The sequence below is a fragment of the Chanodichthys erythropterus genome, chromosome 7, assembly GCF_024489055.1.
Source record: "Chanodichthys erythropterus isolate Z2021 chromosome 7, ASM2448905v1, whole genome shotgun sequence".
In the NCBI taxonomy this organism is placed as follows: Eukaryota; Metazoa; Chordata; class Actinopteri; order Cypriniformes; family Xenocyprididae; genus Chanodichthys; species Chanodichthys erythropterus.
In genome coordinates this window covers 21,706,300-21,850,478 of record NC_090227.1, presented here as the reverse complement: position 1 = coordinate 21,850,478, position 144,179 = coordinate 21,706,300, and the positions used below count along the sequence as shown (strand labels likewise).

The following is a 144,179-nucleotide window of genomic DNA, read 5'->3' as shown; positions in this document are numbered from 1 at the left end:
AAAATAGCACTATTGTATCTGGGTAAGATTTAACGCAACAACCAATGAAAAAAAAAGCATATCCTGGAATTGTTCACCATCATCCTCGTTCACCCACAGAGGAAAACACTGGAGCTCTGAGCATCACTTTGAGCACAGAATAAGTCATGATCTCCTATTTTAATGTTACAACAAATTCACAGCTTGTTTGACACAAACAATGACAACTTGACTGCTGTTAGAGAATGTTTCCCAGATAATCAGCATTAGTTTTTCATGAGTGTCTGAACAGTCAACAGTTTTACAGCCTGTTCACTGAAAACACCTGCTCAGTAGTCTAGACCTAGTTATATTTTCGTTATCACACGATGACTGACATTTTGTCACATTAAACATCTCTCTCTCCAAATAGGCTTAATAATTTTATTAGCACTAAATAAATTATAGTGTATTACATCGTCAATGTTATTGGTCACTTTAAAAATCATGTCATGTTGTTGGATATTAGTCATTCTTGCCTGTCTTCAAAACTTGAGAGCCCTGGTTTATGTTTATATATCTGGCCACTGTATTTGGCCATCTGCTAACGTCTTCTATCCACTCGACTACACAGATCTGATAGCCGGATACCATTTGATAAAGTCAACTTTTTAAAATAACTTTATCTGTCTGTGTTGCTTAATCCGCTCGCGAAGCTGTAGATATATATATCACTTTCGGAGTTGCTAACACGTTAGAATATGGGGAACAACATCACTTCCGTTGCCCAAAAGCACGCGCATACGTTGCTACGTCATCATTGTGTACAAACAGTAAAAGGGTCTATTACATTTAAAGATAAACTTTAGTGTTCCACAGAAAAACACAACACAGGTTTGGAACAACATGAGGATTAGTACAATAATTATGTAAATTTTTGGGTGAACAATTCCAGTAAGATCAAAAAGATTTTAAAAAATGCTTATTTAATCCATTCACCTTAGATTTCTTTTTATTTCTTTTTTTCCAGAATTAATGCTGAAAAGCAAAAGGCGTAAAACACCTCTGCAGGATGCAAGGATGCAAGGGCTTCAAGAACAGTTCATCAGCAAATATAAAGGCAAGTATTTATGACTAACCAGATACACGAATGGTTAGGTTTTGATGTCATTAATGCAGAATAACCTGCTTTACAAATAAAGTCTTGTAGTTTAAAGGGTTAGTTCACCCCAAAATGAAGTTGCTGTCATTTATTACTCACCCTCATGTTGTTCCACACCTGTAAGACCTTCATTCATCTTCAGAACACAAATTAAGATATTTTTGATGAAATCTGATGGCTCAGGGAGGCCTCTATAGCTACTAAAGACATATTTAAAACAGTTATGTGACTACAGTGGTTCAACCTTAATGTTATGAAGTGTTGAGAATACTTTTTGTGCACAGAAAAACAAAATAACCACTTTATTCAATAATATCTAGTGATGACTGATTTTGGGTGCACAAAAAGTATTGAACCATTGTAGTCACATGATCTGTTTTAAATATGTCTTTAGTAGCTTTCTGGACACTGAAAAAGGAAATGATCTTGCTCTCAATGCAGGCCTCACTGAGCCAATGAATTTCATCAAAAATATCTTAATTAGTGTTCTGAAGATGAATGAAGGTCTTACGGGTGTGGAACGACATGAGGGAGAGGAATTAATGACAGAATTTTTATTTTTGGGTGATGTTGTGGCAAAAATCAACTCCGACTCTACTGCATAAGAGACAAACACGTCCAATTGTCTTTAAAGCTTTTATTTCTTGCAAGAAAGGTCAGACAGGTCATACAGAAACACAAGTAGCTGCAGAGTGTAAGACCAAGAACGAAAGCTTCCCCTCACTTTTATATCTCTAACCTCCAAGGCCGAAGCCTCTGTCCTTTTACCATATCTTGCTCTTTCTATTTCCAACATCTATGTTAACACTGTTAAACATTACCACTTGAGCCAACATCATATCATGTTCCATAAGCATCATATTTCACAAGAATACAGGTAAAAAGCATATGAAAATTTAAAATTTCTACAACAGTGAACTAACACTTTTAGGTGGTTATTGGTTTGTATGTAAACAAGGACAATGGATAATTTTAATAAGGGGATTTTTTTTTCCCCGAGTTATCAGTATATCGTTGTGCATGATCATGTACATGATCAATGTTTTTTTTTTTTTTTATTGGGTTTTGGTTAAATTCCTGAAGTAAGGGCTGTTATTTTCACTTTTTTTTCTAAGACACAAAATACATCAGTAATACCCTCTTGTGATAAAAAAAAAAAAAAAAAAAAAGCTTTTACTTTAAAATGTCTAAATGGGAGACAGAGGTTGTCTGGGACATTAAAAATCGTCACCTGAACAGATAAATTCATCTACTCACTAGTCACTTTCACAGCCTCGTAGATTTAGGGATGTACACTGTACACAACCATTCAAACATACATTATAAGAATGCAAAACATTATACTTATTACAAAGGGAGATCGATTTTTAAAGTTTTACAGTTCCTGGAGGCACATTTATCAACAACAACAAAAAAAAAACTCTTTATCTAAACTATAGAAGCCAAAAACCATCCATAAACATCCATACACCACAAAGACAAACTATCCAGAAGCGATGCATCTATAAACACAGAATTTTCTTTTAAAAATAATATAACAAAAACATGTACTAGATGATTTCTTGAAGCTTAATCATGAGGACGATGAAGTTTTGCAACTGTGGTGTATTTAATAGGCAAACTTAAGCTTAGTTTCTGCAGCAATACAAAAGCCAGTTAAAACATCCTATAGGGTTTTAGTTGAGGGAACCAGGGGGATGTGAACTACCGGATATATAAAGCCAAGATAATATTGTTTATGTATGAAAGAGTATAAAAATTCTAACTGTATAATTTTAAGATGTTTAAAGTATAATATAATGTATAAAAAGCACAGCATACTTAGAAATTTGCCTGGCTATTGACTATTTTCATTCAGTAATTTCCCTTTTACATATAATGTACATCATATGGCAGAGAACTTTAAGTAATGATCAAAATGATAGTTGACTTTTAAGAAACTGCTGAAACTAATGCATTTCTCCTCTTCAGGGCGTGGAGTTTTCACCACTAGAGCTTTTTTCAGAGGTGATTTTGTTCTTGAATACAGAGGTGAACTTCCGAGTTCAGAAGAGAGTCTTGACTGAACTGAACACTACACTGAGGCCGAGAACACGTTCCTGTTTGATTTTCAGTGGCGTGGCAGAAAATGGTGGTGAGTACAGACCAGTGGCGTAGCCAGAATTTTATTTTTTGGGGGGGCCCATCTAAAAATGAGGGGGCCGCTATATTATATAATATTATATATATATGTGTGTATGTGTGTGTGTGTGTGACACTAATAATGGCTACAATGACAATAATAATTCTTAATTTCAAAAAGAAATGCAAAATCAATCGGTAGTTATTAATAGAATAACGAGACACAAACCTTTACATTCAATCGCGTTTGGTCCCATTTATTTTTTATTACAGTGCATACTACATATACAAACTTTTACTCTCAAAGTGCGCACATTTGTAGAAATACACGTTTACCTTGGATTTCATTAGATAGAATTTATAGAACATGTACGCAGAGTTTCATAATTGCAGAGGTCATAAAATGTAGTTTGTTAGGGGGGTACGGGGGCATGGTCCCCCGAGAAAATTTAGATTTCCCTGGTGTACATATGTGCAGTTTTAAGACATTAAGACCAACAAATTGGATAACAATAGCTTTAAAACCATGTCAACAAATACATGCATGCACAGATTTGAGGCAGCTTTAATTGCATGTTTGGCAATTTCATTTTCATACAACGGTCATTGCTCGTAGTTTCTATTGCGCTTTATTTAAGCTGTAATAAAGTAATTATACAGCGCGCGCCGGCGCATTTGCGCATGCAATTCTTGAGTGTGCGCCACGAGCACAGTATAACGGCTGATTGGACAGTCAGGTTACTCTGAGTTTTACCGACATAGCCTGACATAGCCTTCACTGTTGTTCAACTGAAGCTCCCTTGTCGTCATCTGCACTTTTTCCGTGCTCGTTTGACTTGCGCCTGGCGCTGAGGCGAAAGTCGGAAAGCGCGTCTGAAAGTGTCCCGTTTGTTGTGTCATAAAGAGACAGTTCTATATAAACGCAGCGTTTTACTGCAATGTTTTAAAAAACGATTTTTATTTTCGGTATTTTATATGATCTGTTGGTGGTTTGTGGAGTAGTGACACCCGGGAGGGAATTTTTTTTTATCCCCACCAGGGATAAAAATAATTCAGCAGAGGCAGGGATACATAGACCAGAAGAGGGGAAATATATATATCTGAGCGAGAGCAAATAACGCCACGAAAACTGCCTCAAATTAACTATAATGACGAGAAGAAAGCTGTGTGCGCTGCAGTCAGAGGTTCTTGATAATCTAACGACTTTTTATTGGTTAAAATGAATGGAGAGTTAGGAAACCCGAGAACCAACCGGATTTCACTGCATTGAGATGTGCGTCCTGGAAACGGGAAGCCTCGGTTGTCGCTTCACATTGCCACTCACCGCATAATAACGAACTCTCACGCGCAAAGATAATAACAGCAGAGGCTACGCGCAACACATGAAAAAATCAAACCAATAAGTCTAAAAACAGCTATTGCATTTTATCGCGCAGCATATGCATCAGTGTAACAAATCAACATAAAGAATAAAAAATCACTCAGAAATCTGGGGGGGCCTACATGTTAATGAGGGGGCCTAGGCTCCCTCAGGCCCCCCCGTGGCTACGCAGACCTGTTGGATTGATGTAGTAGAGATGCTAAAACATCTGGAACTGTAAGATACTTAGGGTGTGTTCATGTTTGTAGTTCGGCTTGCTTGGTTCGTTTGGTCTGGGTCCACTTAGCATTTCTATCGTCGAACCTAAAGGCATAATGATATGTTCACAACCTGATTGGTTGGCTTTTATGACGTATTGCCTGTATTTCAAGACAGAACTTGCTGCACATGCTGTGTGCGTAGCCTACATACGGTGGTATTTTGACCAGCTGAGAACTTTATAAAGTGTGTAAAAGTCAAAACAGCGGCAGGAATCCCTCCGGTTCTGACACCTGTACTGAACTGTGATGGGCAACATCACGACTATGAAGAGAAAAAACAGGTATGCATGAGCATTCTGTCCTTTTTAGGGTCTCATCTTCCTGTTTTTGTTTCGTTTACATCTCTTTGGTCCGTGTTGCGTTCATATTTCAGTCAAACTGCTCCAGAGTTTGTTTGGAAATGGACCAAGACCCATCTTTTCAGTAGTCTCTGTCCACTTGTTTAGTGTGCACCAGGGTTCAGATAGCAGCGTTCACACATTCTAATGAATGCTGCTTTTCCACTACATGGTACGGCTCGGCACGGCCCCTTAATTTTTATGGACTTTTATGCATGGACTTTCCATTGACTTCCATTATACAGCTGACAGACAGCAACTGTTTAAGTTAAAAATCGTAATTTGTGTTCTACTGGAAAAACAGTCACCTACATTATTGGATGCGCTGGGGGTAAGCAGATAAAAATTTCTATTTTTGGGTGAACTATCAATTTAAATAGTACCACTTCGGTTGAGGTTCCAAAGGTGCCATAATGATACTGAAATGTGACGTGTAAGCACTGAAGATCACTGATTGGTCAGAGAGTATATAGCAGCATCCACAGAGATGGGCAGAGACACTAGATTGGATTTACAACACCAGCTAGATTTAATTCTAGCGGGTTTGCTGCCTTTTGTTTTTAATCGACTTGCTTTAAATGACCATCACATGCAACTTGAAAAAAGAAACGCCTCTATCGTGGTCAGTAGACGAGGTGGCAGCACAACTGTAATGATCAGACTATAATCCCAATCACTTTGAAGCGGTACTAACTGCAGCGGAAGAACAAACCGAGCCGAGTTGAGTCGTACCGCACATTGAGAAAGTGCCATAGAAGAGCAATGGCACCAGGGTTCATTTTAATCTAAACAAACATGCCAAGTGTGAACACACCCTTAATACTTAAAATTAACCATGAACTGACTTGAAGGGTGCTGAGTGCAGTTTCTTTGAGTCATCAATATTCGTTTTTAACCGTATTCCCAAAAGAGAACAAAATGGTGAATGTTAGTTGCATTTGTCTGCTGAGAGGACGTTGCCATATACTATCCGATAGATCCGTGGTTCTCAGACCCTCCTCTCTGCAGATTCTGTTTGCCTCCTTAACCTGACACACTCAGTTGAGTTCATAGAGCTTTGTCCTGATGATCAGCTGATGGTCTGAATCAGTTGGATTAAAAAACAAGACATACAACTTATGGAGAGCGGTGGGTTCCCAGGGCTTGAGTTCAGAACCACTTAAAAATAACTCTACATGTCTAGCACATATAAGATTACAAGTATTGAGTAATAATTTTATGTCTTTATAGCATGGATGCATCTAAAGAAGACGGTTCCTTGGGAAGACTTGTAAATGACGAACACAGAAATCCTACTTGCAAAATGAGAACCCTCGAAGTGAGCAGTAAACATAACCTGTGTCACTTTGCTGTGCGAGACATTCTACCAGGGGAAGAAATCACTTACAATTACGGAGACTCAGATTGGTCATGGCGAGTCAAGGTACCATCAAGAAAATGATGGAAAGATTGATCAGTAATTCATGATAATCTTTTACTATCTGATTAATTACCATGTGATTGTGGTCTCATATTTCTCAAGCCTTTGAATCAAGCATCAACCGAATCCTCTGATAAAAAGCCATCCATCAGTTTGGGCCCACAGAGATCGGTAAGTCCACTTTAAAACATCTGTATCATTATTCTATATTATTGACTCTTTCAGCACAGAGTTGTGAGGAGCGTGTTAACAGAAGGAAAGGAGTGATAGATAAAGTTACTGTAGGACAGCTAGAGTAATTACTAGTTTTTCTGTTCTATACAAACATTTCAGATTTTTATATTCACTGGTTCCTTTTCTTGCATCCAGCCTCATTGTGCTGCTCCTGTTTCTTCACCTGGATTGGACGAGGTGAACAGCAGTGGTCCACATAAGCAGTCAGGCAAAGCAAGAACATCAAAAAAACCGGTAACCATCTCATAATGCAGCAACTATTAGATGATTTCTGCGAAAAACTGTTTATATTTGAAATCGACACCCAAACAACCACACCCCTCCCTTTAAAAAATCCCTGTTTAAACGCATAGCAACCATGTCGAAAGTTCTTAACCTTGATGAGAATGAAGCAGACCAGCTGGCTGATTTCCTTGGTCACGATATTAGAATCCACAGACAGTATTACCGGTTACCAGAGGGGACACTGCAGCTGGCTAAAATGAGTAAAGTCCTAATGGCCATGGAGAAAGGAACACTGTCTGACTTCAAAGGAAAGAAACTTGACGACATTGAAATTGACCCAAATGGTATGAGTATACTTGGACGGTCTGTGTGTCTGTGCTGTATATATTTGCAAAAACTGTACATTATCATATGTTACAGATGCTAAGTATAATCAATAAACTGTTGATTTTTTTAATCAACTGTTTAGAGCAACTTGAGGCTCAAGGTGATTCCATGTCAAGTGATGAAGAGGCTTACAGTGATGTATCTCAGACAACAGCACCAGCAGAGACTGATCCACCTGTTCAATCTGATTCACAAGAGGATCAAGGTAAGAAAAATCTCTAAACTACACACACACAATAATAATCAAATAACCATAAATTAGCTCCAAGCAGCAATATCCATCCAAGGGCTTTTCAAAATTCAGAAAAATCTACACATTAGGACATATGTATGATTTGGTCATACTCACTGATTTAGTTATGAGAATTACATTTTTAATTATTCCGTAGGTTTTTCAAACGCTCCAAAAAAGAAATGGGAGGACAATGAGGTAAAAGCAGTAGAGAGACACATGATGAAGTTCATCAAGACATGCAAAGTTCCTGGTAAGCAAGACTGTGAAAGATGCATTCACGCAGAGCTAGAAGCTTTAAAGCAGCGAACATGGACTGGTGTGAAGAATTATGTGCGGAACAGGATCACGACACTTAAAAGAAAGGGTGGTTTGTGAGGAGGCACAAACACAAAAACACTTCAGTGCCTTTTATAACTTCTTTACTGTAAAAAAAATATATATAATATATAAAAATACTGTAAAAATATAATATGATGTGGAAAGTGTTAAAAGTATTATTTGACTTATTTGTGTGAAGAGAGTGGCTCAACTAGCGACCAGCTCATTGAAGGTGCTGTACATTAACGTTGTTAGCAAAAGACTGTACTGCGATGTTACATAAACTAATCACAAATAATCTGTACCATTTATCCCAAGTAAAATAATCCCATATTAGCTCTTATAAATATATTTTACATGCCATCTTAACACTTTGCACATCATTCTCTTTTTGTAAGAAGTGGAGGAAAAATAAAAGAAATTAGGATAAAGGTGTAGAAATTGTTTTGAGGATGGAATGAATCAGAATATCAATGTAGCAAGACGGAGTATAAGAACGCTAATGAAGAAAGAATAGTTCATTTTCAATGTTCTGTTTTCATTTTTCAGTTACAATGAAGTTCAATGGAATGTCACTAAACTTTCTATATGTCATAAATATAAAGGATGAGGTAAAGGGGATAAGGGGGAGGAGCGAATGTAAAGGGGATGAAAAGAGGGAGGTGCGAATGTAAAGGTTGTGAAAAGAGGGAGGAGCGAATGTAAAGATTGTGAAAAGAGGGAGGGGCGAATGTAAAGGTTATGAAAAGAGCGAGTGAATGAAAAGGGAAGGAGGAGGGTGAAGGTAAAGGAGGAAGTAGAGAGATTTTAAAGATGGGTGAATGGAGGAAGTACGGAAGCCTCCAAGTTGGTGCCAGTTTTGCATTTTCATTGTTGTCCTTTGTAAATTGTTTTTTTTCTTATCATTTTGAATTTCTGTTATTCCCCACAATGTTTTGTTATTGTTTATATTAAAGACTCATTTAATCAGTTTTTCAATAGAGTCCCCAAAGAGTCATTTTATCGTAATGTGTGTCTCACTAGAGTCCCCAAAGAGTCATTTTATTGGAGTGTGTGTATGACTAGAGTCCTCAAAGTGTAATTTTATCAGATTTTGTGTATCACTAGAGTCCTCAAAGAGTCATTTTATTGGAGTTTGTGTGTCACTATTTTTATTCATATAGTTTTTTGACTATTATTACATTTTGCAGAAAACATGCTTAATGTCTTAAAGCCCCAGTGAGCAGCCAGAGATGACACTGGTGAGGAAAACACCTTAAAGGTCCCGTTTTTCGTGTTTTTTTTTAAGCTTTGATTGTGTTTATAGTGTGCAATATAACATGTGTTCATGTTTCGCGTGTAAAAAAACACAGTATTTTTCACATAATTTACTCATCTGTATGCCGCTGTTTCCACTGTCATAAAAACGGGCTGATGACTTCCTTGTTCTATGAAGTCCCTCCTTCAGAAATACATAACGAGTTCTGATTGTGCCAGCGGTTCCTGTGTTGTGATTCGACAGCAGCTTAGCGCTCCTTGCCCGGAAAGGTCACGCCTCTTACCATAACGTGTGCTGCACATAGTTTTACATGTGGATTATTGTGGTGTTGTGCCGAATGAACGCAAAAGACAATAATTCCCGAGAGACTGAACTCTTTAATCTCCACAAGCAGCGACAGAAAATTTACAACGTTAGCACTCACTCAGAAGAGTACCTCATACGGAAAACAGCCATATACATAAACATAGTCCCCTCTTGTGGCCATTATGTGCACTGCAGTTCAACATTAACTATTGCAGTAAGGATACCACAATTAAACATAAATTGTAACCATTGAGTACAGCGTCCCTGGGAAGGCCAAACAAAGGTGATTGGACTGCGGGATGAAAATAACAGCATTTCGACGACATGGCGACAAACACACTCTACAAATGCAACTCTTGCTCTTCTCCGTGGGAGCGCAACAAGACCACGCCCCCTTTTTTGTGTATTCCTGTGGGCGGAGGTTAGTCAAAAAACTGTTTTAGTGACGTCATTAAAGAAGGAAGTAGCGGGATGTAGTCCAAACTGGCCGTTCGATGTAGGCGACTTCTGTTAAATAAAATATCTCGTTTGGCATTGAACTTTGAGCTTTAAAATTTTACAGATTTTATTTATACTTTAACAACAACATTACACACTAACTAAAGTTTGAAACATGGGATCACGAAGAACGGGACCTTTAAGATGTTTTTGGGGTAATGATTATTTGCAGTCAATGCTAAATTAACTCAAATTGGACATATAAAATACTGTCCCCAATGTGAAGGTAAAGTGTCAGGTCTTTAAGGAAGTGTTTTATTGAAAAAATCAAGTGATGTCTGTAATAAGGGCTTCTCCAGAAGCGCAGTGATGTCTTTCTTTAGTCTCTAGACCCTTCAGAAAGGGTAGTCCCTAAAGGTAGGGTATCCAGTCATACATCCTCACATTGTAGTTAAGTAGGTGTGTGTGTGTGTGTGTGTGTGTGTGTGTGTGTGTGTGTGTGTGCATAAAGAATCAGAGTCACGGTTCTCTGTTGGTGTGTTGTTTGAAGAAGTGTGTGCAGGGTGCCAAATCCCACTTTAGCACACTTGCAAATAGCAGGTGAATTGAGAAATAATATGCACAGGCATTAAAATGTAGCCCCTATGAAAATTATCATAGTTTAATCCTTGCATATTAACAATAAAAGCAGGTTGCACTTGCAGCATATTTTTCTCTTTCAGTGAAACGGCACCATGTCACAGAAACCTAAAGACAACTTGTGATTTAGTTCCTAATGTTTTGTTTTGGCTAATGTGAGGATTTTTTCATAAATGTGGGAAACTGTGAGGAAAAACAAACAAACAAACAAACAAAAAAAACAATGTGAGGGGAAAAAAACGTTAAAATGTTGAAGGGTCAGATTCCTTATACAATTTGAATTTGATTTAAAGTAAAATAATATTAATAACAAACAAACAAACAAACAAACAGTATTTCCTATTTATATGGGCCTAGCCTATGTGTGTGTGTGTGTGTGTGTGTGTGTGTGCGCGTGTGGTTAAATGACTGACACAGGAAAGTAGCCTACTTAAATTTGTCCACATAAATTATAATTTCAGGAGCATTTACCATTTCCTAATATATAGCGACATTATCGGTCCAATAAAAACAATCCAGTGAACGAACGAAGTTTTCTAACGTATAGATTGTCGTCACCGCTCGACTGTCACGCGCCGGTTCGCGTCACTTAAAAATTCAAACAGAAATAAAATAACGGCTATAACGTATCTGCTTATGAGTTGCTCAGTCGCAATGAGTGAAAATAGCTTAAGTGATCCTGAAATAGGCCTTAAATATCTCGTAAATGGAAGACAATTAGAGTGTGTTGAAGGGAACGAAAATGAGGAGAAAAACGAAGCTGAAGGCGAAACCTACCGCTGGATCTTGCACCCAAGGAGTCACTTAAGGTAAGTTAATTACGTTAGCCAAACACAGGCTCACTAATGTTAGCCTCCCTCGTGTAACTAGTAACGTTCACCAGGCTATATTTCATATTAATCAAGCTCATTCACTTTTTTAATTGTTCAGCATATGCTAATTAGACGTTGTAACCTTACTTGATGAAAGAAAAAAAAAGATGACATCTTAAATTAATCTCATAATCATCCTAATCTCTAGCCCTGCGTCTCAATCAGCTCCCTAGTTCCCTAGATCGTGAATCAGTACGTTATATCATGAAAGTGAATGCGGCTGATTCACTGATCAGTGCCCTGACTAAGTTACTGAACTAGGGAGCTGATTGAGACACACGGTAGGATAGTAAGAGGGAACATGAATGACACGCTGAAAGAAAAAAAGCATATATATTTATACAGTGGCATGAAAACGTATGTGAACCCCTTGCAGAATCTGAAAATGAGAATTATTTTAATACAATAAGGGGCCGTTCACACAGAACGCGTTTTTCTATTCCAATGCGCTATAGCAGTATAGAATAGTATAGTATAAAATAGTATAGTATACTTTCCCATTGTTTTTCTATGTAAACACGCGCTTGACGGACGTGCATGACCGTTACGTGCGCGTCTCGCGTCTTTTGCAGCGCCTCTCACATGAGCGCCGCATTTTTAAGACGCCGTGTCAAGTTAAAAGAATTTCAACTTTTACACGCAGCGCCGCTCATCAATGTCAGTCCCAAAACAGTGGACCAATCAGAAGAACTCGGAGGCGAGGCAAACGTTGCGAGCTTCTGTTTACAGTAGCAAGTTGGCATGACAACTGTTTTATATGACGGCAACATGGCGGAGGGGGGGGGGGGGGCGCTCATTATTATCTTATTTTCTTTTTTTCCATGTCAAAACTTGTATCTGTCAATTCTGCTTGTTTGCCTATTTCTATTATTTCCGTTATTGTCTTTATTGCCTATATTATAGATTATAAAAATATATATATTTTTTCAAGTTTCAATTTAAAAAAGAAAGTACAATTTTGGTGATGGTGATTACATAGGTAAGTTATGAATTTAAACAAATTAGCATATCGTGACGTCACTGACTGGGTCTTTCAACCTGTGCCTTCGGGGGCAGCCGTGTTTCCACTATCGGAGAGGGAGTAAAATCTTTGCGTGGCAGGGGCAGCTGTCACTGAGACCTGTCACTCGACCTGTCACCGCTATATGCGCCTGTCACTCGACCTGTCACAGATAAACGCGTCTGTCACTCGACCTGCCACCGATAAACGCGCCTGTCTCTCGACCTGCCACGGATATACGCGCCTGTCACTCGATCTGCCACTGATAAACGCACCTGTCACTCGATCTGCCACTGATAAACGCACCTGTCACTCGACCTGCCACTGATAAACGCACCTGTCACTCGACCTGCTACTGATAAACGCGCCTGTCACTCGATCTGCCACTGATAAACGCACCTGTCACTCGACCTGCCACTGATAAACGCGCCTGTCACTCGATCTTCCACTGATAAACGCGCTTGTCACTCGATCTGCCACTGATAAACGCACCTGTCACTCGATCTGCCACTGATAAACGCGCCTGTCACTCGATCTGCCACTGATAAACGCGCCTGTCACTCGATCTGCCACTGATAAACGCACCTGTCACTCGACCTGCCACTGATAAACGCACCTGTCACTCGACCTGCTACTGATAAACGCGCCTGTCACTCGATCTGCCACTGATAAACGCGCCTGTCACTCGACCTGCCACTGATAAACGCACCTGTCACTCGATCTGCCACTGATAAACGCGCTTGTCACTCGATCTGCCACTGATAAACGCACCTGTCACTCGATCTGCCACTGATAAACGCGCCTGTCACTCGATCTGCCACTGATAAACGCGCCTGTCACTCGATCTGCCACTGATAAACGCGCCTGTCACTCGATCTGCCACTGATAAACGCGCCTGTCACTCGATCTGCCACTGATAAACGCGCCTGTCACTCGATCTGCCACTGATAAACGCGCCTGTCACTCGACCTGCTACTGATAAACGCGCCTGTCACTCGATCTGCCACTGATAAACGCGCCTGTCACTCGATCTGCCACTGATAAACGCACCTGTCACTCGACCTGCTACTGATAAACGCGCCTGTCACTCGATCTGCCACTGATAAACGCACCTGTCACTCGACCTGCCACTGATAAACGCACCTGTCACTCGATCTTCCACTGATAAACGCGCTTGTCACTCGATCTGCCACTGATAAACGCACCTGTCACTCGATCTGCCACTGATAAACGCGCCTGTCACTCGATCTGCCACTGATAAACGCGCCTGTCACTCGATCTGCCACTGATAAACGCGCCTGTCACTCGATCTGCCACTGATAAACGCGCCTGTCACTCGACCTGCTACTGATAAACGCGCCTGTCACTCGACCTGCTACTGATAAACGCGCCTGTCACTCGATCTGCCACTGATAAACGCACCTGTCACTCGATCTGCCACTGATAAACGCACCTGTCACTCGATCTGCCACTGATAAACGCACCTGTCACTCGACCTGCCACTGATAAACGCGCCTGTCACTCGATCTGCCACTGATAAACGCGCCTGTCACTCGATCTGCCACTGATAAACGCGCCTGTCACTCGATCTGCCACTGATAAACGCGCCTGTCACTCGATCTGCCACTGATAAACGCGCCTGTCACTCGATCTGCCACTGATAAACGCGCCTGTCACTCGATCTGCCACTGATAAACGCGCCTGTCACTCGACCTGCTACTGATAAACGCGCCTGTCACTCGACCTGCTACTGATAAACGCGCCTGTCACTCGATCTGCCACTGATAAACGCACCTGTCACTCGATCTGCCACTGATAAACGCACCTGTCACTCGATCTGCCACTGATAAACGCACCTGTCACTCGATCTGCCACTGATAAACGCGCCTGTCACTCGATCTGCCACTGATAAACGCGCCTGTCACTTGACCTGTCACAGATAAACGCGTCTGTCACTCGACCTGTCACAGATAAACGCGTCTGTCACTCGACCTGCCAGGGATATACACGCCTGTCACTCGAACCGTCACAGTATGCATCTGCCTTGCGCCTCTCACTCGCCTACCACCGTATACCTGTCACGTGACCCGTTACTGTTATATTTTCTTAAGTAACTACTTCGTAATAAAAGATGACTAGGAAAACAAATTCTTATTTTCTTATTTCCTGTTTTGTTATTAAAGTCTAACAATGTTTAGGCAACATTTGACAATACATTTCAATGTAAATTATGACACTGGTACCTATTTTGCGTTAATGAGGCCAGGCTCATTAATCTGAAATACACACTGATGTAGCTTTGCAACCAAGTTATACAACAGTAACCTAAAATAATAATATAATAGCAATACAATTAATTACACAAAAATGCAATACATGTATATAAAAAGAATGTTTATTAGTGTTTCAGTATTTCACCAACAATTTGTTGTGATAAAACTTCCAAAAATTGCCCTATTGCAATTTGCATGCATTTCTAAGATTAGAAATAAGTGTTATTTACATACATTTTATAAATATATTGCTATATGTATAAATATTTACAGTACTGGTCAAAAGTTTAGACACACTGCTATTTGTAATGTTTTTGAAATAAGTATTTTATGCCCATTAAGGCTGTATTTATTTAATAAAAAAAAACAAAACAGTAATATTGTCAAATATTATGACAACTTAAAATAAGGGTTGGAGTAATAATGGGTATATATATATATATATATATATATATATATATATATATATATATATATATATATATATATATATATATATATATACTTTAAAGTGTAATTTATTCCAGTGATCAAAACTGAATTTTCAGCATCATTTCTCCAGTCTTCAGTGTCACATGACCCTTCAGAAATCAATATGCTGATTTATTAGCAAAGTTGGAAAATGTTGTGCTGCTTAATATTTGTTTTATAACCTGTGATACACAGATTTTTCAGGATTCTTTTAATGAATAAAAAGTTAAAAAATAACAGCATTTATTTAAAACAGAACTCTTTTGTAGCAATATACACTACCATTCATAAATTGGGGTCAGTAATTTTTCCTTTATTTTTCTGAAAGAGAGTAATACTTTTATTCAGCAAAGATGTGTTAAATTGAGGAAAAGTGACAGTTAACGCTTACATTGTTAGAAAAGATTTATATTTTGAATAAATGCTGTTCTTTTTAACTTTTAATTGATCATTGAATCCTGAAAAAGTATCACACAAAACAAATAATAATATTAAGCAGCACAACTGTTTCCAATACTGATAATAGCAGCAAATCATCATATTAGAATGATTTCTGAAGGATTATGTGACACTGAAGACTGGAGTAATGGTTGGTGAAAATTCAGCTTTGATCATGGAAAAAAATTACATTTTAAAGTATTAAATTAGAAAACCATTATTTTTAATTGTAATGTTTCACAATATTACTGTGCTTTCTGTATTTTTGATCAAATTGGCTTGGCTTTGAGCAGGCTTGATGATAATAAGAGACTAGTAGTAATGTGTCCAAAATTTTGACCGGTACTGTATCTAAATCAATAGTAACAATGTTTACATGCAGTCTTCAATGGCAGTGATATTATTGATCTTAAACCACTAGGAGAAATGTAAAAGAATATGGGGACAGGGCTACTAGACAGGGCTACGAGAACTTTGGGCCGAAAGTACAGTTGTTCAGCAACCCTCTTCACCCTCTTAATACAGGATTACATTCCTACTGATGAAGTGCCATCAAAACCATGGTGGATTTGAACATTTGACCCTTTAAAAGAGAAATAAGACACGGGTATAAGCTTTTCAGACATGTTTTAAGGATGAATGAAAAAACAACAGTAAAAGAAACTTACTCCAAAGCAATGTTTGACTGTAAAGCCATTTCTGCCTGGAACCTGTGAAAGCCCTCAGTCTTTTGCAGCATTAACAGTGTTAGCTTTAAAGAAAGAAGAAGATAGAATTATGAAAGATATATGTACAGTGCATTTAATGATATTGTCCCATGTACTGTATCAAAGTGTCTGTATATATACCTCAGGGGTCAAAACTTCAAGAACGTAAGTTGTGTTGTCCAGGGAAACCCTAGGCAGCTGTGTTACTGTGTATATTCTTTCAATTATCCTCTCTGTCTGTAGCAAAACATTTGTTAAATTTGTACATAATAACATTCGTAATTACATTCATAATTCTCTAATTTTTCTGTAGAAAATCTACATTGACAGTATATATTCCAATGAAATATGAGATGTTAAAATAACGTCTGATATATACTTTCTTACGCATCTGTACAGTCTTGTGTTCTTAAGGTAGAACATAAATAAACTTATATTAAATATAAATTGTTAAACAAGGCAAACAGTATGAAATACCTGTTCTTCATCAAAAAAACTAAACTTTTTGCTCAGTTTCATCCTCAGCTTTGGAGAAAATGTGGGATGTTGAAATAAAAACATCCTGCTGGATCGGATTGTGCCATTTCTCAAGCCTTCGTGCAATCTCTGGAATGTAACCAAAATTAGACAAATGTAAGAAATGTAAACTTTTCTAGCTATAACAGATTATACTGCTATACAATATGTGAACACATGAAAAACACTGTAAAAGTGAAAAGTCAGCGAGAGACTACCTCTTTGTAAATAACAATGCAAAAAATGATACAGCTAGGATATTAGTAGTAAAATTGTTTGCTTAGTAATTTGTAATATTTACCAAGACTTCTTGATCCTGTATTACAAGGTCAACCAACCAACCCTTCTTCAATAGTGCCAATGTTCTGTAAAATTAAAGTAGTATTAAAACTGTTCTTTTTAATGAAAAAGATATCATTTAAGGTATAACATACATCTCAAAGGTATGCACATGGTTAGTGTCGCATCCACAGCTGAATGATGTTTCCTCTGTGATTGTTTCGAGGCTGATACCAGCGCAGTCAGAATGCAGCCATTTTTTGCAAAGGTCACATTGAATCCAGTCCATTGACTGGATTTGTGGGTGCATTACTCTGCATACAGATAAATGATAACAATGAGCGTAACTGCTTAATCAAATTGTAGATCATAAGGAAATTAAATAGTCGTCACATACTTTGATCGATATTTTTGATAAATGCAAACTCCTACATCCTGGGCCATACAGCTGGTCTGTGTTGCACTCTGGACTATTTTGACTTGGGTGGAAAGTCCTAGGATAAACTTTCATGTTAAGCTTTGCATACTCTGTAAACTGTAAACCCTTTGAATTTCAAGGGTTACCTCTGGTTGCAGATGTTTCACCATGCATGAGGCATGGTAAAGACGAAGGTATCCCATCTGTTCAGTGTGCAGAATTTCCTGGCACATTTTAATACTTTTAGCTTCCATCTCTGCCATCTACTCCAAAAATTATTTAACAGAATCAGTTATATTCATCAAACATGTATTATATTAGAGACTATATTAACAAAATCAACATAATACAGTTAACTCACTGTGCATACAAAAACACCACAGTTCCTTCCATCGTCTCTCTGCCATTGTTGTGGACTAGACACAGTCCAATCATCCAAAGATGCAACATTTCTAAAAGCATCTCTGAAAAAGAAAAAAAGTACTTTAGTATATAATGTAAATAATGTAATAATTTAATTGTATTACAGTTTTATTATAATAACTTATTATGCAATGATTTATTTAAAAATCATAATGTATTGGGCACAATTTGTAATTATATGAAACAGTGTGTAAAAATAAGAAAGCCTTACTTCAGAATTTCCATGTCACGGATGTGTATTGTCAGATATTGACTGGTGTTATCATAAACTCTGATGTGCTTTGTCATGTCAAAAACCTGTAAAGTAAAAATAACTTAGCTTTTATACATGAAAAAGTAGTGTCTACTGCATTATAATATATAGTGGCCCAGTTTCAAGCAGCCTAAAGCACAAAATTAAAAAAAAAAATGGTAACAGTTTATTAGTATATCATTTGATGTTACCCAAAGAATGAAGTGGCACCCCCTCTCTGGGTTATCTCCAGATCCAACAATTCTTGGCAAAAGTATTTTCTGGATCTCTGAATTATTCTGAAATGAAGCAAACAGGACACTTCAGAGACAGTTATGAGACTTAACACTAGAACTACCAAGGCAGTCATTTTGACCGTTTTAAAGATTTGCAATGTAATAACTTTGTTGAAATAAAACCCATATAACTACAGTTCCATGACTTTTCTTAAATTAATGTAAATTTTATTTTAACATTGTTATTTTATTAAAATTACAAAACACAAAAGAGTTCTGAGTATTTCTACCTTGAATGGCCATAGCGGTCAATTTGACCGCACATATTACAGGCGTTGTATCTCCTCAGCGCTTTTTCCCGCCGTTAAAGATGTGCGTAGCTGTTGCCTAGCAACCTTTCTCTGGCAGTTTTGTATGCTTTTGCTAAGCTAAAACTTAGCTTTACCGTCAAAATGGCAACAAAAAAGAAAATGACTGTCACTGAGGTTTTATCCTTGCTTGAGAACATTGATGATGCAGAGTCTGATGGAGGAGCAGAGAGCGATGTCTCTTGGTCTCTTGACAGTTCGTCTGAAACTGATTCTGAGAGTGATTCAGAGATAATTCCGGTTTGTAAAAAAAGATTTTCTAGATTTCATTAGAGGCTGCATAAAATTGTTTCCGATTCGTGTGGAACAAACAAACAAATCATTTCCAAAATTCACAATATGTTTTTATCTAACGAAATATTCTGCTTCATTTTATATTTGTAGACATTTTGACTTTCAAAAACAACATTTTAACTGCGGTGAAAAACTTTGATCTCCAGCTTGCCGGATGCAAACTGCGGAAAGCAAATTGCGGCATGCACTTTTGTGGGAGGTCGAGTAGCTCTTACACAATAATATCACGAACATATTATAATATGTATGCTTAAATTACCCCACATTTTTCATAAAACATGACCATAGAAGCTTTGAAGTAAATATAACATGACAAAAATGACATTCACTGCTGTCTGGTATGAACAGTCAAAATGACCGCTATTGGCAGTTCTAGTAGTTATAGAATTCCGGTAGTGCTAGTGTTAATGCTTATGCTGAAAAAAAAAAAAGTGTTTAAAAATGTATTTCGTAAATACCTCAAGAACTTTCAAATGCACATCTGATACAGTTGCTTCTCTCTGCCAATCTCTGTGCCACAGAATGAATGTGTCTGTGTTCAAGGCCATGACCTGAAAGGCAAAATCACAGGTTTTAGTCTTTATATAACCTATAAATGGCACAGGTAAGTCATAGGTTTAGGGTGAATAACTTACATGCTTAGTCTCTTCTGCAATTTGAGCGATGCGGCAATTGACAGCCTTAAAAAAAGATTTTTTTAAAATAAATAAACATAAGTGGAGTGATATCACATAGTAACATAAAATCTAAGGATAAAACAACTTTTATAATGCTTTATAGCATTTCGTACTTACATTATCAGTTAGCCAAAGCATTGCTATACTGCTTGTGTCACTCAACAAATGTGGGGGGAGAACAGATTTTAGGTCCCGCAGATACAAAATGGCATAGGAAGAAATCCTGGAAATTACTTCATTGTCATTCCTCTTGACAGAATACAGTTTGGAGATTGTTTCCTAATGTTGAAAAAGTAAAATGATATACTATTAACAGACATGTTGATGGTACTGTTTTATTTGTTATTGTTGTTCATGGTTGTCATTTGTGTTAAATTTCCAATGCTGTTACCTTGTGCCTCTGATCAATGGGGAACATTGCCACTGAAAACTTCTTTCCCTCCTTAGGCACACTGTCCACTTTGGCTGGGACATGTGGATCTCTGTCCTGGTATTCTGTTGGTCGTGTGATTGTTTCTGCAATTATTTATGAATACATTACTCCACAGTAAACAGCTATCATAAAACAATTATGTGTAACAGCACACATTACTTCAAGTTTCACAATTACCTTTTTGGCCACACACCAGTTTGCCCTGTAGTCCTAGATGTATGTTTTCATCTGTACGTTTCTGCATTTCCTTCAGAAATGCAGAGTTTTTCCTGGCATTATGAAGATGGAAATACAGGCGTAGAGTTTTTCCTGGCATTATGAAGATGGAAATACAGGCGTAGTGAAAACATGTATTGTGTATCTTTCATCTGGCACAATGAATACCGGCTTGAGGACAGCTCCCTATTCACTTGCTCAGCTTCTGCAGTGTTGATTAGAGAAGCCAGTTCAGGGATTGCTTTCAGACTTCGCAGTTTCTCATCTGGTCGTTTTTGGTTTTTATGGTGGAACCGATCATAAAAGGAGAAACGGTGTGATGTTCCAGTTTCTGGATGTGGTTGCGAAAACTGTTCCATTGTCGAGTGTTCTAGGTTAAGTCTTGTTTTCTTCTTTATGTTGTCAACCCAGTCAAGATTTACCCTCAACTTCCCAGCGGATGCCAATGATATGTTGGCCTCTGTTGGCTCACATACCCTCCCATCATGTGGCTGGGAAAATTGTTGATGTGTACGATTGTTGACATGTCTGGCAACACGTCCAGCAATGTCACTTATGTACACAGTTGGAGGGTGTTTGAAACTCAGTAGGGCATCTCCATGGTCCCGAGCTGGCTCCTGCCACCACAAAGGTGATGCATAGTACACCACTCCATGGGTGCATCCCATGTGTAACACTCCACCTGTATTACAACAAATTTGACATGTAAGCTTAATTTATGCAATAGAGTAGGTGAGTTTAACCAAAAAGATACTGTACACTGACAAAACAAAAAAAGTCAAATATATTTATCCCTACAATGAATTTTATACATGCCATAGACTAACAAAACCCATCTTACCTCCAGCTTTTTTGAGCTTCACAAACATTTTGGAATAAACATGCTTATAAAGGAGAAGCTCCTCAAGCCTGTTTATCATATCAGCAATTGATCCACTGGCAGACACCCTGAGGACATTGCAGGCTTTTTTCAGTTCATCCTTTTTTGGCTGTTCAAAAAATAATTTACATTAAAAATGTTTAAGGAATGCAATATTTAATATACTGTAAGAAAATCATGTACATTGTACTTTACCGATTTTGAATCGAGAACTTGTAAAATGTGGTCCTCATCGATTTCCTTTGCAGCACGACTGCTGCTGGCCCTGTCACTGTAGGATAGCCCTTTAAAAACTTCAGTTTTCGGTAGAGTATCACTGTTTTGTGTATGTTGCCCCATTCATGGAGCAAATGCAGAGTAAGACAATGCACTTCGAAATGGATTGCCAGATGCATCTAAAGTATGAAATTTGTAAGGTTAAAATTCTCTCATGTATGTTAATTAAGTACTAAAAAAATACCTAGCTTCAACCTTATTTTGAAACAATACAAAATTGTAACTTAATTAAAATTTACATTCTTAATATGAAAGTATACATTCATATTAAGAGTAATAAGATTATTAATGTTGCAAAATATCAAAAAAAATTTACAGAGCACTTGTCAACGTATCCAGTATATTATGCTTACCGTCACAGAGTCCGGTGGCTACAATTTCCTTCTCCAGGTTCTCCCACCTTGCTGCCACATTAACCTCTGTTTCCTTGGGAGTGATATTATGTTTCTCCGGACGTTTCAAGAGATGGACTGGGAGTTTTGAAAAAAGTGTAGTGACAATATGCATGTGAATGTGGGATCAATTTTGCTAGAAGTTTTGAAATATATTTTAAAGTCACACTCACCTGGCAATTCAAAGGCAACTTTCCAATTTGTGTCAGCGATGACAACAGATGGATGGTGCCCACAACGGTAACAGAAATAGTTGTAGGAATACTTTCTGAGAGCGGAGAAGTGATAAAAAGCTTTCCTGATGGAGTTATATGGCACTTTGGTCCCAGAATGGGACTCAATTGTGCGTAACATCCGTCCTATAGCAACGTGATTCTGCAGAGAATAAAACAATTTTTTTTAAACATATGTTGTAATTTTTTTTGCATGTGCTTAATTGAGTAGAAACGTACCCCACAGTTGTAACAATCCGATTGTCTCTACTCACCAGTTGTCAGAAAAGAACACAAGGCTATAGAAAGAAAGACCCTGTTGTTGTAATTATGAAATCCAGAATTGTACTCTTGAAAACGAACTATGTTTCTGCAAACTGGGCACTCCTTTCCATAGACGGAAATACCTAAATTAAAACACATCAACACATATTTATTGGCATTTCCCTTTTTATATATGCATAATTCATGTGTATGCATATATGCACAATTCAAGTGGCTTAAGTGTGAAAGCTGTACAGAATGTCCTACCTTTGTTCTGAGAAAATATTCCATAAACTGTTGCTTGTGTCGTTAAGACAAAAGCATTGTTCAGTTCAGGAGGACACGGTCCTGGACAGTACGGACAATTTTTCTCTGTAGGCTCAAAGTACTCTGGAACAGGCTTTTCTGTCTTTGTTAAATCCGGTGGTAGATCCTCTGGAATTCTCTTGAAATTCCACAAGTAGTTGGTCATAGTGATCAGACTACTATGGGTGAATTCAGGCTGATATGGCATTCCCATATTTCCGCTGACCATTTCCTCAGTGTCTTCAATGTCCTCATTTGAGGTGTCTACTGCATTTTTGGCCAAGTGAGGATGCTCTTGGAACAGCCACCACATAGACAAGTATCTATGTATGCAGCTGATTCTGTTTTTTGAGCCTATGCACTGGCAGTGCCATTTACCTGTTTTAGTATCAAATGTTGACAGTGTCCTCCCAAACTTACTCCAGCTGTCCTTCTCACCAGTGGACACTGAGAAGAACATGTATCTATCAGAGAGACTGTGTTCCCCCCAGAAAATTGGAAACACACAGTCAACTTCTTCAGAGTTAGCATGCTGGTAGACTGTCATATATTCTTCCTGCCTACATCTTGAAATGAGTCCTTTTTCCACCATTTCATCAATAATTTTTCAGTGCTGCTGGTGGAATATAAGCATGAACAAAATTGTCAGCATACTCACCAGAACGTGTTGTTGTCACCATCATACCTGATGTGGCAAAGAAAGAAAATAATACATTTGACAGATGCAGTTTAACTTATAACTTGTCAAAGATACAAAGAGTATGATTTTAATCATTTACATCGACCTACCATGATTTTTCAAGTGGGATTTGAAATCTCCTAATCTATTTATTATCTTGGCACACTTGGGACAATGCCAATGGCTCCTTACACCAAATTTCCGATCTGGACAGTGGCATGGTATGGTGAACTTGTCTACGAAGACAATAGAACGTTTTGTCAGTTCTATTTATGTTCTACTTAGTTGTACTTATGACATGTATACATGTCATAAGTAACCATGTATACATTTAATAGATTTTTAATATTGGCAACAATGGCAAGATTTAATTCTCAAAACATTACTTACTTGTTCCACCGTCTTTAAAGTGTACAGCAAATCTCTTGGCCAATGCCACCAGCAGCAAAGTCTTCATAGACAGAATCTTTAAGTCTGCTGACAGCAAAGGCTCAAAGGGAGCAATCTGAAGTGCTCTCAGCACCAGAGTGAGGTCCCAAGAGGGTATGGAGAGGGGACGAGAAGGATTTAACCGTCTCGCCCCCCTAAGGAACCTGATGACCAGGTCGTGCTGACCAACAGATTTGCCATCTAAGTGGTCGTGGTAAGCGGATATAGCAGCAGTATGGACTTTGAGGGTGGAGGGGGGACAGCCTACGCTCCAACCCTACTGCAAGAAGGAAAGCACGACTCTGATCGAGCATCTTCGGGGGTCTTCCCGGCGAGAAGAGCACCACTCGACGAACAGGTTCCACTTTGAGGCGTAAGCACGTCTCGTAGACAGTGCACGTGCCGAAGTGATGGTGTTAAGTACCTCAGGGGGTAAGTCACCTAGAACCTCCGCATCCCGTCCAAGGGACCAGACATGGAGTTTCCAGAGGTCTGGACGCGGGTGCCAAAGAGTGCCCCGTGGATGGGCCAGGGAGGGGCTGTCGCGAGGAGTGAGAGTTCTGGGAACCAGGTCCGGTTGGGCCAGTAAGGCGCAACTAACAAGACCTGCTCCTCGTCCTCCCTGACTTAGCACAGTGTCTGTGCAAGTAGGCTCACTGGGGGAAACGCATATTTGCGCAGGCCCCGGGGCCAGCTGTGAGCCAGTGCATCTGTCCCGAGCGTCCCCTCGGTCAGAGAGTAAAACAACTGGCAGGGGGAGGTTTCTGGTGAGGCAAACAGGTCGACCTGAGCCTCTCCGAATTCTCTCCAGATCAGCTGAACCACCTGGGGGGTGGAGTCGCCACTCTCCTGGCAGCGCAGCTCGTGATAGCTCGTCGGCCACACGGTTGAGCACACCGGGAACATGAATGGCGCAAAGCGACCTCAGATGCTTCCGACTCCACAGGAGGAGATGGCGGGCGAGTTGCGACATGCGACGGGAGCGTAGACCACCTTGACGGTTGATGTACGCAACGGTCGCAGTGTTGTCCATACGGACCAGTACATGCTTGCCCTGAAGCAGGCCTTTGAGGCGGCTTAGAGCAAGGCGTACTGCCAGCAACTCAAGGCAATTGATGTGCCAATGCAGATGGGGTCCCGTCCAAACCCCTGAGACTGCATGCCCGTATTACGTGGCACCCCAGCCGGTGGCAGAAGCATCTGTGAACACCACAGCATGCCGGGACACCTGTTCTAGGGGCACTCCTGCCCGAAGAAACAAGGGGTCCGACCACGGACTGAAGGTTCGGCGGCACTCCTGAGTGATTGGCACCCGGAACGTGCTGCACTGCCACGCCCATCTCTGGACTCGGCCGTGAAGCCAGTGCTGAAGCGGTCTCATATGAAGCAGACCGAGCGGTGTTACAGCCGCAGCAGCCGCCATATGCCCCAGGAGCCTCTGAAAGAACTTCAGTGGGACCGCTGTCCTGCCATTGAATGTATTCAGGCAGTTCAACACCGACCGAGCACGTTCCTCTGTGAGGCGTGCTATCTGCTCGACCGAATCCAACTCCATACCGAGAAAAGAGATCCTCTGCACCGGGGCGAGTTTGCTCTTTTCCCAGTTGACCTGAAGCCCCAACTGGCTGAGGTGTCTGAGCACCAAATCCCTGTGTTTGCACAACTGATCCCGGGACTGTGCTAGAATGAGCCAGTCGTCGAGATAGTTGAGAATGCAAACACCCTGTTCTCTCATGGGAACAAGGGCTCCCTCCACGACTTTCGTGAAGACGCGGGGAGACAGGGCCAGCCCGAAGGGTAGGACTCTGTACTGATATGCTCGACCTTCGAACGCGAATCTCAGGAATGGCCTGTGTCGCGGAAGAATTGAAACATGGAAGTACGCGTCCTTCAGGTCAATCGCTGCAAACCAATCTCGGGGACGGATGCACTCGAAAATGCATTTCTGCGTGAGCATTTTGAATGGTAGCTTGTGGAGGCTCAGATTCAAAACTCGCAGGTCCAAGATCGGTCGTAACCCGCCGCTTTTCTTGGGTACAATGAAGTAGGGGCTGTAGAACCCCGACCTCAAATCGGCTGGAGGGACCGGCTCTATCGCGTCCTTCGCCAGTAGGACTGCGATCTCCGCACGCAGGACAGGGGCATCGGCATCTTTCACTGTAGTGAAGAGGACGTCCCTGAACTTGGGGGGAAGCCGGGCGAACTGAATCGCAAAGCCGACCCTGATGGTCCGAAGGAGCCAGCGAGACGGACTGGGGAGCGCTAACCCGGCTCGCAGAGACCGTACAAGCAGGACCAAAGGGACCACCGGTGTACCCGCAGCAGGGCAGCGAGGTGGAACACAAGGACGCGGCTCGGGGGGCTCTCTTTGTGAGGCGGCCCGAAGCGGCGTCACAGTGTGCTAGGCAACACTTACCTGGCTCCACGGATGGACAGAGGGAGCAGTCGAGGCTTTGGCTGCCCGCTGCTCGCTGCTGTCCGCTGGCGACAGAAGAGGGGGATGAGAGTGGTGAGGTTTTTCTCCTCCCACTGCTCTCCAAACCCTCTTCAGACCTGGAAATGGAGGAACTGCTCTTTAAAATTTGGGTACCGCTGCCTCTTGGGTCAGTGGCGGAACAGAAACAAACCCAATAAAGGATTTACCACCTGGCCCTCCTCCAGGGGTGGAAGAGCAGCCCCACCCATCTCTGGGTCGCCCGTCTCAGGGGTGATTCTCACCAACCAGTTAAACAGCTGCAGAGACGGGAGGCGTCATCTCCCCGCAATGGATACAGCAGAGCCTGCTGGGCCGGAGTTTCTTGCAGGGGACGACACCCTTGGCGACGAGCAGACTGAGGGGCGGCCCAAGAGGAACTCAATGGTTTGTCATGGGAAGCTCCCCGATCCGCTACTAACTGAGGAGAACCGCTGGGCTCAGTCCTCGACAGTGTCACCGAAAGGCCACCTCGTAAGATGGGAGCATTGAGAAAGCATTAGCTTGACAACCTCTCACACCTCACAAGGTAAGCCAGGGGGCACTTCTGGACCACGGAGGTGGACATCGTCTGGCTGAGGGCCTGTGCCGTGACTTTGATCACGGTTAGTCAACAAGCACAGCTCAACCCCAGCACAGAACTACCCTCATGCAAAAAGAGTGCCTTGGCCTCACATGCAGGGTGGGTGTGGTCTGTGTACAGCCACCCCATCCAAGAGGGTAGTGAGAGAGGAAAAACTTATGCAGATTCTGGCACCTTTGGCATTCCATATTTATGGCACCAAAATACCCCCATACTGCCAAGTTTTCCATGCACATCTGGAAGACCCAGGAAAGCATGGCTGTAAACTCTGAATCTGAGTCAGCATAAGCACACACCATTACAGTGGGCAGCGTCACCCTCATTTCCAGAGCATAACAGCACTCTCTCCGATGCTGCAATCGACGTCTGTCCCTCAGCTGGAGCTCTGAATGAAATGCTAGGTTCCCCTATGAAAAGGACCAGCAATCCAATCCAGAAATTGCACAGCTTGCAATGCGCTAGAGAGGGAGGGGCCCTAGGGGGTTGGTTCCCCGAAGGAACCCCTCAACCTCATGTCACCCAAGCCATATCAGCAAAGTAGACCTCTTCTGGTGCACCAGAGAGGGCGCTACAATGGAGATTACGCAAGGGAACCGCGCATCTAGAGCGCCAAGCGAGCGCTGGGTTGCCGTGACAACCCGCGCTGCAGCCCGGCAGCTCGACGGCACACGACACGCAGAGGAGCGAGAGGTTTGCTCTCGTTGATCTCCACGGTCTCCCAGAGTGTCGGGCAGACCCGCGGCTGTGCTTTTACACACAAGCGGCAGCTGGCCAACAACAGAGGGGACTCAAGCTTCCCGGAGAAAAAAGAGTCACGACCGGCGTGTCGACGTGATCATGTTCTCATATGAAAACATGAACACCCACGAACATCATTTCAGCACGCGCCCAGACATGCGAAACGGTGATCGTGGCCGTCATTGAGGACAGGAACGATCGCATCCAGAAACACAAGTAGGATGTCGTCTTTAAAAAGACGCGAATCTAGAAAGAGAAGTTCAACCAAAAAGCTTGACTCGTCTTCTAGCAGACACTCGCTTGCAGAGAACAGGAACAAACACCGTTCGGCTCCGAAGCGAAAAGCTGAAGATGCAACGCACCTGCTGCTCATTATATACCCGCGCTGCGAGGCGAGCAGCTGATGCATATGATTGCATGCCAATGTGCATTGGCTCGTTTTAGTTACACTCGAAGTAGATTGGCCTCTCTATCGAGATTCCTATTCGTCGGTCTGTCCGACGTACGTCGAACATGACCGACTGAATGGGAACTAGCTTTCAGGGTACTCGAGGTTACAAAAGGTGACATAGGTAAACTTGGGGGGAAGGGTGACGGCACCTGACGGCTGGTGAACCTTGAAGATCTTTCTGAGAAGCGAATGGGGGGATGGGATGGGGTAGTTTTTAACACATAGGCTAGATAAATGTAGCTGGGCCTATATTTAAGTATAAGTACATTATTTACAGAAGGGGCAATCATCGGCGAATCAACTGGACAGAGTGTGTTTTACTGCAATTTCGAAACTCCCATTCTCACACCCCACACCAAACAACCACACCCCATGATTATTATAGCTTACACTGGCAAAGGCTAATTTTGATTATTATTTTTAATAATCATCAGAACAACTTTTTATGTTTAATCATAGGCCAACTGTTTCTTATGTTATGTAATGGACTTATTTTTGGTCTTTTATTTCAGTTCAAGTGGTTTTTATTTTCATTTCTGTCCTGCGTGGTCGCGGAGCAGCCGGGTATGGCCGTGGCAGGTCGCGGCGCAACCGGGTATAGCCGTGGCAGGTCGCGGGGCAGCCGGGTATAGCCGTGGCAGGTCGAGTGACAGGCGAGTTTATCCGTGGCAGGTCGAGTGACAGGCGCGTATATCCATGGCAGGTCGCGAGGCAGGCGTGGATAGCCGTGGCAGGTCGAATGACAGGCGCGTTTATCTGTGACAGGTCGAGTGGCAGGTCTCAGTGGCAGCTGCCCCTGCCACGCAAAGATTTTACCCCTACTGCACTATCGGGCCTAAAGCAGGCATGCTAGTGCATGCCAGGGCCAGTCGCGTTTCCACTGTCACTTCCGGGGTTTAAAGACTTTTAAAATCATTTTAGCTCAAAACTCACTTTCAGACAGCAGCAAGTGTTTTAAATAACTTATGTTTGTGATCCGATGTGGATTCTGATCACCAAGACTATGCGCGCTATTACCATAGTAAACATGGTAAATACGACGGCTTGAAGAAATCAGAGAAATATACGTAGGCTATCACAATCATGTAATTATTTTATCTGTCAGCACGTCTTGTCTCTCAACGGGTTGAGACTAAGCGAACGCACCGGCCATAGTGTGACATCCGTTAACCAATAGTGTAAACATAGATGACGGTTTTTATTTAAAAGAAAGAACGTAGCCTTCGTTTGTATGTAGGCCTAGGCTATTTATACATTTACAATACTAACTAAAATATAATTAATATTATTTTATTGCTTTTGTATTAGTTGTTTGAAGAGTAAAAAAAATAAATTGGTCGGTCTTAACGCAAATGTACAACCGGCAAGTCGGTCGGACTTAAAGCAAAAAAAAAATAAAAATTTGAGTCGGTCCTAAATTGACAGGGTCGGTCGGGTTACAGCAAACAAAAATATTTTTAAGGATGGCCTCAGCTGCACAAGCAGGGCACCTGTCAGAGAAGATGAGGTGATGTTCTTTTGAGCACTATTCACACCCATCGGTTATTCAGGAAAAACATTCTCCGAATGCGCCTTGTGAAACATGGATTCGGTCTTATGAACTTTTAGCATTGTGTCAATTGATTTAGATTATTATGTGTGAGGTAGAGAGAGTGCAGAAAGACGGTGCTTACTTTGAAGACAGAGAACTCGCGCACACGAGGGAGGAGCTCTGCTCGTTGTGTCCGTCAGTGCAGCAGTCATCTCCCTCCTTCATTTTACAGTCGAATGGTGGCTAGAACGGCTCCAGGTTCAAAGGTCAATACAGAATGGATTAATCTGCGTTTTTTTTTTTTTACGCATTATTTTTTCTCAGATTAATTAATCGAAATTAACACGTTATTTTGACAGCCATATTTGACATATATATATATATATATATATATATATATATATATATATATATATATAAAACGTTATATATTTTAACATCTTATTCGGGGATTTTAGCTGGTTACTATAATGATTGAAATCACGAAATGGCCTTTATTACTAAATAATTAGCAAAATGTTACGTTTTCTAATACATTTATTTCACGCACGAATTCATCACTCGCGGCTCCATCTGGTGGACATCCTTCAGCATGTTCGCCAGGGTTCAAAGCGTTAAATGCGTGTAAAATCGGCGCTGAAATGGTGTTTTACTCAACAGATTCCCGGTAACTTCTTTTAAATTTTTACAGAAATATAGTCTGACGCTGTGCATGTTTCGGAATAAAACATGGCATTCAGTTTCCATTCACACAGTAAATGCTTCTCTGCAAGTGCTGTGTGTTTGATTCGCTTATAATTTGCATGGGAACGCAACGTGTGGCAAACATCTTATAAAATTATTAATGAGAATTGTTTATAAATCTGTTGACAACAAACATAAAGGCCTCCCTGTTGTTTTCCGCCAAAATAAAAGCTTGTGGTTCAACGTTTGAATGAAAAAAATTGACATCCATAAATGTTAGTATTGTAATTTTACCGTTCTGTAAAATAACATACAAAAAAATAAAATAATAATGATAACAATTTATTATTGTTGTTAAAGGTGCCCTAGAATTTTTTTTTTTAAAGATGTAATATAAGTCTAAGGTGTCCCCTGAATGTGTCTGTGAAGTTTCAGCTCAAAATACCCCATAGATTTTTTTTAATTCATTTTTTTTAACTGCCTATTTTGGGGCATAATTAGAAATGAGCTGATTCAGGGTATGTGGCCCTTTAATTCTCGTGCTCCACGCCCCAAGAGCTTGCGCTTGCCTTAACCCTTTGAGCGGTACAGTCCCACGTATGGGATTTTTATTTCAGTGCCCCTGGGCATATGGTCCCACATATGGGATTTCGAACGTTCAGTGACATCACATAACTGCCAGATTCAAACTGTGCTTTCGCGCCCTGGCTGCGAGACGGACGCGCACAGCTTTAGTCATATATCACAACTATGCAGTGTTTTCAGCCTCATAACGTTTCTTTTAAGGTTTCAGACATTTAAATACGCATAAGCACCATTAAAACAATATATTTAGAGTTTATAAAATACACACTGATGTCAGACATCAGTGGAAGGAACAATAACAATCCATTCAAATACAATTTGCTGACATTTATTCATATCAGACACACATAATGGGCCTAAGTAACTATAAAGTTGACTCTATTATTCTTCCAGTTCACCAGCCACTTACTTGCTTATATTTTGGGAGAAATGGATGAATTCACCTGCTGTAAATCCTACTGACAGTACTCTGTGAACTGCGGGGCAAACTAAAATGGCGGCGCCCATCTCGCATTATAGATCAAGATAAAGATCGTTTATAAAGGCTTTTAAACGACAAAACACACGCACTTACACATATTTGAGGATCGGAATATCAGATAGTTGATGACATGGTAAGCAAGTATGTGAATATTTTAAATAAACAAGGAAAAACAAAATAATAGCGATCCATCTGTCATACAGTGTTATTGTACCTGCGCTCAGCGCTCGTGGCAAGCAAGACGCGTCGCTATGGAAACATTAAAGGCAAACGTTCTAAAATAACGGTCGCCTTAAAAACTCACTCTGGGGGACAGTTAGAATATTTTAAACTCACGCTCGAAAGGGTTAAACAACATAAAAAATGTTCAAACAGCTAATATAACCCTCAAAATGGATCTTTACAAAGTGTTCGTCATGCAGCATGTCTAATCATGTGAGTACAGTGTTTATTTTGATGTTTACATTGATTCTGATTGAGTTTGAGGCTATGCTCCGTGGCTAACGGCTAAGGCTAATGTTGGAGAGATTTATAAAGAATGAAGTTGTTTATGCATTATACAGACTGCAAGTGTTTAAAAATGAAAATAGCGACGGCTCTTGTCTCCGTGAATACAGTAAGAAATTATGGTAACTTTAACCACATTTAATAGTACATTAGCAACATGCTAACAAAACATTTAGAAAGACAATTTACAAATATCACTAAAAATATGATGTTATCATGAATCATGTCAGTTATTATTGCTCCATCTGCCATTTTTTGCTATTGTCCTTGCTTGCTTACCCAGTCTGATGATTCAGCTCTGCACATCCAGACGTTAATACTGGCTGCCCTTGCGTAATGCCTCGATCATGGGCTGGCATATGCAAATATTGGGGGCGTACATATTAATGATCCCGACTTTTACGTAACAGTCAGTGTTATGCTGAGATTCGCCTGTTCTTCGGAGGTCTTTTAAACAAATGAGATTTATATAAGGAGGAGGAAACATTGAAGTTTGAGACTCACTGTATGTAATTTCCATGTACTGAACTCTTGTTATTTAACTATGCCGAGGTAAATTCAGCTTTTGAATCTAGGGCACCTTTTAGGGTTGTGCCGATATCATCGTCCATCGTGATGCCACGCCCCGCCCCGCCCCTTTTATTCCCCTCACGTGCAACCTATTGGAAAGCCCGGATGAGTTGGGAAATAAAATAACCCTTTCGCACGTAAGTTTAAAATGTTCTGGCTGACCCCCAAGCGTGAGTTTTTCAAGGCGACCGTTATTTAAAACGTATCACTTTATTGTTTCCATGGTGACGCGTCATTGCTTGTCACGTCACACACCGCAGCGCTGTATGACTGATGTTCTGCTTTTATTTCAGTTTTCCTTTTTTATTCAAAATATTCACTTTAACTATTCAATTTGTTAACTATAACATGAAATATCATATATTCCGATTGTCAAATATGTGAAAGTGGATGTGTTTTGCTGTTTAAACAACATTATAATGATTGCGTTAGTTGAGCTATACACGTTATGGGCGTCGCCATGTTAGTTTGTGCCGCAGGTTCTGTTGGATTCACAACATCTTATATGTATTTAAACATCCGAAACCTAAAATAAACATTATGTGGTTGAAAACACTGCATATTTGTGATATATGAAAAGTGCTGCACCAGAGATGGATGCGCACATTTGAATTTGGCAATTGATCACGTGATGCACTGCACTGAACGTTCTAATCACACCGGTGTGATCCAGAGCCATGGCTCTGGTGTGATCATACGTAAAATAATGAATAATAATTATATAAGAACGAAAAATTAAAATACACCCCCCCACCCCCTACGATATCATCGTCCATCACGATGTTTTACTGTAAACATCGTCAACTGCCAATTTAGGGGACATCACCCAAACCTAGCACCTTTAATAATAATAATAACAAACTCTTAACACTTTTATTAGGCTTTAACATAGGCATACTGTTCAAAAGTTTGGTATCTGTAAGATTTTTCGATATTTTTAAAAGAAGTCTCTTATGCTCACCAAAGCTGCATTTATTTGATCCAAAATACAGTAAAAACAGCAATATTGTGAAATATTATTACAATTTAAAATAGCTTTTTTCGATGAGAGTATATTGTAAAATGTAATTTATTCCTGTGATCAAAGATTTTCAACATCATTACCCCAGTCTTCAGTGTCACATGATCCTTCAGAAATCATTTTAATATGTTGATTTGCTGTTCAAGAAACAATGCTGATTATTATCAATGTTGAAAACAGTGAAGTCACCTTTATTTATATAGCGCTTTTTACAATGCAGATTGTGTCAAAGCAGCTTTACAGTGATAACTGGTATATAATTTTGGCTGCACAGCAGCTCTAGAAGAAAATGGTGTCAGCATCAATAAGTAAATTCAGTACCGATTCATTCCAATGTAAGAAACAATAGTTATTAATTTAGTTACTTTGTCTACATCAGCACTGGAGTAAAGAGTGATGTCATCATCCAGCTCAGTTCAGTTCGTATACAATGGTGTCAATGCAGGCAGATCAAAACACTGTTTTTTCATGATTCTTTGATGAATTGAAAGTTCAAATGAACAGCATTTATCTGAAACAGAAAGCTTTTGTAACATACACTACTGTTCAAACGTTTGGGGTCAGTAAGTTTTTTATTTTATTTTTATAAATACTTTTATTCAGCAAGGATGCATTAAATTGATCAAAGTAGATTTTTATTTTATTTATTTTTTTACAAAGAATCTTACCAATCCCAGTCTTTTGAGTGGTAATGTATATTGTATTATATACTTTGATTATTATAAATCTTTTTTTTATTATTATTTTACAGTACAATAGTGTACATTTTTGGAATATTAGTATGTTTTGCAATGATTAGATATTTCTTTTTTTCCTCCAGTTTTCCAATCACATGCCTGCTTAATAAAATTAAATAAAATACATATTTCACATTCAGATTTTTGGAACCACTTTTTTATTTTACAGTGCCGTAATTACACGTTACTACATGTACTTACTATAGTAGTAACAGTAAATGATGCATAATTACAAGTAATTAACCCTAAACAAAACCCTGTCCCTAACTGTAACTCTATAGTAAGTACATGTAGTTAGTTAATAGTACTCAATACTTAATTAAGCAATTACAATGTAACAACGGCACTGTAAAAAAGTGTAACCACATTTTTTTGCAATTGAAAATACATTTATAACATATAAATGCAAATAAATGTTTTTACAGTGCTACTAATGATACTTTGATTATGTACCATGTTATTTGCAAATAATTCAGCAGAGGCAGGGATACATAGACCAGAAGAGGGGAAATCAGCATTTCTTTTCAGAAAATGATCCATTTTATAGTAACATAATGTTACGGCATTTGATCGAGCAGATGTTCAATTTGACATTGCTACGTGATTGGTGTTGCGATATTTAAAAATAAATTATCTTACTCAGACGAAAGTGACTTGAAAGCACCTGCCATCGTAAACATCCCACCTTGTAAATACGAACTTCCCAGGAGGACTTGAACACACCAAAAGTCTACTATGGCATTATCAGTATTTAAATAAATAAATATGTTGTCATGAGCATGTAATGTCTTCATATGTATCATTAATGCCATCACAGGTCATCTAAAAGGAAATGCTAACATTTGCTTTTTTTCTGTCTTTCAGGCATTACTATCTTGTGTTTATGGTGGTCTTAACTATCGTGAACCTTATAACAATTCCTCTAGACATGGCATTTTCTGAAGATATGCATGATAGTGCCCACAAATACTGGGTGGCCTTCAATGTATTCTCAGATGTCATGTTTTGTATTGATGTTGGCTTGAATTTTCGAATGGGTACTTTCAATGAAGACGGTCAGGTAAGAACGTGCCTTTATTGTCTTGTAGTGTAATATTAATTATTTATGGCTTCACCTTTCTAAAATACTGTTAAAATGGATACAATACCATCCTGTTTCTGTCTAGGCCATCCTTGATCCAAAACGACTAAGAAAGGATTATTTCAGGTCTTGGTTTATTCCTGATGTGGTGGCTGCATTTCCGGTCGACATTATCATTATTATTGTGGTAATTTTATTTTTAATTTAATATCACTCACACTGATCAAATTGTAGAGAAATATCTTACAGTACAATCAATTTACCACAGGAGCATTTTTATGAAGCTGACACTATTTCACTGGTGGCTTCGAAGATGGTGCGGATGCTTATGTTTGTGAGGGTTCTCAGTCTGATCCGTTTACTCCGTGTTTCAAAGCTTCTGAGATTCTGCTTTGAATTGGAAAATGTAAGTTTCAGCACTCACTCATCGTCATGTTAATGCAAGAAAATATCAATGGCAATATGTTCTTGCTGTACAGCCAGAGGAGAACTTTCCTTGCCACTGTCGCCCTTTGGTTTGCTCACCTGGAGAAAACTAATAAATAAATCAAGACCTAAATTAACTGCTAAATGATGACATGAAATTGAAGATATTATTACGGCAATGTTTTCTATAAAAATGCTTTGAAACAATGTAAAATGCTACTGCAAATGCTTAAAAATAATTTTCTCTACTTTTTGAGAAAATGATTTATGATTTGATGATTTAAAGCAGGGGTACTCAAGTTCGGAGGCCAAGAGGGCTGCATTTTAACCACTTGACATGCAACGGGCCACAAATTATACCTTGGATCGTAAGACTTTTATTTAGGCCTACTTAAAACATTGCACTTTTTTTATAGTCTTTTCTCCATTGCACCTTTTTAACACTTTTTATAGCACATATTTATACTCAGGGTCACTCAAAGGTTTTATTATTTGTATTATTATTGGTCAGAATCCTTTTTTTTTTATCTCATGAATTCTATAATTATAACCAATGTTGTAAACATGATGAAGAAGATATTCTCCTTTAGCTCAATCATGTGACAGATCTGTAATGGGAGAACTCTCTGCTTGCTTTCTGTTTATAGCACATTGACATTAAGAATATAAGTTTTGTTTTTAATGCTGCTAAGAGGACTATTGGCAACTTACACACTGCAAAGTTTGAGGAATGTCAACTGCATTACATGATGGATCGTTTTTTTATTTGAGTGCACAGTCTCGAGCCTTTGATAGTGTTCACGAACACAAGTGCTCGACACATGCGCACTAGAGAGGTTTATGCTTGTCTAGCCTTTTTACTCAAATAGTTACAATAAAATGTCTTTGTACTCATTTAAAATAGAGTTGCTGGTATCTTTTAATCCCCTCACACTCACGTTCTTCAACTATTCAATGTGCGTGTGCAAAGTGCCTTCAGTCTATATTGTTCTTTGCGGTTAGAAAAACTGTGCTGCACACGTACACTATGTGCGTTCTCTGATGATGACGTCGTTTCGTACCTTCTCGTTATGTGTGCATCAGAACTGTTTATTTGCGCTAACAACTCAAGTTGAACTCAAGTTGATGAATTATTACAATGTCAACTTTATGACGTTTATATAAAATGTTTCATATGGTTGTAAGTATCTGAAGGATCAGCCTGCAATAGTACAGACATTTCAAAATAAGAATCCCAGTGTATTTCAGGCTTGTTTATAATTAAAAGTCACACGCTACGTTTTTTTTTTTTCTTTTGGGCATTATTGGTATTTTGGTTACACAAAAAAATTGTATTTAATTCATAATAAATTACTGTAGTCACCCCCACCGGAAGAAAAGACTAAGAACACTATTTGACACACATATTATTCATTATATAAATTTTACTAGTAAAATCTGTGTCCCATTCACTGAGAGAGACACTATATGACAGCAAGTAGAACATAGGAGAAGGAGAACCATTTAAATGCTGAAATTTTGCATAACTTACAATGCATAATAATGCAAAATATTAGTATGTAATTAAATGTAATAGTATGCTATGTAATTAAAATTAAATGAATAAAAATAATGTTAAAAATCACACATTATTTGTTTGTCACATGTAGTAGACCATTTTTGTGCCGTGGGTAATAGGAGGATTTTTCACCAGGCTACAACCGGAAGTATATTTCAAATCTGTGGGAAGCACTGCCTACCCTAGTGTACATGTAAAATAAAATGAAGTAATATTCACAGTAATTTTGAACGCAAATGTAAAAAAAACATTTATTTGTAGCATGATGCGGGCCACAAATTTAATGCTGATGGGCCGGATGTGGCCTGCGGGTCACCTGTTGAGTACCCCTGATTTAAAGAATTCAGAAAAGAAAAAAAAAACAGTGATTTGAAGAACCTCTAAGGAACCCCCACAAAAAAGGCTAAAATAGTATTTAATAAGAAGAGGGTCAGTGCTTTTTGGAGATTTAAAAAAAAAAAAAAAAAAAAAATTTAAATTTAAGATGAAAGGATTTTTACCTCTAATTGACAAACTCATAATTCAGTAGATATTTTTGTGGTATTTTCTAATATTTTTCCTTACCTGTCATAACACGACAAACCAACAGAGAAACATTACTGTTGTATTTTGGTTGTATTTTGTACACCATTATTGTTCTGTGGAGACTTTGTTATTTTATCTGTCATTTTAGGTCTCCGATATACAGCTCGAAGTAGTCAAGAAGTTATTCAGGGTTTTCTTTGTTTTCCTGATGATGGTCCTCATTTGGCACTGGAACACTTGTGTTCAGTACTTCCTATCTGTAATGGAAGAGTTTCCCCAAGACTGCTGGGTTGTACAAGAGAAAATTGTGGTACGTCTCATTTTTTATTGGTTATTCAGGCATTTATTGACATGGTGTGTTCAACATGTCTTCCTTTTTATCTGTTACATTTTGCAGAATAAATCGATCGGGGAAAAATACACCCATGCTTCCTTCAGAGCTTTCTCTCAAATGGCCTGGAGATCAACTGAATCAATTCACACACCAAGACGTATGCCACGCAGCATTCTTTCAACATTAATCCATTTTAAGAAAAGATAATCTATCTAATAATCAGTCTTTGGTGCAGAAAATGTTTTTCCTAAAAACACTTTAATCAGTGGCGTTTGCCAGCATCACTTTTACTTTTTCAAAACCTGTGAATCTATTATCAATCTATTAAGTGCTGTTACTTTTGAGTGATCATACATCTGATTTCCATCTGCCAAATGAAAGAAGAAAAGCATGGCACCCAAGCATTGTGTTATCAGGTTTTGCCTTTTCTTCAAATACCATTGAAGAAAATGAAAAAAATAAAAATAAATAAATAATAAATGTAATTTACCTTGAGTGATTCCCTTTTGTTTTTTAGGTGTGGATGAACAGTGGCTAGCTCTTGTTAGTATGGTGATTGGATTTATAATGTGTCTTGCATTTGGTTATTGCTTGATCAGTGCAATTGGATGCATGTCTGTGACTGGCACTGCATACAAGATAAAGGTGAATTTTAAAGTAAAGTTATAAGTTTTAAGTTAAAGCTGTTGGTTTAAATTTGTTAATTTTGTTTATTCAACAAATAAATACAAGGCGGCTCTGATAATATTATGCCATGATATATGAATATTTCAGATGAACCAGCTACTATCCTCCCCAATGTTCCAAAAGCTTCCCAGAATGTTGCGCCAACGTACCACTGCCCAGTACAAATGGCAGTGGGATAAGGAGAACATCCTTGGCTTGTCAAAACGGCTCAGAAAGGTTTCTAATTAACTTAAAAAATATAAACCTAGAAAGCAAAAATCAGATAACATACACAAGTTTACTCAAATTATTATTTTTTTAATAGAAATATTTAATAGTGCTGTGTTTTCTGTTTCAAAGGATGTTATGGAGGAAATATTTTTCAACCTGCTGAACAAAGGCTCCATGTTTATGAAGCTTAACAGTGAATTCACGGAGGCCATCTTGATGAAGTTAGAGAATGAGCTCTTCAATGCAGGTGACATCATCATTCATCAGAATGCTGCAGCTGACCACATGTTCTTCATTGACTATGGACGGGTGCTGGTGAAGAATGAATCTTTCTTCATGGAGCTGTGTGATGGAGATCACTTTGGAGGTGATGTATGAGAAACTTACAGTTGTGTGATTCAGCTCTTGTGTAGAGTAACTGCATAAAGCGTGGCCCCACATTAGCGGCCAGAAATGTTCAAGTGGGTTGGGCCTTCATAAAACAGGGTGGGCAAAGTGTAGAGTACGAAAACTTCATGCCAAATTGTCAATAAAAAATATAGCGCGGCAGTTTCAAGTTCAAAATTACATTAAAACTGATTTAAAATCAAGTTGAATCTCACAACTCATATAACTAAAAGAAAGCTGAAATTGCTTTAATTTTTTTGAGTTAAAGTAAAAAAACAACAACACGTTGCCATGATTTAAAGGTGCCGTAGACCGTTCTTTCACAAAATGTAATATAAGTCTAAGGTGTCCCCTGAATGTGTCTGACGTTTCAGCTCAAAATACCCCATAGATTTATTTTTTTTTATTTTTTTAACTGCCTATTTTGGGGCATCATTAACTATGCACCGATTTAGCGTGCGGCCCCTTTAAATCCTCGCACTCCCTGCCCCCCAGGCTCTCGACTATAATACAGTGTATAAACAAAGTTCACACAGCTAATATAACCCTCAAATGGATCTTTACAAAATTTTCGTCATGCATACTGCATGCATGCATCGGATGTTTACATTTGATTCTGAATGAGTTTGAGGCTGTGCTCCGTGGCTAACGGCTAATGCTACACTGTTGAACAGATTTAAGTAGTGTTTATGCATTATACAGACTGCAAGTGTGTGACGGTGCGGAAGTCCACGAGCCTTCCAGCATCCGTGCCCATATTTGGAAAAAAAAAATTAAGTGAAAACTTATAAAAAGGACATCAATTTGTAAACAGGGTGTGAAGTATTCGAGAGAGGAAACAGAATGCACTTACCACTTACCTGGTGAAGCAGCTCCAGCTCTTCCGTGACACGCATCGCAGCATCTGCCATGGCTAAACTGGAGTGAGACCGAGAGGTTTATTGCTAATACTGGCTACGGAGCAAGATCGTGCCGTTTCCCTGCAGAAGAGTGCAGAATAATTCGTACCAGCTCTTCTGAGACGACGCGACTCGCATCTGCCGTGGCGAACGAGTCGAATAAACAAAGCAAAGCCTTACTCCCAACAGTAGCTGCAGACCTGTGCCGTTGTCCTGCAGAAGGCAGGAAAATCCATACCAGCGAGTCCAGGTATTCCATCTCCATGCACGTCCTCTGAAAACTCTCCAAACTCTCTCGAAGGCCTCACCACAAAGAACAACCCGCACACACACACTCACCACAACAATACGCACACACACATAATATACAAAGTCACGCATTCACATCTTTACTTTCGTTATCGCCTGTTGGCATATTGTTTTTTTTCTGAACTTGGGAACTGTCGTTTATTTAATCCATTATTTGCTTCGCTTAGTTTTTTTTATTTTTTGTGTGACTCATTTTGGAGTTATAATGTGGAGAAAAACTGGACACCTGAAACTGTGAAACTGCCGTTACTACTACCCAGGACGTGAATATATGGAATTGTTTTTTTTTCTTGCTGTTATTATTTTGGTTGAATGTGATATCTGTGGTATAATTGCATTGCAATCTGTTTATTGTTTGACTAAAAATATATATATATATTCACTTGAACTGCATACTTGTTTGTAAAGTTTTTTTTTTATTTTCATGTAACTGGTATTTTATACCTGGCGCCCGAACTTTATTTGGTTAAAACCCAAAAAATTTAAAAGATTAATTTTGGATGGGCCGCCACCGTTACAGAGTGGCGCCCGAACAGGGACTTGAACATTACATTTTTGTGAAGTGTTGAATTACAGAACCTTATGGTAAATTCTTTGGTGTTAAAAATGTTAAACAATTTTGTTGTGTTTTTGGAGTAGTATCTCATGAGGAAGTTGTAAAAGGTTTTTTTGTATATGTGAATCTGCAACACAATTGAAGAGTTGAAGTGTGAACTAAACACTTGATGTGTTTTTTGTGGACTGGAAAAAAAAAAAATTGTGAAATTCTACTTTGTACCTTCTGTTTTTGCTGAAATTGTGAAATTGGGGGAAATTGTTGAAACTGTACTCCTGTACATTGTTTTTTTTCTGACCCCCTTGTGCCCACAAACTGACACACACACATTCCAAATCACTCATCTCATTTATTGATTATTTACACAACATTTTACATGTGTCATTGACACACCCAACACAAACATGGCCACTTCTACGCCTCCTTCAACCCCCTCTCCAACCACTTTTGTGGACATCGATCCACCTCCAGACATATCAACCCCTGTCTGGCCTCCTGAGCAACAATTGCTACAACAGCAACCAAGAGTTTACCCACTACCACATGTCCCCACCTTCTATTCAACACCCACTCAGTCCAGCAGTGCCCTGCCTGGAACCTATGTGCGTTTTGTCTCCCCAACACCAGATGTCAGACCACCAGTCCAAGTTCCCACCTGGCAAGTAGGATCAGATCCCATGCAAATATGCACCTCTCCTGACACTTCCCCATCATCTTCAGGAGCTCAGCATGATCTGCCTGGCTATCTTCCAACTCCTGGAAAAGACATACAACATCTTACCACACAAGTACAAGGTAATTGGGACAACCTGTTTGACTTCATGAAACAGCAGGAGAAAGCTGTGAGTGAACTCACCCAACAGCAAAAAACTGCCACTTCCCATAGTGATAGACAACTTGGAGACCTGACTGCCAAAATGGAGGCCAACCAACAGAAAATTCTCACCACATTAACTGCAACTAAAGCTGATACATCTGATTCAGATCAACTTGTCAAAGCCATTAAAGTGATGATCTCACAGGAGTTACAAAAAGTGGAGTCTACCTTGATTGCTGAAGTCCGGTTTATGGTGGATCAACTTCAGGTTGAAATTCAGAGAGACCTCCGAGATACCTATAAGAATCTTCAAACAGATCATGAGCAGCTTTCCACTGAATGTAACCAGTGCATCACCCAGGTTGACAAGCTGGCTACCCAATTAAGTGAACTTCAAACAAACATGTTGAAAGACAAACAACAAGAAAAGGAAATGTCTGATCACCTAAGTAAAGGGGTACAACCACCACCTATCGCCACACTTACCACACCATCACCACTAGAAAATGTCCCAGAGTGTCCTCCTATACCTGCTGGGAAAAGTGACCATTTAAAGTTGACCTTTCCCACATTTGGAAGACCGTCTGATGACTGTGATCCTTTGCTGTACCTTACACGGTGTCAGGACTTTTTGGCATTGCACCCACTTGCAGAAACTGACATCCTAGCAACCTTCCGAAGCGTACTCCATGGCACTGCACGTGACTGGTGGGAGGTCGCCCGATCGTCAGTAACAACATGGAACGACTTCGAGACTGCTTTCCGCTCAGCATTCCTCTCGGAAGACTACGAAGACGAGCTGGCTGAAAGAGTCCGCACAAGGTATCAAGGTGAGAGGGAAACCATCAGAGATTTTGCATTTACATATCGTGCTCTCTGCAGAAGATGGAAACCTTCCTTAACTGAAACTGACATGGTGAATATGATTCTCAAAAAAATAAAACCTTACCTCGCCAGCCAGCTACGTAGTCGGGTGAGCACCGTGGAAGAACTGGTAAAACTGGGACATCAGATAGAGAAAGACCACGAGCAGCAACTGCAGTATGAAAGATGCATGACCAGAAAATCACCACAAGAAGCCATTCAAAAACCCCTCCCCAATAAAACAACTGGTCAGCCTCAAGTACAATGCTGGAGATGCAAGGGACTTCACTCACCTGGTTGTTGTCCACTTTATTCTAACGTTAACCCATCAAATCAACCTGCAAAACAGCAACATCCTTTCACTGGTCAACGGCCATTTCATTCCCGTAAGTCTGGAAGTCAAGCAACGAATAATTCAGTGACTGCTACAACAAATAAAATGTTGTCCACTGCCAAGAAGTCACCCTCAAAGCCAAAACCTGTTACTAGTCCAATCATCCCACAACAATTGGTTGTTCCAGTCCGCATCGGTGGTTGGTCTGGAAAGGCCATAGTGGACACAGGGGCCAGCTACACCATGATCCATGAAAGTCTGTGGCAAAAGTTTTCTCCGCAAGAGAGCCTCCAACCTTGGTCTCTTGGTCCATTGTATTTAGCTAATGGTGAAGCAGAGATTCCCTTGGGATGGTTTCAATTACCAATTCATATACACAACAAAACTTTCACTTTACCTGTTGCTGTCCTTTCCCCGAAGGCTCTTGCCTATGCTGTAGTTCTGGGATTGGATTTCATCATCTTCAGTGGTCTGCAAATCAATGTAATTGATCAGAAATATTCATTTAAGTCCACACTACAAGAAAATCATCCCTTTCAACCAGGAAATGCCAGTGTTCCTGATATAAATCCTCAACGCCAAAAGACAGGACATGTAAAGATGTTTAACCAAAGCCTCACCCTGTTAAGTACTATCCCTCCACCACAACCTGTATGCCGATCCTCACCACTTGACAGTACAGATGTACAAGTTTTAATTGACAGTGCTGTGAGTGAAGCTCACATACCTTTTATTGACAAAAATACCTTGAGAGGAATTCTGGAGTCCAACCCTCAAACGTGTTCTCGTCAACCAGGTCGTACGGATGTCCTCCAACACACAATTTATACCCAGCACCCAGTGCCCATTAAACAGAGACCTTACCGCATGTCCCCTGGTAAGCAAGCCGTGGTACAAGAGCAACTTGTGGAGATGTTGAATGCAGGAATTGTGGAACCCTCACACTCTGGCTGGGCCTCTCCTGTGGTCCTTGTTCCAAAGAAAGATGGTAGCCTTAGATTCTGTGTTGACTACCGTAAGCTCAATGCTATCACAGAGAATGATGCTTACCCACTTCCCAACATCACTGAAATCCTTGAATCTCTCTCTGGAGCAGCCATTTTTTCAACAATTGATCTCAACAGCGGCTATTGGCAGGTGGCTATGGACCCCCAGAGTAAGCCAAAGACAGCATTCATCACTCCATCCGGTCTCTTCCACTTTAATGTCATGCCCTTTGGGTTGAAAAATGCACCTGCTACATTCCAACGATTAATGGAGACTGTACTGGGAGAGCTACGTGGAAACATTTGTTTCGTCTACATTGACGATATTATCATATATTCACCCTCTGTAGCTCAGCATTTCAACGACCTCCAAACTGTTCTCCATAGACTGCAGGAAGCAGGTTTGACCATAAACCTTAAAAAGAGCAAGTTCTGCCTTAAAGAAATTACATTCCTAGGACATGTTGTTAGTGTCAATGGTATCACTGCAGATTCATCCAAAGTGGAAGCTATCAGATCTTACCCTGTGCCACGAAACATCAAAGAGGTCCAGCGCTTGCTTGGATTAGCGGGATGGTATCACCGTTTTGTCCCAGACTTCTCCAAAATCGCAGAACCCATCAATGCACTGAAAAAGAAAGGACATTCTTTTCATTGGTCACCTCAATGCCAAGAAGCTTTTGAAAAATTGAAGGCTCATCTCACATCACCTCCTATTCTGGGCCATCCAAATCTCCAACTTCCTTTCATGGTTTATACCGATGCCAGCGATACCGGACTCGGTGCTGTATTAACACAACGGAAAAACCAAGGACTGGAAGAAGTCATTGCATACGCAAGCCGCACACTTAACAAAGCTGAATCGAACTATTCTGCTACTGAGAAAGAGTGCCTAGCAGTTGTATGGGCACTTGAAAAATGGCAGCATTACCTGGAGCACAAGATGTTCACTGTTGTCACAGACCATACTGCGCTACAGTGGGTCATGGGTTCCCCAAAAACCACCAGCCGTCTCATTAGATGGGCCCTACGATTGCAAAGGTTTGATTTCATCATTGAATACCGAAAAGGCAAACTGAATGTAGCACCTGACGCTTTGTCCAGGATTTCCAGCTTACCTTGTTGCAACTTGTACTCTAGTCAGGAAGAGGCTGTTGAATTTCCAGTCTCTGCTGTGTCGATTTGGGAGGAACAACACAAAGATTCTGAAATCATAAAGGTGTTTAAAGCATTGGCAGAGAACAACAACAACCAAAACTTGAAGGACAAATATGAGGTTAGAGAGGACCAACTGTATCATAAGACCCACCTGTCAGATGGCCAAGTCCACTACAGAGTGTACCTGCCTCGCAGTCTCATACCAGCTGTTCTTAAACACTACCATTCCCATCCGTTAAGCGGCCATGCAGGTATATATAAAACCTACAAACGTCTGCACAATGTTGCTTTCTGGCCAGGGATGTGGACGGACATCAAACATTATGTTAAGTGCTGTACCAAATGTCAAACACTGAAAAGTGAAAACCAAAAACCGGCTGGCAAACTACAACCCGTTTCTGTGTCACAACCCAACAAGATGGTGGGTGTCGACATCATGGGGCCCTTGCCAAGCAGCACACAACGTCACGAGTACCTTCTGGTTTTTGTGGACTATTTCTCTCGCTGGGTTGAGTTCTTCCCCATGCGCAATGCTAATGCTCCAACCATAGCAAAAATTCTCAGGACTGAAATACTCACCCGGTGGGGCGTTCCAGACTTCATCTTGTCTGACCGTGGCACCCAATTTGTTTCCTCCATATTCAAAGAGCTGTGTGCAAAATGGAACATCACTCAAAAACTAACGACAGCATATCATCCACAAACAAATATGACTGAGAGAGTTAACCGAACACTGAAATGCATGATTGCCTCATATGTGGATGACAACCACAAGAAGTGGGATCAGTACTTACCTGAACTCCGTTTTGCCATGAACTCAGCAGTACAGGAGAGCATTGGGATGTCCCCGGCAGAACTTCAACTGGGAAGGAAACTGCACGGCCCCATGGATAAATTACTCCAGGGTAAATGTCTATCACCATCCACTCCATCCTATGATGTTGTCCACCATCTTGCACAGCTGAGGTTGAAAGCAGATGAGTGCTGTAAAAAAGCCAAAAAAAGACAGCTCAGAAGTTACAATAAAACCCGGAGAGAAGCCTCATTTGAGGAAAAAAGTCGTGTCTGGTTAAGAAATTTTCCCCAGTCCAGCGCTCAACACAACTTTACTGCAAAACTAGCCCCAAAGTGGAAAGGCCCTTACCGGGTATTAAAACGGTTAGGCCCACTGAATTACCAGATAGCACTGGAGGAAACCGGAGAGGACGTCCGTACAGCTCACATATGTAACCTTAAACCATGCTACCCAACCTCAGAAGAGATTGAGTCCCAGGAAAGGGAAAAACTTAAGCAGTTATTCCAGCAAAGCTCAGATGATGAAGAATTCTTGGGTTTTTAAAAGAAAAAAGAAAAAGAAAAAAACCCACCTGTTTGGTTTGTTTGTTTCATCAACCATGGTTGTTTTTTCCTGGGGGGGGGAGAGTGTGACGGTGCGGAAGTCCACGAGCCTTCCAGCATCCGTGCCCATATTTGGAAAAAAAAAATTAAGTGAAAACTTATAAAAAGGACATCAATTTGTAAACAGGGTGTGAAGTATTCGAGAGAGGAAACAGAATGCACTTACCACTTACCTGGTGAAGCAGCTCCAGCTCTTCCGTGACACGCATCGCAGCATCTGCCATGGCTAAACTGGAGTGAGACCGAGAGGTTTATTGCTAATACTGGCTACGGAGCAAGATCGTGCCGTTTCCCTGCAGAAGAGTGCAGAATAATTCGTACCAGCTCTTCTGAGACGACGCGACTCGCATCTGCCGTGGCGAACGAGTCGAATAAACAAAGCAAAGCCTTACTCCTAACAGTAGCTGCAGACCTGTGCCGTTGTCCTGCAGAAGGCAGGAAAATCCATACCAGCGAGTCCAGGTATTCCATCTCCATGCACGTCCTCTGAAAACTCTCCAAACTCTCTCGAAGGCCTCACCACAAAGAACAACCCGCACACACACACTCACCACAACAATACGCACACACACATAATATACAAAGTCACGCATTCACATCTTTACTTTCGTTATCGCCTGTTGGCATATTGTTTTTTTTCTGAACTTGGGAACTGTCGTTTATTTAATCCATTATTTGCTTCGCTTAGTTTTTTTTATTTTTTGTGTGACTCATTTTGGAGTTATAATGTGGAGAAAAACTGGACACCTGAAACTGTGAAACTGCCGTTACTACTACCCAGGACGTGAATATATGGAATTGTTTTTTTTTCTTGCTGTTATTATTTTGGTTGAATGTGATATCTGTGGTATAATTGCATTGCAATCTCTTTATTGTTTGACTAAAAATATATATATATTCACTTGAACTGCATACTTGTTTGTAAAGTTTTTTTTTTATTTTCATGTAACTGGTATTTTATACCTGGCGCCCGAACTTTATTTGGTTAAAACCCAAAAAATTTAAAAGATTAATTTTGGATGGGCCGCCACCGTTACAAGTGTTTAATAATGAAAATAATGACGGCTCTTGTCTCCGTGAATACAGTAAGAAACAATGATAACTTTAACCACATTTAACAGTACATTAGCAACACGCTAATGAAACATTTAAAAAGACAATTTACAAAATCACTAAAAATATCATGATATCATGGATCATGTCAGTTATTATTGCTCCATCTGCCATTTTTCGCTATTGTCCTTGCTTGCTTACCTAGTCTGATGATTCAGCTGTGCACAGATCCAGACGTTAATACTGCCTGCTCTTGTCTAATGCCTTGAACATGGGCTGGCATATGCAAATATTGGGGCGTACATATTAATGATCCCGACTGTTACGTAACAGTCTGTGTTATGTTGAGATTCGCCTGTTCTTCGGAGGTCTTTTAAACAAATGAGATTTACATAAGGAGGAAATAATAGTGTTTGAGACTCACTGTATGTCGTTTCCATGTCCTGAACTTTTGTTATTCAACTATGCCAAGGTAAATTAAATTTTCCATTCTACGGCACCTTTAAGACCTGAAGGCTTTTTTAGAGTTTTTTTTCTGACATACACAAAAGTAAAGACTCATAACTCCAAAACTGTAGCAAGGTAGGTATCATTTGATAGAACACTTTTTAAATTTTTAGAAAATATAAATTACATTTCATTTGGACATTTTCATGCTGAGAAACTGCTGATAAAAGACAAAAAATACATTATATATATACAATAATTTTTCTTTTTTTCATGTGACATGGAATAACTCAGGAAGGCAATAAGATCGGAGAAAAAATTTTTTTTTGTGATGCTGTCCAATATATGAGCTGCATCTGGTTCAAATTTTGTGGTGATAGCATACAGCATGCAACTGGCGGCCCACGGGCCAAATTCGGCCCGCCAGAGATTTTCATCCGGCCCCCAGAATAATATTGAATTCAGGAATAGCCTTGTAAGAGGAAAAAGTTTAGGGCTGGTCCGAATACCATTTTTTGAACTTGAAGCTTCGGTAGTAATGAACATCGACTTTTCGAAGCTTCGGAGAGAGGGGCTGAACATATTTTTCTCTCTAATAAAGGCAGGAATCTGTGTCTGTATGTCCGTTTGCATTTTTATTATTTCGAGAAACGTTCATCCAATCGACTGCAGTGTCGCATTTGGTGCAATATAGATGGACACGCGAGACGCGACACATTCAGAATTAATAAACTTTTAGTAAACTACAGTCAGAACAGCGCGAGCGGGAAGCGGCGCACCTCACGCGGGCAGGGATTATGCTCCGAGAACGGACACTGCACTAGTGATATAAAACGCACACACACAGGTCTGTTAAATTAAGCAATACTTTTAAGGTAGTCTAATATTTTTCTGACTAACAAATTGTCACAGTAAGGGTAGATTTAAATAAAGAAAAACGAAATTTGAATAAAGAAAAAACGAAATTTAAATAAAGAAAAACGAAATTTAAATAAAGAAAAAACAAAATTTAAATAAAGAAAAACGAAATTAAGTTAAATTAAAAACGAGATTTAGATTGATAATAATGGGTAAAAATGCTAATACATTTTGTTTCTATTACTCTATTTTCCACAATGTCAAAGCAACAAAACACAAGCTCAGACATGCACTTCGGTCCATACAAACTCCGCTGTTCTGCGCTCTAGCCAGAGAACACTCCCATTGCTGGAACACGAGTCAGTTCTATTTCTAGCATGCACGTGTTTTCCGCGTGCCTCGAGCGCGCCTGAGACGCGCGTCTCAGTGTGCAAACTCCAACCTGCTAAATATGGGAGCCGAAATAAAAACTGACACGCCACGCAGCTGAGACGCTCACGCAGCCAGTGTGTCGCCGGCCTTATTCAAGGGGGAATGAGAATCGTTTTGCGGGGGATCCCACGTGTGAAGAAAAAAAAAAAAAAAAACGAATATTCCAATGTCAAATTTTCAAATCGAATACCAACCCACCGACCTGCATGTGACACTGATGGACAGCTTGACAGCCTCACAAATATGAAGCCTAAAATATCGCTATCGCCCCCTGGTGGCTTGCTGCAGTACAGGTAATATGTAAAAAATAACATACATTTGGAATTAGAATTAGTATATCAAATAATAACATATTAGGATACATTCGAATTTTTTTTTATATTACGAGTATCTGGCCCTTACAGTGTCTGCAGAGAAAAATTCTGGCCCTTGGACAAATATAGTTGATGACCCCTGGCATACAGTATAGTTGAATATAGTGCTATTCATTTTTTCGCCGCTAGATGGCGCCCACGGGCAGTAAACTCCAGTTTAGAGGCCCTTCTCAGCACACGTTAAGAGTTTTTCAAAATGATTAGATATCTGTTTTATGTTGTTCCACGTTGGAAAACGAACACGGATGGTTCAGGGAACATTGGATACACACTGCATACCGGAAAAATGAGAGACATGTTTTTAGCTAAGTATGTTACATCATTCCATGAGTAATATCTTGTGATCAATGCAATATATTATGTTGATTTTGGGTTCATTTTAATCGTGAGAATCTGCTTTAAATAATGATGTGCCATATGATCTGCATTTTTCAATATATTTTTATTTGTATTTTATTTATATAGCACCAATTTAATACAACGTTAGTTGTCCAAAGTGCTTCACAATGCCAAGAAAAATATTTATTTGTCATTCTGAGGTCACCCAGCCCCCCCACATGCTCCAAATTCACAGAAAATAGTCTCAATTGTTTGTGCTGGTTTGTGCCGGTAAAAGTTTCGTTTGTGCTGCTTTCGATTTTAAAATATCAAAATAACTTGTATAGGTCATTCTCAGGTCACTCAGCCGCCCACATGCTCCAAATTTGGCCAAAATAGTCTTGTTTGTTTGTGCTTCATTTGTGCAGGTAAAAGTTTCATTTGTGCTGCTTAGGTTTTTAAAATATAAGACACTGAATAATAGGCAATGACCTCATCAGCCTGAATGAAGAATCAGAAATAGCCTATAGGCTATTTTAAGTCTTAAAGTTTAAAGAAATGTTAGCTTTTAGCTTATTAACTTTACACTTGTTTGTAAAAAACACACACACACACACACACACACACACACACACACACACAAAAACATCAAGAAAAACTGTTTCATATTTCAAAGAAATATGGAATCATCACAGAAAATAGGCCTACTAGCTACTCCCGGTACACAAATCAACATTGTTAAAAAGGTTTATATAATATTCAGTGTTTCCTGAAGGATAATTGATCATGATTACATAATTAATTGATGATAATTCCTTATTTGTTTTTTCATTTTGGTTTTGTAAAGAAATAATGAAATAATAACAATATTGGATTGGGGTCCGGGTCCTTGTACCTGGTAGGCTGATTTGATTTTTTTACTTAAAAAGAAATAAAGAGAAATAAGAAAGCATTTGATTTTTGTTTTTTTCGTTTTGTGTAAGAAACTGAAAAATTAAAAATCAAGCTAGATTTTTCGTAATTTTATTCATGGGTAAGAAAATGTGATTATTCTTTAATATTTGTTTTGCATGAGTGGCGCCCTGAAACACCGTTCAGCTCGTAATGTCTTGCATGTCCCATCACGCAGTTCATTTGATGTAGGCTACTGCTCTGCATTTTAGTTAGTTTTTCTAATTGGTTGTTTCATATATTTCTTGCCAATGTACATCTGGTGCAGAGCACAACAACACACTTCTCTTGTCTGTGGAGGCGCCGGCGCGATCCCTTCCATTGTTTTCTGATATTATGGGTTTTTCCAATAAAACACAAATTATGTTATTATTTATAAAAAATGCTTCTAATAACGAGTAAAACATGTTGCATAATTAAGTTTTTCTTAGGCCTTTTAAGAATAAAATAAATAGAAATAAAAAAAAATTCCTCAATGTTGTTTGACCACATAAATCTAAAATGAGTATTTTAGGGGCTGCCCAAACATTCAAAACAAATTTTAAAGCATAAACTAATTTACCCATAAGTGTTACCCATAAACCAAAAATACAAAAAAACTCTTAAAGCTCATTTTTCAGTTTCTTATATACAAAAAAAAAGAAAGAAAAAAAAAAGTTATTTGTCTTTGTTTATTATCAGGTAAAATCGAATTAAATTAATGACTTTATTTGTTTTTTCGATTTGGTTTAGTAGACAATGAAATAAGTTGTTTTTCTCGATGTAGGCTAATTAATTGAAGGAATTACATGGACTGATGCTGCACAACTTTCTGTTTCTGACACTGAAAATGAGGAACGCAAACAGAGACTCAATTTGAAATCACATTGCTCCTACTATTTCTGTTAAATGTATAGGCTTTGGTATAGCTATAATATATTACTTTTGACCCGAAGAGCACAAGTGTGACTCCCAAACTAGGTGGGTTAATATTTTAAAAAGCGAAGCAGCACAAACGAAACTTTTGGCACCAGCACAAGCGAAGCACAAACAAATTAGACTATATTGGGCGAATTGAATGGGTTTTTTCTAGTGGTGGGCCGTTATCGGCGTTAACGTGCTGCATTAACGTGATAAAAAAAAATATCGCCGTTAATCTATTCTCAAAGTTGGGTTGGGAGCTGGGTCTATACTACGCAAGCTATGATGACTTTAACCTTGATATTTTAGCGAGGATGTATACCTAGCCGAATTGACCCTTCGCAAAGACCCGCCCCCCTTAGTTACTGTTGCTTTGTCCGACAAGCCGTGGCGCTGTCACGACACACGCAGTGATAAATGCATCGCGAACCAAAAGGACACTGACAACACGTCGACAGACAAGACAGAGCAGGTTATTTATGATATTTAACAAAGTCCCGGCTTTAAAACTGTAGTTTTTTTAAGAATTTCAAACAATAAAAACCGTTTTGTGGCTCTTTAATGTGTTGTGACCATGGTCGTGACAGATTGCTTTAGCGCCTCAGCTCAAGGGCCTCGTAAACCGATCATCTCTTACTACGAGTCCATTTATAGCATCAAATAAACATGAATGAACATGAGAATCAATGTTGTTTAAAACGCGGAAAGATGTCAATATACACAATTTTTCAAGTTTAACTCCACCGAGGTTAATCTTCTAACTCCTATCTGCTTTGTCGGACAAAATGGCAGATTACTTTTAGTCATTTGCTGCGTCCCAATTCGCCTACTTATACTACGCCCTAAAAGTATGTACTCTTTCTGTGAACAAAAAGTACTTACTTTTGAGTGTGTAGCAAAAGAGTAGACAAGCTTTGGGACATACTATCACGTCATACAATTGCGTCTTTGCTCTCTGCCGCATCCAGTCACCGTAAACTGGCCTGTCAATCATCTCACATCCTCCACATTTCATTTAGCTCATTTCCTACCGTATCGGAGAGAAATGCAGCATGTTGATCTGCAGTCACGAGTCTTTCATGTGGAGAACTCTCCACATATTAATGCATAATGATGCATTTAAAAGTTAATGGCCAATCAGATCTTTATAAAAATTCACATTGGTATTTGCAGATGAAAAATTACACATATAACATTAAAATAAATATTTTTTATCAGTTTGAACTGATTATTAGTCACTCAAACACTCTCAGCGTCGCTTGTGCATATTTGCCATGTTTTGTAGTTTTTAACACTTTTTACTCGTGTTTGTAGTTCTGAACTGAATCCTCGTACAACGCGCAATGGGTTGTGGGCAATATTAGCCTCTATAGTGTGCACGAATCCACACTTTGAAAATCTACCAGAAATAGTAGACCATCCGGGGACTTTTGGCAAATTCGCAAATTTTGAGAATTGTTTCCCGATGTCTGACTTGTCTGGCTTTGCTTTTGTCAAGTAAACACCTGCTTTAATTTTCTTCTCAACTTCATGTGTTGACTCCATTTCTACACGTCAAATCCCACCATTCCCCGAGGGTCTCCCGCAAAATTTTCTGATCGCCCACTCCCGTCCGCAGCAAAGGTAAAACCGCCCGCTCCCGCAAGATTTGTGTTGGGTCCCGTGGGAGCCCAAACCCAATGCAGCCCTCTACACGGAACAGCTACTACTTTTGTGTACCATCTGATACGTGCAAGAGAAAATCGCTGTGTGGCATAAATGATAAATCTATTAGGCAGTATCTTAGCGAAAGTGCATTTCTTCCCGTTTTCTTCCATGCAAAAAGCTGCATCGTTTATGACGTAAGCGTGCTCCGCCTCAGAACCTTAAGGGCAATGTGAGTGCAGGCCAGCGGGGGAGTGGGGGGGTCGACAATCGCGCTCGGTTCAAGGCAACCGTGCCTAGTGTGAGTACACCCTAATTCAACTCCACAAATGCACAAATCACTATTATGAGTTTTACAACTTTGTGTCGTAAAGATAACATTGTGGATGGGACTAACTGAATATTTGACGTTTCATTTTGACAAGCGTATGATATGCACCCAAAAGAGAGAGGGAAAACTAGGAAATCGCCTGCAGTTGACCATATAAACTTGCGTTTAATCATTCTTTTAACTAAATAAATAATTATATTGTGATTGAGAGGAATAGAAATTTAAAAAAGAAACCCAAAAAAACCCAGCATTTTTCTGAAATAGCATTATGTATCTTATCATATCAGATTACAGAGCTTGCCAGATCAAGAAAGTATTTTCCAGTTTTGTGTGCAGTATTGATCAGATGGTCAGCCAGACAATCTTTGCTGTGAAATTCCAATGTGTTTCAAACAACCAGCCTCATACTCACCATTTTATTAAGTTTTGTGTTTCTGCAGAGATCAGCTTCCTATTTGGTGGAAGGCAGTTGGCCACGGTTTCTGCTGTGACTTCCTGCAGCCTTTTCTCCCTGTCCTTGCAAGATTTTCAGGAGATTGAGAAAGAGTTCCCACTTGTTGTGAACAAACTGAGGGCAGCAGCTCAACATCTTAAAAATGAAAGTAAGTCTCACATTATAAGTTGCTTTGATATTCAAGATAAAATCTTGATTTCAGTAATGTTGCATGTTTACAAGTGAAACAATTTTCATAGAGAAAGTGAGTAGGATGTGACTTGAAAAAATTATCTAATAAAAAGTCTAATAACATGCACTGATGAATCATTCACAAGATCACAGATACAGATTAATGAAGCAAATCTGGAACATTTTGATGTCATAATGATTTTGTTTATTGAAGGTGATGAACAGTGTCTCCAAGTCAATCAACTTCAAGCAGTGTGTGAGAAGACAGACTAGCGTGTAGTGTTTTAGCTTTTCATTTAATATCTTGAATAAGGGTGCTTTCACACCTGCCTCATTTAGTTCAGTTGAATCGTACCGGAGTTCGTTTGCCCCTTTGGTGCGGTTCGTTTGGGCAGGTGGGAAAGCAGCAATCGCACTCGGGTGCGCACCAAAAGCGGACCAAAGAAGCGTACGGAGACCTGCTTGAAGAGGTGGTCTCGGTACGCTTTCAAACGAACTCTGAAGCGGTTCGCTTGAGATGTGAAAGCAATCGACCCAGTTAACGGACCAACAAACCAAATTATATCATTTTCATAATGGAAAATATGATATAAAAATCAGTAATGTCTGATTCTGTGAGTGAGCACATTATTTACAATATCTGAAACCCAATGAGTGCCTCTGGTGTGTAATTACACTTCTCCGTGCGAGAATGCTGTCCCGACGAAGTCTCAATTCCAGCTCTGCTTCATTATAAAATTCAAATGGTCTCTCTCGACAGACACACGGACAACAGGTCGCCTACTCGACAGCGCTGGGACATCCAGAGATGGAGAGAGAGAGAAATATACTTGACAAAACATACATACACTTTATTTAATTGATACAAGTTACATATAATCTGTATTGTTACCCAAAAATAAATAAATAAAAACCCACTGTCAATAAAAATCTTGGAGCTAAGATCTTTTTGCACTATTTACATTTTTTGGTAATTAGTATGAGGTTGAGATTTGCTACAGTAGAACTGTATGACTATGTAACCGTGTCTGGGTGAGGCTGGATATACGTATGGTAGTTGTATAACTCATTAATAATAATTAATGTATTAATTCGTAATATGATGATATCAAGCATTATGACACCAGTGAGGTTTTGTTAAAGGGTTAGTTCACCCAAAAATGAAAATAATGTCATTTATTACTCACCTTCATGTCGTTCTACACCCGCAAGACCTTTGTTCATCTTCAAAACACAAATTAAAGGGGTGGTTCAGTGTTTTTTTTAAGGCTTGATTGTGTTCTTGGGGCACAGTTTAACATGTCTTAATGCTTTTTTTTTTTTTTAAAATGCTGTATTTTTCATATATTTTATCTTTATTCTACACCTCTGTTTCCATTGTCATATGAACTTTGACTTCCTGCTTCTATTAAGCCACTCCCTCTGAAATACGCAATGTGCTCAGATTGGTTAGCGGGTTGGTAGCTGCCCCATTTTATTGTGATTCGCTGCAGCATCCGGAAACGCTACGCCACTTACCATTCGTTGTTACACACTTAGGTGGAAATGTAAATAATGGCGTTTATATTACTGTATCAAATTGAGCCGAATCCCAGATGAAGAGGGTCAAACAGAACCTCTGCAATCTCGGCTTTTAAAGGACGTTTCTGAATGGTATTTAATTTTGTATTTGTGTCAAAGTGTTTAGATATGCTGTCACTGCTGTTTGTTAGCTTTCAATATACAGTTTTATCCTGATGAAGAAGTATGTACTTGAATTTAGCTAACTGGCTAGCGAAGCAGAAACGAGTTGCTCTTTGTTTACGTCCTTGATGCAACCAAAAAAACAGCAACAGAACTATTCGTTTAAAAGACATGTACAAACAATAAAACATACTTACAGTTTGAAGCCCATAAACAGCAGCTTCTGCTTTTAAATCTTTCAGTAAAAGCCTTTACGCAAATCCAGCATTTAACTCGTGTAGATTCTGGAAGCTGTCTTCCACGGCGCATCCAGTGTAGACACTATCACAGATTATAATGGGTTCTATATCTTTTGACGCGTCCGGTGTACTTCCATTATGCGTGCGACATGGCCTCGCCCACTTTGTTGCGTGTTCCCGGGTGTATGATGTTGTGTTTTGCAGGGTTTATGATGTCACCAACCCGGGAAGAAGCTCGTAGTCCAAACCGGTCGTTTTTGTAGGCATTAAACTGCCATAACTTTATATCTCCGTTTGCATTGAACTTTCAGCGCTGTAACTTTGCAGATACTGTTTATGCTCAAGCAGCAACATTACACACTAACTAAAGTTAAAAAAGTGAAATTGCATTGAACCACCCCTTTAAGATATTGAAGGTGAAATCCGATGGCTCAGTGAAGCCTCTATTGAGAGCAAAGCCAATGAAAGGTCCATAAAGGTACTAAAAACATATTTGAAACAGTTCATGTGAATTCAGTGGTTCTATTTTAATATTATAAAGCAATAAGAATACTTTTTGTGTGCAACAATAATAAAAATAACAAATTTAACAATATCTATCTGAGCCGATTTCAAAACACTGCTTCATGAAGCTTCTGAGCTTTATGAATCTTTTGTTTTGAATTAGTGATTCATTTCTCCTATCAAACGGCTAAACTGCTGAAATAACGTGACTTTTTCACTCCGATTCACTGATTCAATTCGTAAAGCTCTGAAGCAGTGTTTTGAAATCGGCCCATATAGATATTGTTGAAAAGTCGTTATTTTGTTTTTTTGGCGCACAAAAGGTATTCTTGTCGCTTTATACTATTAAGGTAGAACCACTGAACTCACATTAACTGTTTTAAATATGTTTTTAGTACCTTTATGGACCTTGAGAGTTTCAATGGCTTTGTTCTCAATAGAGGCCTCTCTGAACCATCGGATTTCATCAACAATATCTTAATTTGTGTTCTGAAGATGAACGAAGGTCTTACGGCTGTAGAACGACATGAGGGTGAGCAATAAATAACATTATTTTCATTTTTGGGTGAACTAACACTTTAATTTTATACATTTTTGTTTTTATCTGGTGTAGTGGCAAGCCTAATTACTATATGGCCATGAGCCGTTCACAGTGAAGTGACTGTTGCGTGCCATTTATGGATGGTTTTATCTGAAAGAGATACTACCAATTTATTAGACCAATATAAGAAGGAAAAATTAAATGATTCAAATACTGGTCAGAAATTGAACCAGAATATTGATAAGAAATTCAGAAAAATAAACACTTTAAGCCAGCTGCATACATTTTGGACACAATTTGGTCATCAGAGAAAAAAAAACAAAAACAACTCTCAATGGCTCTGAATGCACCCTTCTGTTGTCAGCTGATCAAGGTGTTTGCACCACATCATTCTAATTGGTTGTGTTGTTGAAATCAGCTTTGGTTTTGATTGGAATGTTTCCTTCACGATCACCGCTCATATAGATAACACTTTAGAACCTAATTCTATTCCCAGTATATTTTTATACCCTAAAATTTATAATCGTATAAATATATTGATTGCAAAGGCTGGAAATCAGCCCCAAGAATCTATAAAATAGTTTAATGTTTTAAATACCTTATCCAGCACTCTGTGGCTGTGATTAGTGCATCATCACCAGTGTTGAGAAAAGTAACAAGAATCACGTTTTTTATTTACATGTTTCAGTTCAGAAGGTGCTGTATAGATACATAATTATTATTATTAATCAAGTAAACTGAAAGAATAGATGTTGTAAGAAAAAAAAAGAAAAAAAGTACTTCAGGTTTTCTTTGTTGGAGGCAGCAGTTGGATAAAGATTGTAATCACATTGCCAAACTAAAAACAGAAGCTCTTTGTGAGGAAACCAATGTCTTAAGCAAAAATTCAAAACAAAGCAGGGCTAATTTGTGGGTCTGTGCTGCAATTTCTGATTTCATCAGACAAGCATGTAGATTATCATTATTAATGCATTTCAACATCATACAACATCATAATAATAAATAAAATATATTTATTTTCTCAAACAGAGTTTCAGTGTTTGGCACAAAAGACAGTGTTTGGCAATGATACAGTGTTACAGGCACTACAGTAAAATAAAGCACTTTGGAAATGATTCTGTAAACGAAACCAAAATGTCCACAGAAAATTAAAAAACATTCACTCAGAATTCTTTTGTTTTACTTTTGTGAAATGGAGGGACTGTAAAGAGATAAGATGAACAGACTCTACTGGCACTTTGCAACCCCTTTTTGAGAAATAAAATATGAACTTTAACCATAATTTACAGTATAGATGTGGATATTTAATCTAAACAACATTCCAAAACAAATCCCGTGATTAAATGGCAGTAAAGTTACATGAACCAGAGTCCAGAAATACAAAAAAAACAACTAACACCTGGTCAATGTCTAAACAAATATGCAATATAAATCAACTACTAATCTAAATATGAATACGATGACATCTAAATACTTATTTTATTTGTCTGACATATCTACAGGACTAGAGATAACATAGTAACATTTAAAAGTGTGAAGTTCAACAAACTTGTTAAAAAGTGGCATTGAAGGGAATGCGATTCACCATCGGTCCACTAGAGAGGGACAACCAGCACAAATTATTTTTACCAAACCAAGTTGAAACCAGGTTCACCAAAAAAATGACAAGCCTGTCATAATTTACTCACCCTCATCATTTTAACTTCAAATGTTTTTATTATTTTTCATAAAAAAAAGTCAGGTTTCAAATAACATGGGAGGTGAGATAATAATGACAACTGTCATTTACAACTCTTTTAAAAATATATTTTAAATATGTTTATATTTCAGTGATTTTAAGATGTGAGGTTTTCATTTAGAAATCACAAACCTCATTTTCTATCAACTGTGTCACAGTGTTGGAATCAGAGAAATGCACTGATGTCCACTGCATGCAATAGTCCAGATTTAGTTTTAACAGTGAAAGGCACAGCGATAGAAATCAAGCCCTTGATACACATCTAGTCTGATGCATTAAGGGTTCTGAATGAAAGATTTGTTGTAAAGTGCTCTGTCTCTTGTAAAGGGTCTCTGATCTTCTACAGCCAGTGAATTAAACCAAAATGAATACGAATAATGAAAACGATTATTGAGCCTTCACTGCATCTTGAAGCAGAGGCCACACAGGGAGGATTATTACTGTAAAGTGGCAGGAACGTGGCATTAGCAGGCACACTTGCTCTGGTCTGTGTCCCGCGGCTCTGCCAGGTCACTGGTGCTGTGACCGTTGGTTCGAACCGTTCCGTCAGGTATCCAGGATTTGTCCACACATCTCTCCATGCGCTTCATGATCAAATCCAGCAGAACCTCCACGGCGTGGCTCACGTTCTCACCGTTCGCAGCGCTTGTCTCAAAGTATGGGACGCTGCAAGAAGACAAATCAAATGGATTTCAATTCCAACCGAGTTTGGCACTAGCATGTTGCTAAGCTACAGATATAATGATTTAATGTTTTTGAAAGAAGTCTCTTATGCTTGTCAAGGCTGCATTTATTTGTACAGTGAAAACAGTAATATTATGAAATGTTTTTATAATTTAAAATAACTGCTTTCTATTTGAAAATATTTTCTAATGAATTTATCTTTAAGGGTTAGTCCACCCCAAAATTAAATTTCTGTCATTAAAGGCCCACTGAAGCGTCTTGGAACATGCAGCATTTTTCAATGTGTTGACGTGATTTCAACTGAAACAGGAAGACAGGGGGATATATCGAACAGCCCCGCCCCTTTTTAAAAATAGCCAATAGTGTTCCGTTTATATCACAGCTCAGCCAGAGCCATTCAACTCATTAAAACCGGTTTCCTTTTAATATCTAACGTTAACCGTTTCTCCTCCTAATCTCCTCTATATCACTTTAAAATACAGCATTCTGTGCAGAATTTAAATGGTCCAATAACTTTCGTGGTCTGAGCCGACTCGCGGATATGATTTGCTCTGTGCTTTTGTGTCCCTGGGCCAGAGCAGACTGTGCTCCCGCAGCGGCGGTTCCCTATTCTCTATATAGTGCACTATGTGCCATTCACCATGTAGAAACTAGTAAATGTGTGAATAAATGACCAATTTCACCTGCAACTTAAGTGTCTGATGATAATGTAGAAGGGGGCGGGACTTCAGATTCTAAAGAGCATTTGATTGGACAGAAGATTTGATGAGAAGCTGAAGTGTGATGTGATGTCATGAAAATCCATGATCCATTTTAACGGAAGTGAGAGACTGTAAGTTTTGAACACAAATTAAGATGTTTTTGATGAAATCCAAGGGTATCTGATCTACACATAGGCAGCAATGACATTGCACCTTTTGAGGTCCAGAAAGGTACTAAAGACATTGTTAAAGCCGTCGACGTGTCTACACACGCATGCGTTGTGCTGCTCACGTGACCAGAGCTGGCCAACACAGCTGCGTTTCGGATGTAAACACTGATGAATTTGTTGAATAAACTAGTTATTTTTGTTTTGTTTTTGCGCACAAAAGTATTCTTGTCACTTCATAATATTAAGGTTGAACCACTGTAGACACGTCGATGGTTTTAACAATGTCTTTAGTACCTTTCTGGACCTCAAAATGTGCAACGTCGTTGCTGTCTATGTGTGGATCAGATACCCTCGGATTTCATCAAAAATATCTTAATTTGTGTTCTGAAGACAAACGAAGGTCTTATGGGTTTGGGACGACATGAGGTTGAGTACTTTGCCTTTTTTAAGTTTCCTAATATTGTTTTGGGAGTCTCCTACAACAGGTTTACATCCATGCTAGGTCAAAAAATGTACATTTAATTTCACCTCAATTCTCAATGATTTGTAAATGATTTGTTAAAAGCAGTTTGAAGAATCAGTCTCTCTAAACCCCTCCTTTCCGTGAGCATACACTTCTTTGTGATTGGTCTACTGCGCGCACCGAGCACCCATCGCCATAACTGAATGACAGCTATCAATTCTCCAGACATTGTATACAATGTATGGACAGAAAAGACAGCATCTATTTTAACATATCAATTCGAGCTTGAGTCTGACGATGAAACGTCTGAAGTAGTCGATCAACCAGAAACTGATTCTCAGTCATGACTGGAGTTTCTCTATGGTAAGTGTCACCTTAGTTTGTGTTATTTATAAGACATGATAGCAGCGTCACTGTTATACTTTATGTAGGTGCACCTGTGGGAACTGTATTAGAATGCCAAGGGAAGCTGAAAACCTCCAACATAAGATAAACATTTAGGCCAGATCTGTACACAGACTTTTTCGTCATAAAGTAAAAAATGTCATTGTAATGTCAAACAATGATATTGTTTTGATGATATTTTGACAATGTTTACAGAGAGAACTCTTCAACTAGTTAGCACGGACTAGCATCTTAACATGCTATTACAATACAGATAGAGCTCTACTCTACTGTAATAATAAAAACGCAGAGGGAAAAAAATGTTTGTTTTAGTTATGTAAGCGAACCAGCCCCAGAGCTATGTTGTAAACTCCCACGCTAGCAGAGTCATAGAGCAAAAAAGATTGAGAACCCCAGCAGTGATAGATTCAAATGTCTCTATTGTTTGTACAAAGACAAGCCTGGGAGGAGTTTAGATGTGAGAGTCAGTCAACAGAATCGATGATCACTCTGATAACATTCAACAGACGAGTCACTGCAAACTCACATCACTGTTAAATAGTTGCTTGATCTCACGAGACTGAACATGATGTAACCACTATAGCCTGTTGCCATTTAAGGGTTAATTCACCCAAAAATGAAATTTCTGTCATAAATTACTCACCCTCATGTAGTTCCAACCCTGTAAGACCTTCGTTCATCTTCGGAACACAAATTAAGATATTTTGATGAAATCCGAGATGTTTTTTTTTTATCCTCCATTGACAGCAAAGCAATTACCACTGTCAAGGCCCAGAAAGATAGTAAAGACCTTTAAAAGATCTTAAAAAGATCTTTAAAATAGTCCATGTGACTATAGTGGTTCATCCTTAAATGACGAGAATACTTTGTGCACAAAAATTTTTTTTTTTTTTACAAATTTATTCAACAACTTTTTTTCTTCCGTCTGGGACTCCGACACGCATTCACTAGAACGCCACGACGCATGCGTGTGGTGCTGATGCAAGATCTGGCATTCTGACATCTAACCTGGAAGCTCTCTCTTCTGTGTTTACATGCAGAAGACGACACATGCTGTATATAAAACTCTTTGTAGATATGTCTGCAGACTGACAGAGGATAACGTTCATGCAATCGCACATTAACACTGTGAGATTCATCAAGTAACAGATAACACATTATAACTGAGTAACTATCTAAATGTGCAGTGTAGACAAGCACAGGATTTTTATACATGGTATATTGCACAAATAATAATAATTAATATTAGATGGACATTATTTTTATATAAAAATGATATAAAAATATTTCAATAAATTATTATTATTCTTAGAATAAATGCAACGACTCTAAGCTGCTAGTTAAAAATACAATTAATTAAAAAAGTATATTAAATATTTATTGTTCTCATCAAATGACGGAAAATGCGTTCAGAGTAAATATCTAAATGTGTATTGTAGACAAGCACAGGATTTTTACACACATACATACATATATATATATATATATATATTTCAGTAGTAGTACATCGCACTGCCTGCGGGATGGAGAAATGCATAAAGCAAATTTCATTCAGCCCAAATTTTTAGGCCATGTTTTTCACCACTATCATAATTTCTTTAGTGAATCGTGTACTAAAACAAAAAAGTATATATAAAACAAGCAGCACAATCAGTGGGCATAATTAATTTTTATGGACTTCCGGTTTGAGCAATGTAGGCAGAGGACGCGTGTGTTTGAGCCTCCCGACAACTTCAAATTAAATATTAATAACTATCTTCTAGAAGAGCTTAGACACACGTTAGGGGGCTGTAATACGGGTGCGGTGGCAAACTGCCTAACTCTAAAATGAAAACTGATCAAGATTCGAAGAAAACTTCCATAAGCAGCAAGTTAGCTAAAATGGCGGCGGCTGCACCGGAGGCTAACGAGGATTTTTCCTTGAGTATGCTAACTACGGAGCTGGAAAAACAGCGAGTATATCTGAAAGAGGATATGAGTGCGTTAATCAAGAGTTCCCTGACACCAATTCAACTATCCATAGAATCGTTTCAAGAAACCGTGGACGCGTTCGGAAAGTGTCTCACAACTGTGGAAACTACGGCAGGAGAAAACTTTGAGGCCCTTATTAAAGCGGAGGCAGACATCGCTGCATTAAAAACAACCAATGAGGCGCTGTTAGACCATTTGGACGATCTGGAAAATCGTTCATGCAGGGCAAATCTTCGGATCATAAATGTGCCTGAAGCGAAATCGGAACCGACATGATTAAGTTCACTTCTGATCTACTGAAAGATGTCATGGGGGATCAGGTGTTCGAGAAACCACCAGAACTGGAAAGAGCGCATTGTAAGAACTGTGGACGAACCAGACAAATGAATCATTTAGATGATTCTTTCAAAACATAATTCTAATTCAGAATTGAGGTTCCGGCTCCGGACCGTCTGCAGATAAAGCCAGGCTGATTACTTTTACGACACATGCTTCCTGATAGCAGAAGCGACATACCAAAGGGTCACCCAAGAAGACAGAGAGACAATCCAGACCCTTTTGTTTCCTTACTTCACAGGAGAGCCAAAGAGACTGTTGAACAAATAAATCTGCTTCAAAATTGTTCCAACAATTTTAACGGACTTATCAAACATCTTTTAACTACATACATTTTGCATTATGTGTCCACAAGTACTACCTGTAAACAGTTAGGCTTTAGAAACACTCACAATTCGTGTAAATGCATTAACTCTTGACTGAATGACTGGAAGTATGCCTTATTTGGACTTAATTTGATTCTTTCTCCCTTTCCTATATTCTGACTTGAATGAAATCTGTTTAAAATGTATTGTATTCCATTTAATAGCAATTATGTTAAAATGGCACTCTGCTAAAGCAGAGACAGACCGGGATGTGACACTTATGTTTTATTGGGGGCAGAGGAAGGCCCTCTTGAAACAGGACAATGTCTGATTGGCCAAGACTCCTCAGAGGTGTGACAAACAACTAAGTTTAAATAATCATATGGCAAGATAGTGAAGGAGAGAAGTTGGTTAGTAAACGAACTGGAGTTGGTTAGTTCTGGTAAGAGAAACCATGACCAGAGTACCAAAAACAATGGAGTAACAAGAAGAACAGACCAGCCGCCCATTCAAGCCATCCAACCTTCACTCACTTTTCTTTTCTTTACTTAATTTTCCTTTACCGCTGAAAGTCTCGTGTCCTACGTTTCGCCGCAAAGTTCAACCAACGACTTTTGCCGCTTCAACTCCAGCGACAAAGAGACTTCCTTCATTGTTCCACACGGACCTGATCTGGACCAATCATCGACTTGGGAAACCCCTCTCTGCACGACGAGGGAAATTCACCTTTAAGTCAACGCAAGCAAGTACCTCCAGACCAAAACTGAACTGGTGCATAAATGAATGATTCATGGTTCGTTCTGGTCCTTATGCATTGATAGGAATTCGGTTAATCAGATCTCTCTCTCTCTCTCTCTCTCTTTCAAAACTCTTTCTCTCTCATTTCCTTCTTACTGCAACGCGTATGAATGTGTGTGTGTGTATGTGCGTGCCTTTGTGTTAGATTAGTTTGTGTTAGAATAAATAAAATCTCTTGTAGATTTTAAAAGGAAAGTGTCTTGTATTATGTGCTTTATGATTTAATGTCTTAAACTGTGATCAAGTTACCGTGCTCTAATCAGTGTTTTCACGATTGTTGGATATTTATATCCGTTACAAGAGCTTATTACGGCTCGAGCAAATGAACGCTGGACGAATCAGTTGCTCGGTCGTAATCTAAACAACTCTTTATAATTCCCTAAATATTTCATTTGAGCTAATTTTACTTCCTAGGGTGTTTTCCCTACAGCATCGTGGATTGGCACCTAAACCCAGAGATGGCCTACCTCCAAGACCCATTATCGTATGTTTTCATCGATTCCAGGAGAAGGAACGAGCCCTGCGCTGGGCTGCGCTGGGCTCAGATTCTATCCTGACCTAAGCGCGGCACTCTCCAAGAAGTGCGCTGCATTCAAAAATATTAAAACAATGCTCTACCAGAAAGGGATCCGTTTCAGATTTCTCTACCCTGCCCACTTGCGATTCACATACGACGGGGAAACCGTCACTTTTGAATCAGCACCCGAAGCCGAAGCCTTTTGAACGACTAATCAACGCGACCGTGACTGCAGCAGCAAGGGAGTAATTTGCTAACTATATATTTCTAACTGACTACTTTAAAGATAAGCACACAGCTACCTTTGCAGTTTTTTTTTTATTTTTTATTATTATATAATGATGGTTCTTGTCATCGTTTGGGTAAAAAACGGTGTATGTACTACTTATGACGGATGACACCTATGCTTGGAAGACGGACTAATGCCTCCTTTCCACTGAGCGGTACGGTACGGTACGGTTCGGTACGCATTTTTTTCCGTTTCCATTGTCAAAAGTTGTGAATGGTACCCTAATTCCAAACCGTACCATACCACTTTTTTGGGACCCTTTCGTTGGGGTAAAGGTCCAAGTAAAGGTCTACCAAGAAGACCCGAGACCCGAGGACCCGGGACCCGTACGGGTTCGGGACTATATTTTAAATGGTCAGCCGGGTCGGGTCCTAATCTATTACTTCAGTTCCCGGGTCTGATTAACATTGTGTGTATACCCGAGCCGATTTGATTCGGAGATCACCCAGCCGTGTTGGGAGTCAGTCAGCGCTGTGCGTGTTTTGTAACTTGCAAAGTATGAGCCGGGAAATAAGGTGAAAAAACACGAGTGACCCCAGCAGAGTGGGCGGAGTTAATGCAAGCAAACGGTGATCATCGAGTTTTCCTTTTCCTATCGTGTGCAACAGTAATGCAAACAAACTTCAAATCTCAAGAACTGCTTGTAGCCTTGCACATTCACATTTAAATAACATAGCCTAGCTATTTCAAATCATTAACAAAATATGAACTATCACACAAATGTTTTCTGTGACGCTTAAAGCTTATGTTTCAGGTTGCTCCAGCTAACACGCATGTCTCATGCGAGCGCACTTTCTTTCTCCTGTTTTTATAATAACATTATACCGTCTTGTTATATCTAAAGTTTTGGTCAGACTCGGCTCAGAAAGCACAGAAATGACCGCAAATAAGTAATGCTAACGTCGAGTCTCGAGATACAACGAAATAATGCAAAACTGCAAAGTCGCATTTGTCATCGTGACAGCAAGTGAACTTTTAAAGCTGGAATAATGAGTGGATTAAGCATTTCAATCGGCAAGAGAGGAATTATGGATGAACTTTCTTGGCAAGTGCATCACAGTCAGGTACAAGGGAGAAAGACAACACGTTTTATTTTCGCAACTTGTTTGTTGACTTATTAATAGCAATTTGATGTGGAATAGATGTGCCGATCGGGTCCAGACGGGTCCGGTCGGGTTCGGGTCCAGCTTAGACGGGTCCAGGTAGAACATTTAATGGCATTTCTCGGTTCTGCACGGGTTCGGGTCCAACTTTCAAAATAATAGTCGGGCCGGGTCGGTTCCGTGTAGCACATTTACGGGTCTCTTCGGGTTCGGGTATGAATTTTTGGACCCGTGAAGACCTCTAGTACCATGCACAACAGTACCGTACCAAAAGGGTGGAGCTACACTCTGCAGAACGTTGATTGGTTGACAGAGAATCGTCACTTGCGCGTGCTACAAGGGGAATGACAACACAAGAGGCGCCACACACAAATGTGGTTCAGACAACGCGTGCATTAATTATCTTCACTTCATGTAGGCTATATAACAAAACAAAATATAAAACACAACCCTGCCTCTTTTCGTTTTTATTTAAAAAATATGAAACCTATTAATGTGTGGTTCAGGCAACATGTGCACATGTACTCTGATTATCTTCACTGTAGCCTAGAATAAAATGAAATAAGACAAAACAACCTTCTCTTTTTGTTAAACGTCAGTTTTAATTATCAATAATAACCATTATAAATAAAATATGAGAAGCTAAGACAAGCAAACAATTCAGTCAAACGTAACTTACAGCGCACTACAAGGGTAAAGTTAAATAAATATATAAAGTTATAAAACTTCCTTTTCCCCTCGGCCAAAACGATTTGCCCGGGAACAAATTATAAATTCATGAGACCAAAGATTGCCCGTTATACACAAGATGAATGATATCTTGTTTTTAACCATTACAGAGACATCAGAGCCAGCGGCGAATTTCAGAAGGACTAGCCGAGGTACAGCTGCTCTCGGCTGGGTACATGAGCACCGAGCGCCCGGTGATCGCCTGGATCTCACAACTCCGACAACGTCAGATCAAATTTTCAAATAGGCGCTATCTTTATAAATTAACCACAGATTTGAGATTTAAACAACTACATTCTCGCCTGAAAAACTTTTAAAACTACATTTCATGACACAGTAAAATAGTTTTTAAATTACGCAGGGTTTCTCTTCCACTTGCTGGTAGGTGCTGCGGCATGGACGTCTGAACTTTGCAATCTTGGTATTCCGAAACGCCGAATGCAAAACTCGTCTTCTTTTTGTGACAGACAGCCTCAAGCCGAGAAGCAAGAACAAGATCAGCTGTAGTATGTCCTCCATTGTTGTTTACTATATCGTTTTCTTCTTCGCGCGAGAATGACGTCGATCACTGTTTTCCGGCTACACCACGCCTATCAAGTAAGGGTACTGTTTGCGGTGGAAACGCAAGCCTGATCAAGGTGTACCGCTCCGAACCGTACCGAACTGTACCGAACCGAACCATACCACTCAGTGGAAACGAGGCATAAGTGTCCTCTCTTTTTTTTTTTTTAAACCTGTTTTATACAGTATATATAATATTTACAAATTGCTGTGATGTGCAAGGATTAGGTTGCTGAGAGGCTCAACAGCTAAGTAGATAATGAAGAGTTACTGGGAGTGCAAGGGGGTTATAGGAGTCCTGCAGCTTACCTCAGTTGGGGAGGTAAACATAGGAAAGAGTGTTCTAATGTTCATGGGTTGGTTTACTGCCTTATTGACTGTGTTTTTCTTTCATTTCCCTTTTTGTTTTTCTCAATGGATACTCCATCTGTTTTTGTTTTGGGATGAGAAATTTAGCTGGGTACCAGTTCTGTCTATGCCACAAGTGCTATGTTCATCTTCTTATAGTGAACTATGTCCAATGTTTAAACAGGAATGGCAGGAAAGTCATGAATTAGGTTTACATCATGGAATGTTAAAGGTCTTAATGGCCCTATAAAGAGGTCAAAAATCTTTTCCCACCTTAAGCGTCTTAAATCCGATATTATCTTCCTTCAAGTGACACACTTACTCAATTCAGATCATCTTAGGTTGCAGAAACCATGGGTAGGTCACATTTTCCATTCTAAATTTAATGCCAAGGCAAGAGGAACAGCTATAATAATACACAAAAAAAATTCATTTCATTGCCTCCAAAGTTATTGCTGGCACTCAGGGTCGTTTTATCATGGTGTCTGGAAAACTATTTCATACCCAGGTCTTGCTGGTGAATGTTTACGGCCCTAATTGGGATGATAAGAATTTCATAAATAAGCTGATTGCCGCTTTACCTAGCTTCAATTCACATTATCTGATTTTAGGCGGAGATCTAAACTGTGTAATGGACCCAAACCTGGACCGCTCCAACCCAAAACCACAGGCCCCTTCTAAAATGGCAAATGAAATCTCAGCCTTTTTGAGCCAGACTGGCTGCGTAGACCCAACTCTTTTTTTTTCACATGTACACCATTGTTACTCAAGAATTTACTACTTTTTTATTGACAAAAATCTCCTCTCCAGTAAAGGGAGTGGAATATTCTGCTATTATAGAATCTGATCATGCTCCCTTATTACTAGATCTCTCCTTTCCATCTAATTTTACGAATCACATTTGGCGATTTAATTCTTCACTATTGTCAGATGACTCATTTTGCAAACATGTATCCTCTTCAATTGACAATTTTTTACAATTCATCTCCATGGAGCAAGTCTCCCCTTCTCTCCTTTGGGAGACGCTGAAAGTAGTGCTCAGGGGGGACATTATTTCATATACTGCTTTTATTAACAAAGAGAGGGAAAGGAAAAGGCAACAGCTAATTGAGATGATATCCAAAATTGACAGTCAATACTCTACTTCTACACCAGAACTTTATAAAGAAAGGATCAATCTTCAAACCCAATATAATTTAATTTCATCAAATCACGCAGAAAGGCTTATTCTCCGGTCACAAGGTTTTTTCTATGAGCACGGTGATAAGGCTGGCCGACTTTTAGCCCATCAGCTTAAATCCAGATCATCAGCTCAACATATTTCTCAAATTACAAACGATGCTTGGGAGTTAACTATCGATCCCCTTACAATTAATAACACGTTTATGAACTTTTATTCTAGCCTTTATAAATCAGAAACCCCTAATGATCAGTCTAAATTGGTAGAGTTTTTTGACATCATAAATGTCCCCACTATTTCAGCAGAACATAAAAAAGATTTAGATCATCCCCTCCAGCTACAAGAAATATCTGCGGCTGTATTAGATGGTCTGGATTTAAAGCGTCGAGTCCCCAGGGCCTGATGGCCTTCCGATCGAATTCTATAAGAAGCTTTCTACTAAATTGTCCCCACTCTTGCTTAATATGTTTGAATATTCTATGTCCCAAGGAACTTTACCAAAGTCCCTTAACGAAGCACTGATTACACTTCTATTGAAGCCTGAGAAAGAAAGCTCATATCGACCAATTTCTTTGTTAAATGCAGATGTCAAAATCTTAGCCAAATTACTGGCTCTCCGATTAGAGTCTCCCTTGGTCAGTATCATTTCAGCTAATCAGACTGGCTTTATAAAAGGTCGGCACATCTTTTATAACATTCGTCGTCTTTTGAATGTTCTTTACACCCCCCAATCCCAGGACACCCCTGAAATTGTAGTTTCGCTAGATGCCGAAAAAGCATTTGATCGCGTGGAATGGGACTACCTTTTTTTTGCTATGAATAAGTTTGGATTTGGCCCCAGATTTATAGAGTGGACCCGACTTCTGTATACCTCCCCAGTTGCTTCAGTGGTTACTAATAAATGGCGATCCAAAAATGTTTCTCTATCAAGGGGCACTCGGCAGGGGTGCCCATTAAGCCCCCTTCTGTTTACAATTGCAATTGAACCGCTCTCTCTGGTATTAAAATCCACACCTTCTTTTCATGGTATAAACAGATGGGGGGTTGAACATAAGCTCTCATTATAATGACGATTTGCTTCTTTACATCTCAAATCCTTCATCATGCATCAATGACATTATCACAGTCTTGCACAATTTTGGGACTTTCTCAGGTTACAAATTGAATATCTCAAAAAGTGAATGCATGCCTGTTAACGCACTCGCAAATGTCTGACTCTGCATTCCCCTTTCGCTTGGCAAGATCTGGGTTTAAATATCTGGGCATCAATATTGCACAAAGCTTTAAAGGACTATCTGAAAATAACTTTACTCCTCTTTTGAATACACTCAAATCTAATCTTCAAAAATGGAGGATTCTTCATCTAACCCTGGCTGGCAGGGTGAACTGTGTTAAAATGACAGTTCTCCCTAGATTCCTATATTATTTCAATGCCTACCCATTTTCCTATCAAAAGCTTTTTTCAAAAGATTAGATAAAATTATTTCTAATTTTATATGAAATGGAAAAAACCCTAGGATTCGGAAAGAGTTTCTCCAGAAACATAGGAGAGATGGGGGTTTAGCTCTCCCTAATTTCTTATATTATTATTGGTCAGCTCAAGTTCAAAAGATAGTTTACTGGATGCACCCATCACTACTGACTGGTGTGAAACAGAATCTAAATCCTGCACAACAACCTCTCTACAAGCCCTATTAACATCTAGGCTACCTATTAGAATAGCACAATATACATCAAACCCGGTTGTTCATTCTACTCTTAAAATTTGGACTCAGCTACGCCAACATTTGCAGCTGAGACAAGCACTTTTGCTTCAAAGCCCAATATGTAATAATCATGCATTTCCCCCTGTCAAACTAGACTCTACATTTAAACAATGGCAAGATAAGGGCATCACTCAATTTGGTGATCTCTATATTGATGGTCTTTTTGCTAGTTTTAATGATTTGCATTCCAAATTCAATCTTAATCAAGCTGACCTTTTTCGTTATTTTCAGATACAACATTTTGTGAATGCCCAAAGTCCATCATTTCTACAAATTCCACCTAAGTCTCCTGCAGAACCTTTGTTTGAAGCTCCCCTCCACCTCCAAGGTTTTATTTCAAGAATATATACAATTTTCATGTCCTTAAAAAGTGTAGGAACAGATATAGTTAAAAGTGAACAGATATAGTTAAAAGTTCTGGAGCAATGCCCTCCACAGAGTGAATGATAGTAGCTCTTGTGTCCGATTGAGTCTTATACAGTTTAAGGTTTTGCACCTAAGCAGGGTAAGGATTGCTTCTTTCAATCCTACTTTTGATAAGACCTATGTAAAATGTCACACTGAAGAAGCTGATCTAACTCACATGTTTTGGACATGCCCTACACTTACTGTTTACTGGTCAACCATATTTGATACACTCTCTCAAATATGTAATGTACAACTGAAGCCATGTGCTGAATTTGCTATATTTGGTGCTCCAACTGATGAATCGAATCTGACTAGAAGACAACTAAACATTATTGCTTTTGCATCCTTATTGGCCCGTAGACGGGTGCTATTACATTGAAAATCTGCGAACCCACCCATCGCATTGGCTTCAGGATCTGATGTTATACCTACATTTGGAAAAGATTAAATATTCAATTAGACGTTCCCATAAATTTTCATATGTCTGGCAACCCTTATTATCCTATTTCTCTGCCATAAATGTTCTTCCTGGAGAATATTTACATGTGTAAACTTGTAGAGCTTGTGTTTATTGTTGTATCATGGTTTCACTTTTGATTGTGGTGTCCAACTGTCTTTTTTTTTTTTTTTTTTTTTTTTTTACATTGCCATTGTCTAACTGTGGCATATTTTTAGCATCCTATTTTGTTTTAATATTGTATCATTATTATTATTTTCATCATCTTTTGTACTTTTACCATTAATGAGTATCATGTAAGGCAGATTGTTCTGGGTTGGTTGGGGAGGGATTGAAAATGTAAAATATATAATCTCTGTACAAGCAATAGCATTTGTCCTTAAAATAAAAATATTTAAAAAAAAAAAAAATAATTAATTTTTATGATGATGATGATGATGATGATGATGATTTCATCTTCTCTTCATTATTATCTAGCTAATGCTTTCAACTTTTTAAGTTCAAAAAGGTAAAAGCTGTCCATTTGGAGCCGATGATTTAAATTCTTGCATTATTCATCTGAATAGTAGATGAACTGCTGCAATAATAGTTAGATTAGACCGTTATCATAATAGTTATTAGCCTTACCGTAAACCTGAAGGAAAAAACAATCCATTTTTCACTTTTTTGAATACATAGGTTTTTCGTGTATAACAGACAATGCAATGAAGTCAGTACATCTAAATATGTCAAAAGAGGGACTGAATCAAGATTGACATGTTTAACAAGTGACTCTGAAGGTTTAAATGTAACTTCATGCAAAATTGTACTGAACATAATTTAGAGCAATGGAAATCTAATTTTCCTGATACCTAAAATCCATTCATGAGGCCAAAATATTCTCAGATGCCTTCTGTAGTAATACCGAGCATTACTCTGCATATGCTAAGTGCTTGTCTAAACTGAAGAGCCTCGCATTAACACAGTAAATATTAGCCTTTCGGTATACAGCCATCTTAACGTGTCACATTTCACAAGAGCTGCCCTCATCTTAGGCAAACATGGTACAGACCCGGCCCTTAAAACAAACATCCTTGCAGTCGCCCGCACCCTGTGAACACGTATGAAGACCTACACTGAGATACGTCTCGAACACACCAGCAAATCATCTAGCGTCACATTACTGCACATCTGGGACTTGACCTTGTAACTAGCTCGCCAGCAGCCTTGGTCCGGCACCACTGCATCCGGATACTACGAAACCTAAATGCTTTCAATCAATAGAACATTTCACAAGTGAGTAGTGAAGCATTTCTAGTCCAGCAAATCCAGTCCATAACAAAAAAACTATTGATTTTCGAAGCAGACAATTTCGTGTGTGACATCACATTCAGACACAGATACATGGCAAGTCTTTTCAGATCTGATGGATCAAGTGATTGTGGCGTCTCACCCATATTTTTCAGCCAGTTCTCGTGCATTGTCTGCTTTCACGGCACGCTGGTCCCCCAGGTCTGATTTGTTTCCACACAAGACAATGTCGGGATTCTCGCAGTACGCATGCGTCTGCAGCTGACCTGCACAAGACATCACAGGAGTTAATTATTAAATGATCATTTTTTGAAAATTATTTATAATAATAACAATAATGATAATAACTAGCAGCTTTGAGTGGTTACCTATCTAATAATAATAATAATAATCATCATCAATCACTATAAGCTGCTAGTAAAAAAAAAAAATACAATTTACAAAATTGTATACAAAAATATTTATATAATTTATTTTTATCATTATTATTATTATTATTATTAGAGGATGGGCAACCACTGTAAACTGCTAGTTAATACAATTAATCAAATTATATTAAATAATTATTTTAAAAAACATTTATTATTATTATTACAATTACATAATCTTCTAGATAAAAATAAAATACAAAATATTTACAAAATATAATAAAACAAATTATGAAGAAACTGTATGTAGCTACTCTTTAAATGTAGTAACGGAGAAATTTAAAAACGTAATTGTATTAAAACAAGATAAGGTCTGCTGTATGTATATATATGAATCTGGACTCCGTAAGGTATGAAGGACTTACTCATCCAGTTCCGCACATTAAGGAAGCTCTGCTCGTTCGTGAGGTCAAAGAGCAACAGGAAGCCCATGGCATCCCTGAAGAACGCTGTGGTCAGACTCCGGAATCTGCATGGATATTTAGAGGAGAAGACATGGGTCACACAATAGTGAAAAATATCCAGAACATCAAATAAAACCTCTTTGACTCTAATCTGATTTCTTTCATTGAGTGTATGTTAGAAAGTAAAGCAAAAAGTACTGATCTGCATCTCACCTCTCCTGTCCGGCCGTATCCCACAGCTGAATGTGGATCCTCTGACCTCTCCCGGCTGTGCCATCAGGACCGCTGGATTTGTACACCTTATTTAGAGACCCGTAGGAGACTACATTAGTGCATAATAGTGCTTAAATATCCTTGCCACTTTGAAAAAGAACTATACTCTCTGCAGAAAATGTGAGGTTTGCCAGATGCAAGATATGCTACCACACTGCTACAGTGTTGTGGTGGTTGCCAGGGAGTTGCTATGTGGTTGCTGTGGTGCTCGGTGTGTTTTTTTAGCATGTTGGTGTGCAGTTCCAGGAAACTTGAATTTACTTTCCACTTAGTCAAACACAACCATGAAATGCACACTTGATGATTCAGAGCTGGAAGTGTCTCATTAGTAGCATGACTCTTAATTGTGTGGCCCTAAACGATCAGCATTTGTTTGATGTCTTAAGTGCTGAAATGTTTGTTCTTAAGGAGGGATAGCTGCTCTGTTATGCCATATGAAGCTGGGAGGATCCTGCTTTCAGTCCTGCAGAGTTCAGCTCCAACCCTGATAAAATCTCACCTCCCTATAGCTTTCTAGTAACCTTTCAGACCTTGATTAGCTTGTTCAGGTATGTTTGATTAGAGAAACTCTGCTGGCCTGTTCACCAACCCTGGTATATAGTATTATAGAGTGCAACAGTCTGAAAGTAAAATCCCTTAAAAATAATGGAAGTACAAATAATGAACATAACGTTCAAGAGCGCTGACTTGTACTACCTGACTGCTGCAGATTCATTTCGGTGTTGATTATGTTGCTATAAGTGTTTTTTGCTGAGTTTATATCTTTAAATCAGTAGTTTTATATTTTGACATTGTTTTTATTTCACTGTATCATTCGCAATGCTTCATGGGATTGTACTTCTTTCTCTCACTAAAGCTGTTAAGTACACAGTTTTGAACCTTTGTTTTTTCTTTCACTTCTAGAGCTGAGTATCGATAGAGATGTCATGTATCAATTCCGATTCACAAGAGCTCAATACAATTCTCGATTAGATTCAACAAATTCAATGATTATATTTTCACTGGCCCCACAACAAATATGTAATGAATAAAATAGATTTAAAAAAAAAAAAAAAAAGATTATTAAAGACAAGTAAACTGTTATTAATAAAAAAAAGAGAAATAATCAAACTACAAGCAATAGCACAAAATGAATAAATACAATAGAACAAAATACAAATGAAATAATCAGTGCTTTCAGGTTTTTCAGGTAGGTCTTACAGTAGTTTTTGAATAAAGTAATAAAATATAAAACAACACTGCATATAATCTTCACTGTACAAATTAAATAAAGGTGAATCTTTATTAAAGTTACAAAAAAAGTTACTCAGTGAAGAGCAGTGAGTGATTTCTTTGTCTTTTGTAGTAAAAACACAGCAGCAGGAATATTAGGCTGCTGCCACTTGCACAAGACTAATGCACACATCAAATATACTGATAGACGTGTTGTCTTTCACTTAACACATTACCGTTTATGTTTGCTAGGATACTCGCCAAGGCAAGCATTTCGAGATAAATCTGTGAATGGACCGATTGGCTGAGTTTTTAAGGCCCTACCTCGTGCACAGATGATGTATATTAGTATTATTCCTTTCATTGCATCTAATAAATAGTCTTTTATCAGTTAGTAAAGACAGTTTCAAGTAATATTGCAAAAATGTATAAAACAAAACATCCCATTTAGCACCTTTAATAGGAAAAATCCAAGGCTGTTGAAATAATGTGGGCAGCCACTAATGCACTCTTTTTGGTGCATGTCTCTGTGAAATACTGCAGTCAAATATTTCAGTTTAACGACACTAAAATGAATAATCAAGAGTTTGCTATACAGCTGCTAGATTCAAATCTTCATATCATGCCACACTCGTTCTTCTCATATTTTTATTTGATAAAATAGCTTCTACTTTAATCAATATTTTATGCCCATGTATTTTATTTGGTAAGTCATGTAATAGGTGGGATAATGTACAGTTTTTTCATCATCATATAATAAGCCCTTTAAGACAATAAACTGCTTCCAGTGGACTTTATTTTACTACAATAATTGGTTGTACATAATATATTACATGATAAATATTATTAATGTTCATATTATTGTATTCTATATATTCTGTGTAACCTCAATATTTCTATCTATCTATCTGACTGACATATTTTAAGGTGTGTACCATGTGGGTTATGTAGGCTGCCTCTTGCCGTAGCCTGTTCCCAACAAATTAAGCTGCCTTAGGCATCTTATTGCATTCAGGAAAAGCATAATTGCTCTCAGAATGTTTGTTTGCTTTCGCAAGAGCGCAGTGTACTGCATGCGTTTTTTTCTGCATCTAGTATTCATGACCGTGTTCAGACAAACATGTGTATACCTCCCTGCACCTGAGGCTGCGATTTATACATGAATGGCTGTTTTTAACCTCTAGGCAAGATTTTATGTGCTGAGCTGAACAGAATGGGATTTCACAGTTCAGTTAACCCCGGCCGGGTCTCCAAAACATTAAACCTCCATTACAAATCAAGCAGGAAACATCTGAACCAATGAGACTGTGAGAAAGGCAACTCATTTGCATAAAACTATAAATATACCATCATAGCTGAATACTCAAAAATAAGTTAAAATATCAACATATAAATAGCAATGCATGCTTATTTGCATATAAACATTGATGAAGGGAATATAAGAAACATCAATAAATCTATGAAAACGTCTTAATGTCAATTCCAGTAATACAAAAACTCACCACTCGTTTTTCTCTGAAGTCTATTCCCACTGTCGTGATGAATTTAGAGTTGAATTTGCCATCTGTGTACTGATATAGGAAGCTGGTCTTTCCCACCCCAGAGTCCCCCAGTGCGAGGAACTTGATGAGATAATCATAGTCCCCATCGGACATACTGAAAGCTGAACGAGGACCTGCGATGGACAAACACAGTTATTGTAGTGTTATTGTAGTATCAATGATATACAATATCATTAAAAGGTCTGGGGTTAGTAAGATTTTTTCATAGAAATTAATACTTTTATTCAGCAAGAAAGCATTAAATTGATCAAAAGAGACAGGAAGACATTTATAATGTTACAAAAGTTTATATATTTCAAATAAATGCTGTTCTTCTGAACTTTGAAACTGTGAACTGTACTTAAAATACCCAGATGAAGGTTGGATACTTCATGCACTCAAATGTTGTTGCTTTAATTATGTAGCGGAGGGGGATGGGCTATCAAACTCTGACCTTATAAAACACTGCACTGTTGAGTACATAGTGCTTAGTATAAGAGCATAGTGTACAGTGTACTGTTTGGCACATAACTTTCCTATCGCAAACCCATTTTACTTTCATAACATGGCAGGATATTCAACAACATTCATGCTGACTTTAGTGTAGAGTTTGACCGATTGATTGATTTTGACGATTAATTGGCACCAACGATTCCTGAAACAACTGGTAATCGGCAAAAATCCATATTGATAGCTTTTCCAGGTTGTGTTGGTTGCTAATAACTAATTGCAGAACCGCAGAACCATATGTCACAGCAGTCTGAGGTCAACAGCGCCGGGCCAGCAGTCTCACACCGGTGTTGGGGTGGAGCTTATAGCATCAGGTTTAGTGGTTGGGTGGGGTTCGTGTTCGTTAAGGTTGAGCTTATAGTTATAATGAAGGGTAGTGTTAGTGGTTGGGGTGGGTTATACGATCATCAGCACCACCCTAACGTCAGGTGTTGGTCTGGCGCTGTTTTCCTCAGACTGCTGAAACATGTGGTTCTGAAGTTAGTTACAGATCTCATTGTTGGAGCGGCTGAGAAGGGTTCACTGTCATTATACAGCATGAAAACGGCCTCTACAGGGGAGATAAAAACTATCAGTGAGGCCTGGTGGAGTTTGTTTTGACACACGAGACTGCGCTGCACAGAGCGGGACACTTCAGATCCGGATTTAAAACAGACAATAAACAGTATATGTATACAGTAGACCATACCTGTTTTCATTGAATTATATAGTAATTAATTTTTTGAATAGATGCATGTGTGGATTTGTCTGAAATGGTAACACTTTACAATAAGAGTAGATTTGTAACATTAACTAAGGTTAAGTAATGTATTGTTCATTTTTAATTTCAACATTTACTAATAAATTTTTTAATTTTAATGTATCTCAACATTATTTGATACACTATGAACTAACATGAATGATCAAGGTATAATTAATATATTAATATTTTTATATTTAAAAAGTACAGTGCATTTTGAGTACTGTTTTTCAACACTATTTTATGTGTTATGTTTTCATTCAGTCTCCATTTTAAAAACTTTAGGTTGATTAATCGGTTATGGGCCAGTTTGACCCAACCCAGTTATCAATGGTTATCGTTACTTTAGAGAACCCCAAATGAACCCATTAGTCGACAAAGTCCATCAAGAGACATCGATTTTTAAAGCATTTTGTTCAAAATGAAGAAAGGCAAGTGTTTTCACGTCATTCATTTCACTGTTTTGATGAAACTGCTGATTTAGTAACAGGAAACTAAAACAAGAATTTGGGACAAGTGCTGCATTTCTATTTTTTAAACAGTAAATATGCTTCTTAAACCAATTTTATTTATTATTGGTCATGTGAGTCCATAAATGCTGAAATCCTGGAGCTTAAATGAGGAAAAAGCACCTTCTCACACATGAATGCATCTACACAACAGCTTTTATTTCTACTCACATTTGTCAAATCAAGTTTCTTTTCACTGTTAACCGAGTGGCTTATGACTACAACACAGAGACATCGTTCAGTTAAAAGTTGTTTCATAACCCATGGTATGTCACACTAGTGACAATCGTTATCCATCACTTTAGGCTTTAAAATGGTCATGCTCTATTTTTAACTGTCAGTAAATTATTTTAATGCTTGGTAGTGTAGGTTTAATGTGACATTGAAATCACAAGAGCTTCTGTGACAAGAGCTTGTTAAGTCTTACCATATGCTCTTATAATGTGAACAAGTCAACATAAACTGCAGAACTGTGATCTGGTCATTTAATTTAAGTTACACATAACCTCAAAGTTTTGTGAAAGAAGGCCTGAAAATTACAGAAAGCGTTTACAGCACATCAACATGTTTTCTCACAAGATCAATGAATGTTCTTTCATTGTGAGATGATGTCATGTGTAAGCTTAATTAAAAAGTATTAAGAGTGCTTAAAACCTGTCCCTGTTTCTACAGCACTATGATTTTATAATGTCTTGAAACGCATCTTGTCTTGTCATGTCGGCAAACACAAGTGAGGAGAGAAAAGGTTTGGCTCAGCTGTAGCCGTACGGCGATGGCTTAGCTGTAGCTGTAAAAATGTTCAGTGTGAGTTCCTCAGACCGCATTAAAGCGGATCATGTGACTGCAGAAAGAACATAAAAACTCAAACAAATGAGCACATTATTTCACACGGCAGGGCTAAAGACCATCCCGACTGTAAGCTACTTAGTGTCTGGGGCTGACCCAAGCAATTGGATCCATCCAGCGAGACCACAGGAGACTTTTCTTGGGTTCATTTTTTTCTGGCTGATCAGAGAACTGTGCTTGAAAGCATTATAGTTGAACTTTTAGCAGAAGAAATATTATATATATATATATATATATATATATATATATATATATATATATATATATATATATATATATATATATATATATATATATATATACACACACACTGCCCTCCAAAAGTTTGGAAACGCCCTAGAAAAGCAGGGTTTTGGACAATATTGGCATGAGTCCTTTTTAATTTGTGATAATTTTGCTCTGATAAGGGACTACACGAACTACGAAAACATATTTTACTATGTAAAACAGTTTATATGTTAACCCGACTAAGCCTGGTTTCTCCCAAGGTTTTTTTCTCTCTCCATTTTAACACCTATTTGCCACTTGTTTGCCACCTGATGGAGTTTGTGTTCCCTGTCGCCTTTGGCTTGCTTAGTTGGGGACACTTGACATTTAATATTCTATAGTATTCTTGACATTTATTCAACAGTGCTTCTAATCTGCCTGCATTGACACTATTATTTAAGAGCTGCTGTGCAGCCAAATTATGTACCAGTTATCAATGTAAAGCTGCTTTGACACAATTTGCATTGTAAAAAGCGCTATATAAATAAAGGTGACTTGACTTGACGTAGAAAAAAACTTAAATTTTCGATTCATCAAAATATCCACCATTAGCAGCTATCTGACCTAAACCGGGTTCTAATTATTTCATTGTATTCTAAACTTAATTGGCAATCAATTGTTGAAGCTATTAAGGTGTGCTGACCCAAAACTCTTTTACAAACCTGGGCCAACCAGTAACCAGGCATCACAGCTGGCAAAGGGGCATGTCTGACTTTGACATGTATATATTGCCATTATTATGTAATCAAAATGAAAATTATTATTGCTGGTCTTCAATGATTATGTCAAGTTACTTTAATGTATTTTCACCAAATAATGATAAGAATTTATGCTGATCTCGTCCAAAACCACACTTTGCCAATAGAGCAATAGAGCACCTTTGGGATGCTGTGGAAAGAGAGATTCACATCATGGGCCCTGTCCCAAATGGCACACTTATGGTCTTGTGCACTTACAATGGCCATCTCATGCACATGACCATGAAATCCACTAGGCCATAAGGTGTCACATTTGCCATTTTAGGTTTCAGAAGGGTGCTTGTGAGCGCCCCCCTTTGCGGTCAGTATGCACCTTTCCACATTGCTGCAAGTTACGAAGCAGACTTCTTTCTGATGGTCAAAATGGCGTTACGTCACAAAAATGCAGATTCATAGGAAGACTGCGAGTGTTTAGGGTGCCATTTGGGACAGGGCCATGGATCTGCTGCTGACAAATCTGCTGCAACTGTGTGATGCTATCATATTAATATGGAGCAAAATCTGATGAATGTTTCCAAAACTTTGTTTAATCTATGCCACAAAGAATTAAAGCAATTCTGTACACAACCTTGTACTAGCAAGGTGTACCTAATAAAGTGGCCAGTGAGTGTGTGTGTATATATATTATATATATATATATATATATAAAATAAATTCAGCTTTGGCCCTCCACTGTGGACAGAAAGCCAACAATGTTGCATTTGTAACCTATGTAAGTTTAACATTACCTATGGGCAAACAACCTCATGAAATATTATCATGATGCACAGTGTTATCAAAATGCAGTCATCATTTTGCCTAAAAGAACATGTTCAGATATTTTACGCACTATTTACACATGGCAGGGAGCAGGTGTAAATTTGTTTTGTACTAAATTTTTTTTAAAGCTGATGGATAATAACACATTCACTTGATTCTGCATGATTCTAGCGTTCAAAAAAAAAGGAGCACAAAACAGAATTCATAGAGTTCAACTATGCATTGATCTTCTTAGTTGCTTATAAACAAACACAGAATCACACTCTAATGAGGACAAATCTGCTCAACTTTAAGACTCTTACTGTAGAAGGAACATACTAGGATCTGCAACTTTGTTTTTCCATTGTGAAGCTTTCACATATTGACATTTATTATGGCTACATGAAAACTGACAAATTAGATGGTTAGAAACTGAGTTTTCACTGTCTGGAAAGTGCACCGATTTGCAAAAACAAAATTATCTTTATGTGCTATATAAGCATTAACACACACACTGAAGGATCAGTTGTAGACACAGATGTTGAGTGTTCGGCTGCATCATCTGAAATGTTTTTGATGGTCATTTGACACTACTGTAACTTCTGAAGACTGACTGACACCTTCATTTCAGTTAGACACATCTATCTACACATCACATGTGTTTAAACAATCACTGGCCTTGTGCAACAGCTCAACGAAATGCTTGAGTTTGAGTTGTGCTTCCCGTTTAACCAAAACAGCCCTGATGAAAGCCAGGATAAAGAAAAGGAGAAACAGACATGGAGGCTATTATCAAACATTCCCAGCAGAGCACCACCCTGGGCTGCACACCAGTGCTAATGGAGAGAGCTGCGGACCCAGGAACCAAAAACTCTTCTGCATTTCACACCAGAGTTTCTTCACCAGTCAAGCTCTGACAAGTTTTTTTTTTTTTACTCATCCACTTCCCTCTTTTCAAGCTGTGCCTGTGAAAGATAAAATTACCATGCAGACCTACAGAAGCTCATAACCTTTGACCTGACGCAAGAAACATAAGATATTTTCTTTGGCCCATTAGATATTCCAAACGAACTACAATCACATTTTAACTATAACCTTTCAATTTTAGAAGACATAACAACATAAATTTAATGAACTAGTTGAAGTTAAATCTAGGATGTTCTGGATGATTTGTTTCTGTCTTGCAAGAAAAGAAGTATTTTATTTGCTGCATCCCAATTCGCATAATACCTGTCCTAAATAGTATTCGAAATAAGAATTAGAATTATGTCCCAAATCGTAGTATGTTGAAATGAGTATTCCAAAGATACCGGGATGGTCTACTTTTTCCGGTTAGAAATCGAAGTGCAGATCCGTAAACACTTCCAATGGCTAAAATTGCCCATAACACATTGCGCTGTGGACAAGGATTTGATTAGAACTACAAATACGAATAAAAAGTGTTAAACTACAAACATGACGGATATGCGAGACTGACGGTTAAGCAAAGAGGTTAAGATAAAGGGGCTTGAATGATTAATAATCAGTATCTAACCTGACGAAAAGATATTTTTTAAATGTTATCGACATTATATTTCTCCTGCAACAGCATTGTGAACTTTTATAATGATGTGTTTGGTCATTAACTTTAAAATGCATCATTATTAGGGATGCACCGATCCGATATTCAGATCGGTATCGGCTCCGATACTGCCATTTTTGCCGGATCGGGTATCGGCCGGACTGGACCGATCCAAATCCGATACTGTGCGTGTACTATTCTGTGTTATTGTTAAGCTCAACAAAAGGCACAAAAACATTAAAAAGCACCATAAAGTTTCTGTGCACTGTATTCCGAGTGTTCTGAAGCCATTCCATAGTTTAATCTGAGGTACAGATAAATATTTAAGTCGTTAAATTAAAGTTCACGTAAATGCCTCCCTCCGCTGCGGCTGTCAGTCATTCTCCATTCAGCATTCAGACTGCGTGTCGCGTTCGGTTACGACAGTCAACACAATGAAACTCTCTCCAAGATCAATCAATGTTTCTATTATTATACTTAATCAAGATACCGGTAATACAATACGCATCAATATATCTTCACTTTGTGCTTTGAACTTTTCACTGCGGAGCGCTGCCGCTGCGTGCTGTGACTCCACGATGCTTCAAGCGCATCATTCTGCACACGGGATGCGCATAAGAGCTTTGTACCGCTCTGTATGGGAGCCGTTCAGATTATAATACTTTTGCGCCATGGAAGATTATTAATAGCATTTTTTTTGTTCTGTCCTATCTGTCATATGTTGCTGCATCATTTTAATTTTTATATTTTAATGATAAAACATTTAATAGCTTCTGATTTCGTCCACATTTTCATATTTATTCACAAACTTATAGGATAAACAAATAGGCCTAGGCTATGCATTTACTTGTATGAAAAGAAAGTTAAAGACTGCGTCACTTTTCAGTTTTCATCTTGAACACTTATTGAGGATCGTGAGTGAACGCGATCATCTCTTCCTCTTTACAGAAGGAAATAAACATGAATGAATATCAAAAAATATGTTGAAAGTTGAAGTAGCTTACCGAAATCTGTATCACGTCAGTTCAATCAGTGTTGTAAACAATGTCACGTATACCTCAGAAAAGCCATTCGTTGACCATAAACTTATAGTCAGCAGCAAGAAAAATAAAACAAACTATTTAAAACAAAACGGATTAGAAACTTAATTATGTAAGCATAAGTATTATAATATAATATATAATAAAATTGACAAACTGGGTTTGTGTAATCAAAGTTAAACGCATCGTTTTCATTTTATTCTGGAGACTGAACTCGCGCTCTGCTGCCACACTGGAGCGCACTCGCCACCTACTGGACAGGGGTGGGAATTACAGTTACAAATTACATCAGCTTCAGTAGGCTAATCTGTCAAAATGAAGACAGGCTGCAGATTTTTTTCCGTCAAAATTTTCGGTTAACGCGACCTTTGAGATTATATATAATATACACGCCACGCTACCGCCAGTGACACCCCACGACCGCTGTGGCGCGGTTGTCATGCCAACCGTCACAGCCCTAAGTGAGGCATACAGTTTAGTAGGTAATTTAGCAATTTTCTTATTACTTTAATATCGGATCGGTATCGGACGATACTGAATCCCAGGTATCGGAAGCGAAAAAGGCAGATCGGTGCATCCCTAATCATTATGCAAAGATGAGGAGAGTTCTCTGCATGAAAGACCCATGATTGGCAGATAAACAACACACTCAAATGTATCTAATATGATAAACAGAGCTGCGTTACCTCATACTCACGACCGGAAAGGCGTAAGCGGTGCTGGTGACTGTGGCATAATAAAAGTTCTGCTGCTCGCGAGGCGTGTGTAGCACAATCACTCCAGCAGCTAGGGCTGGGCGATATATTGCATGCAATTGTCACGTGCATTTCGTCAGTAAAGCTGGTTCCCTGATTACCGCTAAATCGCCATCACCTGCTTTCAAATGGAGCGGCATTTAATAGACAGAGCCATAGTTCACTGACAAGCCACGCAATATCGCGTTCATTATCGAAGGCGATTCATCTGCCATATGAACGCGATATTGCGTGGCTTGTCAGTTAACTATGGCTCTGTCTATTAAATGCCGCCTCATTTGAAAGCAGGTGATGGCGATTTAGCGGTAATCAGGGAACCGGCTTTACTGACGAAATGACAATTGCATGTGATATATCGCCCAGCCCTACCAGCAGCCTCGTTCAGCTCCCAAACACTCAGTCCTGCTCTGCTTCATACTACAGTTATAATAATCTCATCCATGAACATGATTTCTTCCCGAGTCCTATCCCGATTATTTCCAGCGGCTATGATGTGAAGACCACATATCCCAAGATTTTGCACTCAAACTTGGCGTCCTCTAGCAGATAAAAAATTATTACTATTGCACCTTTAACTAATGTAACTTTATTGCAAAGCATTACCAAAATACAATAGTTTTGTACAATTACTTATTATAAAATTATGTAAAAAAGCAAAAAACAGAGTTAAAAAGAAAAATCATGCTTTTTTTTTTTTTTGTAGAAAAAGTACACCGCCAGCATGCCCTAACCAAAGTGATTTGAACACTCATGCCTTAATTACAACTTCCCCATTTGTAAACACAACCTTCCTAGGAGGACTTAAATGCACCGTATGGTCCCTCCTTTAATGTATGTCTGTGGGATTTTTTCACCTGTTTTTGGTCCAGCAGCTGAAATTGGTGAATCTGATCACTTATTGAAGTAACAACAGCACACTCACCTCAACAACACACGTTTTGAGAAATCATTCATATCTGCAACACAAATGCAGCAGGACGACACACAAACTCAACTTAAATACTTATATAAGCAATAGTAATGGTGATGCAGTTTGTACTAATACCACTGAAGCTATCTGAAATTAAAATCACAGGCAAATACGTTTCCAATTGGCTGAAAACATTCTTCATTAACTAAATAATGAATTGTATCAACTTTCCTATTGAATAGAAAAGTGTCAGAGTGATTTTTTGCCATAGTAAGTGTAAAAAGACACACTTCAGTGCCACTGACGGCTTATATAAAGGCTCTTTTTGGTGTTTCAGAAGGATGTGAACTGTAAGATTTCACATCAGGCTTATCTAATAACCATCAGCTGGTGCTCATGTGCTCTTGGCATCCTGTCATGTGACCCTCAATTCCCAGCCCTGCTAAGACCCCACTTAAAAACACACAAGCCAATGTTCATTTAATTTGCTTTCTCTAGTACAGACAAGAAAACATGATAAGCCAGTTTAAATTATTTGAGCTTCGTGGAAAGTTCTTCTGAGGACAGATTTCTCTTTTGAGATGCTTAAAAGGAATGATTTAACCAAAAATGTCTCACTCTTATGTTCCCCATTCCAAATATTTTTCCATGCAACACAAAACAAAATGTTTTGCAGAATGTTCTGACTACATGCAGTGAAAGTGAATAGGGCTGTCAAGCTCTAAAAATACAGTAGTCTGTACGACTTGTGTACTATATTCCAAGTCTTCTGAAGTTATATGAGAGATTTGTGTGGAAATGACTGTATATTATAGATTTATTTAATAATAATTAAAGTGTCCCTTCCACTGTAGTTCTCAAATTTGTGGACATTCAAATATGGCACATTACAATGTCTAAAAGGGATATGGTGCATTACGATGTCTTAGTTCACCCAAAAATGAAAATTCTGTCATTTATTACTTACCCTCATGCCGTTCCACACCCATAAGACCTTCGTTAATCTTCGGAACACAAATTAAGATATTTTAGTTGAAATACGATGGCTCCTTGAGGACTCCATAGGGAGCAATGACACTTCCTCTCTCAAGATCCATAAAGGTACTAAAAACATATTTAAATCGGTTCATGTGAGTACAGTTGTTCAATATTTATAAAGAGACGAGAATATTTTTGGAGCGCCAAAAAAACCTAAATAACGACTTATATAGTGATGGCTGATTTCAAAACACTGCTTCATGAAGCATCAGTGCACAGATGAATCAGTGTATCATCAAGTCAGCTGTTCGGAGCACCAAACTCACGTGATTTCAGCCGTTTGTCAGTTTGACACGCTATCCGAATCATGATTCGACACGCTGATTAATTTGTGCTCCGATACTTCATGAAGCAGTGTTTTGAGATCGGCCATCACAAAAATATTCTCGTCGCTTTATAATACTAATATTGAGCCACTGTACTCACATGAACTGATTTAAATATGTTTTTAGTACCTTTATGGATCTTGAGAGAGGAAGTGTCATTGCTCCCTATGCAGGCCTCACGGAGCCAATCGGATTTCAAATAAAAATATCTTAATTTGTGTTCCGAAGATTAACGAAGGTTTTACGGGTGTGGGACGGCATGAGGGTAAGTAATAAATTACAGAATTTTCATTTTTGGGTGAACTAACCCTTTAAGTCTGATGTAAGTGAAATCAACATTTATGGTTCTTGAATATGTCTGGTGACCAAACATCAACTTCATCAACTTTCACTGCATGGAAAAACTGGATTTTCCATGAAAAAAAGAAAGAAAGAAATTGGCAGGTTTTGAATGACATCAGGATGAGAAAAAAATCATTTTGGGGGTGAAATAGTCTCAAACTTCAACTTTTACTCTGTTTTTTTAGATTAAATCTTGTCCAATTCAGAATACCATTGTGCTCATGGTAAATCAATCCACAGAATAGATCAAGTCACAAACATATGTCTTACAGTTACTTACAGTATTTCACCAGTTAAGGAAGAAAGAATGGAAATTCAATCATTCAGAATGAAAAATGATCCCTAAACCAAACATTCCTGACAGGTAACCTGATATGGGAGTGAAGCAGTGTATTTTCCCGGGTGAGGCAGGTAAATTCCCAGGACATTTCTTCCTCTCTGAACGGATTATAACTTCAGGTCATAATCATATGAATGTGTTTGAGATGACTATATCTGATCAAGGACACGTGTGAACAGATAACTCAAACCCAAGAACGGCAGCTGTCTATCACTAAACACTCATTATTATGACTAACATAACTAGTCCTAATGCACAACATACATAATATATGAGGGCAAACATCATTACATATTGCGTGTTTGTTGAGTCTATACATGAATACAAAACCAAAAGGCCAAACTGTACACTTAAATAAACGAGTTGACAAGAAATAATCAAACTGTTATAATCACCCTTTGAAGAGTTAAAAACTAATACATGTAACTTACTTACCAGGACAGTGACCCGAACGTCTGTTGATCTCGTCGGATTTTAAAAGCTTTTTCGAAAATATTAAACTAACGGAGAACAAGAACAATTGTGTGATACTTTTGAAGCGATGGACACTTTGTTTCCTAAAGTTGCTCCCACACCCACATGAAGAACCAGTGCTTGTAAGCGGCCGTGCTGTGACGCAATACTTCCCGTGCTGTACCTCCAATCCTACGTGGTCAAGGCTTGGCTCATAATTATTAATTAGGTAGGGCTGACGTTGCTTTGAGACCTTCCTGGAGCCCGGACGACCACCGCTCGAATAACGTGATTAATATTATTATGAGACCAGCCTTCCATACAAATCAGCCAATCAGGAAGTACTATCGGACGAACGTCACGTTGCGATCTGAATGAATATTCAACAACTCTGTAATATTCATGAGCCAAGCCTTCGCAATAGTAGGATATGTTCGTTTGCGCCACTTCTTCTGTTTAAAACACACACACAATACTTTGAGCTTTAAATTTATTTAATTAGTACTAAGCGTTGGTTTTTGCATCTATAATCATGTTTAAAATCAGCATAAATAGCGCAACAGGAGAATAACTCTGAGTGTGTAGCGACATCTGGTGGTTTAAATGTCAGGTACCTTATTGAGCATCGGTGAATGTTTTATTAGGAATTATTATTATTATATATGTTTAAATTATGAACATTTTGCAAATTCTATTCTCTCTAATTGCAAATAAGCCCTATTATATACAGTTGTGCTCAAACGTTTACATACCCCTTGCATAATCTGCAAAATGTTAATTATTTTAACAAAATAAGAGGGATCATGCAAAATGTGTGTTCTTTTTTATTTAGTTCTGTCCTGAATAAGATATTTAAAACTTTTGAACAAGATGAAGATGTCCAAATTTGTCTTATTTTGTTTAAATATCAAATTTTTTCATTTAGTACTGTCCTTCGGAAGCTACAGAAGATACTCACATGTTTACCGGAAGACAAATTAAGTAAAATTTATCTTGATCTTCGAATTCAAAAAAGTTTTCACCCTCCGGCTCTTAATGCATCGTGTTTCCTTCTGGAGCATCAGTGAATGTTTGAACCTTTTTTAATAGTTGCGTTTGAGTCCCTCAGTTGTCCTCAGTGTGAAAAGATGGATCTCAAAATCATTCAGTCACTGCTGGAAAGGGTTCAAATATGCAAAAGATGCTGGAAAACTGAAGAATTTGCAGGATCTGGAGGATTTTTCTGAAGAACAGAGCTCAGTTTAACTGCTCAGGACAAACAAGACTCATGAACAACCATCACACAATAAAAAAAGACAGTCGTGGATCATCCTGGAAACCACACACAGTATTGAGAATCAAGGGTATGTACATTTTTGAACAGGTCATTTTTTTTTTTAAATTCAGCTATTTTTTGACTATATGTAAGCATCTTTTATGCAACATATCTTATTCAGGACAGTATTAAATAAAAAAAGAACAAACATTTTGCCCTATCCCTCTTATTTTGTTAAAATTATTACCATTCTGCAAGGGGTATGTAAACTTTTGAGCACAATTGTACTAGATATACTAGTGTATATGAAATACTGTTGTATTTAGTACATGCAACTTAGATTGTTTTATTGTAAATGAAAAAAAGTCATTTATTTAAACAAATTTATTGTCAATACAGAATGCATCCATAAATTAACAATCGTGTAGAATCTTTTTGCTAATTTGCAGTGACAATATAAGGCATTTTATTTAGAACATTAACAAAGTATATGGAAATAAACAATCAAACTCTTGTCCGACATCAGTCCTTGGTTGCAAATGCATTTGCCTCTTGTACTTATTTTTGGGTAGTTTCCGCTCTTTGCTCCTCAGTGACTGGCTTGAGCTCTTGATCTGGTGCAGTTTGAGGTTTTCTGGGTAGCTCAAATACAGGCCTGTATATATACACACCTCCCACCACTCCGACCAGAGTAGCAAATGCAATCTGATTAAAGGGAATCCGTCTTCCAAACATGATCTTATGTTATGAAGAAACAGAAGAACCCATAAGAGACACAAAACATCCCACTCCTAAAATAAAAAAATAAAAATGTGTGTTCACTGCATACTGTATATCAGATCTTCTTCGGCTGTTTGTGGTGACAATATTCACTTACACTAAATGTGAAGAAACTTATCGCAGGAACATAATAAGGCTACGACAACATTCAACACATGTATCTTAATTTTGTAATTAATGTTTTTCTCACTCACCCTGACGTTTTCAATCCTTTCCAGTTATTTTAAAAGAGTTTTTTTAGAGAAGTCTGCAGTTAAAACGCATGTAAGACAAGGACGACCCTTTCTTTTACTGTCTATGGGACGACCGAGCGACTACGGCAACTCACGCAGGCCAAATGCGACGTGTACATTTCCGCATTTAAATTTTTTCAACATACATTCATAATAAATAAGGTGTTAGAACATATTTTTTATGAACCACGAATCATATGTCAATAAACATAAAATTATTATAAACATTACATATTAAGCGTTAAAAGACCTACATATTCACATTACATTCATGAGGTCATGTGAGACGCCATGACCAAAACACGTAATGGTTCACACTCCAGTCCTGTTGGTGGCGGTAAAACACCTTAAGTTGGCTTGTTAACCATCATTATATCGTACAAGAAGAAGATGACCAAAACACGGAACTAGATCCACTAGTGTCTAAATTTATGGTAGAAAACGCTCCGTAAATGCGCCAGAAAATGAACATTTACAGCCGGAGTTAAAATGCTGAACATTGAAACTCATTTGAGGTTTATGTGGAGAAATGGAAAAGATTCGAGAGCGCTTCAAACAGAACAAATCCTCATGTGAATCAGTGAGACTGAGAAAGAGGAGCTCCATTCTGTACAGCACAGATGATAAGAGACCTCAAACACTTGGTGAGAGTCCTCCTGAACCTGGGCTTTAGACTCCTTCTGGAGCAAATCAATAATAATAATAGCAAATCATATAATAGATAACAATTGAATAACAAAAAGGGGCAAGTTAGACTCTGGGACCTTGTAACATGAATACTCAAGATTGCTTTTCATAAATAGACAGTTTTGCTCACATAGATCGTTAACTTCATATTTAATAAATAAATATATTTAAGTATTTATCATTTATTAATTTAATCTTTTTGCATTTAAATGGTAAAGTATGTATCGATGATGGTATTTCTTAAAGTGAATTTAGAATGCTAATATATATATATATATATATATATATATATATATATATATATATATATATATATAATTTTTTTATTTTTTTTTTAAATCCAATGAAACTCACATTAAAAATTAATTAGAGCTACAACTAAAATAATAAAGTCCATTTATCCAAAAATCCATTCTATTAATCAGCATTATATTGGCCATCAGTGACCCTGCTCTCAAGATTTTGGCATCAGCCATAAAAAAACACTTGGGCTTCTACTGTCTGCACCTGCTAACATTAGAAATGTGCTCTAATTTTGTAATTTCTGCAGAATTCTATGGCATCAGTATCACAGTTTTCATTGTCATATTCCGCCTGCTCAACTGCTTCCTGGTGCAGACCAGCTTCGTCCCAGATGAGTACTGGCAGTCGCTTGAGATTTCCCATCGAATGGTCTTCAGATATCCTTGCTTATGACCTGAACTGCAAAATAGTAGTTTAGTTTGAATATAATACTTGAGAAACATTAACTGTAAATGAGATCCTTAACCTGTTTCTCACTTATGGCTACGAGACCTGGGAATGGAAGGAAGGCATCCGAGGATATTCTTATCCTCTCCTGTTTGCTCTGATGTATAAGCTCCTGTATCTGATGAATTATGACACAGCGTATCTGTTGGTAAGACTTCAATGTATTATATTGACCGCAAGTGTAATGTTTCTTTAACATGAATACCTGTTTCTGCAGGTGTTTTTGCCGCGTGTTTTCCAGGCACTGCTGGCTGCATATGCCGACGTGAAGCTGTACCGCCTCGTCCAGCAGTGGGAATCTCCAGATGTGGCCAAATGGACAGTAAGATGATGTACCTTCCATTGCTAATCAGATATTGGGCAGATACACAAGCTGTGCATTAAGTTTGAATGCTTTGTGTTCGTACCACTCTCTTCTGCTGTGTTTTCTAAGTGTTTCTGTCAGCTGTGTTCATGGTTCACCTGGTACTGCTGCAGTCGGACTCTGACCAACACCATGGAAACGGTTCTGACCACCCTGGCGCTTTGCTTTTACCCGTTACCTGGCTCTAAAATGCACAACAGGTGCATAATTTAATGTCATATCTACATACTAGAGCTGCACGATTTTGGATAAACTGGGAATCTTGTTTTTTTTTCTTTCTTTTTTTTTTTTTTTAAATCACGATTCTCCCAAAACAAAATAACATGTAATTTTCTAGAAGTTCTGACATTGCTGCTGTCTATTTAAAAAAAAAATATATATATATGTATATATATATATATATATATATAAATGAATGATTCAATGAGTCACTCAGAAAGACTCGATGAATCATTGTTTCTGAACGAATCTCTTTGATGAGTGATTCAATGACAAATACATTTTAAGTCACTTGTTGCCACCTACTGGTGTAACAATGTAATGACGTAATCTTTATTTAAGGCTTTATTTTAATCGCTATCATAGACATCAGTGTTTATATCTGAACTATAAACTTTTATCCCAGTACTTCTGTGATAATTTGAATGTTTGTAACAGAAATAAGGATACTGTGTGTTTGAAAAGGCCGAAAACTAAGACTGTGTGTGAAGCTGTTTCACACCTCTATATGACAACTGATCTCTCTGTCTCAGCAGCAGCACCAACAAAGATTTGAATCGCTGTGATTGTACTTGTCAAAGGTTTAAAGGTAGGGTAGGCAGTATTAGAGAGGCTACTAATAGCAAGCTAGCTTTGAAAGCAACCTCTAGGAGTTAAACAGATCATAGTTGTGTTTCGCAGATTAACTGCTAAGTTTCACCTTCCACTGTTATCTGTGTGCACTTGAATCAAGAGCGCAGTCTTTTACCGATTAATCGTGCAGCTCTACTACACACTAGTGATTGCATAAAACTTTCAGAGACTCATAGGTGGATTTTTTTGGGCTCTCTCCTATTTAGCTGGAAGTATTTGTGTCTGATGTCCTTGGCCATAGTCATCCGTCCCACAGCTCTGATCGTCTGGCTTCCTCTGCTGTTCTATCATTTCTGTGGGGAACAGAACAAGCTGAAGCTCGTCACACAGCGATGCATCCCCATTGCGTACGTTGCATTTGTTTTTACTTGTAGTTTGGATACTAGCAATAATCTTTGTTGGGTCATGATTGTTTCCATCATTTGTGCAGGGCTCTTGCACTGGCCGTCTCGACACTGATAGACTCTGTGTTCTATGGAAAGGTATTTTCTTTACTGCTTTTGCAAAAATAAAAATAATGTGAATTGCTCTACTGAGCAAAAAGCCCAAGACAAAAAAATGATTGATTTTTATTTCAAACACTACCGGTTTTGGAGAAATGGATAGTGTTGTTTACAAAGTCCGTAAAGATCATGCTGAGGTTTATATTGTAAAACTCAAATCAAAATACGTGAACCAGTGTAATTTCACATAATAATATAATATTATTAAATTTTGAAATTATCTTGTAGATTTTCATTTTACTTGAAGTTTTAGTGATTTTGTTATGTGCTGTTGTCATTTTTATCAATTTTTATTTCTGTTTGTTTTAGTAATTTTACCACTTCAACTAAAACTTATTTTCAATTCTAATTTACATTTAAGTTTTTCATCTAATATTTTATATTTGATCTAATTTAAGCCTCATTTTTAATTAACAAAAATGTTTTTAAAAAGGTTTTAGATAAGAATAACAATGACATGAATGTCAACTGTATATTTCAAATATAAAGTATCTACAAATTTCTTGCACTGAATATAATTCAATTGCAAAAACAAAACAAGCAAACAAACAAAAACGAATAAATAATGAGATAATCAACAAAATCTAAAGTAAAACATCTGGACATATAAGAATTAGGGAGGAAAATGTGCTTAATTTCCAGTCTTTATGAAAAATAATAATTCGTTTATTTTAGGAAGAAATTTAACCTTAACATGTTCTCAACAATCTTTATGAGATTCAGGCATTTGAAAACATGAAGCTTTCAGGCATAGATCGAAGTATGAATTGCATGTATCAACAGAATTACCATTATGTGTTTGTATTTCTATAGTGGATCCTGGTCCAATGGAACTTCCTGAAGTTTAATGTGCTGCACAATGTGGCAGAGTTTTATGGCGCTCATCCGTGGCACTGGTACTTCACTCAGGGTCTGCTGGTTGTGATCGGACCTCACATACCGCTCTTCATGCACGGTTGTTCATTGGCCACCAAAAAGCACAGAATCCTGCTAATAACCATCTTATGGACTACAGCCATTTACAGGTGCACTGAGAAAATGCGTAATGCTTACAGACAACATATCACATACACATACAGAGTCAGGCCAAGATGCCTTAGCATTGTGTCAGCAACTTCTGCATGGTTTTGCTTCAGAAAATGTAAAAATCTTTATTTAGCTTATGAAATATGCTTTTTGCAGTTTGCTCGCACATAAGGAGTTCCGGTTTATTTATCCAGTGTTGCCATTCTGTATGATATTTTGCGGTGAGTATTTCTGCCTGAGTATTTAGCAGTATGTATATAGATTTGAAACCGTTCTGAAGGTCTTCATGTGTTCTTACTGTGACAGGTATGTCTTTAGCGAAGCTACAAGCATGGAGGAAAACTGCTGCTGGTGCACTGCTGGTGCTCAATCTGTTTCCTGCCTTATATACGGGTTTAATTCACCAGCGTGGATCTCTGGATGTCATGCATGACATACAACGGCTGTGTGACATCAGTGACTCTCAGAACACACCTGAGCTGCTGTTCCTCATGCCCTGTCACTCCACACCACTGTACAGGTGAGCATCTGCATATTTAGTGTCTGAACACATTAGAAAACGTGTTAGAATGGTATTCTTGGAAGTACTTTATAAATGTCATAGTGCATTGATCCTGTAAATCCTGGGGGAAAAAAATATTGTTTTTTGTTGAGGATCATATTAGATAAATCAAGCTTTTATGACTCATATAGTATGATGTAGTATGATTATGGATGGAAAAAAACTCAGAAGCCCAAACTGAGCAAAAATATGCAGTAGTGCAGTTGCTGAATTTCATGGCCAAAAATATGAAAATTGTAATGTAAACCAGTGAGATCTTTATAACCGTATAGAGACTACTTGCATAAAATGCATATAAATATTAGTTGTCGCTCTATATCTGCCAATCATATATCTTAGTAAGATGATATTTAAAGGATTAGTTCACTTTCAAATAAAATTTTCCTGTTAATTTACTCACCCCCATGTCATCCAAGATGTTCATGTCTTTCTTTCTTCAGTCGGAAAGAAATTAATGTTTTGATGAAAACATTCCAGGATTATTCTCCTTATAGTGGACTGCAATGGGCTCCAAACGGTTAAAGGTCAAAATTACAGTTTCAGAGCAGCTTCAAAGGGCTTTAAACGACACCAGACGAGGAACGATCAGTCATTTTTGAAAAAAGCTGAACATTTTTCAAAAATCTGATGGACAGTGTTGCCAGAATTGGGCTACTTTTACACTATTGCCTCGGGTTGTTTTTCATGTCCGCGGGTTGAATCGACCCAAAATAACGTGATATTTGGCCCCTGGAATGCGAATTTTAATCAGATTTTTATTGTGGGACCCACTTGAAATGTGATTGGGCTAATTTTGAGGAGCAATTGGGCGGGTTTTGTTGTGAAAACCTGGCAACCCTGCTGATGGGTCATATTTGTTACTTTTTTGTTTTTGTTTATTTAAAGAAAAATCATGTTCATATGTGTGTATGGATAATCAAGTAAACAAAAGTTGCTTCAGTCCAGTAAGTGTTTAACATGAAATATTACTAGTAATATAAAAGTTCTTATGTTTACTTTATGAAAAAACAGTAAAGTTTTAATAGCAAAAACATGTGAACCATGACCTGAAGACATTTTTACAATTTAAAGGCCTTTTTCTAGCTAAAAAGTATAAACTATCAATCAGATGATAGAAGACATGTAGTAGATGATGTACAAAAACTTTTTTTCAGCAAAGTTTTGATCATGTTGATCATTTAGAGGACTTGGAAATTGTATATCAATACAGTAGCCTTCATAGGGTTAAAGCAATAACATGATGTGACATCATGGTTCCACTTATGTTTTCCAGTCACCTACATTGTCCCCTCAAACTGCGTTTCCTGGAGTGTCCACCTGATCTTACAGGAAATGAGGAGTATGTGGATGAAGCAGCTATGTTCTTCTCAAACCCTCTTCACTGGCTCAGAACGTCCTTTCCATCTCAGTCAACGTTACCTTCACATATAGTGCTGTTTGACTCCCTGGAGAAGGTAAAAGATCGAAAACAATGAAATGCAGTCAAACGCATTCAACACAAATGCTGCAAGATCTACAATTTAATACTTGCTTTTAAAAATGTAATTAAATATGTCAGTTATTTTCTCGATACTAATTTTGTTTCTTTCTCTTTTAGGAAATTGCAGCATTCCTGGAGGAAAACCGATTTACCAAACAAGCTGAAATTTTCCACACTCACTTTCCCGAAGGTCGACTAGGAAAGAACATATTAATATACACCAGAGGATCTGGACTAAAGATGAATTAATTTTTATTGTTTGAAAATGTACAACCAATTGCAAACTTATATAAAGACTTACTTTATTTTTGTTACATTGTCACTTTGATTTCATACCAGACTTGCAAACACTTTTCCAGTGTAAGATCCATTTCTGTTTTAGCTTAATTTGTCAAGGCAGGAGGACAATTATCAATGAAGCATCAAAAGACTTTTATTCTACAGTTTAAGTGCAACATAAGCAGTTAAGTGCATTTGTGTTCAGTTACATTAGAGCAGATGACTAGTGCATCTTACAGCTGTTTCCAAACAAGGAATGTTACCTAGCCCATAACCACACACAAAAAAAGTGGGGAAAATAGTGCAGTAACAATTGCAGATTGAAACAACATTTCAAATAATATCTTCAACTGATTAGCATGTTCAAATAAAACAGTGCTGACATTACAGCATCCACGTGACAACCAGTCAGTCCACATCACTTCAAAGTTAACTTTATAATCAAACATCATTTTTAATTATTACTCCAATCCTATTGAACATCTGAGATTTTTTTCAAAATAATTTATTTTGATTGGTTATTTGGTCCTAAGCAAACTGGAACATAAGGTTTTTAGTTTAGAAAACCATAGTCATGAATTAATTAAAATGCTACAATACAAACTGCTTTTTGGTTACTAACCCAAATCAAAAATAATTTACCCACTTGTTATGTGTTCAAAACTACTTTCAAGATTAAAATATTTTTCTCCACATGTTCAGGGAATCAAAGAAGATAAATCTGCTAACTAATTCAAAACTGCTACAAACATTTGGATTAGGATTTGCAGTTTGGATTCTCTAACTTTGAGACTGCCATCAACATAGTGCAGAAAGAGAAACACACTAGAATTATTCAACCAGCATTAAAACATTTACATGTGCAAAAAATCACAGAAAAGGTGAACCCAAAGCATTCTTTAACCTCTTCCAAGACACACACACACACAAAAAAAAAAAAATGGAGCAACATTGAATTGAAATGTTTCTTCTAATATTTGGGATCGAAGGGCATGGGACCCAGCTCTATTTTGACATCTGTGAACTGCCGATTGGGGTCACGTTCTGACTGGCTCCATTTCTTCATTCTCTGAGGGCGAGGACGTGGCTGCTGGTGCTTCCTCTGTTGCCGCTGACAATGACTCCATGCCTTACCCTTCGACCCCGGGACTTCGAAGGGTCGACTGCAAATTTACAAACAGGAAATTGTTTAGGTTTGGTTTGCCACAAAGCCTCATTCGTGGTTCACTCATGCGTGTCAACATGCAGACTCTACTCTTTCTCAGACCTACAGACAGAGAAGCAACAGAGATGAACATGGTTATCGACATGCAACGTACTAAAAATGATTACAGACAAGAAATGACCCATCACTGACTGCATTCTGGTTTCAAATGCTCAATTTTCACAATCCAGCCCACTGACCTTTGCTAAACTCCCCCTCATAAACATTACTGATCAATTCTCCCTTAGCAACTGTTGCTATCCACCGTGTTATCAGACAGGCTTTTGCATTCTATATGGACGATCTGTGTGTTTTGATAGTTTAAATGTTGCTCTTATAATAGTGACACAATGCATCTATAGAAGACACAGTATTTTTATTTTTATTAGTTTTTTTATTACAATGAAAACAGAAAATATAAAATAAAAGCTAATTCAAAATATGAATAAATACAATTTTATATGCAAAGTATTTAAAAAGTAATAAAAAATAAATAACACTGGTCTGTTGCTTTTGTTACCAAATAAAAAATTATAACATCAGTATAAAAACACCTACATTTGCCAAACTATAGTAGTTTTACTGCCTTAACAAAATTTCTTTTACATGTCATTTCAGATCATCAAGTGTTGATAACTACTAAATAGTTATCGTAGTGAGCGCATTGTAAAAAAAATAAAATAAAAAAAATAGAAACAGCGTTTAATAAAGAATCCATTCCGGATGGATAAAATTTAAGTTATATGCAAATAAATAAAATATATAAATATATTAAATAACAAAGAAGATTATTTTAACACCACAAAATGGCTTACCTCGGCCCAAAGTATTTCAAGTATGTATCTCCAAATATGTGCCGGTATATGTAGTCGTCCAGATCCTCAAACACATCATCGCTGAGACTGTGATATTCGTCCATTTCCTCAAGGTAATCTTCAACGCCACTAACAAAGTCCGTAAACAGCATTTGGTCGTGGATGAAGACGCCGTTATGGAAGAAATTTTTGATGAAGCTCTCCAGCTCCCTCCAGTGGTGGAAATGGCTGACTTCTTTCTGCAAATAACTGTGCAGAAGTTCGTTGAACTCATCTGCACGAATGGGGTCCATTGCCTTATTGAACAGACTCATCGACTCCTGATACGCACAGTCAAAAACACCCGAACAGCCTTTGAGTGGCGTTTTCTGACCCATAGTGCTGTGGTCTTTCTGATTACCAGGTTTGCGTGTGTTGCGATCAGCGTGAAAAGAAGAGTCCATGGTTGATTTGCGAGGATGTCGATGTAAAGGTTTCTGAGGCTGCCAGTCTTCGGCGTGTTTGTTTCCTTGCTCTTGCTGAAATGTTTGACGCTCGGGTTTTCTCTCTTGAAACCTCTTTTCATGGTTGAACACGTTCGAGGCTGAGTTTTTAAAATGCCTGAACGTGGATCTAACCGAGTCTGAAAACTTCCGGAGATTTTCCTTAACCGCATCTTTGGCCTTCTTGATCTGCTCCTTGTGATGTTGAACAAACTCTTTTGTGGAATTCTTCACAGCATCAAATGTTTCCTTCACCTTTCCCAGCATCCCATCCTTGGGAATCTTGGTCTTTATGTCCCTGTCGCCCTTGGCTCTCTCCTCCTTCGACTCCACGTACAGCCTCTCCCAGAGATCAGAGCGCTGCTGCTCAAACTTCAACTTGTTTTCAAGCTCCGCAAGTCGAGCCTGCAATTCTTCAGTCTCAGGATCCGTCTTGCCCTCAGCATCCTCTTCCTTCCGACTCATTTCCTCCAGTTCGCCCTTCAGCTTGTCCGCTGCCTTCCGCTCTTTATCGAGCTCTTTCCGCAACACCTGAGCCTCAGCCATCAGTGCTTCCCTTTGGCTCATGAAGTTGCGTAATTTCTGTTTCTCCTCCTGCAAGTAGCCCTTCAGTCGCTGGTTCTCGGAGAGGACTGAGTCAGTCCCGGCTCCTCTCTCCTCCAACTCTCGAATCTGTCCCCGCAGGTACCTCAGTTCCTCCTGCAGGGCTGAGAGAGATGCCTCTTCTCGCTCCAAAGTGATTTTAAGGTGCTGGTTCTCCATGGTCAGGTCTTTTTGCCGAGATTCCATCTCACTCTTGGTTTGCGTCAGCTGCTCATATAAATCTTGTCTTTGGGCCTGTATTTTCAAACAGGAAGTCAAACTGTTAATGCGGCCACTTCACATGAGTAGGTATGCATTTTGAACTATACAACCAGCAGGGTTATTGTAACTAAAACTAAATCATAAGAAACATTTTTGTTACTTAAAATAAAATAAAATAAAATATACAAAATATTTTATTTCATCTAGTTGCCAAAGCAACACTTTATTATTTTATTACTTTTATTTAGTTTAACTTGATGTACTGAAATAACTAAAACTGAAATAAAGTTAATAAAAACTATTTAGACATAAAAAACAGCAAAACTATATTGAACTAAAATTAAAATACACACACACACACACACACACACACACACACACACACACACACACACATATATGTACACAACTGTTTTCAACATTGATAATAATAATACATGTTTAGACATTAGAATGATTTCTGAAGGATCATGTGACACTGAAGACTGGAGTAATGATGCTGAAATTTCAGTTTTGCCAACACAGAAATAAATTGCATTTTAAAATATATTCAAATAGAAAACATAGTTTTTTTAAATAGTTATTTTAAATTGGAAAAATATTTCACAATATTACTGTTTTTGCTGTATTTTGGATCAAATAAATTAAGCCTTGGTGAGCAGAAGGCTTCTTTTAAAAACATTAAAAAATCTTACCATTCAAAAACTTTTGATTGGTAGAGTATATATGCAGAATAAGGAACTAATATGTGCTTTGTAAGTACTAATAAACAACACATATCCTGATAATATGCATGTGTAATATGCAACTAGTTAATTGTGAGAACTGTACCCTGAACTAAAGTGTTACCATATATTTTTATATATATATATATATATATATATATATATATATATATATATATATATATATATATATACACACACATACTAAAATAACACTGACAACCAGTAAAAATTGGTGAAGTTTATAGCAGCTACACTTAGTTTCCCCTAAAAAACAAGACAATTTGCAGGGAACCATAAATGCAGACAGGTTACCTGTAGCTCTTCCTGTTTGACTCTGAGATGCTGGTTTTCTTTAGTTATCTTATCCATGACGGTCGTGAGGGACAGCACCATGTCTTGCTTTTCTTCTAGATCTTCCTTTAGGCTCTCAACCACTTCCTAAATGCATAGAGACAGGGCCGTGAGAATGGACATCCATTAAAACCTACTCTACAGTTCAAAAGTTTGGGGTCGGTAATATTTTTTAAACATGTTTTAAGGTCTCTTATGCTCACCTGCATTTATTTGATCAAAAATACAGTAAAATAGGTATATTGTGAAATTTTAATAGGACATTTAAAATAACTGTTTTCTATGGTAATATATTTTAAAATGTAATTTATTCCTGAGATACAAAGTTTTCAGCATCATTACTGCAGTCTTCAGTGTCACGCGATCCTTCAGAAATCATTCAAATATGCTGCTTTCATTTATTATTACTATCAGTGTTAAAACAGTTGTGCTGCTTCATATTTTTGTGGAAACTGTGATACGTTTTGTTTTTCAGGATTCTTTGATGAATAGAAAGTTCAAAAGAATGGCATTTATTTGAAATAGAAATATTTTATAACTTTAAATGTCTTTTTTTTAATCCTATATAATGCTTGTCTAAAAAAAAAAAAGGTTTGATTAAGATCCTTAATAATTAGGAAAAATTTAAATACATTAAATAGAGAGCAAGTGAATTTAAAGAGTGCGTCTTTGTAACTTTACATGCAAGATATACACCACTTTAGTTGAGGGAAAGCTATTAAAGCCCACTAACAACAAAACACCCAAATCTCTCAAATCATTCAAAACTGAGTCTGAGAGGAAATTATCAGCAGAAAAGCTACAGGATGATGAAAGCTGAAACAAAGTTCACAAACAGGACAAAACACAGAACACAGATAGGTGTAATCGATCAGAAAACTGCATTCAAACTAGTAAATAACTTTTGTCCATCACTATGCAATGTCTTAACGCCATGAATGTCAGCTTAAGTCTTTTGACTTTTTCCCCCCAGTTTCACAGACAAGGCTTAGGCTAGTTCCAGACTAAAATGCATGTATGAGCTGTTTTAACTGAAAGCAACTAGCCCTGACGTATCTTAAAATATGTCAGTTCCATTGTTTTGTCTCAGGATGCACACCAGTAATGTTTTTTTTTCTAGGGTATGTTTATAAAAGCTACTTAAATGTCCCAATTGAACTAAGGCCTAAGTCCTGTCTGTGTATGTTATTTTCTTCTTTTAAAGGGTTTTGACTGCTTTTACTCTCTTATGGATGTAAAGAAAACATAAAAAAAAGTGTTGAATTGCACTAATTGAAAAAAAACAAACATTTTTTTGTATGTAATTTGTATGTAATTACATTAACATACATAGAGTTTGCAATTTAATGCATTGCAATTTAATGTTGTATATTTAAACTGTGAATATTTCAAATGAAAACATTTCATACACTTCCTCATTAACAATTATTTGTTTTCATTAACAATTCAATAATCCATAACAGCAAAGTACAGATGCATAATCTCCATCTGCCTTTAGTCACCTGACCAGCAGGTGGTGTAAGCGGGTGATGACAAAGACCAAAGCAACATTCATTCATTCATTCATAGAGTTATTCATTCATTCATTCTCAAAACTGGTTTACAGAAATGTAAATGGAGCAACGGGGGAAATCCTGGAGTATGACGTATGAGAGCAACCACAGTACTGCAGCACAGCGGAATACAAGCTATAATATAAAGTTAAAGGTGCCCTCAAATGAAAAATTTAATTTATCTTGGCATAGTTAAATAACAAGAGTTCAGTACATGGAAATGACATTCAGTGAGTCTCAAACTCCATTGTTTCCTCCTTCTTATATAAATCTCATTTGTTTAAAAGACCTCAGAAGAACAGGCTAATCTCAACATAACACCGACTGTTACGTAACAGTAGGGGTGTACGCCCCCAATATTTGCATATGCCAGCCCATGTTCCCAACGTTATGAAAGGCATTACACAAGGGCAGACAGTATTAACGTCTGGATGTGCACAGCCGAATCATCAGACTAGGTAAGCAAGCAAGAACAATAGCAAAAAATGGCAGATGGAGCGATAATAACTGACATGATTCATAACATGATATTTTTAGTGATATTTGTAAATTGTCTTTCTAAATATTTCATTAGCATGTTGCTAATGTACTGTTAAATGTGGCTAAAGTTACCATCGTTTCTTACTGTATTCACGGAGACAAGAGTCGTCGCTATTTTCATTTTTAAACACTTGCAGTCTGTATAATGCATAAACATCTTCATTCTTTATAAATCTCTCCAACAGTGTAGCATTAGCTTTAGCCACGGATCACAGTCTCAAATTCATTCAGAATCAAATGTAAACAACATAACAGTATACAATACTCACATAATCCAACACATGCATGCCGCATGCATGACGAACACTTTGTAAAGATCCATTTCAGGGTTATATTAGCTGTGTGAACTTTGTTTAAGCACTGTTTAAGGCAAGCGCGAGCTCCGTGGGCAGAGAGCACGAGTTTTAAAGGGGCCGCACAGCATAAATCAGCTCATATTTAATGATGCCCCAAAATAGGCAGTTAAAAAAATTAATTAAAAAAATCTATGGGGTATTTTTAGCTGAAACTTTACAGACACATTCAGGAGACACATTAGTCTTATATTACATCTTATAAAAAAACGTTTGATGGCACCTTTAAGGAAACAAAGCAACGGAGAGCAATATAAGTCTTTTTTAGATATAATGTTTGTTCTGCACATCAGAATCGGGGGTATCACATCATGGGTGTTTTTACATATAGTTCATTTTAAAAGAACCAAACCCAGTTCACTTTAAAGTGAACAGAAAGGAAACCAGCCGAAACTGACCTCAGTCCTTTTGGTGTTCACAATCTAGTGGGTTTAAAAAAGAACCCAGTGTTTTTTGGTCCTCTTCAGCATTGGAGTGATCTCAGACCCTTTCTTGTTCACACCACAACTTCATAAGAATTCAGACCCCAGCTTTCTGTGTTTTAGTAACACTGCAGCATCTCTCCAATTGTGAAATGCAAAAAATACAGAAAAAATAAGCAGTGGATAACTGTTTAGAAGTTTATCACATCACATGATTTGCCCAACCTAATCAACCTCATTTGATACTATAATCTTCATGTCTGCTGTAAATCTTTTGTAGCTCAGAAAAGAATGATAACACTTCACAATAAGTTTATATTAATTACCTTTGATTATTATTGTAGGTATCATGAATTAACAGCATTTATATTAGGGGTGTGCAGAGGAGCCTGTATCTATAATAATCTCTAAATTATTTTTTTCTGTATTTGGACAAAACTGGAAGTGACAGAGCTTTAACCAGAACTTTTTTACAATTTCTCTATTAGGGTTAGGGTTAAATTAATATAAAATTTTTTACATTTTTTATATGTTCTATCTGTTGGAGCCGATAGCCTCGTACAGGCAGAGCTTCAGTTGTGCTTCAATCTGAGTTTAAGTCTTGGCTTGGGGACATTTATCAAACCTGATAAATAATATGTAAACATATATAAAACACACACACACACACAAAAAAAAACTATGGAACTTGTTACTATAAATGTAATGGGTTAGTAAATGTTGACATTATCCAAGATTATATGTGACCCTGGTCATAAGTCGCAGGGGTATATTTGTGCAATACAGTAGCCGTTGTATGGGTCAAAATGATTGATTTTTCTTTTATGCCAAAAATCATTAGGATATTAAGTAAAGATCATGTTCAATGAAGATATTTTGACTTCATTGGGACAACTTTAAAGGCGTTTTTCTCAATATTAGATTTTTTTTGCACCCTCAGATTTTCAAATATTGTCCTATCATAACAAACCTTATTTATTCAGCTTTCAGATGATGTATAAATCTCAATTTAAAAAAAATGGACCCTTATGACTGGTTTTGTGGTCCAGGGTCACATATGCTGCTAGTAATCATTTGTAGTTTATATTAAGTGTAGCAAAGGAATGCAATATTTTATATTATATTGAAAATATATGAAGCATTCCCCCTGGAACATGATCGCGAATGGACTTTGTTTTCAGCAGTGACGGAAAAGATGGAACAGCAGGGTATGGCAAGCCTGCAGGTACACTTGTTACTTTGTAACACGTTACACATACTCTGCTCACGAGCACCCTTCTTAAACCTAAAATGATGAATGGGACACCCTATGGTCTCATGGACTTAACAGACACGTGCAGGCGGCAGCCATCGTAAGTCCACAAGACCGAAAGAATTGTGCCATTTGGAATTCAGCCTAGGTACAACCCTTTTGGTCCATGCACCTGGCGCACCGACTGTTTTTTTTTTCTGTTGTTAAACTAGCAAAAGTGGATTCGGACACGCCCTAAGTGCACCCCGCAGGTGCACTTCAGACAATATACTGGCCCTGAAAAACATAACATATACTTACCGCTTGCTCCATTTCAGTAAATCGATTTTGAGAATGAATGAATGACTCTACCTGTTGCTTTGGTCTTTCTCATCACCCACTTGCACCACCTGCTGGTTAGGTGACTAACGGCAGATGGAGATTATGTTTTGGTACTCTACTGCTATTCCTGCAGTTCCCGGATGTGCAATGTTAAATATTCTGCCAAATTTGAAGTGAATTTGCAAAGCGAAATAAAATGGACTAAAAACTGCCTGTTGAATATTATAGGTGGTATTTTTAAATAGACTGAATATTTTGGAAACAAAGTCTGGAAGGTGAATATAAATTATTGAAAATGTGTATGAAATGTTTTCATTTAATATAGTCACAGCTTAAACAGCCCCCCAAAATGCAAGCCCTGAAAATACAATGCATTAAATTGCAAGCATTGTTAAAGGGTTAGTTCACCCAAATAATGTCATTAATTACTCGCCCTCATGCCGTTCCACAGCCGTAAAACCTTAGTTCATCTTCGGAACACAAATTAAGATATTTTAGTTGAAATCTGATGGCTCAGTGAGGCCTACATAGCCAGCAATGACATTTCCACTCTCAAGATCCATAAAGGTACTAAAAACTTATTTAAATCGGTTCATGTGAGTACAGTGGTTCAATATTAATATTATAAAGCGACAAGAATATTTTTGGTGCGCCAAAAAAACAAAATAACGACTGCTTCAGGAAGCGTTATGAATCAGTGTGTCGAATTATGATTTGGATTGTGTGTCAAACCGCCAAACTGCTGAAATCACGTGGCGCTCCGAACCGCTCATTCGACACGCTGATTCATAACGCTCCGAAGCTTCATGAAGCAGTGTTTTGAAATCGGCCATCACTATATAAGTCGTGATTTTGTTTTTTGGCGCACCAAAAATATTCTTGTCGTTTTATAATATTAATATTGAATCACTGTACTCCGATGAATTGATTTAAATATGTTTTTAGTGCCTTTATGGATCTTGAGAGAGGAAGTGTCATTGCTCCCTATGGAGGCCTCACGGAGCCATCGGATTTCAACTAAAATATCTTAATTATGTTCAGAAGATGAACCAACGTCTTACGGGTGTGGAACGGCATGAGGGTAAGTAATAAATTACATTATTTTCATTTTTGGGTGAACTAACCTTTTAAGTCAATGCATTTTTTTTTCTTTCTTTCAAAGACATTTGTCATTTTACTTCCATACTCTCTAGGATAAAACGAGTCTTTGAATCTAAGTAACTGAGATTTCAGATCTGCAGTCTTTCTCATGTTTAGTGAGCGGACTGTGACAGACAGACCTTACTTACAATGTCAAGTTCTCTCTTACATGGTACTTCCAGCTCATATACGCGGCTCTTTTCCACAATTCTCTGCCTCTCCTGAATCTGCACTGTGCCTGGAACACACACACAATCTGTTATTAATACTGTCTATATGCATATCAGTAAAATTTAACTGGACACAACCTCATTCCCACACCCAGGGTTCAGGTTCAGTAGGAAAAATTACAATCAGGACAAGCTGTTTTTTTACGATAAAGTTTTCAGGGAAATCTGTATAATATAATCATATGCAAACTGCATTGGTCCTGGAGGGCCACTGTCCTGCAGAGTTTAGCTCCAACCCTGATCAAACTCACCTGCCTGTAGCCTTCTAGCCAAGCTGTTTCAAGGAAAGCTTACAAGGTTAGCAAAAAATAGAGTAAATGCTGTGGTACACAGAGAAGGAGACCAGAGGCTGTTTTTTAATGGATGTCAATGGAGGAGAGACTTCACTACGCTGAATAGACTATCTTATCATTTAATGTATCGACAGGCTCTCATCTAACCTAACTTGTTTTCTCTTAAACATTCATTTTGGATCGATCTATTTTTAAAAAAATTTACATCAAAATCGTTTTATTTTTTATACGAAAAGTCAGACAATTGAGTGACAGGTAGGATTCAGTTTATGGCACTTCTCATTAATTTCTATGGTATCCACAAATAGTGATTGACTGTTGCACAACTCTGAACAAAATTCAATGATGTCAAGGCAGTAATGTGATTGGTTATCAAGGCACACATGATCCAAGTTGGCCGTTATGCTTTCTCCAATGGTAGAGCCATGGACCCCACCAGGACTCAGTTTGAACATACCTGCTGTAAAACCTCATTGCACCTGTGTGAGACTGCTACTAAAATGTCATAAAGCTGGACAGTATTTACCATTAGTCTTTCAAATTGTGGTAATCAAAAAAGGTTTTAATGATAGTTAAAATATGAAATGGTAATACTAACCATTGAGAATTTTATCATGGTTTGTCATCAAACTGGTAACTGTTTCATCTCTACAAGGTATAACCATCTGATATCATCACCGTTTTGCCACACTTTCATATGCATGTACATGAACAATTATTTATGTATACAGCATATGTCTTCTGTAAAGACTGCTTTAAAATGTGCTATATAAATGAAGCTTTACTTGCTTATATAAACAGTAACTAACACGTTAACTAATAATATTGTAGTAAAATACAAATAAATCTGTGAATTATAGAAAGTAAGAAGTGAACGTGAGCATGCTCTTTTGTCACTTCAAAATACAGAACACGACGTGTTAAAGGTACAATTTGTGATATTTTTTTCCTCTAGAGGTCGCTAAAAGCCTATTCAAAACAAAGGCGTAGTTTGATGACGCCAAGTTTTAGAGCGGAAACTTGGGACATGTGGTCTCCATCTCAACGGACGGTGCAAAAGAATAGGGATTGGAGTCTGGAAGAACTCATGTTCGTGGATGCGATTATTAACGTTACTGTAGTATGAAGCAGAGCAGGACCGAGTGTTGCGGGAGCTGAACGAGGAGCTGGAGCGATTGATCAACACACGCCTCACGAGCAGCGGGACTTTTATTATGACACAGTCGCCGGCGCCGCTTCCGCTTTTCCGGTCATGAGTTTACGGGAGCTGTCCTTGTCGACAGAACCAGCGGCAGATGGTAAACAGTAATTATGTTCCATAAATAAGTAACACAATCCACCATAAAACGTGCAAGAAGTATTATATTATAATTTCAATTATAATTGAAAGGATAGCTATGCAGCTTCCAAATGCATCAGTGTATGGAATTTGAATAAAAAAAAAAACTATAAATGTCTTTTTTTTATGTGTATTTAAATGTCTGAAACCTCAAATAAACATTATGTGTTTGAAAACACTAAATAGTTGTGATATATGTCCGTCTCTCAGCGCCAGCCAAAGCGCGAAAGCACGTTTGAATTATCAAAAATTATTTAAACATTCTAATCACACCGGTGTGAACGTACATGTCACAGAGTTAAAATAAATATTGTTTTCGGGGGTGGATGGGGGATGTTTCTTAAAATAATATAAATGTTAGCTAATAAATTATTTAAATTTCTAATTAAACGTCAAAAGAAAGAAAAAAAAACCTTCTTTATGTCCAAAATGATGTCTTGCATACCCCCCTTAAAACTCTTCATGGCGTCCCTGTGTATGGCTGTCCTGGAAGCACGTTATTTTACCTTATAAAGTTTTAAATAAGGATACTTGTCTTACACAAATGCATCGATTTGGGATGCATTTTTTTGGTTATCAGAATTTAGGGTACCATTCACAACCATTATAAACCTTGGAGGACTTAGCATATTTTTTTAAATATATCTCCGATTGTGTTCATCTGAAAGAAGATAGTCATATACACCTAGGATGACTTGAGGATGAGTAAATCATGGAATAATTTTCATTCATGTGAATAAGACATCAATACCCTGCTCACCGTAGAAGTGCCCGAAGCCCATGCTGATGGCGATGAGCAACGCTAACAGGATGCATTTATTCAGAGTGCCGCTGACATGACCTTGATCTTGCGAAGCAGCACGGGCATCTGGGTGGGCTTGTATCTCCTCAACAACCTGAAGTAGAATCAAACATGCATAATTTCAGAACATGACATGCACCTCTTTTTTTTTTTTAATAGCTGGTTTTGTGAGCTGGTTGAAATTAGGTTTTGTGGAAAATGCAACAATTTTCAAAGAAAATCTAGGTTGCATCAATAAGAATTAGGGGTGTAATGGTTCTTAATGTAAAAAATAAAAATAAATAAATAAATAAAAATCAAACCATACCATTCTCCTCCAACGGTTCGGCATGCATTTGCACCGCGGTTAGTCTCAAATCTGTCTATGCATCTATCATATGCTTTGGTGAAAAAAACAAAACAAAAAAAAACAACAACGCATAAAACAGACAGAGCTCCGATAATGTATGGATCCAATGGATATGCTCTGTGTGTTTCATGTAAGAGTATCTGACCAATCAACTGTTAGTATGTAAATCAGTTGGTGACGTCACAGTTCCTCACGTATTGGGGTATTGCAGTTCAGCATGGCAAGCAAATAGACAAGCTACTAATAGAGTTCAAAAGCCACACTGGTCATTTGGTTGATGCACTGATGAGTGCAGTGACAGAGTGGAAGTTAGAGAGACCTAACATCACCATTCCAGTCACCATATATAATGCACAGGACATGGGGAATGCCATCAAAGAAGCAGCTGGACTAGGACCACAAATTGTATGTTTTGCACACATTATTAACCTTGCAGCCAAGAAGGAAGTAGCACTTAAACAGATAAGCAATCTGCTGAGTATGGTTAGAAAGTTTCCATAAAATCACTTTAGCAGCTTATGCCTTGAAAGTCAAGCCAGAGATGCTAGATATACCTGGTCACAAACTAATTCATGAAATCCCAATTTGATGGAGAGATCACTAAACAGCATGTATTATATAATATATATTATGTGAAAAAATAAAAAAAAAGTAGTTTAATAAAGTTTGTTAAGAATAAAAATTAAACAATTTTAATTGTGTAAAATGTATTCTATTATTAATTATTTCAATATTTTTTGCAGGGTCAGCCTGTTGCAGCAGAAGCTAGGCCATAATATAGCCTATTCCGCACACATAAAGCTTCATATGGATAACATAATCAGAGAGGAGCCTATTTGTTAAAAGCAGACATTTCAAGCTTTCTATAGATATATTTCTATATTTCTTTTTCTCATGTCAGGCAAGTAGTCTACATGCTGAGTTTCCGTTCATTTTTGTGACACGCTCCAGTTCACAGAGACTGAGACAGCAGAAAGTGCATCTTGTTTGTTGTCTTTATTTTACAAAAAAGCATTTTTTGTTGTGAGTTTACAAAAATAAAAGTAGATAAATAAAATAAAAGTAGTTACAGTTTTGAATGATATATTACTCTTACCTGTATGACCAAAAATGACTGGTATTTTAAGTTGTTTCCGCTGTTATAAAGAAAAAATGCAAGTGAGGCGCCTTTAATGATATCTCCCTCATGGACTACGTGACTTCATTTCCTGTGGAGTTTTTTTTCTTTTTTTTTCTGTGACTAACCCACTAATAAAATTTTGGTCAACTAAGCCTCTTCTTGATGACTAACATACTAGCCAACTACATACATGGCAGAAAACTGCATTGATACAGATCCAGATCCACTTGCATGGTGGAAGTTGCATGAGAGAAAGTATCCTCTTGTTGCTAAACTTGTAAAACAATACCTGTTTGTCTCTGGAATATCAGTGCCAAGTGAGAGAGTGTTCTCCACTGTACTGGAAGCAGATCTCAACTTGCAACAAAAATGTTAAATGCACAAAATGTAATGTTCTTGCACAAAAACCTGAAGATAGTAGCCTAGAATTTAATAGAGTGACCCTGAGCTTCCAAATATTTAATGTTGATTTTGATTTTGAAAAGCACTGTATGTTGATACATGTAGCATAATAATGCAAGTACTCTTAAATTATGATTTTTGAAGGGATGAAAAACTGCTTATTTTTTTAAGGAAGTTTGTTGTGACCAGTGTTAGGTGTTTACCCAATATATATATATATATATATATATATATATATATATATATATATATATATATTTTTTTTTTTTTTGAATGTGTCCTTTTTGTTCCTAAACAACATAGAACATACTAAACCATACTACAACCCATACCAAAACCGTACCACGTGACCCTAAATCCGCGATACAAACCAAATCGAGAGTAATTTAAACCGTTACACCCCTAGTTAGAATAGGTTGGTTGCAAACACATCAGTAGTGCTTCATTGTTTTCCAGCAAAAGCATGTTTTTAAATTTATATGTGTCATGACATTAATAGATGCATAATTTCCAGCTAACTAAAAAGTATTTGTTGTATTTAAAAATAAAACAGGTACTTTATGAATTATCATTAGTATTATACAGCATTATGGAATGATGAGTTGTTGTTGTGATAAGCACCTCCTCTTGTCTCCTGTGGGGCTCCTGGGGGTCTCCAGGCTCTGAGCTGTTAGTGCTCCTCCTTGCTTTGCGTCTCCTCACCACAGGGCTGGCCTTTATCTCATCGTCCTCATCCTCACTGCTGCTGTTACCACCGTCTCGCTGCACAGGCTGATCCACTGGGAAAGCTGTGTGGATAAAAACACACACAACCCTAAGGAATTAATATCTACTGTTCTTAAATTGAGCCAGTTATAATTACCATTGTGTGGTGTGCCATAATCAGGGCCGCTGCTGGCCAAATGGGTGCCCTAAGCAGAAGCACCCCAGCTTTTTTTTTTTTTGGTTATAAAAATAGACCTAAGTGAACAACAGTCTTTAAAATGACTTAAAATAAATAGCCAATATAATAACATTGAGGGAGTAATCAATGTTTCAGTGAAAGTAACAAAAACAAGTTATTTTATGTTTTTTTTAAACAACACTGTCAAAATACATAATGTAAACAATCAACTTACATACATTATGTATTATATCAAATGCCTGCAGAGGGTGCCAGAGGCTAGGTGATTGTTGTTCATACACTTCTTGCTATTGCTGTTACAGCATGATCAAATCCTTTTTTAACATTGGCCAAAAAACATTCAATTCAAATGTCCACTTAATCTTTAATATTTGGCCATACCTTTATGGTATAAATGCTGCAGTCACTGTAATTTCTTCACAGGGGCGTAATTTCATCGGACAGTAGGGGGGGACAATAAACATAAAATTTCTCAAAAGCAATTTTTGAAGGGGACACAAATAATACAGCCACAATTTTACTTATAAAGGATATATGTAACGTAATGTTACACAGAAGAAAACCTTACTACTATTATTAGTGTAGCATGTAGACTGCCATTATGCTCAATGTTTCTCTTTGGTTCAATAAAAAAAAAAAAACTTACTAAATTGACCAAAATATTCAAAATCATTTATTTATTGGAATATTTTTGAAGTTTTTTACAACCAAGTCACCAAAATACGATGAATATACTTTGAGCAAAACCCAACACACAACAGTAAATCTTCTAGCCTTATTACAGTTCACATATTCTTATCACACGGTTAATTGTTGTTGGTGTGGGTGACATAGTATCCAACAAACTATTGTAAACAAGCTACCAAACACGCTAGGTAACATTATAATTGCTAAAATAGCTCACGGAAAAAAAAAAATCATGTTATCATCTTGCTTTTTTTGTTATGACTAATTACTCAGCGTCGTCAGCATTAAAGCAAAAATAACCACTTCATCCGATGTTTTTGAATAAAATAGCCTTAACAGCCTACTTACTAGAGCTCCTCTTAACTACCGTCTGTCTTCTCTCCCGCCGGCGCCGCCGGATTTCTACACGCACGAGTGTGACGTGTGCGGTGGACCAAACCACTGTGAGGCAAGGGAGGGGTGACTCAAAATGTTTCTAAACTTAAAACGCCTGTTTGCGTTTGTATTGCTTTAATTGTTAAACAATTATTTTAAAAATATATCATTTATTTACAATACTTAGAGTGGTATTTAATTATATTTTTTGGGGGGGACAGCACACAGATAAGGGCGGTCATGTCCCCCCCGTCCCCCCCGCGATTTACGCCCCTGTTTCTTCAACAAGAACATGTTATCAAAACATGCAGAGTCAGAGCGAGGGCTTAAACTTTTATTTTGAAATCGCAGTGAACATTTAGAAAAGTATTCTCATGTCTTAGCGTAGGTTTATACATGATAGCACTATGTTATGCTATATTTATCATCTTTTAAATTGTTTAATATATCATGAAGCCTTCAAAAATGGTCTAATTATGATTTTACTTTTTATTTAATATTTTTGTGAAATCGAGCACTCAAAATTAATTGAGGAATCGTGAAATCTGGCAACAAATATCTTTACCATGGTTCAAAATCCAATGCATAGCACATTAAAATAATGAAGTTATATCCTTAACGTTGTTAAACACGTTTAATTAATCAAAAAATGATGCACGTGATTAATCTTGTTTTCTTTTCTTTTTCGCTTCTCAGCGCCAAAGTGCTGTTGTCGGTATGAGGTGGAGGTCGGTGTGGGGCGAAGCGGGGATGGCGTGTTGTGTGTGCTTAAGTTACTGCATTCTCCATAATTCTTTTTAATATCTATGTTTCTGTTTACATTTTTTTATTTGAGCATAGGCGGTGTTGGAACCCTATGCAAACTGCATAGCGGAGGTACTGCCCATAATGGAATGAATGAATAAAATAAATAAACAAAGGTAGCAATACATAAAAATAGCAATACATTTAAAAAATAGCAATAAATAAAACTAGCCAGACAGAGACAGACAGACAGAAAGGATAGACAGACAGACAGAAAGGATAGATAGATAGATAGATAGATAGATAGATAGATAGATAGATAGATAGATAGATAGATAGATAGATAGATAGATAGATAGATAGATAGATGAGCTGCATGACAATCGTTAAAAGATTAAAAGAAAGCGATCTCATTTCTAAATGACAACAATTCGCCTGTGTCTATTAAACATTTGACAAAATTACTCCGGAACGTTCAAATCTGCTCTGCCGCTGACCCAAAGAGAGCAGCTGTCATGCATGAAAGAGCTTCAGTCTTTTCAACCACACAGTATCATTATTCTGTGTTACAAATATTCATCTTATCACAAAGAACTGGGATGAAAGTTTATAGTTCGGATATAAACGCTGATGTCTACGGAAGCGTTCAAAATAGAGTAAATCACCTTTTGAAATTAACATATAGAGCTTCAAATAATGATTGTATCGATTACATCATGACTGTTAAAACATGTATTTGTCATTGAATCATTCATTCAAGAGATTTGTTTAAAAAACACTGATTCATCCGGTAATGAAACAAGTGAAGTATTTATAAGTGAGTCATTGAATAATTCATTCAAACTGATTTTTTTTAATCGTTCAGATTCATTACATATTTTAAAGACTGCAGCAATTGACATTTGTCATAGTAAATTACATGTTGTTCTGTTTAGCTGTCTGTTGAGAGAGGGGAAAAAAAATTGTGACTCAATTTATGTCAATTTAATCGTGCAGCCCTAATAGACAGAGGATGGATGGATGGATGGATGGATGGATTTGGTCCAGAACTGGATATACTGAAACTCATACAGTAGTAGTAGTAGTAGAAATGTATACAAAAACTCTGAATACATACCTTTCAAACATAAAAATTGACGGTCAGTAAATGGACTATAGACATTGTGCCATCTCAGGCTTTAATTTTGAGACTTTTAGTCCTTTTATGAAGCCAAATTCATTATAATGACTCACTAAAGGACATGTAATGTAGGTTATGTGAGGTTTTACCTACTGTTACGAAACCTGACCAACACACATCTGACAAATGTCAATACAATTTGTATGAATTTAAAGGTCCCATTCTTCGTGATCCCATGTTTCAAACTTTAGTTAGTGTGTAATATTGTTGTTGTAAAATTTTAAAGCTCAAAGTTCAATGCCAAGCGAGATATTTTATTTAGCAGAAATCGCCTACATCGAATGGCCAGTTTGGACTACATCCCTCTACTTCCTTCTTTAATGACATCACTAAAACAGTTTTTTGACTAAACTCCGCCCACATGAATACACAAGAGTTGCGTTTGTAGAGTGTGTTTGTCGCAAGCGGCAACCTCCCCCTTTCTCTCGTGAAGCCAATACGGAAGTAACTTAAACTGCGATTCATCGACTGGCCGCTAGGGACAGGCTCCAAAAGAGAGCAGAATCTCATAGAGTCCCATGTTAAATTGGCCAAGTTTATAGTAGAAAAAAACATGTTTACAAGTTGGTTCAAATTGTGGTTTTGGTCTATACTGCTATTTTTGCCCTTCATGACAACTCTGAGGGGGGTGAATTTTTTTATAACTTATCCGTTTAAATTATATTAAGCCTTAAAAGTTCTGCATAATTAAGGGCGTGGTCACTTGAGTGACAGGTAGAGTGCGCTGCTGTCTGTGAGCCGTCACTTTACGTCAGCTGCCGCTGAATTTAGCATCTCAGCTTTTTTTTTTTCTCGATTATTTTATACAATTAAAAAATATGGCTTGCTGCATAATATTCGAGACTGATGTGTGTCTGTGTAGATGTGCATGCATGCGGAAGACACAGAACACACGTTGTTGGATCGTGGCATTGGCTGAAAGTTTTGGTTGTGAGATTTACTACAATGACAATGGCGGGAGGATATCAAAAACCGACAGCACTGCTTGGATATTATAACTAAAACTGCTGCACTATTTTGAAAAAAATATACTTTGAACACAGGCTCAATTGTTTGTTAGATACGATCGTATACAGTTTTACAACATAAAGGCTGTTCAGATTGCATCCTTTCTTGAAGAACGATGACAGAGAGCAGATCATTCAGAAGAAATGTGACATGTTTTTTTGTTTTGCAATGGACACTCATATTTTACCCAAGTGCCACAGATTGGATTCATCTCGCGATCTCTATTTCATTATAAAGGTATTAAGTCCCATTTGATTTTCCATGTTGTTTTTTGCACACCCAACACTACTGGTGTTGGAGGATCTATATCTTAAAAACACCGTAGATTGACAGTAAACCTTTAGAACGTTCTGATGATAAAACTTATCTTCATTAATATTTTATCTAAGACAGATAGATAGCTCCTTTGCTTGCTAACATGGTCACGTCGAGCTAGACGGGCGTGGTTTCAGCAACCAGTCATATCAGCTCAAACCACCTCCCCGCCTCTTTGCCCATTTTCAGTTATCCGGGAGTGACGTGCGGTGACGCGCAGCTAAGATGGCCGCGGCCTCGTTTAGGCGTCAAAACTGCTGTTCAGAACTCTATAGGTGACGTCACGGACGCTACGTCCATATTTTTTTACAGTCTATGGTTTGTCGCTGTGTCGTCGAAACGCTGTTATTTTCATCCCGCAGTTCAATCAACGGGTCTGATTCCGGCTCAAATTGATAGGGTAAAATTAAAGACATGTTCACAATAACACTGAGCGCATGCATCTCCACGTTATGGTAAGAGGCGTGACCTTTCCGGGCAAGGAGCGCTAAGCTGCTGTCGAATCACAACACAGGAACCACTGGCACAATCAGAACTCGTTACGTATTTCTGCAGGAGGGACTTCATAGAACAAGGAAGTCATCAGCCCGTTTTTATGACAGTGGAAACAGCGGTATACAGATGAGTAAATTATGTGAAAAATACTGTGTTTTTTTACGCGCGAAACATGAACATGTTATATTGCACACTATAAACACAATCAAAGCTTCAAAAAAACACGAAAAATGGGACCTTTAACGCAAAGTGCAGAACAGTGAATCCTGTAGCTCATTTCTGCACACACACAGCAAACACATGCTTGCACAACACATCTCACATGCAATGATGCAGCACAGGAAAACGGACCTGTTTACGCTACAGTAACAAGCTAATCGACTAAACCAGCACATGACTTGTGCTCCAAAAATACAGCTGCAGGCCTAAAGCTTTTGTGAATGTCTCCTTTGTATTTTTTGTTATGCTTAAACTGTTACTGCATCAATATTAAGAGAAATGCATCATACAGAAGGAAGAAATGTTTTAAGCATACTGGAAACACACCTGAAGGAACCAAGATTCTACAAACACTAATGAATATTAACAACATCTTTCCACAACAATGCACGATCTGAGGAATAATATATGGCAGGAGCACAAATACTGACACAACTAATTAGCTCACAGTCAAGTCAATTCAAGAAATAAAATTACGACACATATGACAGCACACTGCAATGTAGGTCAAACAAACACATTACCGTGGCTTTTTCCACGTGTTATCTCTTCTCGCAGCTATTGGCTGGGCGTTTCATCAGCCAGGTTAATGTGGCTGAACCTATTTTTGCCACAACACTTAACTCACTCACAAACACACTTGCTGTCCTCAGAGCTTTATCAGCATGCTGATCATAACACGCTCACACTCCCATGGCAGAGCACCTGAGAGAGAGAGAGAACTGTGGAGCTGGCTGCCATATTCCCACAGCGTCTTGGAAAATCCCCATCTACTCCAACACCAGTCTGCTGCCACTCGAGAGAGAGAGAGGAACATTTCAACAACGGCGAATGTCATGAAAACTGTTAAAAAATGTGTGGGTCATATATAAACAGAAAATATTTTTATATTTCGCAAGAAAAAAAAAAAGAAAAAAAAGGAGGGGGGGGGGGCTTATTTTAGGATCATTACAAAATGTTGCATTGTAACAACATTTTGTAATGAAAATGAAAATTAAGAATTATATGAAAAATTTATAATTATATTATTAAGAAATGAAGCATTACATAATTTTTTAAAATAAAAATTATACGTAAAAATTTAATTTTGCAAAAATTTTAACATTTACATTTATGCATTGCAATATATAATTTCTGGTTGCGAAATATGACCTGAACATTTCTTTGTGAGGTGCATCCATAAAAAAAATACCATGTACACAATGGGAAGATCTACACACTGGGAATTCCAGGGAATGATTCTAGGAAATTCTAAAAATAATTTCCCAACAATATTCCCAAACAGCTTGGGAATTCACCCAGCTTTTTCAGGTTAACAGCAAGTGACAAGATGGGTGACAGATGTTAAAAGACACTTCGGACACTTCACAAATCGTAATTACAATGCAACTTTCTCTCTTTTTCACATATTAACAAATACAAGATGCTTAGTGCAACAAAATTAAGTGGAAATGATGTACATTAGGTGAAATTGATGCATGTTTGATCTTTCTCGCACTGCCAAAGAGAAAGATTGGAAGTATAGTTTTATCACACAAGTCTGTCTCATTAATTGGGCTGAGTAGTTTTGCATAGGGCTATACCATTTGGGGGGAATTTTTTTCTGATTAAAATTGTGAATGAAATTATTTTTTTTTTTTTTAACAATTATTTCAGATTTTTTTCAATAATAATAATAATAATTTATATATATTATTATTGCTCTGAGTAGAGTTGTTAAAAGTATCAACTTCGGTACCAAGTTGGTACTGAAATTTTAAAAACGTGGCACTTTGAGCGTAGTTGATTGGATTCGTAAACACCTCTGATTGGTCATTGTGTTCACGGCTCATCGGATATTGGCTTCAATGATCAACACTGTAAAAACATTAGGGCTGCAACAACTATTCGATAAAATCGATAATAATCGATTATGAAAATCTTCATCAACGATTCTCATGATCGATTAGTTGGCTCCACCCACCGTGCACAAAGACTTCTGCCAGTCGGGTCAAATTATAACGCATTTCTATGGACAAAAATGCTTCTAAAAATAGTGGAGGAAACAGAGTGAGCTGCTGCGGAAAAGGTACAAGATCAAAGCTGATCAAAACATGAGAATTCTTTATGCTTCAAGCTAATGCATTAGTGTAATGGCTTTGACAGATGTCCTCAGCACAAAACGTTCATTCTACGGCTATATCCTTATCTGTAAATGTTACAAATTCACACAAGCATTTACATTTTAAGAGGTGACTGTGTCCAGAGTGAATGTGTTTGTTCCTGCAAAACATTTATCTTGTCTAATGGTTAACACTGAGTTTGTGTTTTTCTTTATCTTTATTACTATATTCATTTTTAATGTAGAGTAGAGATTTAAACTATATTTACTGTATACAGTGCTAAAGTTATTAGACATCTGATACCCAATGTAAGGTTTGTGCCACAGGCCAGGGCAGTCTAAACTATCAGTATCGGTGCTAAAATTATTTTTCATGTATCTGTAATGGTTAATCCACCAGTATGTGTAAGCTCTTTTGTTACAGCTGTATTTATAAAGCTACAACATATTTATTGTTGTTATCCATACATTTTTGATTTTACTGTTTTACAAAAAAGCAGGAAAACTACACTGAAAAACACTTCAGACATTTCAGATGCCCAATTACAGTCAATAACAACATTTTTGGATATTATGTGTGAATATTATTTAGAAACTATTTAGTTGTTTCAGTTTGTTATTTTCCTAATAAATGGCAATACCATTTTTAGCTTTAAACAAGTTTTTGATAGAAATCCTAAAATATTTGTGTTCTCTCTTTATTATGTTAGTTAGTCTAATAAATTAAGCACTGTATGTTTTCATAGCATTCAATTGGCACATTTGTTTGAAGTACATTGGGCAGGATGTGCAATACAGTGTTTTTTTGGTCAATAAAATAAAAATAAATAAAATAAGGATTTTTATCCGATTAATCGAAAAAATAATCGGCCAACTAATCGATTTTCTAAATAATCTTTAGTTGCAGCACTAAAAAACGTAAATAGTCATCAGTGAAGCTCTTCACCAAGCACTTACACAGATACACACAGGAGCATTTGAAAGCAGGTGATGGATACCTGCTTTCAAATGCTCCCGCTTTCAAAACGCTTTCAAATTCAAACACTTCAGTGTGCTTTCAAATGCTGCCGTGCGTTGATCATTGTAGCCAATCACAGACATATCCGATGAGCGCGTCAACACAATGGCCAATAAGAAGTGTTTACGAATCCGCACAACAGCGTTCAAAGTATCACATTTTTAAAATTTCAGTACCGATAGGAACCGAAGTCAGTACTTTTGACAACTCTATCTCTGAGACACTGAAAACACCAGATCATAAGCTGTTTGCGTATAAAAAGAACACATGAAAAACATTGCAATGACAGCAATTCTACAGCAGTTTCAGTAAGAAACTAGGGCTGTCTGTGCATTTCTTTCCTTTACAATGGTGTGCTTTCGTTCCTCCCTAAAAGTCCAAACCTAACGTCCAAATGAGGGAAATCAGTGATTGTCATAAAATGCAGTCTTCTGTTGCTAAACTGCAGGGCATGCTCAATAATAAAAAGAGTTATTAAAACTGCATTTACTTTAAGCCTTGAAAGAGATACTGTTCTGTGTTCTCCATGCGGCTTTCTGTGTGCACGTTACGAGGGGAGTGGAACACAAGGACAAGCAAAGTGAACTTTGATCTTTGAGTTCATGCCTAAATGGTTAAATATACACAGAAATATGTGCAAATGCCCGTTTTCATGAGTATTCGTGTAAACACAGTGGGTTATGTATTAAAGGGATAGTTCACCCAAAAATGAAAATTCTGTCATCATTTACCTACTCTCAAGTTGTTCTAAACATGTATGAATGTCTTTCTTCTGCTGAACACAAAAGAAGATATTTTGAAGAATATGGGTATCCAAACAGTTGATGGACCCTATTGATTTACATAGTATGGGGAAAAAATACTATGGAAGTCAGTGTGACCCATCAACTGACATTCTTCAAAATATCTTCTTTTATGTTCAGCAGAAGAAAGAAACAGATCAAATATCCCTTTAAAGGTGGACTAAGTAGAATGTCAAATACTCTGTTTGGAAGTTAGTCGGGCCGACGGCTAGGGCTGTGACGGTAGGCATGACAACCACGCCACGGTCGTGGAGTGTCACCGGCGGTAGTGTGACGTCATATATAATATATATTTATATATCTCAGAGATCGCGTTAACTGAAAAATTTCCGTCTTTGATGGAATTTGTTTAGCGGTGACGGAAAAAATCTGCAGCCCGTCCGTCATTTTGACAGATAATGTAGTTTGTATGTAAGAATGTTGTAATTCCCACCCCTCTCCAGTAGGTTTGAGTGTGCTTCAGTGTGGCAGCAGAGCATGAGTTCAGTCTCCAGAATAAAATGAAAATGATGCGCTTGATTACACACAGACGAGCACCCAGTTAAAGTAAATTGTATAATGATAAAGTTACTTATGCATGCTTACTTAATTAAGTTTTTTTTTATTTTTCTTGCTGACTATAAGTTTATGGTCAACGAATGGCTTTTCTGAGGTATAATGTTAGGTGACATTGATTGCAACACTGACTGAACTGACGTGATACAGATTTCGGTAAGCTAATGTATCTTTCAACATATTTTTTTAAATTTCATTCATGTTTATTTCGTTCTGTACAGTAGTAAAGAGGAAAGGATGATCGCATTCACTCACAATCCGTGACAAGAGTTCAAGATGAAAACTGAAAGTGACGCAGCTTTTCTTTGATTAACTTTCTTTTCATAGTATAAATAAATGCAAGCCTATGCCTATTTGCTTATCCTGTAAATTCATGAATAAAATGTCTTATCATTAAAATATAAAAATTAAAGGTGCCGAAGAACATGTTTTCAAAAGATGTAATATAAGTCTTAAGTGTCCCCTGAATGTGTCTGTGAAGTTTCAGCTCTAAATACCTCATAGAATTTTTTTTAATAATTTTTTTTAACTGCCTATCATTATAAATGCGCTGATTCAGGGTACGCGGCCCCTTTAAATCTCGTGCTCCACACCCCAAGAGCTCACGCTTGCCTTAAACACCATAAATATAAACCTAAAAATGGATCTTTACAAAGTGTTCGTCATGCAACATGTCTAATCACGTAAGTATGGTATTTATTTGGATGTTTACATTTGATTCTGAATGAGTTTGATAGTGCTCCATGGCTAAAACTAACATTACACACTATTGGAGAGATTTATAAAGAATGAAGTTGTGTTTATGCATTATATAAACTGCAAGTGTTTATTGACAGTCTTGTCTCCGTGAATACAGTAAGAAATTATGGTAACTTTAACCACATTTAACAGTACATTAGCAACATGCTGACGAAACATTTAGAAAGACAATTTACAAATATCACTAAAAATATCATGATATCATGGATCATGTCAGTTATTATTGCTCCATCTGCTGTTTTTAGCTGTTGTTGTCCTTGCTTGCTTACCTAGTTTGTTGATTTAGCTGTGCACATCCAGACGTTAATACTGGCTGCCCTTGTGTACTGCATTGAACATGGGCTGGCATATGCAAATATTGGGGGCGTACATATTAATGATCCTGACTGTTACGTAACAGTCAGTGTTATGTTGAGATTCGCCTGTTCCTCGGAGGTTGTTTAAACAAATTAGATTTATATAAGAAGGAGGAAACAATGGAGTTTGAGACTCACTGTATGTCATTTCCATGTACTGAACTCTTGTTATTCAACTATGCCGAGGTAAATTAAATTTTTTAATCTAGGGCACCTTTAAAATGACGGCTAATATTTATTAGGATTTTTTTTTTACGATCCTGTCCATCAAAATGACAGCGAAACGCAAGTCTAACGCAACCTCTAATATATATATATATATATATATATATATATATATATATATATATATATATATATATATATATATAAAAAATATAATAAAAAAAAATAAAAAAAATAAAAAAAAAACGCCCCCTTCGCGGTAGTAAAAATTTGCCACCATCACAGTCCTACTGACGGCAACAACAAACGTGTAACCAATCAGCACTAGGGGGCGTATGACAGTCGAGAAGAGAGAACGAGAAAGAGGGAGATTTGAAAATAAGGAAAAAACTACAGAATGAGAGATGGGACACAATTCAAAAGAGCTAAAAAAAATACCACTTTTAATATGACCGGGCAAGCGCTGTAGGACCCGCGTTTATATTAGAAAAGTTAATGCATTTTTAATGCACTCGCCTCGCCTGCCAGCAGCAATCGATCCAGATTAGGTCTATTGCTCGATTAAAGCCTATTCTGTCAAGAAAATATTTAAAGAAGGTTATTGCCTTCTTTAGAGACCACTATATCATGTTTGCAATTAGTTCAGAATGTGGTGGCTCGGCTGCTGGTGGGTGCTTGGAAACGTCATCATATGTCTCTTATTTTGGCTTCTCTCAGGTGGCTACCAGTGGATTTAAGGATAAAAAATAAAATTCTGCTGTATGTTTTTAACGCAGTGCATGGGGCGGCTCCTGCTTATGTGTCTGAGCTCTTCACAAAGCACCTAGGTCTTCAAGATCAAATGATAAATCATTGCTTTCTGTCCCTTGAACTCATTTAAAGTTAAAAGGGGGCCGCAACAGGGGTCTGAGGCTTTGGAAGAGTCTGCCACATGAACTTAGGGAGATCACATTTCTAAATGTTTTTAAAGCTGGTGTTACAAATTACTTGTCTTTAGCCTGAGAGGTTGAGCTAGTATACGGTGTATTAGTAGGTTGTGTGTTGTTTTTATGTGTTTTTCTATGCTGATTGTACAGCAATTTGGTCTCCAGGTGCAGTTGTAAAGTGCTTTATATATAAAGTAAATGAATGAATAAAAAAAAAAAAAAATTAATACTCACTGCTCTTTAGTTTTAGTAGGGTTATTCTATATTTAATTTATGCAGTGAAGACTACAGTGTTGTTTCACATGTGATTAGTCTATGTTGATAAACACTTTATAATTTTTATTTATATCAGGGGAAATATATATTTTTTAAGCTCTAAGCTGTTACTAATCACCTTTGAGTGAGGGAATGGAATGTGGCTTGCCAAACAAATAAATAGTTGTCAATTCATGATATATTGTTATTATCTCTGCTTTCAGTGATTGGTAATTGGTGATCGTCCATCAAAACCCTGATTGGAGCACCCTTAATCAATAACAATTAATTTCCACCATGATTTTTTTTCTTTAATTCGTGAAGTCAGCCTTAAAGATAATTCCCAGGGCTGGGAGAATACATTAAATCTCGATATTCACGATATTTTCCGATGTATCCTGATTCTCTCTCGAATCGATTCTGGGCTTAGTTTTTAAACAGCAGATGGCACCACTATACGTGCTTTAGAAACACTCGTACACTGCCTGCTTCCAGTTCCTTTACACACACCACTTAAACCTTAAATAATCATTCATAAAGTTCATCATAAAAGCATTCTGAGCCGAGTCGCAAGTATATTTAACCACTTACAAGACTCAGCCGAACCAAAGAGTATAGAACCCATCTGCGACACTCTGATACTTTTTGGGCAACAGCCACTAGATGGCGCTCCGGTAGCGCGGCCGCCATTATGGGGTGAAAATACTAACTGGACCATAGAATCCTTCACATCTTACACACCTAAAATCTGCAAATTTCACTGCCAAATCAGAAGCGCAAAAGAACATTTTTCAAATGAAATCATCAGTAAATTTGATGGCACCTACTGTAAATGTTGTATTGTCTTATATATGTTTTATTTTACCAGTTGTGGAATCCAACCATTCAATCATCTGAGGTAACGTAGTTAGCCTACTTTATTGAGTATTTCCATTTTTTGCAACTTAATAATAAATTAATAAAATTAATAAATTAATAAATTTAAGATCATCATGTTTGCAGCGAACAATATATTTCAGACCTAGAGGAGTAATAGTAATAATAGTATCACTCCACTAGGTCTGAATTGAAATATATATATATTGTACGTTTTAATGGATCACGCTACAAACATAATGATCTTATAATACATGATGTATTGTCCATTATCACATAATTCCCACTTTTGGACACTTTTGTTTTAATGGAAATTAGACAAAACTGCAAAATCAAGCTGTTATATTCATATATTTATTGTCCAATGGCCTGATGCATGTCTTTAATTTAATTTCATATGTTGGTATTAATTCAGTGTTTATAAGCCTAATGCTAATACTAGATCTTTTAAAGAATTTTAACCCAAACTGACTGGGTTTCTAGAGAGCAAAGGTTTTGTGAAAAAAGTGGAAGACTTAAACACAAATTTCAGCTTTAATGTACGCTTTTTTTTTTTTTTAACAAAGCAGCTGATATTGCCATAGAAACTAGTGGACTGCCGAGTCGCTTTCACCACAAAATGGCGGAAATGCAGGGCCGCTGCTTGGCACCGGTGTTGCAATGGAATGTTCTATTCAGTGTCGCTTCTTGCTAGTGTATATTCTTTGACCGAACGCACTAGCGCTGTCCAGCTTTCTTCTTCGTGAGCGTTTGAGAGTGTGCGGTTAAAAACTAGCCTAGAGCGTCATCTGTGGTTAAAACTAAGCTCAGAATCGATTAGAGAGAGTAAATATCAGGATCGATCCAGATTCATTGTATCGATCGAGAATCGATGTATCATCCCAGCTGTAATAATTCCACTGCTAATTAAGGCATCGTAGTGGCATTCATATGAATGTAAACACAAGCATTCCAACATGAACTGAAGGCAACAGTTTCCACTCACTTGTCTCTGAATCTCTAAAAGTATACTGGCTGCTTGATGAGCTTCCGAGATAAAACTTTTCACTTCTTGCTTCCTTTGCCTGCTTGGCAACAGGATCCTCCCATGCATCAATCTCTGCCTCACAAGAGTCTGGCAGGGTTATGATGTCAGAGTTCTCACTGGAAGAGCAAAGAATCACATGGTCTTCTCCACCCACATCATCTCCCACCTGCAAGAAAACATAAATGTGCCGTCTTTAAGCTGGCTTACAGGAGAATGCCAAGAGGTAATTTTTGGATTTAATTCACACCTCTCGGGCAGGTGCTGCCTCTGTTGTCGTCTCCTCTCTCAGTGTGAGCTCTTGAGAAGTCTCTCCCAAACTCTCCTCACCCCGTTCGTCTGAAAACACATTTAAATATTTCAAACTTGTTTGACCACTCCTGGTTTAGCATGTATGTTAATAGCAATTCCATTCATTACATTCATCCTTTTGCTTTTGTGTGCTGACACACAGCCAAAAATACCAGCCAATAATACTACATTCTACAATGAACTGTAATCAAAAAGAAACATTAAATTCACCATTAAGAGGAAAAGAAGAAGCTCAAATGTGTGTGCCTGACGTGCAAGTAGGGCTGTGCGATTAATCCGTAATTAATTCGATTTTTACTTCCAACGATTATGAAAACAAGATGATCTACGTAAAATGATTATTGTGCCACTGCCGCATTCCTCCCAGCGCACCATCCTTCACAGCAGTGTGCTTTCGTTTATACCTAAGCCAAACTTAACATCCAAATCAGCCAAATTGTAAAATGTTGTAAAATGCAGTATTATTGCTAAACTGCGGTAGTGAGGTGTCCATTGACAGCAAGTTAATTTACACTTTCAATGCCCAGTAAGGTACTAAAGACATATTTAAAACAGTTCATGTGACTACAGTGGTTCAACCTTAACATTATGAAGCGACGAGAATACTTTTTGTGCGCCAAAAAATAAAATTAAAAAAATAACGACTTTATTCAACAATTTCTAGTAATGGGCAATTTTGAAACACTGCTTCATTAAGCTTTGAAGCTTTACGAATCTTCTGTTTCGAATCAGTGGTTCGAAGTGTGTAACAAACGGCCAAAGTCACGTGATTTCAGTAAACGAGGCTTTGTTAGGTCATAAGTGTTTCAAAACATTTTTACAATTTTAATGGTTCACCACTGGGGGCGATGATCTCTGTGAACTAGTGATGGGCAGAGCGTGAAACACTGAAACAGTTGAAGCAAATGAGCAGAATTGTGTTGAGGCTTTGAACCAATCCGACACCCATCTCACTTGCACGTTGATCTGAAATAACCTTGACAATGATTCAAACAAGCGTTGAGGAATTATAACGTACATGTTGTTTGTGCCAAACAAGGAAGTGTGTGGGGGAGTGGACAGTGTTCTCGACTGGGTTCGAATCCTTGTCAGAACAGTGTTTTGCTATAATAACTTATGTAAATAAACACCTTTTACAAACCCATTGAAAATGTTTTGTTGAAAGTAAAATCTATAAATCATATAAGACTGAATATTAAGTGAATGTATAAAATCCCTTCTTTTTTCAAATTCAGGGCTTGTTTTGTTTGTTCCATGGATGACTCAGCTAAATAGGCCAATAAGAGACTATTAACTACTGTTATTCTTTTTAATTTTAGGCCTTCTAATGTCTAATTAAAATGTCTACAAATGTATAAAACTGATCAGAGATCAGGTAAAACCTATAGACTTGATTCATGGGTTCACAGAGGTTATCAGTGAAAATGTCCAAATTGGGCCCAAAGTGTCAATATTTTGTGTGGCCACCATTATTTTCCAGCACTGCCTTAACCCTCTTGGGCATGGAGTTCACTTGAGTTTCACAGGTTGCCACTGGAGTTCTCTTCCACTCCTCCATGACGACATCATGGAGCTGGTGGATGTTAAAAACCTTTCGCTTCTCCACCTTCGGTTTGAGGATGCCCCACAGATGTTCAATAGGGTTTAGGTCTGGAGACATGCTTGGCCAGTCCATCACCTTTACCCTCAGCTTCTTTAGCAAGGCAGTGGTCATCTTGGAGGTGTGTTTGGGGTTGTTATCATGTTGGAATCCAATATGTTGGATCATTCATTATGTCACAGTACATGTTGGCATTCATGGTTCCCTCAGTGAACTGCAGCTCCCCAGTGCCTGCAGCACTCATGCAGACCCAGACCATGACACTCCCACCAACATGCTTGACTGTAGGCAAGACACACTTGTCTTTGTACTCCTCACCTGGTTGCTGCCACACACGCTTGACAGCATCTGAACCAAATAAGTTTATCTTGGTCTCATCAGACCACAGGACATGGTTACAGTAATCCATGTCCTTAGTCTGCTTGTCTTCAGCAAACTGTTTGTAGGCTTTCTTGTGCATCATCTTTAGAAGAGTCTTCCTTCTGGGACGACACCCATGCAGACCAATTTGATGCAGTGTGTGGCGTATGCTGGCAGCACTCATACGTCTATTTCCCAAACACAACCTCTGGATATGACGCTAAGCATGTGCACTCAACCTCTTTGGTAGACCATGGCGAGGCCTGTTCTGAGTGGAACCTGTCCTGTTAAACCACTGTATCATCTTGGCAACCATGCTGCAGCTCAGTTTCAGGGTCTTGGCAATCTTCTTATAGCCTACGCCATCTTTATGTAGAGCATCAATTCTATTTTTCAGATCCTCAGAGAGTTCTTTGCCATGAGGAGCCATGTTGAACTTCCAGTGACCAGTATGAGAGAGTGAGAGCGATAACACCAAATTTAACACACCTGCTCCCCATTCACACCTGAGACCTTGTAACTCTAACTAATCACATGACACCAGGGAGAGAAAATGGCTAATTGGGCCCAATTTGGACATTTTCACTTAGGGGTGTACTCACTTTAGTGGCCAGCGGTTTAGACATTAATTGCTGTGTGTTGAGTTATTTTGAGGCGACAGCAAATTTACACTGTTATACAAGCTGTACACTCACTACTTTACACTGTAGCAAAGTGTAATTTCTTCAGTGTTGTCACATGAAAAGATATAAAATATTTACAAAAATGTGAGGGGTGTACTCACTTCTGTGAGATACTAATATATATATATATATATATATAAATATATATAAAAAAATATATATATATAGATATTTCATTACTGATGTCTTTTTTTTTAATTTGGCCCCTGCCCCTAAGAAACTCTCTGCATGGCCCTGTACACATTGATTTGTTTTTGACTCGGTATCAGCAAATACTCAATATTCAATGACTTTGATCAGAGGCAAAAAAAACTTAATCGGGGCATCCCTAATAAATAGTTTTCTGTTTATTCATTTTGAATGACACAAAGGGTGACATCCTCACCGTCAGGTGTGTCCAGAGCACGACTAACTGCTCTATCCTCACACTCTCCAGTGTTATCCGGTCCCAGCGTCTCAATGTCCGAACCCTATAACACACACACACCAAGGTTATCACTATCACTATGTTTCTAAGTAAACAAAATAAAAAGCAGCTGTACTGGCTTCTAAAAGTGGGACATTAAAAGACAGGATTTTGGTTCCAAAAACTGAGGTAACTTTGAGGGTATGTAAGTACCCATAGCAACTTGCTCTCTGAACATAACCTGCTCCGGTTCCAGGGTTATTCAGATGCGTGTTATATAATTAATAAAGTTATATTAATGTAACTAAATTTGTCATATAGTTACAGTTATATATATATATATATATATATATATACATACAGTACAGTCCAAAAGTTTGGAACCACTAAGATTTTTGATGTTTTTAAAAGAAGTTTCGTCTGCTCACCAAGGCTACATTTATTTAATTAAAAATACAGTAAAAACAGTAATATTGTGAAATATTATTACAATTTAAAATAACTGTTTTCTATTTGAATATATTTCACAAAGTAATTTATTCCTGTGATGGCAAAGCTGAATTTTCAGCATCATTACTCCAGTCTTCAGTGTCACATGATCCTTCAGAAATAATTATAATATGCTGATCTGCTGCTCAAGAAACATTTAATGTGTACAATTGTACAAAATATTTGTGTACAATATTTTTTTTCAGGATTATTTGATGAATAGAAAGTTCAAAAGAACAGTGTTTATCTGAAATCTAATCTTTTGTAACATTATAAATGTCTTTACTGCCACTTTTGATTGATTTAATGCATCCTTGCTGAATAAAAGTATTCATTTCTTTCATTTGTTTTAAAAAAAATAAAAATACAATTCTTACTGACCCCAAACTTTTGAACGGTAGTGTATAATGCTACAGAAGCTTTGTATTTCAGATAAATGCTGTTCTTTTGAACTTTCTATTCATCAAGGAATCCTGAAAAAAAAAAGTACACAACTGTTTTCAACATTGAAAATAATCATAAATGTTTATTGAGCAGCAGATCAGCATATTAGAATGATTTCTGAAGGATCATGTGACACTGAAGACTGGAGTAACGATGCTGAAAATTCAGCTTTGCATCACAGGAATAAATTACTTTGTCAAATATATTTAAATAGTACACAGTTATTTTAAATTGTAATAATATTTCACAATATTACTGATTTTTTACTGTATTTTTAATTAAATAAATGTAGAGCAGACGAAACTTCCAAACTTTTGGACTGTACTGTACTGTACTGTATGTATATATATATATATATATATATATATATATATATATATATATATATATATATATATATATATATATATATATATATATATATATATAATAAAGCACTATTATAAAGTGGTGATGTTTAAATGTTTATTCAATTTTAATATATGTATTTATTTTATTGTCATCTCACACATGGATCTGTTTTTTTTTTAGATGTTTTCTATACTATAATTTCTATAATAAAATAAATATGTGATATCTTTTTAAATAAATAGCATCAAACAAATAATATAATTCTTGTTCTCATTGAATAACGATTATTTATTAAATAAAAAGATTGAAAAAATGATTGCACAACCACCCAATAGGTGGTGATGTGCACTAAGTAGGTTATGTAAATTGCCATTCAAGGGGTGGTATAATGCCGTTTTTGTTTTTTTGTTTTTTAGATTTTTTTTGGTGTTTTTGCCGTTATTATGATAGGACAGTGATCAGACAAGAAGTGAAGTGGGAGAGAGAGAGGGGGACGGATCGGGAAAGGACCACAAGCCGGGACTCGAACTCGGGTCGCCCGAAGTGCATTAGCGCTACATATCGGCGCGCTGCCCGTGAGGCCATCGGAGCCAACTCATTTTTGCAAGATGTAAAATAAGTCTCTGATGTCTCCAGAGTGTGTATGTGAAGTTTTAGCTCAAAATACCCCACAGATAATTTTTTATAGCATGTTAAATTTGTCACTTTTTGAGCGTGAGCAAAAATGCTCAGATTTTGTGTGTCCTTTTAAATGCAAATCAGCTTATGCTCCGAAGCAGAGCGCGGGGTTTCAAGAGCTTGTGTTAGCACATAGTGTTATACCTCACAAAGACTCAGAAAATGTCAGAAACTGTTCAGCCTTTTATGTTCAAACCGAAGTCAGACAATGATGGATCAAGAAGAAGTGACAACATGTAGAATGCAACAGGACATTTCTGAATGGTTTGTTAATGAATTTATGTAGCTGATGTTGAGTTGACTATCTTAAAATCATTGATTAGCATATTCTGTTATGATAATCTATACATCGCTTGTGTGGGAACTACTGTAAGATGCCTACAGAGCCAGAGAATATATGCTGCATTAAGATAGAACAGGTATAGTTTAGTTTAATTATTGTTATAACTTATGTTATCATCTTGCTTTTATGACATGCTATTGCTTTTGTGTTACATACTGTATTGCGATAGCATGGCCTCACCCCTTTGTTGCGTGTTCTCGGGGGCAGAGTTTATGTAAATTTTAGGGTTAGTGATGTCACAAACCCAGGAAAAAACTGGTTGTAGTCCCGACCAGCCATATGTTGTAGTCCTTAAACAGAGAATTCTTTAAAAGAAAATATTTACCTTTGCATTTAACTTTGAGCATCATAAATTTGCAGATGTTGTTTGTGCTCTAACAGCAACATTACACTAACTTAAGTTAAAAAAGTGAAATCATAATCAACCACCCCTTTAAACAAAAGAGGAAGGGAGTAGAATGGCACGCTTGTTTCCATGGTGAATCATCGATTCGTCGCCTGGTGTCTTAACTGGGAACATACTCTGGGTTGGCTGAACATACTCCCGAATGCGTTTTTGGAACCAGCATACCTCAAGTAAGCAGGGTTTGGGATAATCAACTGAGAGTTCAGGGTATATGTGTGTATATATATATATATATATATATATATATATATATATATATATATATATATATAAATTTTGTAAACTGTAAAAACTATGGCAATTATGTGTATAACTATATTACACTGTACTAAGTTTCACTCAATTATGTATAAAATTTATAATTTATATATAAAATAAATAAAATTGAGTGAAACTTACAAAAAACATGGGTCATATTTCAACCCAAAATCAAAAGAGTATCGAATGAGTATAATCAATAAGAAAATGTGGAAATGAAAATATTGGCACAATAAATAAAAAAATAATAATTATAATACAATAAAGGTCCAATATAGGCTAAATTTTCCTTATGCAAATATTAATAATAATAATTTAATATTTTTCTATCTTTACATTTTGGAGCAAAATATGTATGTGTTTTGTTGACAGGCCTTGTACAATTTACCCAGAAGAGGATCATAAAAAGTTTTTATACTCAGATTGGAGGTAAATCTGATGAGTAACGATCCAAGCATTGAAAAAAATCACCTCATTGCTAATGACTGTCCATCCACAGGATGACTCTGTGTCACTGGAGCTTTCAGACATCTCTCAACCAGCTAGAAAACAAAAGTAAACAAAACTTATGTTGTTGTCCTCTGTAATGAAGTCTACCTGAAAGCACATTTATGGGATGGAAATGTCAGGTTGACCCTGTCAATGGTAAATGGCTATTATGCATTTGCAGAAGCCATACAAAATAGAGATCTCCATAAATAAGAAGATTTACACACAAATAAAGAAACTTTTTCTTCATCATAGATCTGAGAGTAAAGTGAAATCTGGTGCATTCTGGTTTAACTTCATGCAAAGTGTTTTTGAACCCATGAGGCACTGCATTTTCAAGACTAGTAGAGATGCTAGAATTAATGAAAACTCTGTAACATCAAGCAGGTTTGGAAAGACATGAGGCTGAGTAAATAATGTGAGGATTCATTTTGGGTTGAACTATGTCTTTAAAAAAAAACCCACAGATCTGAGTCAAAACTAACATCTGGTTGTTTCACTGGTTTGTTTTTCAGAGAGAGGCAACTAAAATAGCACACTCTGGTTTGTTAACCATCCAAAAAAGCAGAAGAACAGTGTCATTGCACATATATAACATCATCCAAACAAAACCACTAAATTTGAAAAACAAATGAATAATAAACATAAGATTACAGTAACTATTTATCTTGCCAAATTTGAAAGTAAATAAAATGATTTAAATCAAAATAAATAAAAAAATGATTAAAACAAATTAAATGATTTAAATAAATGGTAACACTTTACAATATGGTTCATTAGTTAAAATGAGTTAACATGAACTAATAATGACCTGCACTTATACAGCATTTATTAATCTTTGTTAATTTTAATAGTACATTATTAAAATCTTGTTAACATTAGTAAAATGCACTGTGAACTAACATGAACAAACGATGCACAACTGTATTTTCATTAACTAACGTTAACAAAGATTAGTAAATACAGTAACAAATGTATTGCTTAGGGTTAGTTCATGTTAGTTAATACATGAACTAATGTTTGAACTTTATTGTAAAGTTTTACCAATATATCCAATAATATATCTAACAGTACAGTACTATAGTGAGCAGAAAAATAATAATGAAGTAACGTAATAGAAAATAAATATTTTTCAAATAATACTTTACACATATTTAGAATATTATTTTTTCACAGTATTGAAATACTTTGAATTTGAAACCCCTTCCTGTTATAGATGGATGGGAAGTAAATGGGTGGTGCATGATGCAGAAAATAGATAAAATAAGTTATATAGATAAATATAGCTGACAACAGTGAGCGGATTATTTTAGAGTACATCTTAGCTCAGAACAGTTCAGACAAATAAAATCGATGCAGACTCATATAATGTAAAATTAGAACTGTTACATATTTGCATTCTAACAACACCCAACAAAACTCAACATCTGCTTCACTACGTGAACTGAACTGTTGTAGGTAAGAGATGAGCAGACAAAATGACAAACTGACTCAAAAATACAAAATATGAATGAGTCTGTTTAATCTCTCAGTCCTGCTTTAGCTTTATGGTGACTTTAATCTGCATTAGGTGCCTTATTAGCTGTCCTTACCGGTTTTAAAGGTAAATTGCAGCGGGAGAAGGGAAGAAGGCAAATGTCCTCTGTGCAAATCTACCATTAAACGTCACGCCTCTCAACTGAGCCAAAACATCAACATCACATCACACGAACAACAACACGGTGGCCGCTGCCGAGATGAATGTGCATGGGAGTTGTAGTTTTACACGAAACCATCCCCTCAGTTGTGTCTTAACATGCTTGAACTCTAAAAACAACATTTCCCATGACTCCCTCTAGCTGCGGCAGCACAGGGCTAACCTATCATGTGAGTGACTTTTTGAAGTGTATCTGCTGATTAGCTTAATCTGATCAACAGTGATTCCGGATTTTAAATTTAATTTCAATTTTAGAATGACATGTAAGGCTTATTCGACTTGAAGCAGCGCTTGCACAGACCGATCGGTGTATGACATCAAAGTACCGCGAGAGTGATCAGAGTGCAGACGGCTCCATATGCTTTTAGAATCGCTCTCGCGGTACTTTGACGCCATGCACTAGTGGTGTAAATATCTTTCGAGACTTAAGACCATAGACATCATATAGGTAGACGCCCTATCGAACGCTACTGCCTATTGGCACGGACGAGCCGTGAAGCCGCCATCTTGGACCGGTCGCCAGCTCCACTCAGTGTAACTTGTTTGACAGGTGCAATGAGCTGTCAGCGCATTTAATTAATCATATCTCACTGAATACCTAACTGATTTTGACGCGGGTTTTTTTGCTGCAAAGGTCATTCATGTAGCTATGATACAGGACACATTGTTCAGTGTATTTTAATATTCATAGTAGGCTTAACAGTTATATAATATTCTGATATAAGATATAAAGTGACCAGACGTCCAAAATCAAAATATGTGATGTAGGATATAAGGTAATTTATAAATCACACACTATAAATATGATAAATAAGCAGAAACAGATAGTTGCAGTAAAATAAGATATCTCAGTAATACAAGCAGAAGTGGGAGGGGTAACTCGATTTGCGCTTTGCCGTCATGTGTGAATACATTGCTTCCTGATATCACGTGCACAAACACAAATAACAGTTATTATGTCCGGTCGAACAATGTATGTATAACTTCAGATTGGATTGTGTTGGTAATAGGCACTTAACGTTACCTAACGCTAAAAGTAAGTTTCGTGCATTGAGCGCATTCTAACAAGTGCTTTCGAACTTCTTTCTGATCTGAATAGTAGGCTAAATTATGTGGAAAACACTTGCGAGGTTCGACGGTTAAGCAGAGTGGTTAAGATAAAGGGGCTTGAATAATTAATAATCAATATAACCTGACGAAAAGATATTTATTAAATGTTATCCACATTATATTTCATCTGCAACAGCATTGTGTACTTTCATAATGATGCGTTGGTCATTAATTTTTAAATGCATCATTATGCAAAGATGAGGAGAATTCTCTGCATGAAAGACCCATGACTGGCAGATCAACGTGCGACTACATTTCTCTGCGAAATGGTAGGAAAATAAATTTAATTGAATGTGGAGGATTTTAACTGTGACAAGATGATTGACAGGGTAGTTTAAACAGTTATAGGTTGCGTAAATAAGCGACGGAAACGTCAATTAAAGATGCAGTTATAACGAGGTAGTATGTCCCAAAGCTTGTCTACTCTTCTGCTACACACTCAAAAGTATGTACTTTTTCTTTACAAAAACAGTAAATGCTTTTAGGACGTAGTATAAGTAGGCGAATTGGGACGCAGTTTAGGAGTACGACCGGTCTAAGATGGCGGCCGCAAATCTCATCGCCCAGCGGCCAATAGGGCGTCTACCTATATGATGTCTATGCTTAAGACCACATAAGACGCTCTTTTTCGCCACCTGCTGGCGTATGTAATATGAAGAAATGGTCATCTGAACGAATCATTTTGGTGAACGAACTGAAACTGAACAAATCATTTTCAGTTCGTTCAAAATTATTCGTTCAGATGACCAATTCTTCATATTACATACGCCAGCAGGTGGCGAAAAAGAGCGTCTTATGTGTTGTGTCTATGGTCTTAAGTCAACGAACGTATTTAACCCTTTAAGACCTGAAGGCTTTTTTAGAGTTTTTTTTTCTTTTTCTTTTTTTTTTCTGAGCGACACACAAAAGTAAAGACTCATAACTCCAAAACTTTAGCAAGGAGAGTCAAAAAGTAGGTATCATTTGATAGAAAACATTTTAAGAAAATATAAATTACATTACATTTGGACATATTCTTGCTGAGAAACAGCTGATAAAAGACAAAAAATATATCATTTTTTAAAAATATTTTTTCTTTTTTTATTTGACATGGAATAACTCAGGAACACAATAAGATTGCTTAAAAATTCTTTTTTGGTGATGTTCTTACGGTGGCCGAGAGAGCTCAACGCGCTGCAAATGAGAAAACATCTTGATCAGTTTGACAATACATGCGCTGCAAACTCCACAACACTTACAAATAGTGAAACGCGCTGCAAATAAAGAAAACATCTTCATCAGTTTGACAATACATGCGCTGCAAACTCCACAACACTTACAAATAGTGAAACGCGCTGCAAATAAAGAAAACATCTTCATCAGTTTGACAACACATGCGCTGCAAACTCCACAACACTTACAAATAGTGAAACGCGCTGCAAATAAAGAAAACATCTTCATCAGTTTGACAATACATGCGCTGCAAACTCCACAACACTTACAAATAGTGAAACGCGCTGCAAATAAAGAAAACATCTTCATCAGTTTGACAATACATGCGCTGCAAACTCCACAACACTTACAAATAGTGAAACGCGCTGCAAATAAAGAAAACATCTTGATCAGTTTGACAATACATGCGCTGCAAACTCCACAACACTTACAAATAGTGAAACGCGCTGCAAATAAAGAAAACATCTTCATCAGTTTGACAACACATGCGCTGCAAACTCCACAACACTTACAAATAGTGAAACGCGCTGCAAATAAAGAAAACATCTTCATCAGTTTGACAACACACGCGCTGCAAACTCCACAACACTTACAAAAAGAAAAACGCGCTGCAAATAAAGAAAACATTTTCATCAGTTTGACAACACACGCGCTGCAAACTCCACATGTTTTCTTTATTTGCAGCGCGTTTCACTATTTGTAAGTGTTGTGGAGTTTGCAGCGCATGTGTTGTCAAACTGATGAAGATGTTATCTTTATTTGCAGCGCGTTTCACTATTTGTAAGTGTTGTTGAGTTTGCAGCGCATGTGTTGTCAAACTGATGAAGATGTTTTCTTTATTTGCAGCGCGTTTTTCTTTTTGTAAGTGTTGTGGAGTTTGCAGCGCATGTGTTGTCAAACTGATGAAGATGTTATCTTTATTTGCAGCGCGTTTCACTATTTGTAAGTGTTGTTGAGTTTGCAGCGCGTGTGTTGTCAAACTGATGAAGATGTTTTCTTTATTTGCAGCGCGTTTCACTATTTGTAAGTGTTGTGGAGTTTGCAGCGCATGTGTTGTCAAACTGATGAAGATGTTTTCTTTATTTGCAGCGCGTTTCACTATTTGTAAGTGTTGTTGAGTTTGCAGCGCATGTGTTGTCAAACTGATGAAGATGTTTTCTTTATTTGCAGCGCGTTTCACTATTTGTAAGTGTTGTGGAGTTTGCAGCGCGTGTGTTGTCAAACTGATGAAGATGTTTTCTTTATTTGCAGCGCGTTGAGCTCTCTCGGCCACCGTATGTTCTCCTATGTCAGCTGCATCTGGTTAAAATTTCGTGGCGATAGCATGAATAGTTAAAAAAAATTGTTATTCATTTTTTCCGCAGCCAGGTGGCGCCAACGGACGGTAAACTCTGGTTTAGAGGCACTTCTCAGCACTCGTTAGGAGTTTTTCAAAATGGTTAGATGCACTAAAAAGATGAGATTCTAAGCTTTAAAATTATATCTATTTTGTGTTATTCCACGTTGGAAAACGTACATGGATGGGTCCGGGAACATTGGATACACACTGCATCCCGGAGAGATGAGAGACGTATTTTTAGCCAAGTAAGTTATGTTAAATCATTCCGTGAGTAATATCTTGTGATCAACACAATATGATTAATATTTGATTTTGGATTCATTTTAATCTTGAGAATCTGCTTTAAATATTGATGAGCCATTTTTGTGTGCATTTTTCATGAAGTTATGAGCATGTGAAATATACTTGTATTCAGTTAGCGGCTGTGCTGTTTTTGTTGTAAACGCATATTACTCAGACTCATTAGAGGGTGAAAACAACGCAACAGAAGCATGTTGGAGGCTTGATATGAAAGTTTAAAGTCTCTGGTTTTGTATGCAAAAAGAATTTTTGTGCTACCTATATGGATTCAATTTTTATTGGCTCTTAAAGAGAGACACGCAAATAGAGTGCAAAACCCGGAAATGAGCATTTTAGGACTTCCGGTTCCAACGCCGTAAAGTCTATGGGTTTTTGCTAAATCGCCTGAAATAAGGTCTGTGGTTAACAAAGCCTCTAAATACTTTCACGTTTTGATCTATGACATAAAACATACCAGTTATAACCCACTTGTGTTTTTTTTAAACTTTTACTGTGTCTTCAAATCGGCGGTAACTAACAAATTGCTAAAAGGGACTACCTTTGGCGGGGACTTTAGACGTCATCATGACAAACAGGACATTTGGACTGCTGTTATCATGAAAAAGTGGATAAGTATTCATACACAGCGCAGATCATAATCAGTGAGCAAATTTTAAAATAGAGTTGTTTTTTTAAATACAGTTTGAGGAATCTTGGTGGTGACAACGTTGATCTGCGACCATGGTGTGCTGTAGTCCGTTTATAGCCTACTGTTAGCCTTTTATATCTGACGACTTTATTTAGGCTTCAAAATCTATAAATGTTGTTAACTTGTAAAAATGATCTTGATAGACAAAACGTGTAAGTGTCATAACACTTTGTTAAACACAGAGCTTATTTTCTGCGATTTTCCAAAAGTCAATGGGAAAAATTAATAGGCTTTCAGTCGAGGGAACCCGTGCGCCGCTAACTTCCGGGTTGGCCTACAAAAACACGTCATCCCTGGGGCACTCATGTCAGTTTTATGTTTTGTGTCTAAATGACCACACGTTTTTTTTTCGGCCAGTTTTTACAGTTTAAAGCGGAGTCTTGAGTCAAAATGATAAAAATTTATTTCAAGTCAAAATTATTGCAATCTTATTATTTTTATTTTTTCAGCTTGATCGCGCGGATTGTGATCAATAGGCTAGGCTATTCATTTTTTAACCAACAGGTAAAAACGCGACATCCGAATTCCCGAGGGAAGTGTCCTATGAGACACAATGCTCTTCTATAAGTTGTACTGTATCATATAGGCCTACCTTTTGATGTTCATATTCATATTTCGTTCTGTAACTGGCAAGAGGAAGAGAAGATCGGTTCATGTGCGCCTGATCCGCCGCTTACAGGCGCTGCAGTAGCTAATCTGTCACGCGCCGTAGGCTATTAAAGAGCGACATCTATTGTTTAAATTTTGTTATAAAATCGACTGTATTTGAAAGTTAAACCTTTTTCATATTAAAACTAACAAAGCACAAAGAGTATTGTGATTACTGAATATGTTCTGATATAAGCCTGAAGGAGATGATAGCAATATAAAGAAGCAATCTCATAGGATTTAATATGAAGCGTCCATAACGGTCACGTCCGTAACGCTTATTATGGTTGTTCAGAGCAACGTAGTGAAATAAATTGTTGATCCTAATAAGCATAAACATAATTTAGCTTTGCATATAAAGTTTCACGTTATTTGCATTTATAATTGTTATATGACATAAACTTAATCATTAAAACGTTACGGACGTGACAGAGCACTGAAGCGTCATGACCTCTTTATTCCAGCCCTTATAAATTCAACAGGCAGTGCTGTTATGACAAAATGAGTGTATGTATTTCTCAGGCATGCCTCCATCTTTCTACACAATGCTTACTGTTAAAATAAAGTTTAAAAAAGGGGGTCTTTGATCCCTTTTTTGAAAGCATGAAATATGGTTGGTTGAAAATTGAATTTAAGCATTGTTGCTTACCACATATATTGTGGATAAACAAGGCAATTTTGTTAAAATTTCTGTTAGTGCACATTAATACAGAATATTACAGACCTAAATGGACAACTTAAAAAGGGTTTTGTTCTTTTGGTTAAAACTTTTTTTTTTTTCATTGTAAAGATGACCTTTGCGTGGAATTGTCACTTAACATTATTTCTGCTATATGAGTTTCAAGACGTGCTAGCTTTGACATAATGACGACACCTGGCGGGCTTTCTGTAGGCTACTGCTAATAGAGTGCCCCAGGGATGACGCGTTTTTGTAGGCCAACCCGGAAGTTAGCGGCGCACGGGTTCCCTCGACTGAAAGCCTATTAATTTTTCCCATAGACTTTTGGAAAATCGCAGAAAATAAGCTCTGTGTTTAACAAAGTGTTATGACACACGTTCTGTCTATCAAGATAATCTTTACAAGTTAACACAACATTTATAGATTTTGAAGCCTAAATAAAGTGGTCAGATATAAAAAGCTAATAGTAGGCTATAAACGGACTACAGCACACCATGGTCGCGGATCAACGTCGTCACCATTCAAGCTTCCTCAAACTGTATTTAAAAAACAACGTTATTTAAAAACATGCTCGCTGATTATGATCTGCGCTGTTATGAATACTTTTCCACTTTTTCATGAGAAATGCAGTCCAAATGTCCCGTTTGTTATGATGACGTCTAAAGTCCCCACCAAAGGAAGTAGTCCCTTTTAGCAATTTGTTAGCAACTGCCGATTTGAAGACACAGTAAAAGTTAAAAAAATCACAAGTGGGTTATAACTGGTGTGTTTTATGTCATAGATCAAAACGTGAAAGTATTTAGAGGCTTTGTTAACCACAGACCTTATTTCAGGCGATTTAGCAGAAACCCATTCAAAAAACCCATAGACTTGGAACCGGAAGTCCTAAAATGCTAACTCGCTTCCGGGTTTTGCCTACAAAAACGCGTCATCCCTGGGGGCACTCTATTGCCAGAAGACCAAAATAACTTGCTAGTGGTGAGTAAACCTTTGATAATCTAAAATATAATGTAATTTTAATAAACGTTGTACACATAGACATAATAAATACATAGACGCCCTATTGGCCGCTTTGGAACCTTGCTGCGATATGACAACGAGTCCGCATATTTTAGGGTGACCATATTTTGATTACCGAAAACCAGGACACTCGGCCCGGCAATGAGATACTCAAATGATACTCGAAATTTACTCAAAGATGCCTTATAATTTCAATACATTTAAAGTAGGCCTATGCCTCCTCTGTATGGATAGAAAATTGTTATATTACAAAATACTATCTATAACCAAAGACACAAATTCAGATAGGCTTCTCAGAGGGTACTCAACATGTTTTATTATGACAAGTTTCAAAAATAACGAATGAAATAATGATATAAATAATGTCTCTTCTGTATTAGAAAAATAATAAATAACTAAAAAAAATACCTCTGCTATATTTGCAATCCAAATTTAACAGAAAATAGCTCTCACAAACCTACAAAAACGAACTAACGAAAAATATCTATATCTAGTTTCTTCTTCATCATCGTTTTCCTCTTCATCCTGTTTTTCTTTATGTGAAGAGGAAGATGCGATATGCCAGGCCCAACAATGCAGAAGAGCTGAAGGCCACTATCAGAGCAACCTGGGCTCTCATAACACCTGAGCAGTGCCACAGACTGATCAACTTCATGCCACGTCACATTGCTGCAGTAATTCAGCCAAAAGGAGCCCCAACTAAGTATTGAGTGTTTTACATGCTCATACTTTTCATGTTCGTACTTTTCAGCCAAGATTTCTAAAAATCCTTTCTTTGTATTGGTCTTAAGTAATATTCTAATTTTCTGAGATACTGAATTTGGGATTTTCCTTAGTTGTCAGTTATAATCATCAAAATTAAAAGAAATAAACATTTGAAATAAATCAGTCTGTGTGTAATGAATGAATATAATATACAAGTTTCACTTTTTGAATGGAATTAGTGAAATAAATCAACTTTTTGATGATATTCTAATTATATGACCAGCACCTGTAATAGCATAACTATACTAGATTGATAATTTCAAGTGGTATAATATAATAGTATTGGTATAATAATAATAATAATAATAATAGCATATACAATGTAACCAATTGCAGATTAATATAGACAATAATAAAAATAATAAATTAAATAGTGATTAGTACAATAATAATATAATATTGGTATAATAATAATAACAAAATTCTATATAGTTTCCATCAATCATCTAAAATCGCTGATCCTTTGTAGGGTCACAGGGAGTTAGAGCTAAAAGCCTTTGAATTGAACTGCTTTGCAGAGCTTTTTTCTTGAGTTGCCACTCTATTGTGTAAGAGTGTTCAGTTTCATGTGGTGCATCCTCAGTTTGTGAAAGACAGAAACAACAAATGACAAGAGAGAAAAATGTCAATTCCAAACTGTGTTTCCTGAATGTGCTCCATGAGAAAAAAAAACATCCTCCGAACTAATCTCAGCTTGGACAAACTGATTGATCAAAGACACTCTGAAGGCTTTCCCCGGAGGATGACTGCGAATGAACCGTTCTGTTGATCTGACCACTTTTACTGTACCCTCAGAAGGAATCATCATCCCTCCATTGTTTTTTAGAGTAAGTAAGTGGTAGTTCTGGTCAAATGAACCAGGCGCAGCATCTGCCACCAAGCTACCATGACGCACCA

At 37.7% G+C, this 144,179-nt stretch overlaps 5 protein-coding genes and 1 long non-coding RNA gene across 16 annotated transcripts; 2 read left to right on the top strand and 4 right to left on the bottom strand.

The window, feature by feature from the left end:
• Positions 1-29,679: 29,679 nt before the first annotated feature.
• On the top strand, positions 29,680-55,067 carry LOC137022899 (potassium/sodium hyperpolarization-activated cyclic nucleotide-gated channel 1). Its single transcript, XM_067389367.1, has 11 exons — positions 29,680-29,723; positions 35,197-35,392; positions 35,499-35,600; positions 35,682-35,819; positions 38,071-38,232; positions 38,320-38,413; positions 38,774-38,901; positions 39,031-39,159; positions 39,283-39,520; positions 54,610-54,771; positions 55,009-55,067. The coding sequence occupies exons 1-11, from the start codon at positions 29,680-29,682 to the stop codon at positions 55,065-55,067; spliced, it is 1,452 nt and encodes a 483-aa protein (XP_067245468.1).
• LOC137023179 (uncharacterized) lies at positions 45,538-46,875 on the bottom strand. The gene is made up of 3 exons (XR_010895487.1): positions 46,608-46,875; positions 46,258-46,447; positions 45,538-46,112 (listed from the first exon to the last, which is right to left on the bottom strand). It is a non-coding gene; the product is annotated as an uncharacterized lncRNA (long non-coding RNA).
• A 3,360-nt stretch (positions 55,068-58,427) lies between the features above and the next one.
• Positions 58,428-89,185, bottom strand: rab27a (RAB27A, member RAS oncogene family). 2 transcript variants are annotated; one of them, XM_067389904.1, is made up of 6 exons: positions 88,953-89,185; positions 77,800-77,972; positions 75,026-75,111; positions 74,774-74,877; positions 74,123-74,246; positions 58,428-60,165 (listed from the first exon to the last, which is right to left on the bottom strand). In XM_067389904.1, exons 2-6 carry the CDS (start codon positions 77,950-77,952, stop codon positions 59,964-59,966), a joined length of 669 nt encoding a protein of 222 aa, XP_067246005.1. In that variant the 5' UTR covers positions 77,953-77,972; positions 88,953-89,185; the 3' UTR covers positions 58,428-59,963. The 2 variants fall into 2 exon arrangements, with proteins under 2 accessions (XP_067246005.1, XP_067246004.1); XM_067389903.1 differs by having other exon boundaries at positions 88,949-89,085.
• Positions 89,186-90,574: 1,389 nt separating this feature from the next.
• Positions 90,575-91,553, bottom strand: LOC137023177 (protein PIGBOS1). 2 transcript variants are annotated; one of them, XM_067389908.1, is made up of 2 exons: positions 91,200-91,553; positions 90,575-91,016 (listed from the first exon to the last, which is right to left on the bottom strand). In XM_067389908.1, exon 2 carries the CDS (start codon positions 90,958-90,960, stop codon positions 90,784-90,786), a length of 177 nt encoding a protein of 58 aa, XP_067246009.1. In that variant the 5' UTR covers positions 90,961-91,016; positions 91,200-91,553; the 3' UTR covers positions 90,575-90,783. The 2 variants fall into 2 exon arrangements, with proteins under 2 accessions (XP_067246009.1, XP_067246008.1); XM_067389907.1 differs by having other exon boundaries at positions 90,598-90,963; positions 91,200-91,549.
• Positions 91,554-91,633: 80 nt separating this feature from the next.
• pigb (phosphatidylinositol glycan anchor biosynthesis, class B) lies at positions 91,634-97,776 on the top strand. The gene is made up of 12 exons (XM_067389899.1): positions 91,634-91,882; positions 92,476-92,605; positions 92,706-92,823; positions 92,893-92,997; positions 93,109-93,239; positions 94,098-94,238; positions 94,322-94,373; positions 95,208-95,419; positions 95,577-95,641; positions 95,727-95,940; positions 97,256-97,436; positions 97,580-97,776. The coding sequence occupies exons 1-12, from the start codon at positions 91,768-91,770 to the stop codon at positions 97,709-97,711; spliced, it is 1,596 nt and encodes a 531-aa protein (XP_067246000.1). The 5' UTR covers positions 91,634-91,767; the 3' UTR covers positions 97,712-97,776.
• A 24-nt stretch (positions 97,777-97,800) lies between these two features.
• On the bottom strand, positions 97,801-135,533 carry ccpg1 (cell cycle progression 1). 9 transcript variants are annotated; one of them, XM_067389881.1, is made up of 12 exons: positions 135,418-135,531; positions 133,808-133,878; positions 130,347-130,431; positions 127,257-127,345; positions 126,968-127,175; positions 118,874-118,957; positions 112,863-113,029; positions 110,320-110,464; positions 107,856-107,944; positions 102,087-102,212; positions 99,761-101,079; positions 97,801-98,904 (listed from the first exon to the last, which is right to left on the bottom strand). In XM_067389881.1, exons 2-12 carry the CDS (start codon positions 133,865-133,867, stop codon positions 98,712-98,714), a joined length of 2,565 nt encoding a protein of 854 aa, XP_067245982.1. In that variant the 5' UTR covers positions 133,868-133,878; positions 135,418-135,531; the 3' UTR covers positions 97,801-98,711. The 9 variants fall into 9 exon arrangements, with proteins under 9 accessions (XP_067245982.1, XP_067245983.1, XP_067245984.1 ...); XM_067389882.1 differs by having other exon boundaries at positions 118,874-118,954; XM_067389883.1 differs by having other exon boundaries at positions 110,329-110,464; positions 135,418-135,529.
• Between the last annotated feature and the right edge of the window lie 8,646 nt (positions 135,534-144,179).

Excerpts from the sequence above, each read along its gene's own strand:
- pigb (XM_067389899.1), top strand. The coding sequence starts at position 91,768 with ATGGAAAAGATTCGAGAGCGCTTCAAACAGAACAAATCCTCATGTGAA. Across the intron at positions 92,998-93,108 it reads CAGATGTGGCCAAATGGACA|TGTTTCTGTCAGCTGTGTTC; the intron begins GTAAGATGATGT and ends GTGTTTTCTAAG. Across the intron at positions 95,642-95,726 it reads ATTCTGTATGATATTTTGCG|GTATGTCTTTAGCGAAGCTA; the intron begins GTGAGTATTTCT and ends TTACTGTGACAG.
- rab27a (XM_067389904.1), bottom strand. The coding sequence starts at position 77,952 with ATGTCCGATGGGGACTATGATTATCTCATCAAGTTCCTCGCACTGGGG. Across the intron at positions 75,112-77,799 it reads ACTTCAGAGAAAAACGAGTG|GTGTACAAATCCAGCGGTCC; the intron begins GTGAGTTTTTGT and ends TCTCTAAATAAG. Across the intron at positions 60,166-74,122 it reads GAACTGGCTGAAAAATATGG|CGTCCCATACTTTGAGACAA; the intron begins GTGAGACGCCAC and ends GTCTTCTTGCAG.
- LOC137022899 (XM_067389367.1), top strand. The coding sequence starts at position 29,680 with ATGGCCTCAGCTGCACAAGCAGGGCACCTGTCAGAGAAGATGAG. Across the intron at positions 35,601-35,681 it reads ACATTATCATTATTATTGTG|GAGCATTTTTATGAAGCTGA; the intron begins GTAATTTTATTT and ends AATTTACCACAG. Across the intron at positions 35,820-38,070 it reads TCTGCTTTGAATTGGAAAAT|GTCTCCGATATACAGCTCGA; the intron begins GTAAGTTTCAGC and ends CTGTCATTTTAG.
- ccpg1 (XM_067389881.1), bottom strand. The coding sequence starts at position 133,867 with ATGTCTGAAAGCTCCAGTGACACAGAGTCATCCTGTGGATGGACAGTC. Across the intron at positions 127,346-130,346 it reads TGCTCTGGACACACCTGACG|ACGAACGGGGTGAGGAGAGT; the intron begins GTGAGGATGTCA and ends ATGTGTTTTCAG. Across the intron at positions 98,905-99,760 it reads TTGAAATACTTTGGGCCGAG|TCGACCCTTCGAAGTCCCGG; the intron begins GTAAGCCATTTT and ends GTAAATTTGCAG.
- LOC137023177 (XM_067389908.1), bottom strand. The coding sequence starts at position 90,960 with ATGTTTGGAAGACGGATTCCCTTTAATCAGATTGCATTTGCTACTCTG.